General features: G+C 36.1%; 2 long non-coding RNA genes across 4 annotated transcripts in view; both read right to left on the bottom strand.

The window, feature by feature from the left end:
• Positions 1-6,617, bottom strand: part of LOC121337302 — a 13,384-nt gene extending 6,767 nt beyond the window's left edge. For both annotated transcript variants that reach the window (XR_005952877.1, XR_005952878.1), the window contains exon 1: positions 4,958-6,617. This is a non-coding gene — a long non-coding RNA (uncharacterized LOC121337302). The remainder of the gene's footprint in view (positions 1-4,957) is intronic.
• A 34,665-nt stretch (positions 6,618-41,282) lies between these two features.
• Positions 41,283-115,349, bottom strand: LOC121337301. Of its 2 annotated transcripts, XR_005952876.1 has the most exons (4): positions 115,187-115,349; positions 81,341-81,415; positions 43,316-43,405; positions 41,283-41,769 (listed from the first exon to the last, which is right to left on the bottom strand). It is a non-coding gene; the product is annotated as an uncharacterized LOC121337301 (long non-coding RNA). The 2 variants fall into 2 exon arrangements; XR_005952875.1 differs by lacking the exons at positions 41,283-41,769; positions 43,316-43,405 and adding an exon at positions 63,055-63,171.
• Between the last annotated feature and the right edge of the window lie 28,830 nt (positions 115,350-144,179).

The following is a 144,179-nucleotide window of genomic DNA, read 5'->3' as shown; positions in this document are numbered from 1 at the left end:
TGAATGCAAGGAAGGACTTCAGTAATGTCTAATTTACCAAGAAAGTGCACATCATCTAAGGAGCTGTGCCATGGAAGAATATGGGCTATACAATTTCCAGGGAAAATAAATTAATCCAGATATTATATACAATAAAAAAATAGGTGGATTCTGTCTTTCAGATGTTACAGCACCTGATCAGAAGAAAACCTTTTCATTCTGCAATATGATAGGAAGTCAAAGGATTAATGCTAATACCATAACAACAGATATGCATGAAAAATGTTTGCATTATCACTCTGCCTATTCCCTTCAACAAACTCCTAAAACTGCAGTCAGAAAAGCACCAGCTTGAAAAGAATGAATGGCATATATGCTGTGTTTCTGGCTGATAGCACAATGTTCAGGTAGTGAGACAATGACAAATTCCAAAACGTGCTGCTGAGAATGAATTTTACATGTTGAAGCCAATTAGGGCTAGAGTACCAGCATTTTCTAGCAACCTTCAGATCTTGCATATGACAATTTTAATTGTGGATGTTTTTTGCCAGGAGTTCAAAACCAAATGAATATGTGGTATCACCTAACCCTCATCTCCTCAATAAATGTGACTCATCATGATTCCAAAATCAAACAGCATGTTGAATTTTAAATCACTTATATCCAACTAAACTCAAATTGTCTTTCCCGTACACATTTTCTAGTTTAGTTTGGTGAAGTATATAAAATTTAAAGAGCTATAGGAAAAAAAAATTAAGAAGCCCTGAAGGGAAGTGTGGTTTATATTAAAGTCATTCCTATGAACACCTGTGAAACTGTTGAGTTTAATTGGGCTACATCTGCTCCTGATTTTTTAAGTTCTGACTGATTATCTATCCTTATATTGTATTGAGTTGTCCCTTCCTTTTTCCTTTCTCTGTGTCTTTTGGGGTGCAGTTACCTAGAATGATATGCCTGAGAAATCAGCAATCTAAAAATCTGAAAGCTGTGTGGCATTTGGTAGTTCTCAAAGACAGACATTCAAAAGGCAGACAGATTTCCAGGCTTAGCTGGTATGGCTTCAAATAGACTAAGTCTGGTAATGATGTGGCTTATACTCAGAGTCCAATAGATATGGAGAATCAGCAGTAGAAATAGAAGGAAAAATTACAGTTTCCAGGTGGAGTGTTTCTTCCACATAGTGTAAAAACAAGACTGTTGCTGCTTTCTTCGGAGGAATTCCATGCACCATCACAGGAGACAGTACAAGGCCATATCATGTCCTGAAATGCACTTTATATCTGCTCATTTTATGCAACATGGGTTATACTGATTCATTGTGGCAAAAATCCTACTGACTTCCTGAATTAGACTCTTAGTGCATCTTTATGAGTCAGAGCAGCAGTAAATCACTGTTATCTCAATGGATTTAAAAGCAGAGGAAAAGAGGAGAGAGAATATCACAAGGTGGAACATAAGCAAGACTGTGGTAAGTATAAGACTTCAGTTCAACACCCCTATTCTGCTACTGCAGAATGTTAAATCAAAGGTAATTCAGTTTGAATGAAAAGCTATCTGAACCCATGGCTTAGCTTCTGCTCATCTCAGAACTGCCCCTTTCTGCCCTTCAGTCCCATTACAAATGCTTCATTCCTAATAGAGAACAAATCCAATCTGTATTCCCATAATTCACAAATATTTGGAGAAACAGCTCATGAAATGTTGCCAATTTTAATTAGAAAGATCAACTTATATCTACATTTTCTTTTATATTCTAGTAGATAGAACACTGTAGTAGGTGGAAAATTTAGGTTCATCATCCTGCCCAGTATTAGGCAATTTAAACTGGATGTAACCAGGATCTGTAGAAAGTGTCCTGATCAACAGGAGAAGAGCTATATCAAATGTTTTATCTCACATTCTTCTTGAAGCCATGTTAGAGACAGATACATCAAAATTACATTATTTATTTAAAATCCAATAATTGATGGTCTCCCCAGAGCAAGAACAGAAGAATCTGTGGAACTCAAGAAAAGTAAAAAAATTATATCATAAAAAAAAAATAAAAAGCAGAGGCTCATATTTATAATGAAATTTGTTAAAATATCTACTATCCACTGAAATTGATCAGAGTTTGACCACTAATATTTGATTGAGCTCTGAAGGTTTAAAAAAAATAAAATATAAAATATTTGTTTATTTGAGGAACAGTGATAGCAAACCCTCAGGAAGATAGAAAAATACAGACTTTATGCAAGATTTAAAAAGACATGTAGGAAATAAGTGGAAAAAAAATTTTCTTTAAAAATGACAGCAGACCTGCAGCCTGGAGAGAGTTCAATTTTTTCCTGTCAGAAGTTTGAGATTTAAGTAAAAATTAGTGCTTAAATATAAAAATAATTTCCTATCCATTTTTTTCCAGTAAATGAATGGCTTATGTTTATCTGCAATACAGGAAAGCAAAAACAGTGCATTCTTTCTCTGGAAACATTATTAAAAATATTGCTGTCCTTCGTAATATTTCTGATCTGTCAACACGGGCTATCCCTCCACTTAAATAAACTCCACAGGTGTCTCTTTTTTATTTTTGAGAAAAAAAAAATTAATCTAAATTTGATCATTAAACTCTAGGTGACTGTATGTGATCCATAGGTGTTAAGAAGAGCAACAAAGCTTTGAGAACAAATTTCAATTATTTTTAAGAAATTCAAGCACGTAAAAATACCCATGGTGCAATGGGAATTTTTTACTCTGGAAGTTGTTCACCCATCTCTTCCAAACAATTCAGATTACTTCATTATATCCTGCAGGCCCCTTTCTGCTTTTATATTTTCTTCAACAAAGTGAATCAAGCTTTTCTTTCAATTGTATCATCTTGCTATAAGCCTCAAAAGCTGGCCTGCTGGAGTTCAGAACAATCACTTAAAAATCTACATGTTTAAAGCTGCATGGACCCTATAATGACCAGATATAGGTAACGCAATATGTCCTGTTTCCATCTATGGAAAATGATATAAAAAATATATCTTTTCTTCATTGTATGCTTTATATCAACATATTTGCATAACAACAGATTTTCCACAATAGAGAGAAAAGAAATCACAACTTTCCGTAGCTGGAAATTTCTCAAGTTAAATATAATGTGTTCTCAAATTTTAAAATAAAATTTTACATTTTCCTATTCAGAATATAAAGATAACTTGATTCAAGAAAATATTCATATTTAGGCAGGATGAATTTTTAAAAGTCAAGAAAACTACCTTTTCCTTGAGTCACGCACAGGGAAGATGTTGAAAACAATAATTAGCCATTAATGCAGCTCAATTTGCTGTCTTAATGCCTCAGAGACAAAAGGCTGTTAAATGTTGTTATTATTTGTGTAATCGTAGAGATAGATACAAGTTTCCATTTCAGGCTCCCCTTGTGCTAGAAATTGTAGGCTAGATAATAATTGTAAAAAAACACCCCAAATAATCTTTTAATATAAAATTAGATTTCAAAAATTACATAAATAAAGTAATGGAAGGGACAGTACTAAGAGCAAAGCTGTGTTTTAGAATATTTTGCCTGAAAATTGTTGTTCATGTAAATGTTGAACCAACTAATATCTCCAGCCAAACCAGTGGTTAGGTTAGCTAGTCAAAGGTCCTATGGCTTTCTTTTGTTCAAACATTTTCAGTGTTCCAGCAAGCAGAATCTGAAGCAAACATAAGCGGCATGCTGACTAATTGCAACCTGTCATAATAAATGACTGGATCTACTCAAATTCAACAGCTCATATAAAGGAAGTACTCCCAGCTGAATTGTGCAGATGAAAGAAAACTCAGTTTTATTTATTTAGTATTCTGTTATTCAATTGTGTCCCTTCTTGCAGCCTAGGTTATCATCATACAAGTCATACCTGCTGGGGATATATTTTTAGAGCTGCTAGTAGAAGAATAACCCTTCTGCTTGAAAAGTTTCCAACAAATAAGGAATCCTGACAAATTTGACAGTCTACAGGAGACAAAGCTGTGTGGTGGAAAACAGTACCAAACTAAAAGACAAATAAAAATAGCAAATGTGAGAAAAAGATTGTACAATTTTCCTACAGCTCTACAGAGTAAAGCTTTTGATGAAACAAGAATTTTATTCTTTAAAACAAAAATACTAATGCTATGGTATTATGAACCTAAACAAATGACATTGTACTAGCAAATAGACTGTTAAATAAAAAGAATTAAGAAAAGGGGTAGCATTCGAGATTGAAATGTACCTTTGACTGGTTCAGTATTATATGTGCTACCTTCTAAAATAATTTTAGCTAAGTGAGAATGTACAATCTACTAGAACTGTTTGGAGGTTTTCGAAGTACAAAAAGGTGGGATGAAACATTCTGCCACCATCCCAGTTAATAGGTTTTTCTTAAGGTTTTTCTTAAGTACACCTTTCCCTGACTAGCTTTTTCAACACAAACCTGAGCCACCTTCAAAGCATCTGGAAATCAGATCATCTTGCTCACTCTCCCAATTTTGGACAATGATAAGAAAACTATTAAGGAGACTTAAACATTCTCTGGACAAGGAATGCTTCATTGCATTGTATTTTGAAGCATCAACCAATCCATCAAAAGGAACCACAAGATTATATCCTGCCCAGCCTACCCACATGAATTATAATCCTGAAGCACCAATATTCATTCAAATCATCAGCTCTACCCACCTGAGCAATTAAATATGTACATTCAATTTTTCCATTTTCACTTCTTTCTTTTTTAACTTTTCCCTGGAAGTTGTTCATCCATCTCTCCCAAAGCAGGATTTCAGAGAAAAAAAGGACAAAGAAAACACATTATCTCCATCAAGTTTTCTCTGTTCCTTTTTTTCCTTTTTGAAGGAAAAGTAATTTATGTCTCCCTTCCATTTTCCAAAGTTACATCTCAAAAGCTAAGGAAGAAAGGAAAAATCTTGACTACTCTTCCCATCAAGGTGTGGAAGCAACCAAGAAGTACTGTACTTACCTAAAAATAGTGATTCCTGAAAATAAGCTGCTCTTTGCAGCCTTAGAATAACTTCTATATGGAGAATTTCCTCTTGCAGTACATGAAATGACCTTCAAAATATCACCATAAAAACTTCCTGTCAATTGAAGAATCAGATTTTAGAAGTTCCAGATACAACATTACACAGACAATATAGTTAACCTGTGATTAACTAGACTAACTTCTCAGGCCTTTCTCCGGAGATCTTTGAGCAAGACTTCCTCAGACACTTTTCACAATCATCTCCTCCTTTCATCAGGCTTGCTAACTGCCAAACCCCCTCACTTTCTTGTCATTTGAAAAATTTTTGCTTTTCAAATATCTTTCTGGGATCTCCATGCTTGTCTCTCCAGTGCTGAGTAACCAGCACACAAGTGTTGACTTAGCTTTCACTCCTTCTCATTAAACCCTAAAAGGTTTCTTCTCCTCTCCTACCCCCACCCCTTTTCCTATTCCTAATCTCCTACTACATATCATGGGAAGTGTGCTGTTTGCCTAGCTATTACCATCTTTATCTCTGCTAGGTCTATAGGCAAGCACCTCTGCTCATACTTTCAGTTCTGCCCAGAAATCTTGCTGTATCCCATATCTTAGCAGAGATTTCACTCCAAGCCTCACTGGGCTCCTTGGGCAAACAGTTTATTCAGTGCAGTGAAGGTTTTTCACTTCAGAAAGGCTAAATTAACAGAACTGGTAGTGAGAAAAGAAATTATAACCCCAGTAAAATGGCCTGGGTTTTAGTATGGACCTGTACTGGGCTTTAGAAAGAAAGGAATTTGATTATCATATCTAATAGAAAAGCTGACTAGTTTAATAATAAATAATAGTTACAGCAAAGTATTCTGGTAAAAAGAATAAATTAGAGTAGAAGATAATGGTCATCATTAAAGGAAGCAGTTGAAGAAGAATTTTATTTTCAAGACTTAAAGAAGTGGTAAAACATATAATTTGCATCTATTTACTTCTCTTTGGTTGCATTTTAAGATAATAATAATAAGTGGAATAATAATCAGACTATCAATTAAAAAACCTGTCAGTTTGACACAAAACATTAAAACACTTCTTCATGTCATCTATAAGATTATTATTGTCTCCTTTTACGTACATCATCTATGCCATTGTAGTATTTTACTGTGTCACAATGTTTCCACAGTTATCCTCAGAAATTATTTTCCGAATACTAAATAGAGGCTCAATGATTCTATTAATAGTGTAAATTGACAACTTTTGTGTGAGTCCAACAACTGTGGAAATTAAGACAGGCAAAATTATTTGCAGTTTTACTCAATTTTTTTCTGATAATTTATACAAATCTGTCATGACAAAAAGGTGGTCTGACATATCTTAAAAATACTTTTTATCATTCTACTTTTGTAGGGTTGTGTTAAATCACTTTGGAATAGAAGAAAGTTGAACTTGACAGTACCTGTGTATAGGATAAGTCCCCTTTGTTGTGTTACCACAGGAAAAGTGCACTAGGTAGGGAAAAACCCAGGAATCCATACTGTTTTTTCTCCTTTCTGAATCTGGACCATTTTTGTCTTAGCTTTCACAAAAAAAAAGGGACTGAAAATAAATATATGAGTTCAGAAGGGACATTTCCCACAGTTTGAAATAATTTTCTGGAGATACACCCTGAAGTACGTTCCTCTTGCTATGATATCTGAACAACAGGAAAATCCTTCTTCTTCAATTCTGCTGAAACATTTATCCTTCTTTTTGGCCCCATACATAATTAAGTTTGCCTCTTTTGATTTTAAGCTCCTCAGGATGGGAATTATATCTCCTTGTACACTAAATCCATTGCACAATGTAGTGGAAATATTCATGGGGTTCCTGGGGAACTACTGTTCTAAAAATATTATTAAGGAAATTTCATCATATTTTTTAGTACATGAAAACCTACATGAAAACAAGTTGGCTTTATTGTTCATGATTTTAAATGGGAATAGATTTAAATGGGGACATCTTATATAAAATTAAAGAAAAAAACCTAATAGATACAATCTTTCAAATATCTCCACAACAGGTAAATATTATAAGTAGTTCCAAATATTATTTATAGACACATTACTTTCATCTGATCTGGCATACTAGCTAATAGCGACTAAAAATAATTATAGGCTGAGATGTTTGCAGATAGACAGTGACCTCATTAATTGCTGTGATGGAGATGCTGGTAGCTTCCTGCAGTGAGCCATTATAGAATGCATCAAATAACAAACATTGACAGCTAGCTCATAGTGAGTGAAGTCTGACAGATGGTCAATAAATTCAAAACTGACACATTTTTGTAACTAAAAGGTAGGTTTGAAGGCTTTTGGGGTTCTAACAGGGCTTCTCCTGAGCACCAAATCTGGGTCATAAAAGTTAATATCCAGTTCAAGCCCTTCAAATATAAATGAAAGACGAAAAACCCAAATCCTCCAGCGAGTAATCAAACTGCAGTAGGCACAAGTTTCTAAATACCAGTGACACTTCCTCATTCACTACTGCTAGGAATGCTGCATCATTTCTAGTCTGCCACTGCACCATGCTGCGCACCACCACAATGCATTTTATGCTAATGTGATGTCACGCAGTTTGATACGATGTGGAACAGCACAGTGGTGAAAACTTATGGACCAACATAATTACTTTCAGATAAGAATTATTAACTCAGCTAGCAGAACTCAGATCTAAATGTGCATGATCTGTGGATAAATAAATAGATTAGATAGATTTACTAAGAACAATTTGCAAGAATGGATATTCTGTTGTGTCTGACTCTGCAAACATTTCTATTTAAAGTGCTTCTCCCTATACAATAGTACACACATATATTCATCTCCCTTTTGCCCTTTTCAAGACTGCCATCTTTTATTAATATTTACTTGTTTTCTGAGTTTTGCCCTTTATAATTAATTAAAACAAACATTTTTGGAGGTGTTGGTTATTTTTTAAACAGCGGAATTGGCTAACACTGTTTTAATGAAATAACTCTCTTTGGTAGCAGCATTATTGAAGGAGTAATCACAAAACTGGTAATTAAAAATAGATGCCTAGATCCTCAGCAGGAATAAAGCACTTTTTAACTTTGGAGCAGAGCCAGTTTCCTTTTCTGCAGCACTGTCCCTGGAGTCCTCATGACCCGTTTATTGAGGGAGGTACACTGGACCAGGGGCATACAGCAAAAGAAAACTTGCAAATCATGTTTGCAAATAGCAACACTTTGACAGTTGATTTTTCTTGTAGTTGCTGAGCTTGTTCTTGGAATTACTGAAGAAAGTACTATTTTATTCAAAATTCAAAACCTAAAAATGTGGACAAGAGTTGGGCAGGCATAAATCTGCGAGTATATGAAAATAGGTACTGTGCTTTCAAAAAATGAGGAAAGGAAAGGGGAAAGCAAAAGGGAAAGGGAAAAGGAAAGGGAAAAGCTCTTATCTAAGAAAAGCAGGACAAAGTAAACAATGAGCAGCAGTAGCAGAAGACACAAGTAGTGGATTGAAATGATTCCACCACAAAATTTCAAGAGGGCCCAATATCCTGGGAGGCCCTAAGGACCAAGGATGCATCTGATAGTTCTGCTGATTGCCTGAACACAACTAAGCATGGGCGGAAAACGTGATGTTTTGATTATATTTAACTTGGAATGCTTCATGGAGGAGTAAGATGTTCCCTAAAAGCCTAAAGAAGAGACCTGGCATAAACACGTTTGATAAGAGACAAAGGCCACTGTACACATTTATGCTTCTAAGAATAGAGAGTAACTGGTGACAGCATGGCACTAAGTAAAGAGCAGAATATTCAATCCATGCCCTTCTTTGGCCGCTATTCAAAATTCATTTACTGTTTATAAGAGAGAGAAATGACACATCAGCTTCCTAAATAGTATGGTTTTTCAGTTCAGATACAGAAAAAAGCAGGTGAAGAAAACACATCTATCTCAGCTTTTGTGTGAGAAATATTTTTGCTGGGTATTTGAATATGACAAAGGAGAATAAATTATTATACAGCCACTGATAAATCTGTTTATGAAGTTCATAATATATTTTCTAAATATGGGATCCTTAAAAAAGGGTGTTATGTGTTGGGCTAAGGGAAGTCACCAAAATGTTTCAAATATCCTAAAGTGTCCTATGTCTTTATATTACCTTTGTTGTTCTGTATGCTCAAAGAACAATCTACTGTAACCAGCCTCAATAACAAGAATCAAAACTATGGGGTTTTTTTGTCAGGCACATTAGTTCAAAAAGCTTGTTGCATCCCAACAAGGACCAAAAAAATTGTTATCTGACATAGATAGCCATCCATGCAACTGAAGGAGAAAATTACAAATAACTTGTAGTGACCTGTTTAGGCACAATTGATAAACAGTAATTTGTTCAAGATAATTATTAATTCACAAGCATTAACTAATCAGTAAAAACTATGACTCAAACTAGGGTAATCCAAAATCAGATAAAAGAATAAATTCACTGAAACCATATTTGTAAGTAGTGAACCAAAGCCAGAACCACGTCTCATGACAATCACTTATCATTTATTGTCACTAGCCATTGCTGATGTTTGTAGCTATTGCTACAGAAGACAGGAACCTTTCAAATGTGTCTGATTTTGAAAACTGCTTCCTTCCTTTGCATTGTATATTTTTCTTTCTTTTTCCATTTGTTGCATTTGTGAAAGGATTCAAGAACTATTTGATTTTAAAGGAAGCAATATTTTAAACCCAGACTAGATCAATGAACAGAAAAAAAATTCTGGTGTTTGTCTTTTTTTTTTTGTTCATTAATGTTAGGTTTTAGGCAACTTCTTAAAAGAGTTATTAAAAAAAGCCACAGCAAAACTAATACAAAGCTTGTCATTTCTCCCTTCTTATTGCCTGTTCTAAGCTCAGTAATACTTTTATAGGCTGTATGGCAAAACAACTATAGTTGATAGAGTGCTTAAGGATTTCTTCAAGCTGATTGTTATGAAAATGAGTTGACCTCATCCCCTTTTGTCAATAAAATAGGATATTACCAAAAGGCAGCTTTTGCAATTACATGTGAATTGGTTTTCAAGCTTCACAGAAAGGTCGATTCAAACAGTGACAAACATCACCTTGGTAGGCACCACTGCCTACCACCAATTTGGGAAAGCTTTTATTAGCTCACATTCATGCTGAGGGTCAGCTTTTCAGTGTTCTTTTCTGAGAGACTGAGGCATGAAAGCTCTTGAAATTTCCATTTACTTAATGAAAATAATATTACTGAATGAATGATAATCAAGTGATGTTTTCATTATGCCAAGTAATTTTCTGCCAGTATTTCAATTCCCCTTAGCAATGTGTATCTGTGAGGCTTGTAACCTATAGGCTCTTTACAGCAACCATCTCTCACTCCTGCCAAGGATGGCTTGACCACAGGAGGGTTAGCCATTTGAACATACCAAAGTATCTGTCTAGAGCTCCCTTTGCTGCTCCACTCCTAAACAGAAATTTCTTTGTAATTTTCTTTATTGCTACTTATTTCTGCAAAGTGTATTTCTTTTGATACAGTCATGTTAATTGATAGCAAGCAGCAACACAGAACTAGGGTCTTGTGAAGTGAGCCCTACTGTCAGGGAGAGACAGAAGCGGGGCTGTTCTCTGCTGTGGATGGAGAGCTGGGAGCTGGGAGCTTCAAGCAAGGATGGCAGGGCAGGGACCTGGCTGGCAAAGGACACGGACCCTGGATGAGGTGAGCAGAGCAGGCCCCATGACAGAAAGCCAGTTTAGCCAACATCTAGGAGCCAGGCTAGTCCACAGTGATGAAGTGATTACAGGGTGGGGGCAGCAGTTCAAGTCATCAGGTGGGGGCTAGGATCAGTGGTGTGCATGACAGGTACAAAACGTCATGGAAAGACTGAGGTTTTGGACCCCTCCCGAGCGAAGAGAAGCCAGGACTCAGCTCTTTTCCCGACAGTGTGACTCAAGGTCAGAGCTGCACCATATCATGACTTCCTTTTAAATATCTTTTGAAAAAACACCCATTATCTCTAACACTTAAATTTAATGGGTTAGGAACAAATGAAAGCTATAAGGGATTCTAAGGATGGATCAGGTGTTTGTGTCAGAATAAGTTTCAAGAGAATGCACAGAGCTAGAGAAAATAAAAGCAGTGCCAAGCATTTGTAGAGTAATGTCTATGACAGTTCATTGTTGAAAAAAAATCACTGCAGACACAACAAGACTTTTCATGGTTTTTCATTGATTCTATTGAAAAGAAGATGTGCATTCCATCTATTGAATTCCTTTCTGAAGCTGAGGGCTTAATTTTATGAATAGGACTTAATAAATAAGTGGATTGGGTTGTAATCATAAGCATTTTATAACAACATGTAATTGTGCGGATGTTTTGTGTGAACAGACAGGTATCCGGGAAGAACTTAGAAATCTTTAATGAGTTTAAATTGTATTTGATGAATACTTTTAATCTTGAAAACGCAAGAGCACATATTGCAAAGAATATCATTAAATTCCTTCCCATTTTTCCTATTTTTTTCTTATAATTATTCATCTAGAAATGTTGCTAAGTATATCTTTTGAAATAAAAAAGACAATTCTATGAAAAAATGAAATTGACTTAAGCCAACAGAAATCCCCTGTTCAGCGAGACATCTTTTTTTTTGAGATTTTTAATGCTGCAAAGAGCAGAGAGGATTGTCTTATGCTTTTGTCTGGACTTTTATGTTCAGCTAAAAATAGGTTATTCATAAAGATCTAGTTAAGACATAAAGATATTTCATGAACACTATTAAATAAATTTCAACACCTATAAAATCTTAACATCTTTCTGTTTCACAAAATGATTTGCAATTCTAGTCTTAAGAAACAAAAGCTTACAAAGTGCTAGGTATAATAGCAGACTAAGATTCCCTCGTGAATTCAAGACCTAATACAAGCTTTCGGACTTTTCTAGTATGTTTCAGTTCTGGAAATACTTTGTGAAGTATATTAATGCTAATCCACTCTGGGATTACAGTATATAATAGAATATGAAGAGATGCAATTATGGTTTTCTGTGTACACTTCAATACTTGCAAAATGCAAGCGATTCTTTTTACAGACAGGCATTCCTTACTCTCATAGATTTATTGTTTTATTATGAGCCATATATGTGCCATAACAAAGGTTATGTCACCATCACTGATTGCACTATACTTTAACTATCTACATATCAAAGAGTTAATGTAAATTCATTAATTTTCCAAGAAACCAGGTTAGCCTATAAAGAAACTTTCAGCTATCTAGCATATAATATAATTTATTAGAGCTATATAGATACCTTTATGTAGCAGATACGGTATGAACATATTGACATACTGGGACTGTTTGGCTGGGCTTATAAAAAATTGTTAGATCACCTCAGGATTGGATTACACCAATTTAGATAAAGATACAGCAATTTAATTATGCCCAAAAAAATCCAGTAAAGTCTATGGAACTATCAGAAAAACTATGGTGTGGCTCATTGTTTATTTTAGGTCAGGAGGTTAAGAATCATAACAAACACATACATCATTTGGAGTGCTGGTCCAAGCTTAGCAGGTTTTCCTGATTCAGCCCACTCAATATTGTAAGACTCAAGTTCAAAAAATTAAATATGCTACTTCTTCCAGAAATACTAGCAACAGGCCTGGGAGTCGTAGGGTTAGAGTAACTAATATGACTGACAGTCTTAATGGGACACCTCAAATGAACTTTTTCAAAGATTTGGATTAATTAGTTAATGGATTAATTAGCTAGTATTATGCCCCAGGGAAGCATTATTAGCAGAAGCATGGGTAATGTGTTTTAGGGATGTACAACAATTAATAATAGAGGTAAGCTAGAGAAGTCCTTCTGTAACTGTAGAAAATAATAGCTGTCAGGAAAGGTAACTCGATGAAAACGCAGCCATATTGCACCATGAGCTGCACCAGCCCTGTTAGCAAGTGCTCGGTGCTGGGAGTCAGCCAGACCGTGCTGGACCATCCCGACACATGGGAGCGCAGTGTAATTTGGGAACTACCATATGGCAATAAACATGGCTACGCAGATACAGGGCAACCCCTTCATCACAATGTTATTAGGCACCACGAACACTATGTGACAAAAAGAGAGCAGGCTGTCTGGGGCTGCCTCGCTGCTGCCTACATATATTAAATATGTTGGCATAATGTTTTGCTTTGCAACCTCAGAGAGATAAGTATCCTGTCTGAATATTTTTTCAGACAAAATATTTCATTACTGTAGTCAATTTTAACACACAAATCCTTCCACTTGCATGGTTAGAGAACTAATAGGAGTCTGAAGGATATTGCTGAAATGCTTACAGCCTGCACAAAATCTCAGTTTCTTGTGTGTTAAACTGGTCACATTTCCTTCCACAGAGGAAACTGCTTACACTGTTCTCACTTGCAAATGTGTTTGCGAACACCGAAGAACTTAGGTTTACACATTTAAAACAGAGATATTTGAAGCTTGGTAGATCCTGATGCATGTGCTATTATTTTTTCTTTTGCCTCTTTTATTCTTTTTTATTTTCTGCCATACACATCAGTCAGGACACTTCAGAGTGCACCAAATAATATAAACCGGCCTGTGCTTTCTCTTGTTTTTAGTATTAAGTCTAAAGTGTAGCTACCTGCTGAGACAATAAACATGACTTCCCATGACTTCTTAGTAAATGGAGCTCACTTCTGAGGCCCTGGGGCATAGTCAATCTAAAATATAGATATGAGGGCTGGAATTAGAAATTTCATGATCAGCGAAGTGTACTTATAGCAGCTACATTTTGAAGGGGCATTCTTTCATCTATTAATTATATTCCACTTCCCACTCTCACCAATACTAGCGACTCATCATTTTACATATTTAATGGAACATGACTAAAAATACATCAGAAAATTAATCGGCATTCATACTGTACTGAAAAATTTTCAGACTTTCCGTTTATTTCTTTCAGGCAGGCTGCTAAGTCTCCGAAAATCTAGAAACAAAAGGAAAGGACTTACCAAAAAAATTATTATGACAAGATAGCTGCAGGATATAACAGAAAATCAGTGTTCACTGCATAGCATAGTTCAATATAGAAAGTAATTTCCCAATCTTTTTCTCTATCTTCGGCTGTCTACTTCCTTGCATGTCATATATCACCATACAGAATTCGCAAAGTAGATAGCACAGTGACACTACCAGTCTCCCTAGGCCTCATCTTTAAAGTTGAAAATATATAGAAATAGAGATGGAGAAGTATGCTGATTTCTTTTAGGAATACTTTAATTTTGCTGATCCCTCGAAATAAAGGATACAAAAGAGTATACCCAAGCAAAAAGAGTATGCTATAAGAAAAACTTTTTATTTTACTACAAATCTACATGCTGGGTATATCAAAATTTCATCATTTATTTTAAAAGATATGGGTATATCAAAACTTCAGGATTTATCTAAAAATATATTTCCACCTCTTGTATCTGTGACAGGAAATTCTTTTAAATTATTAAATTTCAAAATGTGAATGCTAGTCAGCAGGACAGGACAAACAGAGATATTTTTAAAGAAGGAAATTCACTTATATACCCATAAAGAGTTTTCGATTCGTAGAGCATCCTCATCTGCTATAAGGAAAGTCGGATTTACAACTGCCTGTACTGGAATTAAGACTGAGGGAAATGGGAGTTTGGGAATTAGCCCCTGGTGGATTTTCTGGTTTAGACTATATCATTAAATGTCTGGGTATGTTCACCCTTCCTGAAAAGGCTCCCAGTTTGCATACTTCCAAATTAGAGACTGTAGAAAATACTAATTAGTGAACATGGAAAATATATTGAAAATTGACTGAAAATGAAAGACCATTTGTGTTTCTCTGAAAAAACCCTATGGCATAAGACAGGACAGGATGCCATGGGATAGGGATAGGGATGGGATAGGAAAAGAAGGAAGACAAACTGCTTGAAAAGAATACAGAAGTTGCACAAGCTGTCTGACAGGTAGAAGGAAAGAGACCAAGAGATTTTTCGTGCCCTAGTGTGAGGAAAGAGGTCATATCTGATTTAGTTTTAAAATCAATGCAAGTTAAAGAAAGTGTGCAGAGAATGAAGATTTCTCTGGGTTACTAAAAGTGGAACATACTAAGATTTTCAGTCTAAACATTATGACCCCAGTCCAACCAACTGATGACTGGCAAGAAAAGTTATGCACTGAAATGCAGGCAAGGTAATTTCTTTTTCCCCAAAATCTATGCATTTTCTGAAATATAAATAAAAACATCCATCGGAAACCCTCTCAAGCCAGTAATTTTTTATGTTGTACCTAATGTTCATACCTTAAATCCTGACATTTCTGTTTTTTTAATCTAGAGCAATAGATATTACACAAAGATTAAAGCTTTTGGAATATCTAATTTATTATGCAACCTGAAGATCAAAAATGTCCAAAGGGTCTGACCACATGGTGAACTATTATTTGGAGGAGAAACTAGAGTTTCACCTGTCTAAGCACACTAATCCTACCTGTAGTGCTATACAGTCACTCCCCCTTGCTTGCTCTAGCCCTGTGAATCCTTAATTACTCTATGCAAAATGGGAAAACTTTAAATGCAGGACATGAGAAGAATCTTGCCAAAAATGCCCTCATGAACTCAGTGATAAAAGTAGGCAAAAGAGATATCCCCAGACTCTCCTAGTCAGGGAAGGGCCAGAACTTTATTCAGCTGCATTTAGAAGAGTGCCTTAGATATCTGTGGGGCTGTTGGATAAAAGAGAGAAGCAATCACTCTTTGTACATCACTATTTAAAAAGAATCTCCGGGTGCATTCTTCCAGAACAAAGCCACTTTGGGTCAAAGTAAAAAAGTTGTGTGCACAAGAAATTCATTATGTTAGACACAGCCCTTTATAAAAAATAATTTTAGGAAGTAAGTCCTCAGGAATAATTTCCGTTTTAATGGATCCATTTCCTAAAAGCACTTAAGAACTTCCACAAATTATGCTGCTGCTAGACTTCGTCTTGCAGTGCTTTACCTATAGCAGAATACATGCAAAACCAAGAGAAATCCTGGACTGACATGGTAAAATGAATACAGGAGCTGATGAGTCTCTTGAAGTTTTTAAGGTGTTTGGAAAATGCCACTATGATCATGTTGCAAAACACAATCCATACTGGTAATCTTCAGATCAGATAGAAGCCCAATGGGATCCATAGAAAAATGTAGAACAATCTGCTTCTGGCAGCTAGGAGTGGCTTAACTTGGAAAATGACAGAGCTTTAACCTTGTATTCTGAGTGCTTATTGGAAACAAGGATGAAAACAACATTTTAAGCTATGCTAATTCATACCCTTTCCAGGTATGAGCAAGTAAAATTTTTAATAAGATGATAGTAATATAATTCATATTGCCATTATTACTATTATTATTATTGTTATTATTATTACAGGCCCAAATGACGTAGGCTTTTTATGTTTATGATGTAAATTGTCACCCAAAAAGAAAGAGGTTTTTTTTTGTAGAAACACCAACACATTTCATTTATTGCTAGAATTTACTACAATAATATACCACAAGCTTGCATTTTAATAGGGATAATTAAACAAAATGTCAATCTAGTTACCTATTCCTAAATGGTTGGAGGATAATTGCTAGGAAAGTTCTATGTCTAAAGTAGGTTGCATTGGAGGATTTTACATGCAAAACAAAGCAATACATTATGGAATATGATTTTCAGTTTGTCCCTTTGGCATGGAGAACAAACTCCACATTATCATTACAAAATTGTTGAATGCATAAAAGTAAGATTTCTGCCCTAGAAGGTAAGTGTCATAATTCAATTTACTGTCTTTTTCTCCATTTACATTTAGCAGTTTTGGGGTTTTTTTCCTTTGCTTTTTAACACTCAACAGCAATATGCCTTCTCCACAATCCCTTATATCTCTACATGCACATGAAGAAGCTGATGTGGTCTTTCTGGCCTGACAAACATTTACATTTTCATTAATTTTGTATTAATTAATGAAATTAATTCACCAGTAAATTTTATTGGAACAGATTAAAATTTTGTGAAAATCACAGTGATTTATAGTCACTGGATTTTTAAAAAATTCTTTTACTTTTGTACTTAAAATTTATAAGGGTTTGTAAACAGATTTTTTTTTTATTTTCCCAAATTTTCAAATTGCTGACAACCCTCCCAAACTATAAGTAACTATAGTCAGCTATTGAACCTAAAATATGAATTCATCTATGATTTCTCCAGCTGATAAAAGGGGTATAAGATTTTTCTAACATTATTACTATTATTCTTGTTGTTGAATTTTTTTTATTGGGCTTGATTTCAAATCTGGCATGTTGCCTTCTCTGTATATTAAGAGAAAGAGCAAAATAAATAACTGCTTGTCACTTTTGTACACTTTACAAACTCTCTGTAATGTTAAGCCCACATCACTTAAGTAGATGAGACAGAGGTTAAGACTAAGATAAAGTTTTAGTGCATTATTTGGGAAGTTTGCACAGTGCTAACACTTGGCACTAACTGAGATTTAGCTGTGGCCTACTTGTATAAGTATTGAAATTTGCCAAACAATTTTACATGATTATATGTTAATGTTGCAAACTGCTTGTGTGAAAATATGATTAAAAAAAAAAAAAGAATGAAATAGAAGAATCAGAAAGAAAAGTGATAAATAAAGTGCCAGTTGACTATCCAATTACAGGTCAAAGACAGCAAGGCCCAATTAAAGCAGCAAATTCTAGTTTCCTGAAATAAGAAGATCCAAACTGGAATTTCGCAGAGCTGGATAAGTGAGAATCCTGCAGGTTAAGGTAAACCAGCATTTAAGATGTCTGGGTCTCAGCAGGTGTGAAACAAAAGGATAGGATTTAGGTTTTAAGCAAGAGTCTAAACAAATCTAACATAAAGTGACTATTTCCTGGGGAAATTTCAACAATTGGAGATATAAGTATAAATTATATAGATGAAACAAGAAGTAAAATAATATTTTTGGCACTTCTTCCTACAAAGACAGGAAACATGGAAGTTTCAATAGTAAGCTATGGAGTGCAATGTTGATGTTTTAAATAAACACAATGAAAATTAAGTCTCACAGCTTCATGCCTATTTTCATGGCACTGCCTGCAGTTGGCATTTGAAATGCTGTATTTGAAATATTTTATTTGAAATACCAAACTATTTAGTTGGTGCACCCACTTGATTAATTACTTTCAGTCATAATTTAGCCAATAGTGTAAATAAAAAAATAGGAATGCTATTATATACATCTGCTTTGGCTAATATTGCCAAGGTCTCTGTTATGACTGGAAGCCATGACCAGTGCCTACTCTGCAGTTATGTGTGTATGAATCAGAGTTGCTTTTCAGTTCATACATTGCCATCCAAATGAGGCACACTTCTTTGTGCAAAAGAAGGTTTTATTGCTATGTTATTATCGCTATTTCTGATAAAATTTCATTTTGAAAACTGCTTTTAAAACCATTTAAGTACCCATTAGCTCTCAGTGCAGTATATAAATTACATAATTGCAGAAAACAGCCCAATGAAGTGTTCTCTGTGGTCATGGAAAGTGTGTGTTTCTGGTTAATCATCCAATGATATTGCATTGCCTACTTTGTGTGGCAGGTGAAGAAGAGAAAAAATGAAGCCATAAAGAGACCTCATTGACACACTCTTGTTAATTACCCGCCCTTTTGAGAATTTATTTGTATAAATACTTTGCAATTCTTCGTGTGACTTGGAAGTACTACATTACTATATTTGATCATGTCTTTGAAGCTTTCATTGAAGATACTATCATTCCTAACCATTTTCCCAGTCTCAGAACAGAAATTCCTTGCAACTTCACTCTGCTTATATTGAAAAAGTATTTAAAACACACTTTTATATCCTCTGTTGATAAAATTAATAATTTTTGCAAATAATCTCATAAGAAAATGAGTATCAAATTGGCATTAGTTGTCAAGGTTGATCAAGATCATTTCTCTGAAGACTGGTTGTATTCAAATAACTGGGAAAATGAGAGAAGTTTCCGTGAGGAAATGAAAAAGCACAACAAACAACACATGTTGTCAGCAAAATGGCACAGATTTTGAAGACCGAGAAAGAGTACCACAGGTTTCATGGACAGTAAGGTGGGTTGCAGTGCTGTGTCTGTGTCACCAGGACCTGGATATCTTCTGCCTTGTAATCTTCAGGTTTTTGAATAAGTCTCTCTGGGTTTTCAGATTTAAATCCTTTGTGAGCAAAAGATTGTTAATACTCCTCAGCCATTAGAGAAAAACTATTCTGTAAGGTATATATGATTAGTTTTCAGAAGAAGGCCCATAGCAATTTTCCATGCAGCCAACCACAATATAACAAAAGACAGTCACATTCACTGTTGTTATACACAGTTGCAGAAACTTTCTTACATTTCCAGTTTCCAATGCCAAGCTACCACATCTCCAGAGATGCAGAATTTTGAGAAAATGAACATGCATTTCTTGTCATCAGAAACAAAAGATGTTTCTCCAAGAGGAGATGAAATGCAAGATCTTGCCTTCCTGTAGCTTTTTTTTGCCAAGATTATAGACAAAATTAACGGATAAAAGAAAACACACTATATAATCAAAGACATCCTCCCTACAGTTTTCTTATGCCTGGAGGATGAATTGCTCCAGTGAATGTCCTCCCTGCCTTTCATGATGAGGTCAAGAAACTTGCTGTCACTACCACTGCTGTGATTAATGATCTGACTGGTAGTGACAGTAATCAAACCATAGACTCTGTACAGCTAGTTCGTGCTAGTCTCCCAGTGGCTTGAGTCACTGCACTGGCAGGGGATCTATCTGTTTCTCCTACAGACATCTCCTTGTGTCCTTCTTGAAGAAATTTTTCATGAAAATATGGGTGAAACCAAAACAAATAATGACAAAAAAATTAAAACATTACATTATATATTCAAAAATAAAGTTACATAAACTTTGGAACATTTGTAAAAAGAGTGCATAATGAATAATTAAACTACTAATAATATAATCCTCTTAAAAGCATAGAACCTCTGCTTGAGAAGATTAGGTGTCTAACAGCTCTCTGTACAATGAAAGTGGTATAAGAAGCTGAATTTCCTTCTCTCTTTTTCCATTTTTCGTAACAGATTTTCAGTGCATTCACTTTGATTGTGTTTTAATAAGTGTTCATTAGTTGAACATACAAAAATATCTGTGTATAATTAGTAGGCAAAAGGTTAGTATAAAAATATCACATTGGCTGAACAATGGTAAGGGTTAAAGGGTTAAATTTTGAAACTGGTTTGATGGCAAAGTCCACTGAAAACCTGAAGGCAAAGACAAAACACAGGAAAGGAGATGACATCTGAAATGAAAGAGACTGATAAAAAGGTTATACAAAAATAACAATGGAAAAATCTATTAAACCTACTCTATTCTCAGAAATAATTTTCAACTTCCATTTGGTTAAATGCTATCTAAATTAATTCTTTGAATCACACAGGAGATAGAGTACTAGAAATAGAAAGTACTTATAATATTATTGAATCTAGTTAACAAGTCAGCTCCTATTCAGTTTCTAACTATCTGAAGTTCTCTCTCCAGGCCTATCCCATAACAGGATATTTAGCACATCATGAGGGAAAAGACGAACATTGGCCTTGGCAAGTAAAAAAAGAGCACGTGAAGAAAATGAGACTGTATTTGGGAAGAGAGCAAGTGAGAGATCCCTGGAGGCAGCACAGTGCACTGTGGGCTTCCCAGCAGTAACTCGCAGTTTTGTTTTGTACGGCAGCTTTGCTCTAACACACTGAGCAAGATAGAGATGCAAGCCTTAGCAGGTGAAGTTCTCAGCTGTATCAAGAGGAAGACTGGGTGGTTTGTAGCGAGGAGCTGAGAGAGCCAGACTGGGTAGGACAATGAGTTTTAATTACGTGAAGGCATCTGCCTTGTCTTTTCTAACATACTGGTCTTTAGAACAAATGCTGCTACAAATGTGCAGTCCCTATCTAAAGGATTGCTCTGCATGAAGAATTCCATAAATTATGTAATCCCCACTTCAGAGAGCTGCTACCCTGATCCCTTGCCTTCACAGAAATAATTAGCTACCTATTATTGTATTTAGTATGCTGTATTTATGTTTTTATTTATCTATTATGAAAAATAAAACTAAAAAACACAAAACAAAACAAAACCCACCATTCTGACCACATTTTGGGGAGGGTAGAAAAGGACCAAGAGCTATGATATCCATTGTCCTCTAATGGTAATCCATGCCCAATAACCAGTGGAGGAAAAAAAAATTACAAACCTACAAGCAACAAAAGCTTTGATAGCTTTTACAACCATGACGAAAAAAGAGTGAAATAGATTTTGCTCTAATTTTAAGGTCTTTTATTGTGGTTCAGAAAATAATTTTCCTTCTCATGGATTTTTACTTGCGTGATCATCTACCAGATAGACATTGGCTACCCTGTCACAGAATAGAATAATATATATTTCACTTTAAATTAATCTTATTAATAAAACATTCATGGAAAAGAGCTGAACTACATTTATTTGCTGCTAAATTCAGAGAGCTACATTTTAATCTCATTATAATATGACCTTCCAAAGTCTCTTCTGCTTAGTCCTTTTTGGGATGGAGGAGACAATTTGCTGCTTTCTTTTGTTCTTAGCTGTATTTAAAGCACAACAAAGAAGATGCGTTTTGTATTTAGTTTGCCTAGGTAAAATGGGTATGGGGATCAGGAGGGAAGGGATGGCAAGAGCAAGAATAATCTTTAATAAGAATATGAAAATAGCCTTTATAAAACAAGGATAAACAGCATTGCAATCTAATTTATCCCCACATAAAATGCAAAATAGAACTCTGTGTGTAATAAAACATTAGTATCTTTATTGCCAGCTTAATCTTAACTAATCTTTTCTTACATTACTTCAATAGTTAGAGTAATTCATCCGCATGAAATTTAAATGAATAAGGCTAGCCTTGCAATTGAAACTATGCTGATTCTTACCCTTCTATTCACAAAATACTTCATTAGTATTTGCATATGTTCCTAAGTTAGTTCCAGGCAGGATCAGCCTCCTCAGAATGTCAGCAGCCCAGAACAGTTTTCTTCTGAACATCCCCTTCCTTTGTAATACATAAATACAATCTTCTGGGGCTCTGTAATTATCCAAAATGAGCTTTAATGTTGCAAATTACTTCAGCACCCCTATGATTTATCTGTTGTGAACACACTTTATAATATTTATATTCCTATTAGAACCTCCACTAATAATGAGCTGACAGAACATAAATATTTACATGATAGTACATGGACAAATGCGCGATACCCTCTTATTAGCTACGGTTCTGGTTCTCTCTATCACACTTGGAAAAAAAATAAACCTCTGCAATTTTCTGTCTTCACAAAAATATCTTTGAAAATGGCTCTGAACATTAACAGAGCTTCACATTTGCCACACTTTTCTTTAAAAGAATGGCATTCCTTCATACTTATGCAGTCTGGGTTATTGCTTCTTCACATTATGCATCATTACTCTGAGTAGGTGTCTTATCAGCAGCTCCAGTTGTTGTGGAGACGATTGGAATTAAGCACTGGAAGCTTTTTATTTATCTTACTTGCTTTATTCCTACAAGATTTTCAGCATATAAGCTTCTTTGTTCAGCTCAGAATTGGATACATTGCCAGGCATTGTAAAATTTACATCTTCCTTTTTTTGTATTTGTTCTTAAATTGGATTGAAAACAAAGTATGGCTTTAATTAAAGCTCTGCTTAACAATAGACAATTTTTCCATACAGTGGAATTTCTGAGCAGTTGTGAGGATTTTGCAAAGGCCTAATAGGTGACATTCACAGCTAAGCCCCAAGTAGAACTGCAATATACCCACCTGTGCTGTGTCTGCCTGACAATACTCACACAAAGAAAACTGTAATAATGCTGTCGAAATACTGACTTAGACAACAAAACCCATGGAATTTAAAGTGAGGGTTACCTTAAACTCGGTATGATATATAATAACTTACAAATTCAAAGGATAAATGTTGATGTTTAGAGAAGTAAAAGGAAAGAAAGGGAAGGCAGGAAGGCAGGAAGGCAGGGAAGGAAAGATTGCGGGGAGAAAAGAAGGTAGGAAAGAATGCAGGGGAAGGAAGGAAGGAAGGAAGGAAGGATATCTAACATCTATCATTCTTCAACAAATCTAGTTTAAATTTGGGAATAGGGAATTAAAAATAAATTTCAGCCTTTCTATCAAGTCTGATTCTACACTAGATATGCTCTAGATGACAGAAAGATGAAAAACAAAAACCCAACCAAACTTACTGGTCAGTCTGTTAAAAGCTGTTTGATAAACATTCCCATTCCAAAGACTGCCTGAGGCCTTTTTCTCTCCTTTCTTCAATATTTCACAGAAGACATCTGCTGTTCAAACACAGATTTTCCATTGCCTGATTGAACTGAAGACAGTTTTTTGAAATTTTTGCCAAAAATATTGTACTTATTCTAGAGGTCATAACATGTAAAAAATGCATAGACACTCTCCAGTCTGCACTGAACAAAGAACCAATAATTATAACTTTCTAGAGGGCTGTCAGAAGCATCTAGAGGACCTGTCCAGCACACTTCACCTGTGACATGCTTAAATATCAGTAGCCTGATGGAGCTGCTTTCAGGAGCTGAGAAGTAGGCTCTCACTGTTTGGTAGGAGACTGAGACTAGGAGAAGATCAGCCAGGACTCCCTGCTTTGGAGAGAGTATGGCAAGCCACCCAACCAAGCAGTATGACAAATCAGTTAATATCTAAGTACCCTGTAATGTAGCGCCACACCTGTCCAAAAAACAAACAGACAAAGTACACTGAAGGTGATTACTCCTCTTCCTACAAAAGCTGTTCCTATTGCTGAGTCATTCACATCTAAAATGGAAAATAGAAAAAAAGGAGAAAGATGCTAAAGTAAAATCTCCCACATAAGGGGTGAGATGATACAGAAAGTCGTGACAACAAAGTGCATTCCATTGTATGAGAAAGTGCAAGGTAATTTTTAAAGCACTGATTGCCTAATACTATGCTTTTTAGCTAAGTTATAACAAGAATTGGTGTAGATGCTACAGTGAAAAGACATATTATCATGATGCTATGTCAAATGAACAGACTGCTCAACAGAGTCATAGTCCCATTTCAGAGCAGATCACCGTCCAGATCACTGGGTTGCAGACACGCACCTGGAAGCCTGAGAAACAGGATACCTTTTCTTTTTCACTATTTCCATGGAAATTTCATGTATTTCACTGTTTCATCTGTGCTTTTACAAAGAAAAATAAAGTATTTTAATTTTATTAACTGACATATGGGGAAAAAGGGCCTTTGCTACAGCTTTTCAGTCCATAAAAGTCCCAGAAGCATTATAAAACAAGGTAATAATATAACTTGGGAAATTAATTTTCACTTAGCCACAATACAAACAAAAATAAATACATCTCCAAAAAGTAGAAAGAACTTGTAAACAAACACAAAATGTCTAATGCTATTTGCAGTATTTTACATCATTAAAATGTGAGTATGCTGCTTTTGAAATTACCACTGCATCACTTCTGCAATAATCTTAATTTGTGTAAAAGACCGTGTGTTTGCTTCCTCTCTAAATCTCTCCTTTCATCCATCTATTCTGCTATACTTAGTATAATTCCAAATACAGAAAAATAAATTTACAGGAGACTTACAGGCATTGTGCTGTAAGATTCACATTTTGTTCAGACAAATCACCTTGTCTTTCTAGCAAGTATCTTTTCAGGCTGGTGTTGCTGAAGTACAACACCAGCCTGAAAAGTACCTAAGCAATCAAGGTTTGCAAAACACATAAAGAAATAAGAACTGCAGCGTTAAATTAAACCCAGAGTTCAACTAGTCCTATATCTTTTCTCCTGACTTTCCCCAAAGCAAAAAAAAAAAAATTACACAGAAGGCGAATGTCATATAATCTACTCCTTCTATATCTCCTTGAATTTCAAATAGCTACAGATTTTTTTAAAGTCTGAAAAGTGTGAATACAGTGGTCACCAGGCTCACATCAATACACAAAAACAAGCAAAAAGCAACATCCTCTTTTTTTCTCATGAGGATTTTTTATTGCTTTCTCATGCAGTGAGAAAATATATCATATTATATTATAGATAAATCAGATGCCAAATGTAATTTCTGAAAACGAGAATATTTTTAGATTTTATGACAGGAAAAAAAAATATGGCTTTAAAATGGGTAATCTTCTATTTCACTAAATGTGCTGCCTGACTGAGACCTTGTATGCCAAGCTTCAGCCTGAAGCAAATTGTTATAGTCGAGCTATTAACTTCTAAAAATAGGGGGATGTGATGGAAACATTAAGGAACCCACTACTGGGCACAACCACAATCCAGGGGAGGATGAAACAACACTCCTTTATTTTTCCTTCTTTTCCTCATCACATTAGTGCAGTTTGTGGCACTGAACTGTGTCTGTGCTAAATGAATTTTGTTTAGCCACTTTCCTTCTCAACAGCAGCTTATGATGGTGATATTTGATCTGTCTCTCCCTCTCTTGTTTTTGAAGAAACTTAATAGCAGCCAAATACTTCAGGTCAGGCATTTGCCACTTGTGACTTAGTTGTTAAATAAGGTGCTGCTTCCTGTGGGAGAAAACAGACAGGCCAGAGGATTGCAAGAGTGATCTGAAATTAAAATTCTTTGCAACAGGAGGTTTTTGCATTTTCACTTGAAGCATTTTGAGAAACAGAACAGTAGAGTTATATTTTGTAACAAAATGTGCAGCAGTGATTTACTTTTCTGTCACGAACTGTGCATTCTCTGTGTTTTATTGTAGTGTACAAAATTTCTCATCATCTGCTATTTATTTTACATTCAGCACTGTAAAACCAAAGAAGCACTGACTCATGAGTCAGCAGGTGGGTGCCCCTCTCCAGAGGCATTGCATGCTTTTTTGCCAAACCATTTAGCACATCTGCAGCCTTCACTAAATCATTTTTAAAAGTAATATGAGTAATAAGAGTCAGAGAGCCTTAAAAGGTATGTGTGGTATGTGTTCTGCAAACAGGCTCTCAACAAAAATCTCCAGAGCTAGGAACAACAGTAAAAATCATCTCAAAGGAGCAGTAGAGAGTGGAGAAAATGGATCTTGGTATAGAGGACATGCTATTTATGGAGGTCAATCTGCATCAGCGACATAACATTTCAGGGCTATTCAGCTATAAACACATTCTCATGAGTCGTGCAGGGTTTTAAGGAAGGCATCAAAAGATGAGCGCACACAATGAGTGTGTGTGGGTGCTTCTCACTAACAGACTGTTTTTCTGCTTTGACCACCGAGAGGTGTGCTGCAATCAGGGCAAAGACAAACTGGCAAATGGGCTTTAACACTTCACAAGGAAAAACTAAATCAATACACTCGAGTCCTAGAAAATGCCATGCTTTGCAGGAATTGTTTGAAGTGTCAAGAAACCTAGAAACCTGCCAGTGCCTGTGCTCCTGAGTCACCTGGACACACTAAAAGTCACTCCCCATACGCTTCTGGACCAGCCCTAATTCTGCAAATGTTTCACTGCAGGTAGATACCAGTTTGGATATAGACAATCTGTTAAAACCAAGTTAAGGTCTCCTGGAATGTGTATGGCACAAGAGGTCTACCCTTGTGCACAAACCTGCTCTTCAGAAATGCTTATATCAATAGGCAACTTGTTAGAATATTTTGCTTGCTTATGGGGACAAGATATTAGACTTTCAGAGCTTAAATGCCTAACTCTATTTGAATCCTACTTCCAAATCTATCTCAATCCCTTTGGTAACTCTTTGGTTATTTGAAAAGCAGGGCAATAATTTGTCACACCAGAGTCTTCTATGTGTTTTTCAGAAATCTTATTTACTTCTGAAATCACATTTTCTGGGTATTTTCTGGCTTCTATGTCTCCTGTTCTTAAGTAGCTACCATACCATGGTTCCAATCATCTGGTCCTCTCAGCAAAACTGCTTCATTCACTTGCCCAAAAGCATACAATATTGTAAATCATCTTTTCTGAATTTCTGCCAATATAGTTTAGACAATACACAGAACAGTTCTCCCACAAAAGGTTTCCATTTCCCTTCAATCTCAATAAGGTGAATGTTTATCTGTATCCACACCCTTTGTAGTTTTAGACTGTGTTGGCACCTGGAAGCTCCAGAGAACCTGGAAAGAGAAAACCACTTCTTGCACGTGACACAGATTTTGCAATGTTTGTCAAAATATTTATTACTTCTTATTTGAAGTATTACTGTCCAGATCTTGAAATACTAAAACAGTTGTTCTCAATACTGGATTTCAGTAAGTATGCAGTGCTCCATGTTTCAAAAATATTATATTCTCCAGATAAAGCCACCTGACTTTGTGTAGTTTCAAATATTGAAATTCCTTTGTTTTCTTACAAAGTTTATGGGCATTTTGTGGATGTGTGGATGCCCTGCTAGTTCTGTGAGGTCCAAAAAAACAAAGCAGAAGCAAGGAAGCAACTCTGTTTTCTGGCGTTGAAATTTTATGTAGACCATAAAATAAAGCTGAAGGTAAAATGTTGCCAAAAAAAAAAAAAAAAAAAAAAAAAAGATAATAAACATGATAGAAAAACAAACAAACAAAAACAAAAACAACCAAACAGGAATCCTGGAGGAACAGTAAAAAATAATGAGAAAGGAAAATGGAGAAACTGAGAAAGGAAAATGGAGAAACCATAGAATCTAAGGAATTTTAATGTACAGGAAAGATTCAATTGATTTTTTAATAGCTTTTAACTTGAAAAATTGCATGCAAATTAGGAAGCGTGCCCCAGATTCACCAGTGACATAATTCCACAAGGACAATTATAACAGATAAGTGTAAATCGTGTTCAGTTAATTGGAAGTAATGGATATAACAAAGTAAATAGATAAGATAATATATATATATATATATAAACACAACACAAAATGTGTTTTGATAATAACAGATAGTAGTTGATAGACATGTTCTTAAGAGGGAAGGGTGGGTAGAATTTAAAAAAAGGGAAAGCAATAGACCATTTTGTAGATACACTTCCAGTCAGACCAGAACTGCCTGCTCTGTGTGCATAAGAGAGCACTGAGCACTACAGCTTTATGGAGGAGAGGCACAAGATATCATGCCAGCATACTGGTCCTGGTTAGTGCATACAGAATTCATGTCATGTCCTGCTCCTCCTTGCCTTCACTCCTACAGCAGTGGCCAAAAAGATAAAGGAGAGTGCCAGTCGTGGGCTGTTGCTGTTCCTGATTGTGGAAATAAAAGAGTTCACTTCCTGGCAGCTGATTCTCCTCTGCAAGCACAACATAAAAATTTCTTAAAGGGAAGAAAGACATGCTCTGAAGACCATCCTGGAGCAATACAATAGTGAGATAAATAAAAGAACTCTGAGGCAAGAATTTTCATTCTATGGGTTTGAAGAGGAAGCAGTATTTATATAAACATTTCTCTTAGAGCAGGGAGAAGATGAGAAATGCAGAAAATTTCAGCCTTAACTGCAGCTGAACAGCTGGTACTGACAGTGATTTTACTGTATAGGACTGTAATGACTGTGTCAGACCTTATCAGAACTATTTCATTATTTCAGATCCTGCGATTGTCCCTTAGAGCAGGAACCATTCTCACTACAGCCTGCCACTTTCATGTTGGCTTTGATTTTTAGACACAGTTTATGTCTCTATAAAACCTTGCAACTTGTACCATCATTTACATCTCTACAGAGGGCTACACGTGCCAAAAACCCCAGATGATCCTGACAAGACATACTTTTTTCCTTCACTGTCACTATATGGGAAAGATACCAGGCAAGTACAATCATCTCGGTGTCCCTGAGCATATCAGCTACATTCACTGAATCCTGAAGGGAGGTACATTCCTTAAGTCTATTTGCAAACTGACCATGCTGCAAAGCAGTAGTCCAAGTATGAAATGAATGTGCTTCCCATTTGCAAGGTACACAAGCACTTAAGGAGCAGCTAGGGCTACCTTTCCCTTTCCAGACAGTTGGCTGATTTGATCAGATGAGGTTTTCAAAAAGTGACTTCAGAGCAGAGTTTAATTGAATACCAGTTAAACCTACGTTTCTTTCCCACCTAGCCATATTTGAAACTCATGATCCTCCCAGATAAGTCCATACAGAAATTTGAGTGTCTAATTTGACTTAATGTGTCTAATCAGAGTGCCTAGAGTTACTGAACGACACATTCCACACTGAGATATTCTCTTGCATTGGAAATGCCTCATATCTAGAGTATCTACATTTATGATACAGTCACAGGGACACCTATGTAGGTATCTATAAATTGTCATATGTATTTGACCAGACACAGATCTTGCTGAGTGCTTCAGAGACCTTGGTGTCTCCTACACTTAGGAAGACTTCTTATCAATTCCCTGGGAGAATAGTGCATTGAATCTAATGAATCAGTTGGGCAGAAATGAGAAAAAGAAATGATTGATTTTTCACTTGATAGGTCAAGCTCTCATATGGGATATGGGAAATCAGATTCTTTTGTGCGTTCTGGGATTTGGTGGTCTGGGGTGGCCTTTTTGTATATACAATTTTTTTTTTTTTGAGCTAGACTAATGAAATTATTCATTCCCTCAGACTGTTGTTTTCTGGCATTTTGGTTTTTTAACCTGGGCTGTAGGAAACCTGGATTTATATTTCTGTTCTAAGCTACGCCACTGGGACTACAAGATAAGGCACAGCCTTGTCCCAGTGACTACTGTATTGACTATCCGTAGATGTCAGGGAAGCCTTTTCCTGCCTCCCAGGAGAGAAGCTGGCCATAAGTACTTAATTCTAGAAAGTTCATAGCTGACAATCTGATATCAGAGGGATTTCCAGTGGGAAATCACTGCCTCCCTGTGTTCTGGAATATGATGTCTGACCATGTTCAACTCATGGGAGCTAAGGCCCTCTCTCTATTTTCAGATTCTCAAAGTTACTAACCTGCTCAAGCAGCTGAATCCTGCTTATCTATTTTTTTTTAAGATTATCTCTTGTCATTGTAGGCAGAAAATGCTTGAGGAGCTGCAGGAATGGGGAGGATGCAGCATATTTTTCAAAAGAACCTGTTGAAGTTGTGGAGCTATGGCTCTGTACTTAACTATCATAAACAATTTATTTTCCAAAATAAATTAAGATCATCTAAATAGCTCCCATTTTGTTCCTTCTGATTGACAATCTTACCCTCAAAGCACAAGGCCATATTTCATTGTTATCAGTGAAATGTACTTCAACACTTGGCAGAAGTCAGCAATCTGTTTCAGAAGAGGGATTTGCCTCTCCCAAGAGCACAGCAGGGAGGCCGTGGCCAACTCCCTCACTTCCAGTTTAAGAACAAGCAGGACGCTTCAATCACAAGGATGAACTTAAAAGGATACCCAGTTAGGTGTACAGTGCAGGTGGTTCATTTCCACGCAACAGAGGCAAAGACGGTGTTTCAAGAGTGACATTTCCTTGCACAAGGGTGTGTTTCTCTGCATAGCAAACCCTTAACGGGTGTCCTTCCCACAACCAGGCTCACCAGAACTACACTGCAGCCAGCAAATCATTTCCTAGTACATTCAGATTCATATTCAAATAGGAATCTTTTGTCTTTGATCAAAACAAAACAAAACAAAAAAAAACTGCAAACAAGCAGAAACAATTGCTGCTGTTATTTCTGTTAGGGTTAATAGTATTATCTGCTACCCTAACTTTCATAGATTAAAGAAATAGAAATTGCATCATGCTAACCAACATCGAATTCAGTACAGAATTTGTCTCATTAGAACTACATTTAAAGGTTTAGTGAAGCTATTAGTGATTATTTTTCTGGTGCCCATAAAAATATCTTTTTTTGTGGAAAAAAAAACCAACTAAAGTTGTGTAGTTTTAATTATCATCTCCTCTAGCATAAGAGCACCAAAGGAGGGAAATGTAACACTAAAAGTAATGAAAAAGCATCAGTGTATGGATAATATTGCAGAAGAAATCGAATATTGTGAAGCATGGAATTACACATCAGAAATCTCATATAAATTTAAATGAAAAGTTCTAATGGGAAGCCTTTTAATCTAATGAAAACATATGAATTTGCAAAGGACAATGTCTCTCATTTAAACTATCAAATTTGATAAAATGATCCCAGAAAGGTTTAGGTCTAATTATATTTTCAAAAAAATAACAGTTGACAGAGAAATGTAATAATCTTCTTGAAGAGAACTAACAGGAAAAATTAATTACACCAAAATGCTACAGCAGGGAAAATGAGGCTGATATGCCTTGTTTACCAGTGTAGAAACACATTCAGCAAAGCAGCTATTGAAACATCAAACTTGTTTTATCAGTATTTTTTCATCAGTATATCAAATGTTCAAGTGACTGCTTTTTGAAATATCCTTTCTTCAAGACTCATTGAGTGGGACTACCTACAATGAATCCAACACTTAACTATATAAACCAGTGAACATTAAAGGACTTCCCTCAGATACACTTCTCTTGGTGATAAATACTCATATTAGTTAATTAAATAATTAAACATTTTAGCAAGTGATCTGGCATTATATCTCCTGTTAATGGCAGAGAACAATGAAAGAGTTTATGCTTGCATAGTTCGATATATTTACATTCTAGGCTTTCTGGCAAGACGAAAACCTGTTTCAAAATTGTTACTCTTTTTTTAACCTGTCTTCTTAATAAAATGAAGGTAATAGGTGATAATACATTATGATACTTAAATTTTTATTATTTGGTTTGTTTCTAATCAATAAAGACTGGGAAAGTGGAGAGTTCTGCATTCATATTGTACTGATTATGTGAATGTCTGTCTCCCTTTCAAAAAATGTGAAATTATAATTTTTCTTTTGATAAAAGGAAAACAGTGCTCCCATTTAAAATTATCATGTACTAGTTGAGTTCCGATTTTAGCACATATTTTTATGCTAACTACACTATTTCCTAATATGATCAAATATATGTTGTCTGCTCCCAATCTGGTATTATTTTTAAATGTGAAGGGAATGTTTGGGTGTTAACCAAATTTGAAAAAGCACAGGCATTATCCTCTGCTGTTCTCTACATCATCTTGGTGCTAATTTTGACTTCAAGCAGACTTAAGATAAAAGTAGCTATATAAGTTTTAAGTATCAAAGAATATTCTAGACTTATTCTGTTTGAATTATACCCCAGGTCTTGAAGAAAGTTTTAAAGAGCTTAGCTCATTGGAAGTCATTATGCTTTTCATGGGCAGTCAGAACAAATGTTATTAAAATGAATATCTCAGTAAGATTCAATTATTTATCACAGGTTTTGCTTATAATGATACCACTTTCCTTTTTTTAACATTCTGACAAAAATTGTATGAAATAATAGTTATTCACAAGCTAGTATTATTCAACCTCAGTAAAGAAAAAACTTTACTTTGCCTCAAAGATTTTTTCCTGAGGGACACAGTGCCCTTCCAAGGAGGAGGTGGAGGGGCAGTGGAGGGCAAGCCGCCAGTAGAATTATGGAATGACCTGGGACAAACTTAGGGGTGATAGAAACAAAGTAATATTAGGCATACTGTACACTTTCCTGTAAAGCAGAAGCTGGATTAAAAAGCAAACCTTAAGGAAAGAATCTACCCTGCAAGGAGGGTCAGGAAGGAGATTTGTTTGTAATTGATATTTTAATTTCTCATTTCTAACAGATCTGACTTTCGCTATTAGCTACCTCATACCTGTCTGTTTGTGTCATAATAAAACCTAGTTTTACGGAAACAAAGGTATAACAGTTTCATGAATATTGCAGGAGAAGGGCTGAGGCCATGGTATGTCTGAGCTTCAGACAGCTTAAGTTCCTTACAGCAGCCACAATGTTACCTGTCCTCTGTTATGCATATCTCCAGGTTTTTATAAATATTCTTCCACATTTTTTTCCCATGTAGGTCTTGTCTCGACAAACTGACCAGTGGAGGGCACCCTAGAAACTTGGCAGGCTACATGTACCCTAAATATCATATAATTAAATAATAATTGTAAAGGACAATCAAATACACAGAGAGGGGACTGACAGCCAGGTGCTATGTAGGGTGGATGCTTCTATACACTAACAGAGTTACTCTTAATAGCACAGTTTTAATATATTCACATCATGTCCCAGAGCTAAATTTAATTCCCTGGCAACCATGTATTTAGCAGTGTATAAATAATTATTAAATCTTAGCGATCCACCAGAGGTCCTTTGAAGAACTGGACAACTACGGCTAACCAGCATAAACTTGTTTCTTTTTAAAAGCCAAATGTGATTAGTTGGTTTCAAGAGAGACTTCTGTTGCAAATTTTTTGGAAATCTCTTTTCAACATTTCATTCACAAAAAATGATAAAATATTTGGAATTTCTTATTAAATGATATAAATAAATTTATACATTAATTTGGAACCTTTCATGTAGGGAAAAAAATTGTATTTAATTTCCTTTATTTCTGTTCACTTTTCATCTGAACATTATTCTGTTAAGAATAGGTCAAGAGCGGCAATGCAATACTGTCCAATATAGCAAATTATTTCTCTAATATTCTGTTTTCCAGTTTTAAAATATTAGGACAATTTTGTCCTAGAAAAAATCAAAACATCCCAATTTCTAGATGAATTCCCTCTTTCCAAGAAATGGATGTGTCCAAAGTCCACAGAAATGGGCAGAAATCTTGCAGTTCCTACTGAGATTACCTGAACCAATCACAGGAAAGCAGTGCTTCAAAAAATTAACTTTAGCACAGGAGAATTAATCTCCCAAGTCTCTTTCTACAGCTAATGGAGAGATGGAAGCATCTCTACAGGCAATTCAGAAGAGGATTCAATAATCCTCAGAAGAGGAATAATATTGAATCTAATTTTAGATTTTTCCTTGCCCTCCAGGGGAACCTGTCTCTCCCCATTGAACACCTTGAACTTGGGACATTAGCAACCCAGGACATAGATAGTCTTCACATTTACCCCACTAAGGCTGGACTGTTTCATCATACACAGACACAAGCTGATCTAAAGCATAAGATCAAATAATGGTATCTGTAGCAGTTGTCTTGACTTATTTCTACGTATCAATTTTTATAATCTGAAACATCAAGTATTTCTATTGTTTTGACCCACCCATCAGTAATAAACAATAAATAAAGTAATATTAATATATCAAGATGCAGTTTTATAGTAATGTTGTATATCTACACATATGCAAACTTTGAATTTTGGGAGGAAGAAAATCTTTTTAACAAGTTTTGTAAACTTGTCACTTAAAAGTGACTTTTCCTTAACCAAAGAGATTTAAACAAAAATTTTGGCTTCACCAAGGCAGGATTTGGTGGGTAGGTTCAATAAAAGAAAAATCCAAGTAATTCAGCTTTTATATTATTTCCCCTTTTGATTATTTCATGCTCTACATGGGACTGTGACAATTAACAAATATTGACAGCACTGTAACATAACCCCACCTCAGCAATCTCCATGAAAGAGACCTTAGTGTTGGAAATTCATTTCTTACAAGGTGAAAACTCTGTTTTCTTCCCAATCCAGCAGATAAAAAATGAATGTTTGATTTAAGCTGTGTATAGCACATAGTACCATGAGCATTCTGTCTCAATTGCATTCGCACTGCTCTCTGCCAATGACAAAGTAAAAGGCATCCAATACAAGTGTTCTTATGAAACATCCTAGTTAGATGTGAAGAAAATCAAGAAATACTCTAACCACTATGTATGTAAGTTGATCCAGCCTTGTTCCACAGAGTGCATTTTTGGGACTCTGCCTTGGCTGCAGTCAGCCATGCCCTGCGCTGGGTCAGCTGGGGAGGTCTGGAGCTGGCCGTGGCCAATACAGGGCAGCCCCAGCCACCACCCACAAAGGCCACCCTGCAGCGCCCGCTTCCCCTGCCTGGGCACCTGCTCTGAGTGCAACCACATGCCTTACAAAACTATAACAAAAAATTTCCTTTCCTTGGTGTCATCTTGGCCACACTAACACCCGTGACAAAACTTCTATTGTACTATTTTTGAATTCTATTATACTATTTTAACTTCTAGGTACTATTTTTAACCATTGCATTTGGTTTTGCTTAGTCGAAACAAACTTGTTCAGCGATTTTGAAGTTCCCATACAGAGGGGAGGACTTAGAAACTTCCTTTCTTATAAACTTCCTTTCTGCCAAAGCCCTCATTGTTTCTGCACTTATAACTGTGACTGAAAGAATGGAAATCCTTGAACTGTTCATCCTTACTCTCTCTTGTTTATAATTCCTTTTTCCTCAGCTTATAAAAAAATATTAAAAAATATTCTTATCATCTAATATTGTTAAGTAAAATTTAATGAAATTTAATTCAGATGCTTTGTAAAAATCTAATTTTACCACAGCTAAACTGTGCATCTTTTGAGCAATTCTATGCAATTATTTTTTTCCTAGCTAAGTGAATCCCTTCTATTTCAAGCATGTCCATTGCTCTAGAATTTGGTTGGCTTTTTTGATTTTGACTTTTCACAGTTTTAGCAGAAGTTCAAACTAAGAAACAGTGATTCAGAGTAGTTTCATGGCAGTAGTATTGGACACCTTGGAGCCCAAAACCAATAACCCCTGAGGAAAGGGCTGAAGGGCACAGACAAGTGCAGAAGTATAGTTGATAGAAGTCATCAAGATCCAAAGGAAGAAGAAAAAAATTTTGAGCACTTCCTTTACCAAGCTTAAGAGTAGGCTACCAATGACTTTAGTCAATGGAATGGGTAAAGCTAAAATTCATTTGGAAAAGAAGAAGAAAAAAGTTGAAGGAGAAGGCCAGATTATTTATGTTCTGCACACAACTAATTTCCCACGATAATGCAATTCCATCTGTAGGCGGATAGACCAATACAATAGGAAATAAAATAAAGAACATTCTTTTACATTATGAATATGCCTAAGGCCTGCTAAAGCAAAGATGATGACAGAAATCTGTGAGGCTGTATTGGATAACGTTTGATTACTTGTATTACGACTGGCTGTTCTACTGTCTTTTGTTTGAATAACTCTACAATGAATAATTTTATGTTACTTAAAATAAATGAACAATGGTTACCATTGATAGAAAAATTGATTGAGAACAGAACAACTACCAGTCATTCTTTGGACTTTCCAGAGGACCTAATCTGCTAAAATGTATCATGGGTGCTCAAGTAGGGATTTTAGAGACAGATTTAAGGACTTTAACACACAGGAGGCACTTTACCTTTAATGAGCACACACAGCATTGACAACCTGCCATATAACAGATGTAGAGCACACAACAAAAACTTAGAGACACTATCCCAAGGAGAACAAGTCACCATATTTTTTTGTCCTTTTGATGTACAGCTGTGATTAGATAGGCTACATTCATTTTATGTGACAAAGGCTGCATTATATTTGTATTTGTTCTGGAGAAGTATTCAAACTTTTGCAGGTATCATTTTGTGCATTTTAGTGTTTTGTATATAAAAAACAGTTTATATTTTTACAAATGAAACCAAGATGTGAGCTAAAGGCAACATGCAGTTTATTGTAAGCAAAGAAAATGCTTTTTATGCACTGAATTTTTCAAATAACAAGGGTAACAGGAACAATCCTCACTTAAATGATTTAATTTCTATTGTGTCTGTGTAGCACAGGTCACTTGGAAACCAGAATAATGTACTCATTTTGTGATGCACCAGCTTCCCTGCAATCTGTAGTCTGATATCACACCCAGGAAGGAACCTCAATTAGACACAATGAAATAATTTGGGTAAATAAAGGAATTTTATACTGGTCAAATTTAAGAGTCACATGAATGAATACTTGAGGATATAGAATGAATGTTTTGTTAAAAATACTGTATGATTAAGATTTTATATATCTGTGATAAATTTTAAAATAATTTAGAATTAAACTTTCTTAGGTTTAGAAGGTTTTCTTCCTCCCACATATATTCAGATACTGAGTCACATTTCCTTGTGTCTACGACTAGGTTATCAGATCAATCAGACAGAACCTTCATGTCTAGTTGCTAATTATTCTTTATTATATTTCATACTATTTCTAATGTATATGAGTAGTTCTCAGGAGTTATAATCCCTTTTACTACACTACCATTGTCATTTAATATACCCAGTAGCCTTTTATATTCATAGGAGAAGGAAAAAAAATGCAAATAATGAGAAATATCTCAAGAGTTTTCTTCCTAAAGAAAAGACTGCAGAAACTTTTTTTCCCAACCATAATATAACTTAGAAGAAAATATTTTGTGTTAATAGATGTATAGCCCAGATGTGCTTACCTATCTTGCATTGAGGCTCCAGTATTTAAATACGACAGCTTAAGGACACAACTGGTTTGAATTCATGAAAATCTTTGAGTAGTAACAGTTTACAGGCTCTTTACACAAGGTGCAGCAATTTGATTTTCAAACAGCTTGGCACATTGTCTCATTACCCTTCTGACACTAAAATTTACCACAGATGATAAAAAAATTACCTCATATACAAAAAGTGTGAATTCGGTATAATATACATAATTCAGATTAATAGAAATGTTAACAACCTAATATTCAAGCAGTTGGATGAGGACTTTACTATCTTCCTTATCAAATTACATCACACCCATTGTTTTGCACCCTAGTTAAAATAATCCAGAGATTATATTCATTATACAGCCAATACTCAATAGCTTTTGGTGTGATTTGCTTTTCTAAGACAATCAATTCTGACAAAGACAGAAAAATTTTACAAATCAAAGAGAGCAATGACCAGTGCTGTCATAGCACCATGACAAAGTGCACGAAATGCAACACAGTAGTTTCCCAGCTGCTCCATTTCTGGGGCCACTGTCTTCCTTCCATTGACAAAAATCTAGATTCACAACTACTTAGCTGGTAGCAGAGGGATCTGTGCTATGATCTTCCAGGAACTACTTACACATAGTATAGATAAAACATATCTCACCCAAAACAAGCATTGAGCACTGGAACATAAACTCTCCTTATGTGTTGATAAACTGTCTTTTAATGTCTTCATTTTTATTTTTTTAAATAAACCATCATAGAATCATTCTTAATCTTTCTTTTGGTAAGATAAATAACCTTAATAACAAGAGTTTTTCACTTTGCAGTGGCCTTTAGCTATGTTTATTCAGTCCAGTGACACTTCCCTGACTCCCCACTTGCTTATCTTCGAGACTTCTTTGAGAGGACATTTGAGAATTGACTTAACATAATAACAAGAAATGGCAGAGGTATTTTATCAATGGTAGTCCTGGTTTCTACTTTGTATGAACTACCCTAGACTATAGCGAACCATTTCAGACTTTTAATTTTTTTTAAATTTTATTAGTTAAGGAACCAGCTGTCCATTTTACAGTGTGATTTGACAATCTGGAGTTTGTGAATTTGTTCTCTTTGCATAACTGCTGAGGAGCGTGTATTTGTAGATGCTTCTCTTTCCCAAGTTTATTAATATAAACACTGGTTACTACACTTCCTTTTTTTTTTTTCCTCCCGAAGTTATTTCTAACTCAGAAAGAGTTAGAAATAAGAACTGTCTTTTGGGGTTTTATAAGAAAAAGCGCTCCTCCCCTTACTATTTTGCCTAAATGATATTTCCTAAAAGATGCATAAATGGTGATTTTAAAATTCCAGTCATGTGAACCATCCCCTCAGGTTTCTGTTATACCAACGAGGTTGTGTTTATGCTCATAAATAAGCAATTCCAATTATGCTTGTTTATTACCCAAGCTCCTATCATTGGTGTATAGGCAATTAAAGATTAAAGAATTTCTTCTCTCATCGTCCTTTGGTGTCTTGATTAATTTTGTTCTCAGCATCACAATTCTGTACTGAAAGTTCATGTGTTTTCTCTTTTCACCCTTCTCTTTCATTTGATGCCATCCTAAACACTGCAGTATACTTCTTTGGTAGCTGCCTCAGTGATGTTTTCTAAGGAACTTTAAAAGGTTTTTAGGACTTCCTAATGCCTATGTTGAAATTAATTCTCAGAACTGATTGCCAATTTATTAGCACAGTAATTCCTTAAAAGAAATCCATAGCTGATTGGCAGCCAGTAATGCAATGCCTCTTTCACTTTACCTTTTAAGGAAGCGAACAATCTACTTCAGCATTGTTCATATTGTGCCACATTTCCCAGCTTTTCCATCAGGATAAGTTCTAGTACTACAAAATACTTACTCGTATCAAGCCATTCACTTGAAGCTGTCATGTATATTAACTTTTAACTAGAGTGCTGCTGGACTATGCCAGGGCAGACTGAATCAAATGTCACTTCATATAAGCAAAATTATGCTCAAACTCCTATCACATCAAAGCAAAATAAATTGTGGTGTGATAGTATGAATTCCTTTTGCCAAGCTGTCATGCAAAAGAAGTGAACAATTCACAAAAACAATTATGTTCATAGGCAGTCATTCTTAAGTGTGCCATTTCTTAAGAAAGTTTTATGAATAATTCAAGTAGTGACTTTAATTAGTGTTTAAATGATCAAAAATATAGTTCTGCTTAAATAACGATGTGATTTTACTAGCAACTGTTTTACCACCATGAAAATTATTGAAATAGAAAACTTCCTAAGACAACTAATCAAACGAATAAATACAGATGCCACTGTATTTTTCTGCAGGTAAACTTGATTGCTTTTGTCATGCAAGCAGAGTTAGAGCACATCTTTTGCAAGTACACAAGGATCTTAATAAATCTCAGTTATGTCTTTCACAAGTAACAGATATTCCTCAGACTGACATGTATGTCCTTCTTCAACTTCCTTAAAAGTCAGCAAAATATCTTGTGTTGCTAATATTTGGCAGAGGAAAAGTTCCATACCAATGGCACTCTTCCAGACCTCTGACAAGAGGTTGTGATTAATATGTTGCAGCTATCATAACCACAGGGTTAAGATAAAAAAAATCCTGCTTCATGGAAATCAGTGAAAGTTTTTCTCCTGACTTCACACATTATCTCCATCCTAAAAAGGTGTGATTTGGTTGCCTAACTGGAGTTAAACAATATCACTTTTGGCTTGCTTTCATAATGCACCAGATCATCTGTCACTCCAGAAGAAAGGCACTGAACCCCACTGTGTCAGATCTGTCAGTCCTACATGAATGTATGAGATACAGAAAACCTGAAACAGCACCACATGCATGTGTTAAGGCCACTGAATTGTACCCAATGCAATTCTTTACTTGGGAGTTACATATACATGATGTGGAAGATGAAAATCAATACAATTTTTATATACTTTTTTTTTTTTAACATGACTTAAGCATTCTTAGATTCTGTGAACTTGTCATTCAACCAGGCTTTCTTTTAAGTAGCCATGCCTCAGCTAAAGAAAACAGGAAATTGAAGATCTGAAGGGAGAGATACTAGCAGGTCTCAATTTTAATTTTCATGGGAATTAATTTATCATTTTTTTTTTAACTTTGTTACCAAAAAAAACATTTAATTTGTTTCTATCTGCCTCTAAATCATCTTTCTCTATTTTCCTGCCTTCTCAGACTTTAACATGGTGAGTGAAATTGTAAGTGACCACTTTAGCATGAAATGACTTCTTCCCCACTGACTGTACCGAACAATTTCCATAATGGGAGATGAACACCAAGCTACTAGGCAGGCTGAGCAGTCTTAGACACAGCCTGGAACAGAATCCTTCTTTCAGCTGCTGGCACACAGGTATTTAGTTCCACTGAAACAACCAGAATATCTGAGAGCTCATACAAAGGCAGAAAACACAACACTCAAAGTCTGTGCCTGCTGGAGGGCAGGCAAGGCACCATAAGGTGTCTCACCCTGCCCTAGAGGGGTTTGTTTAGGCAACTTGGGCCCTTTCTGAGCAGCTGGGACTAAGAATGTTGCCAGATCTTTCTAGGCATAGCAGAGTCTAGATTTTTCTCCCATGATTATTATGGTTGATTCTAAATAAAACTGTCTATCTTTTGTCAGTCCAGTTAGATCTCAATATATTGTAAAAGTATGCAGCTGACAAACAAGATGCACAGGAGTTTACACTAAACTATTATAACAGTGAAATTCTGAAAACAGTGAAATGCTTTCTAATAGACTTACTGTTGTTTATATTTACAGGGAAGTAGGTTTCGAAAACACAGTAAAGCTTTTTCTTTCATCAGTAAAAATACTTACTTGTGAATTGCAAAGATTCCTGCAAAGATTAATTTGGAGCAAGAAGTGATTATCAATAAAAGGATGGTAATATCACTAAATGAGTGAACTCACAGGCATCTCAGAATATATTATTCTCATGATGTATAAATGTTTAAAGCAAGAGGTGTTAGAAGGAAGCAGAGTAAGGAATTAAAAACAAATAAGCAACTGCTTATATTCCAGATATATCCAACTTTTTTGCATCGCCATGTCTTGTAATATTGCAACAAAGGGGGTGGACCAAACATATGTGCAGTACAGGGTTTTTAGGAATTAGTCTTGTTAGTCCAACCCATGCTGTTGGAAAACAATTTTCTATATTACATTGAGAAACAAGATTCATTCTTCATGCGGACCCTAAGCTTTTAGAAAAAAACTCAATATTTTTCAAGGTTCTTTTTAAGGACAAAGGAAGGGATGTACATAAAAATTTTGAGTCACCCGTTCTTTGTCTCACATTGTTGTTTCATGAGAAAGTCTCACAGAGAAAGAAGAAAGTCACTTTGCAGTTCTCCTGGGATATAGAAATCGTGTATGAATCCATAATGTCTTCTCATCCATGCAACACTGGGGAAGGAAAAATCAAAGTAAGGTTTTTCTTCCAGCCCTGCAGTGTGCTTACTTTCTCTTTTTGTTGATTGCATGCTGTCTTTACTGTTGAAATAATATTAAAAACACATAATAAAAACTGTAACTATTTATTTTAAACCATATTGTTTGCTTTAAATGACATATACAAAATGGTCATCTACCTCCCAAAATAAACTGGCAAACAAACAAATTCAGCAATAGCTACCATGAATTATAAGAGGGTTTTATATTTCCTTCAACATAAAACAGGGAAAAATAAATCCCATCAGTAAGTAAATGAAGTGGATCTCAGCATAACCAATCTATGAGCTGAAAATTAATTTAATTCCCATGGTAGGAAGTTTAAGAGATTCATAGATTAGAGAGCCAGAAGGGACTGTTGTGATCAAATTTATAAACTTATGCAGAGATTTTCAAAGGCACAGAAGACATTTGGGTATGTAATTCCCACTGACTTATAAAAGAAGCTGGATTTTAATTGTGACTTCATTACAGAGCTCCCCTTTCAAAGAATCGTAATTTGACCAATAACCTGAATCCTAAATCATGATGTACAATAGCCAATGTCACCTATGATTCAATTACAAGTGTTTCCACATAGACAAAATGCAAAAAAGTAATAGCACCTTCAGTGCCCAGTATTTTTCTTCTGACATTACTTGTAGAGGAGCTAAAAGAAATTTGATTGCTAGGCCTGCCCAAAGACTTGTGCAGCCATGGTGGTGGTAAAAGTACTTTTGACTGAAATAGAAAACACAGACTATCTGAAGCAAGCAGAAGTGCAGGTATAAGCCTACACCTTGAGGGAAAACACATTTCTTATTTAATTTATTTGACAAAATTATTCCTTCTCTATGGAAAATATCCTGATGTCATCAACAAATTATAATAAATTACAATTTTTAAAGTTCACTAGAGCAGAGTCAAGATTCAACTTAGAAGGGATTAAATGTGTTTCAGTCACCAAAAGGACTCTTCTTGAACAGGAAAAGACATATTCAAAAAAAAAAAAAAAAAAAAAAAGGAAATTTATGAATCTCTTGTAACAGACTGTTTCTCCATGGTCTACTTCCTGTATTTTAATACAGTTTATCTTAGTTTTAAAAATAGCATTTTAAAAAGGAACAGAGGAAGTGTTATACTAGATGAGATGGTGATCCATCTATTCCTAGAATCCGGTCTCCAGGAGAGATTGTTAACACAAGTTAATATTTTGTCAGATATATCTGGTGTGTTGTAATGACAGTTTTCATGCTCTATTTATATTTCTCTTCTACTAAGGGCTTTTTTATTTTAATGTTTATTTATTCAGTTATTTATTTCACTATTACTAGCTGTCTCACAAACACTACTGCATACCTTTTTTATTCCAGCTGTGCTGGTTCTGAAGAGCCAGCAGTTGATATGTTTCTCCAGCCGTCACATTTTGAAGATTGCTGTTGGTCTTGAGCATTCTCTCTAGTTTCAGAGACAGAGAGAAAATTTATGGCAGGGAATGGTAGTAGAACTAAAGTTTTCTTACCAGAAAAGAAGGGTCTTTTCAGTGTATCTGTTGCTGCTCCTTCCTTCCCAAGGAGGCTGACATGGAAGCTCTGACTGACAATATGCTTGCCTAGGAAGAAAAAAAAAAGAAATCTCAACAATGTGTTTGTCATCAAAATACCTATGGTATTGGTACAATCTCAAAAGCTGAAGAGATCATGGGAATTTTTTTATACATCAGTAAGTTCAATCTACAGTCTGGGTTCTTTACTTCTACATATGTTAATGGACTTATGCTCCAAAATTATACTTTTGATTAATTTTGGTCAACAACTGCACTATGTACCAGATAGAAATAAAGAGAAATTGATCTGACTGATGAGGGTTTTTGTAGGGGAAAAAGTAGAGTCATCTTTTCAGAGACATCTTTTCCAGTCAAGTAACCTATTGAGAAATGTACACATCACTGGTTTCAACAAATCATATTTATGCCTATTTTAGAAGTTCAGGCATATGCAAAATAACAGCTTTGAAATGGTAATTAAATTATTGGAAAGAGATAGTGCACTTTTTTCTTTATCTGGGTTCCAAAAACCAGCACCACCGTGTCTTTCTCTACTACTGCTAGCTGTAAAGAAGATTAACTAAGCATACTGAAAAGCTGAAAAAAACTCTTTTCGCAGACTTAGTTCTATATTCTCTGTAAAATATAGAATCAATTTTCCATATAAGATAGATCAGTTTGCACTTTAGCTAGTATATGGAAGACAGAAGTCTAAAGAAAACTAAAAATCCTCTCCCTGACTCCATTTACTTATTGCTCTTGGTCCTTCAATGGTCATGTTACTCAAAGTCCTCCAATTTGCCTCTGTTGAAACAAATTCAGCTCTGTTCTCTCTCTTGGCTTCAAAATGTTTGCAAGCACCATGGTTTGTCCAAGGAAGATACAAGATCAGCAAGTTTAGATTGAACATAAAAAGATTCAACTCCAAGAAGCCACTCATTTTACAACAACAATAACATTTGCTGGTTTAAAGCAGCATGAAGCATCACACATCACATGGATGATCTGGAAGAAGTCAGTAACCTGCTAACAGCAGGGATCTCTCTCTCTTGCTCTGTCTCTTCTTTCCTACTCCCTCTTTCTCTGCTAATCAACTTTTTCTCTTCTATGAATCTAAAAACCTTGATGGCTGCTGTTGGGCTGAAATTCCTGCTTCCATGCACACCTTGATTAAAACATAATAGTGCTACCAGACTATTGGTTTCATTACTTTGTACTCATGCTGAAACTTGACTTGTTAGGCTTTGTTTAAGCTCACCATGAAAGTAGTTTTCTTTTGATTGTCTCACTGGTTTTCCTGAGAATCTTATTTTTTCTTGCTTGCTTCCTGTGGATGTAGAAGCTAATTTACCTCAAGGGTGACTGCTGTGCTTACTCAGCAAGATATTATTGCCTTTGGAAGTAATTTCTAGAAAAGCCAAGAAAAATCACATAACCTACAGATGTAAGGTTCAGAGGCAAACCCCACTTTTTTTGTTTTTTGTTTGTTTTTTTTTTTTTTAAACGTTGGTTTTAAATACATAAATTTAGTGTTTGTGGAAAACAGACACATGAAGACTAATATATACCATATTCTTTCCTGGCAAACTGGGAGAAGAACCTACATTGATAGCAAATGCTGTAGTATACTTTTTTAAAAAAATCTTGAGAAGTGGTAAAACACCACAGTAACAGCAATGAGCTTGTAAAATCTCTATAAAAGAAAAACAATTAGAGACATACGCATTAAAATCCATTATGTTTCTCTTATTTTCATTGTACAGGAGTACAGAATACACAAGCTACAGTGGGAAAACAGCTGCAGCTCATTACAAACGTGAAACATCAGGAATACTAACATATTCTTAACCTTTTAGCAAGAACTTCATGCATAATTAGTGTATCTGAAAAATATAATTTTTGAGATTAGTTCACAACAATGAAATCTTCTTCCATATACTTCCACTTTTCTTTTATGCACCCATAATCCTCCTCTCTTGGTTTCAAAACAAGAGGAGAAACACCAAACCACAAATTAGACAGGTTTTGGGCACTTCAGAAATCCACTTCTTTTATAATGTAATTATATTATGGTAAAACTATGTAGTTTGTAAAGTTTTAAATATTTTAGGAAGAGAAAAAGGGGGATTTTAGTTATTTGTGTTGAAATTATCTGAAAAATATAATTTAGGAAAATATTACATTAATTTCTAAGATGTCTTTGGTATTGGTATGTTCCTTTATAATTAAATTTTAAAAAACTAACTTAAATTTTTCATCTTATATCTTCTTATCAGAGAATAGAAAGAAAAAAATATCAATTTCACATATGCAATGAATGATATTTCAGTGTTTTGTATGCCTCAGCAAATTAGGAGTATATCTGTAACAAGTCAAAAATTATGAAATCAATAGCAATAGCCTCATTCTCCAATTTCACACATCTCTTTTATTTCACATGTCCCTTGAAAACTAAAATTCTGACCTTTTTTTTAATACATTACACATTGGTCACCTCTTAACTACTGTGTATGGGAGAACTGCGTCCAGAAGGCAAAACCTATAGAAAAGCCTTTTAACTTTCCAACATTAATGAAGCAGATTTTACATAGCAGGATTAGAGTTGTGATAAGGAGAATTACCTGTGATTTTAATTAGAATCTCTGTTATTGTTTATTGACATGTAAGTGATGTTTATGGCCATTTTTAAATTCTGTTCTATAGTGCGTTTGTACAATACTTGATAGTGGTATAAGGGAGTAAGGTAAAAAAGGAAAAATGCTAAAAAAGATAAAATCAGGGAAAGGAATATTATGTCTGATTGGGGAGATGCAGCAAAAAGCTGTAGTTTTCCCAATTAAGATGAAGTGGTTTGAATGATCCTTTTAACTTTGAGATATAGCAGTCTCAGTTTTATTTAGGATCTCCTAGGTAAGAAGACTCAGAACCGCCTCTCCCTTTTATGAAAGTATAAAGATCTTTTTTCTTTCACACAGAAAGAGTTCTTTTTCCCTCCCAGATGATTTATTAAGAGTACAAAAATTTCAGTCTCCTGTGAAGTCTCCTAAATTGTTCATCTTTAAGCATACACAAGGATGTGATAACCTAATATTTTTAATGCAAAAATATGCAGAAAACGCACTTTAAAATACCACAGGGACTCTTAATACAGCAAAAAGAAATTGGAAAGGCACATCTGCATTTTGTTTTTCTCTTACTTAAGCCCCCCTTGGAAATAGCGGGTTGGATATTACTCACATGACATTCTGAACATTTTATACCTTGTTAGTGAAACTTTCTCACACATTTTACTCTGCATCCAGTCTGGCAGTACACAAGCCATCTTGAAAGAATCCCTTATATTTTTTTTTCCTACAGTGCTCTATTTTTTTATTATTAATGACTTTCAGAGCATGGGTTGTGAACACAACTCTCACTACTTTTCCTGGACAGAACTACTACTCCTGGAGTTGTCAGCTCCAGCTGTGCCACGGAAGTCTAAAAATAAATGGATATGCTGCAGCCTGGTGAGACTGTTAAACTCCTGTAGTGCTCATTCTTGCTCCTCAGTGAGCTACACTAGTTCATCGGGTCTAGACCAAAGAAGATCCGCCCTGCTCCCGTGTAGTTGCAGAGAAAGGTTTTGAAGTAGTAGCCTATTTCTTGGGAATGGGAAGGAAACTTGTCTGTTCTTGTTAACCACGCAATAAAAAGGGCTGAAGGTCCTTTCAAGTCTGCAGTAGTTCTGTCATCGCATGGTGCCAGCACAGGATATTCCTGCAAAGACCTAGCTTGTGAAGGAATGTATAATCAATTCATCCCTACAAATCAGTGGAACAAAAATCATTCAGTGAAAAATACTGGTTTTCCCCCAAAGCACACCCTCCTTTTTTCCCTTTGTACCCATTGGTGTGCACCTTGTATGCATGAGGCAAAGCCAGTCTCTGAGTACAACAGCTGATGTGTCATTTACATAGCTCTCCTTCTTCTGAGCACCCTTCTGTAGGCATTTTTGCCATTTCCTCCAAACAAGGCAGCATCAGTTTGGGTATTCCCTATCAGAGGAAAGCAGCAACACCTTGAAATAAAATCAAGGCCATTTATTTTCAGAAACGTGAAGACACTATATTAGATGTGCCATCCCAGTAGTTTCAAAAATTAAAAAGAGGAGAGGGTCTTAAATAATTTAAGCAAAAGCCAACACAGTTAAAAGTAAGCACTAACTCAGTTCTCTGGAAGAGAGAGACAGATAAAGCAGATAGTACCAGTTGCCTTTATAAAAATAAATGTGTTAAGTCACTTGAAATAACCATCAGGAGCTACAGTTAAAAAAAAAAAGTTACAACAAAAAACTAACATCAGTGCTAAAATTCAAAAAGTTGCTTCAGGAATTTGGTAATAGAAGGTAATACATTTTATAAACTGTCAGCTCAGTGACTTGACTTCAGCTTTATCTACTGCAAAGCAAGAGGTCAGGGTTAAAGAACAGCCAGAAGCCTCCTGCCTTTGGGACCAGCAGAGATGAGAAGGATTTGTCCTTCTGGACTCAGGGGAGGGAGGAGGTGCAGCTCACTTCTCTCTGGAGCACTCCCCAAGTAGATGTCTAGCTCCAGCGGTGACAATAGTAATTATAATCTCAAAGATGGCAGAATAGCTGAAACAGCATGGGGCAGTATTAAAAAAAGGAAGAATACTCAGGAGCTATTGAATTCCCTTTGGAAGGCTGAGTGTGCTTGCTTTAGAGGTTTTCCTGAACAGAGAATAGAGGGATTTAAGACAGCAGGTATGAAAACAGGCATTGTTGGAATTGAAGACAGTGGAAAGCAAAAACCATGAATCATCATTAGACATTATAAGGAAATAAAGTTATATGTTCTGAATTCAGATGAAGCCCTTGACAGAGGCAGTGACAGCTACTGAAAAGACAGCAGAGCTCTCAAGTCTTCCTTATAATGATGGCACTACAATTGGATTTTACATGAAGCATAGTCTGCTTGCTCCTTAGTTGTCATTTTTGAATCAGCTAGGGGCTGACACAGTGCTGCTCCAACAAATAACTTATCGTTGAGCTTACAAAAGGTTAAAGTTCTTTTTATTTACAGATCACAAACCAGAGAAGCAGTGAGAGGCAGCATTCACATTCATTTCTTGAAATTGTGCCCCTAAAAATTGAACTGTAAAGCAGGCATTTAGCCTGGCATTTAGCATTTAGCCAAGGATGCTGCTAGTATGCGCCCATTGTGGCAACTCTGTAAAGGTGTGCTGAACATGTTCATGCTCCATACAGAGCAGAGAGAGGACCATTCCCTCCAGCTCAGCAGCAATGCTGTATATCTATAAAAGCAGAAACCAACTTGCCTACAGGAAGCAAAAATGAAACAAACAAAACACCACCAACAGAATAGAAACCAAAAAAATTAAATGACAACAAAACAGTACACACAGACAAAAAAACCCCAAAAATTAAACCAAAACAAATCAAATTCATCCAAATCCCAAAAAAAACAACCAAAAAAAAAAAAAGCAAAAGAAAACCAGAAAACAAAACAAAAAAAACCCTCTTCAATACGAATAAGATAGCTACATAACAAATTTATTCTGAAGGTGCTCTTTATAGACATCTGGTCCAGGTTATCAGAAAACATTTTTATATTGTTCCTTGCTAGACTATGCACTGACCCTTACCTCAGGTTTCAGCATGTAAATGAGACTGAAGGAAATTAGCTCCAAACTTTCATCTATTGCCTAGTATAGCGATCACAAATCTTTTCAGGTTGGTATCACTGCTTCCCAACCCCATCCCATCTATCATCTTTTCCCCTCACTAATTTCTTCTCTTCCCCAACTTCTATCTTCATAGAGGAATGAGGGAAGACTTCCTATCTTCCTTTGGAATCCAGCTAAGCTTCTGACCCTCTCAAGTATCTCCAAGACTCAGAGCATCTTCTGTCTTTTTCCACAGGCACATAAAAAAAGAACAAACATAATGAAGTTTTTAACCCTTGCAAGACAGTGACAGGAACTGACATTTCTTCTTAAGAGAATTCAATGTGGAGGATGCAAATTGTGTGGGTAATAATCAGAGCATAAGACCAGAAGGAATCATATTTTGTCTGACATCTCATGTGCTATAAAACTTCTAAATTAGACCACTACACCTTGTCTTGTTTATACCTTTACAAAAGTCAGTAACTTGCATTTGATTAGAACAAATATTCTCAATAGGTATAGAAAAAATATAGAAATGCAGAATTTCTCATTTCTTTTGGTAGTTTGTTCCACTAGTTAATCACACATAAAAATCACTCTTAACCCAAAGGTTTATTTCCAGGCTTGTTTTTTTGTTTTTTTTTTTGTTTGTTTTTTTTTATCTGCAGCATCTTGCTATTGGTTCTTGTTAAAACTACAGGGGGTTTTTTGGTTTGGTTTTGATTTTTTTTTTAATGAAATTAAAAAGCCCTTAAGTATATAGGGTGTTCTTACAAAACAATATTTAAAAAGTGCAGTCAAACTGCATGTAGATCTTCCTTTTGACAGATAAAACTGTGAGAATATCCTAATGAATTACATCTCGCCACACTCCTTAAATTTTTCCTGTGGCTTCTTTCTGCTCCACTCTAATTTTTTAACATCCTCTTCAAAATACAATAAACTGAATCCTTCTACAGTATCAGATGCCCTAGTAAAATATTGAGGAATAGTATAAAGCATATTGGACGTTCAGGAATTATAAATAATGACCTCAATTGTGTAAGGAAAGAGTCAATGTTATTTGGCTGCTAAAGTGCAATACATGAATTCAAATGTCTAGGGTTTAGTTTTCGTCATATTGAAGACTGTTGTGTAAATTTTAATAACTATTTTCCAGAATTTTCAGATTTTGTTGACTACATATTACAGATTTCAGATTACATATTTCAGATGTAATAACTGCAAGTAGAACCTTCTTTCGGTTGTTGAAACATTTAATTCTTTATTGGTTCTATGTTCTTTGGCATTCCCATCTGGAAATCATCATTACAAATAACTTTCACATACCTCACCACATACAGATATTCTAGAAGACACTGCTAAAATCTCTATAAAATCCTATATTTCTTAAAGGCATGAAAAAATAATCAGTTAAGTTGAAGAGACATAACAGCGGTTCTCTGATTGCATGCCTGAAAACTAAAGGCTTGAAAGCTACAAAAAAATCTTAATATGAGACTCCATCTTCCACTTCAAAAACAAAGTCCAATATATTTATGCATCTCCACTCATTCAGTACAATTCTTCTAGGTACACAAACAGAAATACATATTTATGTGCAAATTTTAATTCCGAGGTTGGGAGGCATAATGGAGCCTAATTTTATTATACAAGACAATTTTCCTAGAGGTGCATATTGATTTCATACTGTCAAACAAACTGCAAAATACATTATAACAAAACAATTAAAACTGCTGATAATTATTATAATTAACTCACTGCTTCATACTAATGGAATGTTCAAGCATCCGAGAATTCCTGATTATCAGAAACTAATGGATGTTCAGAAAAGGATGTCATTTTCTGTAGCAATTTGTTCTTGGCCAATTTAATGTTCCCTCAAAACAGTTTTCTGTTCCCAAATGTCTCATTTGTGGCTTTACAAAGGAAAGAATCATGACAGTATTGTTTCAGTGCTTATTTTGTCTTCAGAAGTCTCAGGTCTGTTCACTTTGCTGTTATGTCAGGAGCATATAATCCAAAATAAAAGGATCATAGAATCATTTTATATATTCATTTGTTAAACGGAGCTGGAGGATTCTAATTTGAAGCAGTGTTAAATGTGAACTAATTCTACTGAAGTGTGAGAGTTTTGGCTGGAAGAAGAACACTGATCCACTTTATCTAGCTGTATTTCTCTGTCGTGTGTGCTACTTTGCCTGTGTGAAACCTCCTTATTATACAGCTCTTGATCCCCATTGTGCTGCTGTAACACTTGTGATGCTGTTCCAGTGCCTGAATGTGATGCTTTTCTATCAAGCACCCAAGTGGAATTTTGCTACTCAAATCTGACCAGTTACTGCAGTAGTCCTTTGATAGAAAGAGCAAGCTGGGAACAGCAAAAGGACAATCCTTTAAAGCTTACTTCTGTCTGCATGCATTTTTTGCACTTACCATGCCAGATGCACATCAGTTGAATATAGCCCAGAAGTGGAATATTTTCTGCAGAGACTCATACAGCTGGTTTGGCAACCACTTTATTGTACTAATGTTAAAACTCACAATACAATAATTTGCTTTATGAAATACCTATATGTGCTTTTCAGTAGGGAGCACTGTGATCAAGGGTGGCATCAATTCTATAGGACAACTCTTTTACAGAACAGAACGTTTCCAATTACTAATATTTTGGGAAAATACATACCTCGAAAGCTACAGCTTCTGAAAAAACATGAGACCATTAGATTCTTTTCTGAGATTTGTATTTATGATATTTTTTTTTTATTCAGAGAAATAAAGTAATTAACAGGGATAAGCAAGTATTATTAATCATCATCCACATAGTTCTGTGTATTGAACTTACTGGAGAACATCTTGTGATGTAAAGGTCTCACTGCCTCTTAGAAATAAACAATACAATTAAAACAAATTAGCCCTCACAGCCTTATGAACTTTCCCACAGAAAACAAAAAAGAAGTGAGTGAGAAATACAGCCTTATGAACTTTCCCACAGAAAACAAAAAAGGAGTGAGAAATGTTTTCTATCCCTTCATCAGAAGTTTTTAAGATACTATACATTCTGAAGAATAACAGTATCTCTTTGAATTTTTAAATAAAATTTCCAATAAACTGGGGCAGAATTTCCAAGGATTACTTTAAGACCTTTGATCTTTTTTTAAAAGTAGGAAATATATTAGTGTTTTGCTGATTTTTAAAGCAGGAAATACCCTAATGCTTTGCTGAATCAGGGCCTAAAAGAGCAATCCAGTCACACTCGGGGACAAAAATATCACAGTGTGTAACATATCCATAATGTGATTAAGAAGAAAAAGGTCATTTTGAAGCTTAAAAATATTTAAATGTTGGAACTTTAAAATGTTTTCACACCCAGGGTAAGAAATATATATTTTCACTAATACAGTCACCTAGTAACACAGCTTAGCTAATTGCACAGCTTGAACAAACGCTTTTGTCAACTGGGGAAAGAAATAAGGAGCACTTAAGTCCATTCTGGATTTTTATGCTGAAGAATATTTTTTACAAAATGCCACAGCTAACAGAGACTAAAAGTAGAAGTCCTCATTATGCCAAATTTCTTTCACGCATACCTGGAGAAGGAACCAAGTATCTCAGCAGTTCTGTGGAGAGCATTGTTTGGTGAGACAGCACAGAGTGGGAAAGAATTGCCAGCAACTGAGCAAAGAAATTGCCTGTTGTTATACCTGACTCTTCTCACTGAAAAACAAAGTTTTTTGTAAATAATAAGTGTGGAAAAAAATAAATACCTGTCTGTCAGGAACTTCTCCTCCTAATGGGAAGACCATATCGTCCTGAATATGGAGGTTTTTTAATATGTTGGAATCACATATTTGTGACAAAAGGCATGAACACCTAATTATTGTCCCTACTCTGCTATATTAGAGTTCAGTCTGTCAAATGAAATTGCCACCTGGTTGCATATTTCCACTGAAATAACTAATAGAGATATGATTTTGACAAGAGTTTAGGTGCTGTCACAGTAAAAAAAAAAAAAAAAAAAATCCATTTCCTCTTTCATTTTAATTGTAAATTAAAATGAAGAAATAAAAATCCAGTGAAACATTAGAAAAGGCCATAAGTACTTTTTAAGGAGTACTCTGGGCTAGGGCACCAAAACTCTATTAGCTTCTTTGTCTCAAAACAAATGTGGGCTCACATCTTTTGCAAATATCTAAGAAAGCTGAATTGTACTACAATTTCTAGCACAGTGTTCTTTTATGGTTTTGTTTTTTTACTATGGTGTCTTCCCACTCCACAGCCAGGCTGTCATAAAGAGTTACTTAGAATGATTCACATTTTAACAGTACCATGGATACTTAAAACATGAATTAGACTTACTAAAAGAAATAGAATATAACACAGAGAAATTGCTTTTTTGAGGAGCTATGAGGTTCACTGTCACCTCTGAACACAATTCAGCCCTTGGGCTTACTACTTCACAGAAATTGCACAAGGTACCAGACGGGGCAAATATACATCACACTAGCATCTTTCTCTGCTGCATTCAATTAAGCATATCCCAGGTTCATGAGTTTGACTTCCTCAGACAACTTATTTGTGTTTGCAAAACATTAATTTTTTAATTTCTACTTTTCCCTAAGAGATTTTCTCATATATTTTCATGAATCAGATGGCAGATGTAAGACATCACATCTTGCTTCTGACATTTCAGTACTCTTTTTAAACCTGAAGGCCATTATCACATTCAAGGATCTGAAATGCACATAACACACATTTCAATTCTGGCTGTATGACAGACCAAACTAAGAATGAAAAGATGAAGACATGTCATCACAGATCTCTGGAAGAGCAGCAGGAGGCATTGAAGGTAAACAGAGTAGCAACATGTCCCAGCCCAAGATTTTAGCTGGAAAATGAGAAAATGAGCACAAAGATCAATTTAAGTCCCAGCTGAGCCACATGACACTATTAAGCACAGAGAAAACCTTTTATTTCCTAATATCAAGATAGTCAAAATCAGCTTCAGTAGATGAGTTTTTAATTTTACATTGTTCACATAAGAATGCCCCTCCCTTAAAAAAAAAAAAAAAAAAAAAAAAATTCCTGAGACAGTTGGCAGGCTAAGCTAAAAAGATTGCTAACTGTTGGTAATTGGAAAATACTATTTTAATTTAGGCATTTTATGAAGGACATAATTAAGTGAAGTAAGGTAGCTGAATGACTTTTTACCTCCTGTGTTGAATTTTAAACATCCAGAAAAATAAACCTCTTGTCATCACCTGAAGCAGTTTGTGGTCAGCCTTGTAGATGGGCTGAAGCATGTGCCCTGAGAGTGTGGGACAAAGACAGAGTCAGACTCAATTTTTTGGCTTCCCCATCGAACAGAGGCTCAGATAGGTCATGGAGGGGAGTCACACAGAACTTTTGATGAAGTTTTGAAGCAGGGGGGTATTTTCCACTGTTCACGTGACTTCTGGAGGAACACGGAAAGATTATTTTTGTCTCCAGCAGGAAAAGATTTTAAGACTTAAGACTCCAGAGTGTTCGTCTGACCTTTTTTTTCATGGCCAAAATATTGATGACTCACTTCAGAACAAATTTGATGGATACAAGACTAAGCAGTGAGTGAACGTTTTGAGTGCATTTTACATCTGAGTCTTCCCTTTCCCTGTCCCAGGCTGAAGGAACTGTGAATTATTTTAATGAATCTCCCATAGAATGCCATAGCCTAAATGAGTTCAAAAGATTTCAATAGAATCCATAGCACATCACAAACTCTACCTTCTTCTACAGTCATTTCTGTAGTCTTAAATCTGAGACACATGTAGATAAGATGACAGGTGTAGCATAAAAGAACAAAATACAGTAGAAATCAATTACAGTCAAGTAATTTTTCTTCCTTAAGCCAGATTTTTATAAAAGAGAAATTACTGCAACAAAAGTGACTGTAATTTCCTTAATGACTGAAAGATCTACATATTTTCCCTAAAAACTAAATTTCATTCTTTCCGTGTAAATTAGAAATAAATTATCTAGCTTTCCATGATTGCTGTAGTTCATCACATTGAAAACTGTGCCACCTGCACCGAGAGAGATGCATTCAGTTACTCACGTCCTAAACAATCAGATATAATTAATATGATAGTCACAATTAATATGATGTTTTCATATCTAAGATGAAACTGGCAGATGGGGACAAGAGTCTCACATGCATCTGGTACAAGAAAATAGGAGCCTGGCAAAGATTGTTTTTTCTAGACTTCGTATTTACATATTTGATTAAGTAAAATCATAGAATCATAGACTTCAACTTGTTTAGGTTGAAAAATAATTCAAAGATCATCAAGTCCAACTATAAATCTAACTCTTCCCAGTTCATCACTAAACCACATCCCTTAGCATCACATCTAAACATCTTTTAAATATCTCCAAGGGTAATTACTCAACCTCTTCCCTGGGCAGCCTTCTCCAATACTTAACCGCCTTTTCACGCTTTTTCTTAATAACCAACCTAAACACCTCCTGGAGCAACCCGATGCCATTTCCTCTTGCCCTACTGCTTGTTTTCTGGGAGGAGACCAACCCCTACTTTGCTACAACCTCCTTTCAGGTAGTTGTAGAGAGCAATAACACTCCCCAGAGCCTGCTTTTCTCCAAGATAAGCAACCCCAGCTCCCTCAGCCAATCCTCATCAGACTTGTGCTCCAGACCCTTCCCTAGCTTTGCTATCCTTCTCTGAATGTGCTCCAGCGCCTCAATGTCTTTCTTGCAGTGAGGGACCCAAAACTGCACACAGGACTTGAGGTGTGGCCTCACCAGTGTTGACTACAGAGGGACAATCACTGCCCTGGTCCTGCTGGCCACTCTATTGCTGATGCAGGCCTATATGTGATTGACCTTTTTGACCACCTGTGCACATTGCTTTGGGTTCAGCCAGCTGCTGACCAGCACTCCCAGGTCCTTTTTTGCTGGGCATCTTTCCAGACTTTCTTCCCCCAGCCTGTAACACTGCAGGGGATTGCTGTGACCCAAGTGCAACTTGGCCTTGCTAAACCTTCATGGCCTTGGTCCATTAATTCAGCCTGACCAGATCCCTCTGCAGAGACTTGCTACCCTCCAGCAGATAAACATTCCCACCCAACCTCATGTTGTCTGCTTGATCACCTTGTCCAGATCATTGATAAAGATATTAAACAGGACTGGCCCCAGCACTGAGTCCTGGCTAGCCCCACTGTGACTGGCCATTACTAGATATAACTCCATTCACCACTACTCTCTGGGACTGGCCATCCAGCCAGCTGCCAGGAGAATGCTGTGGGAAACAGTGCTGAAGGCTTTGTTACAGTCTGGACAGAAAACAACCACAACCTTTCCCTCATTCTCTGGGCTCATGACTGCCATCAGAGGACTTGGGGTTGCTCAAGTAGGATGTGCTTCTCATAAACCTGTGCTGGCTAGGCAAAAATGCCCTGGTGGTCCTGTATATTGCATAATGACACTCAAGATGATCTGCTCCATGACCTTTCCCAGCACCAAGGTCAGTCTGACAACCCTGTAGTTCCCTGGATCGTCCTTCTGATCCTTCTTGTAGGTTTTCTAACTTCCAGTCAGCTGGGACTCCTATAATATCAGTTCCCGCAGAAAAACTCTGTGAGACTTATATTTTCACATTGAGAGACACTGTCAGAAAAAACATTAATTATCTGTGTATCATTTACTAATTGAACTTCTACTACTATGAGGAATTCTTATTGCTAATGATGTACTCAATTGTATTGCTGAGAATGGTATTTTTACCTGACAAAAAGGCTGGCTGCTTTTTTAAGATGGAAAGATGATGGGCTATATGATTTCTATTTTCTTATATTTGAAACAAGATTACCTCTAGACTATTCCTCTCACTTCTATCTGAGAGAAGCTTTCATGAACTCCTTCAGTAAAAATAGTACGTCTAAATAAGGTATTCAGCAGCATGACCACATCCTGCTGTTACATTTCCAAGTCCTTCTTACCTTGGAAAATTCAGCCAGTGGAAAAGGAAATATCTCTACACTTTTAATAACAGGTCAATTTTTTGAGCTTTCATTATGTATGAAAGTAACATCCTGTAAATCCATCCCCTGCATATATTTCATCTCTCTCTTTCATGTTGAAGTTGTTCCACTTTTTTATGGAATAATTATCATTGGGTTATAGCAGCACCCAGAATGACCCTTCACTTCTGTCAGTTTTGAAACAGAGGATTCAAGATAAGATCTGGTCCTAGATACTAAGTAAATCAGTGTCTTCTTTCATGTACATTTTCTTTGTTTTTATAATTGTGTTATTTTCTTCTAAATATTATATTAGACCATAGTAAAATGCATGCTATTTTTTTTGTGCCAATCTGCCTGAACAATTGAAATAATATAGAGGCAGTAATCCATTCTCTTCACTATTACATGTCTGTTTCCCTTCAGTTACTATATTCTCCCCAACTTAACAGTGCTTATTTCCCGTGGGGGTTCATTTGGGTTTCTTTTGGGGTTTTCTTTGTTGCTTTGGTTTTTGCTCCAGTAATTTCTACAAACAGGAAATAGATCAATTTTGCATTGGGGGTAGAAATGCATCCTGATCAAAGTTATTGCTATATATGAAAGTGCTGACTGGCTATTTCAGATAAATTCATGTGGATTTCTAAGAATTTTATTTCCTAATAATTCTATGAGACTAGAGCCTCATATGAGGCACTGAAATTAAAAACTCTTTATCAAGTTGTTTTTAGTGGTGTAACTCTGGCTCAAGTGGTTGTGAGTGACTCAGCTGAAATGAAGGGGAATGAAATAAAAGCAATTCTATAATGAAGGTTTTAAATTCAGAAGAGAAAACTTGTGGGAGTTGAATTGAATGTACCACAGATTTAGAATCTCCCTAAGCCATAAGCATGGGAATTTTCTTCGATTTTCAATACAAAGTAGAGGAAACGTGGAAAAAAGGGCTTCAAATCTAAATGGATGAAAAAAGTGTCTTCAAAAGTGAGAAAAACAGAAGACCTGCAAGAAAGGAAGAAAGGGTTTAATCAGTAGTGAAAGTTATGTGTTACAGGTCAATATGTTCAGAGAAGAAGTGAGAACTGCGAAAGTCAAGATAAATTAGATTTTGCAAAGGATATTAAACAAATACTGAAAAGTTTCTTATCCACATAATTAAAAATAGATCAAGGAAAAAGATTAAATATAATCTAGATATGGCCCCAAAACTTGAATTAATATTTTGCCTCAGTTTTAAGTAAAGTTGATGGCATTAAGCATATTAAAAGAGGCAAGCTGCCTTGTAGGAATCAAGGTCTACAAATGTAAATTACTATAAGTAGGGTGCAAAAAAATCTCAGTAGATATTCAATGTACTCAGGTCTGAAGACATTATAATCCTTATGAGAAAGATTATATGACCTCTTAGGTAATTCTTTCAGATGAGTGTAGATCCTGGGTTTAGTCCATATAGTACCACTGCAGTTTTGAAAATAGAAGTATTATTTGGGCAGCTATTGTTATCCAATGATTTAAAAGTAATTTGAAGGAAAAAATTATTTAAAAGTAAACAAAAAATAAGATTAAAAACACTACAAGGCCATAAAAATTGCGTTGGCCAGGATAATTGACTGGTTCTTCACATATTTTAAATTAATCACAGGTAAATTCAGTGAGGGGAAAGGGACCAATGCAGACCTCAATGAAGAATTTGTTACCAAAAATTTTTTTTTTATAGAGCAGAAGGTCCTGCAATTTGAGAATAACAATACTTTTAGCTATCAACTAGGATAGTTGATTTTGTCCATTTGGAAAGGACAAAATGGAAAGAAGTTAATTAATTTGACAGCAGGATAACTATGGGCCATGGAAGTTAAATGGTTGCAAACAGGTATAAGGGAGTAAGGGGAGTAAGGAGAAGACACCTATTTTTAACAGATTTACACATAAATTCTTTCACTGGGACAAAGCTGTCTCTGTCAGTTTAAAGGTTTACCTCTGGATTTTTAGGGCACATACTCCTAACATATACTAATTTAAAGTGGCATTTAATAAAACTATGTAATTTTTATCAAATCAAAAAGTAGAATGTTAGATGCACTTTGTTAAAAATAAGAATAACAATACAGATTTTTCAAGTACATATTTACTGTTCCACAATTGTACTACAGATCCCATAATAAAGACACAAAAAAAAAATTTAATGACATAAACATATACACAGAAATCAAAAGAATATTTTGGCAATGTTTGAGTGCATATGTGTCTGGAATCGATGTCAGTATTTTTTTCTGAGTAGATTGATTCACTATTTCCCATAAATTATTGTTTCTATAGAATATGAAACATAGCAACACACTATAAAGAATAATTTGATTATCCTCATCCCTTCTGATTGGATTTTTGGAGAAAAAAAAAACAAAAGCCAGCCATGAAGACACAACCTCTGCAGCAGTTTTCAACTCAAGGTTCAATTTAAAATTTACAGAAGTGTGCTGTGCAGAGAGGTGGTGTCAAGATGAACAGATAAAGAAAACACGTTGACTACTGTCACATCTGTTTGCCTTATGTTTCTTTCCAAAGAAAAAATGCGCCATACATATCTTATGTACTTCTACTTTCACATTCCATGTCTGATTCCATATTTCAAGAGAATTAGGGAAGAAATTAATTTTTAGAGCTTACAGAATTCTAAACAGGGTTTAACTGTACTTGACTGACCAAAAGAGAGACAGAGTATACCAAAATCCAAATAAAACCATTCATCCAGAGGGAGTTCTAGTGTAACTATCTGCTGAGAAATAATTCACAAGTTAACATTTTTCACTGACTGTTCCTCTCAGGTGCAATTCAATAAGGAGCATTCTGTTAAAACTTATACCCAAAAGCCTTTTCAATTACTGAATACAAAGCTGAAAAAAAATGCTAAAGCTTCCAAATTTTTTCATCTCTTAGGCTGTTGCCTGTAGTTTCTTGATGCCAAGGGCACACTTGAATATATGAATTTATTGGCGAGAAATAACTTACTTTGGTAAAACTCTTAAAAGGAAAGATTATTTGGTATTCTTAGAAGAACCAATTGTAAAAAATCCCCACAGAAATGCTGTGTGAAGTCTCCTTTCAGGAAAATCAGGGCTACTTACTGATGTTTCACTACCATATCTGTCAATTCTTCCCTAAACTCAACCTAAGATAACGGCTTTGTCAGATGAACAGTTTTCCAGTGACCAAGGCACAGCTCCATATTTGCAGCAATCAAATTCAAAACCTTTACATCCCCAAATACTTTAAGAACAGACATGAATCGCATATGATAAATACCAGTCTTGTATAGAATTGTATAGTATTTCAATGAAAAATGAATGTATGTATGGTATGTTTTCTGCTGTTCTTCATGTTCCTTTATTCAAAACTATTTTTAATGTATTTGAATTAATTTGTGCCTCTCAAGAAGAGTTCCTACAGCTTTTATAGGCCTCCATGGATTAATCACATGGTAGCTCTTTTTTGTAGCAAGGTTTACTGAAAATTAAACTGATCTAAAGAGTCTCTCACAGCAGCAATTTGACAAACAAGGATATCAGTAGTACCCATATAAATGAATAAAAGCATAATATCAACATTGTTTAGAGACAACATGCTATTTCTAGCTCCAAACTGAAAAATGATGTTATATGCCCTAACAACATGATAAATGAACACACCTTCAAATTCTTATAGTAAAAATTATCTGAGTAATTTAAGTCATTCTCTTGTGTTATATTCACCTATGTCTTTTTTTAAGAACTTTACTGTTAAATAGTTATTTTGGTGATTCAAATGAAATAAATTCCTGGAAAAAAGCTATAGTTATTCTGACATGATGAACTATTCACACTACCTTTATGCCTCTTCTTACAACCTCCAAAGCTGGTACTTTAAGAATTGCAACAGTTTTGAAAGAAAGGCCAAAAATATCCTAAAAATTACAAACCTTGTTGCTTCTTTCCTACCAAAACTTTGTAACCAGTTATTTCATTTTTCCTGTACCTAAGACTGGGTGTGAGTTACTAAAACTACGGTTTATGCAAAACTAAGCAATGGACTGGGTCAGAGAATACCTAGGTAATCTTGACATCCTCAAGTCCATGGGCCTTGATGGGATGCATCCATGAGTGCTGGGAGAGCTGGCAGACACCATAGCCAGGACACTCACAATCATCTCTGAAAGGTCATGGTGATCAGTTCAGGTGCTTGAGGACTGGAAGAAGGCAAATATCACCCCAGTCTTTCTGAAAAGGCAAGAAGGAGGACCCAGGGAGCTACTAGCTAGTCAGCCTCACCTCAATCCCCAGAAAAGCGATGGAGCACCACATTCTGGAGGTCATCTCTATTCACATGGATCACAAGAAGGTGATTAGGAGCAGTCAGCATGGACTGACTAAAAGGAAATCATGTTTGAATAACCAAATGACCTTGTATGATGAAACAACTATCTGGATGGATGAGGGGAGAGAGCAGTGGATATTGTCTACCTCAACTACAGCAGGGCTTTCAACACTGTCTCTCACAACACCCTTGTAGGCAAACTCAGGAAAGACAGAGAGTGGATTGACAACTGGCTGAACAGCAGATCCCAGAGGGTTGTAATCAGTAGCACAGGGATGGATGTTGAATGACTGTCTCTAGTGGTATCCCCAAAGTCCAATACTGGGCCCAGAATTGTTCAACTTATCCATCAGTGACTTGGATGAAGGGGCAGATGCCTCCTCAGCAATTCTGCTGGTGACACAGAGCTGGGAAGAATGGCCAGTATCCCTAAGGGCTGTGCAGCCCTTCAGAATGACCTCAACTGGCAGAGAAGAACCATCTAAAATTCAACAGGGGCAAGTGCAGAGTCCTGCCCCTGGATAAGAATAACCCACCAGCACAGGCTAGGGGCTGACCTCCTGGAAAGCAGCTCTGTGGAGAAGGAACTGGGGGTCCTGGTAGACAACAAGCTGTCCATGAGCCAGCAGTGCTCCCTGGCCAAGAAGGCAATTGGCAGCCTGGGCAGCATTATGAAGAGCATTGCCAGGACAAGTGAGGTCATCCGGACCCTCTAGTCATCCCAATCTGAAAAGACTCAAATCAACTACCAAAAAAATTTCTTTATAAAGTAACCTTTTGTAATCATGGCCCCAAGAGACTCTGTGGGAATTTTATCTTTGTTTTTAGTGATTTCAGGATCTCACCCATAATAAAGAGTGCTGGTAGGGGAGGCATAAGAAATTCAGCCAGGTGACTTAATAGAACTTTGCTGCCTACCTGCTATAAAGTATCCTCCTCCAGGAAAGAAAACTCTATAAGGCGACATCAACACAGGTTATAGAGACTATGCATATTTTTTTCACATATATAATACTTCTCGTTTTTCCTTTATTGGGGTAAAGGTCTGATTATCCCCAGAGATATCCCAATGCATTTCTTTAGACCAGACTTTAATCCCTCTGCTGATCCATCACTTCTTCACTTGACAAGGCCCTGACCAAAGCCATACTCCAAAATTCTCTAATCAGGAGCTTGTAATTTATTGCTCACAAACAATTCTATGACCTGTGCTCCCACCTATGAACCATAGGTCATGAATCTTGGCATCATATTAGAGTTTGACTGCAGACAAAAATTCTCAGATTGCTTTTCAGATCAACAGATAAAGAGACACACTACTTATACTTCATACACTTAGTTCATCTGTTAAATAAAATCCATCTGACCTTGATTGTGTGCTAGCTGAAGTATGCACACAGAACAAACATAGAAACAATGAGCATAAACTCATTTGTTGCCTTCAGAATAATAGATTTGTTTCAATACTCTGGGTAGAAGGTGTTCATCCAGAAAAGCAAAGGAGAAATTCTAAAAGATAGCCTTTTCCCTACTCTGCAGAACTACATTCCAGGTCCTCTCCCACAAAGCACTTCTGGTGCACATTTGGTCAGGAATTTTATTAGGTGCAGGAATAAATCTAATAGCATACAAATAAATCTTTAAAAATAAATGTAACCTTTATGATCACCTTCTGGCTCCATGCTGAAAATCTTCATTGTGGAGTTTAACTTTCATTTTTCACTTCCAGTTTTTCCCACTGTTCTATGGGTCTTGCCAAATTTCCTCTTTTGAAGTCATCTATACCTATTGTAAAGTGGATTTAAAAGACACAATAGCAGGAAGAAGAAAAATTATTTTAAAATAAATCTATCTGGTCTTGAGATACATGCTGTATTTGAGGCTTTTTTTTTTAACTAGTAGTTGGTGTGATATTACAAAAGTGTATGCTATTAATTTACATATGGTCATACCGGAAGATCTATTTTCAAATGTGAAACTGAGCATTCACTGCATTGTTAAGTATTTTCCTGTAGTAGCTGCACTTTAATTCTCTTCCATCTTACTTTTTTTCCCCTGGTAATATCTTTGTGAAATGACATGCTTGTCATTTAGTATATAGTGCACCTTCAACATGTATTGTTTGATAAATACAGAATTAACTTATTTAAAAAACACACACAATGCATAACTCATTACTGGAAATCCAAAATGTCTTTATATTGTTTTTTGTCTTCTGATGGCTAATAGTCCCTGCAACAACAGTACACACAATTTAGAGGTTAAGTTTAATATTTAAGGTTTACTTTTAATTAAGTACTACTGCAACAAGGGTAAAATATTTACTGGAAGAATGCAAGATTTCTTTGTTCTACAGTTCTGTCACAATTCAGTTCCCTCACATCAAGAATAAAAGAAGGTCATTTTAAAACAAAACAAACTAAGTAACTAAGCAAACAAAACAAAAAAAAAAGGCAACCATTGGGAAAAAAGCAGGTTAAATGATAATAATCAGATGGCATTTTAACTGCTTTTACATTTCTACATTAATTAAGCTGCTTCGATTTTCTCTCTTCATGTATCACAATTGCCATCCTTGTTTTAATGTAGCTGTATCACTGCTTTTTTTTTTCCCCCCCCCCCCCCATTGTTTTCACTTGCTAATGTCAACTTCCTTCTTTCCTCACATTCTGAGGACAATGCCAAGTGAAAGCATCATTAGCACATACATAAGTCTTCAATGACTGAGTTCCCATCGCTGGGAAAATCAAGGCACTGATATTTAAATACAGAATCCTTAATTTGACAAAGGCAATCTGGCAGTTCTTTACCTTCCAGGAAAACTGAACTCCCAGTCTAACACAAAAATGAGCCTTTGGATTGCTGGGGGTTAAACCAAGCTGCTAGGAAAGCCAGAGAGAGGATCTGACTCCCAGTTGCCTCTGCTAGAGAAATTAATCCTGGAATTTAGCATCTGGATCCTTCAACTGCCAAGCTTGCCCCAGTTGTGTGTTTCATCGCTGGGCTAGATTAAAAAAGAATGATGAGCAGAAGCAGGTTCTGCTCCATCAGTGACAAAATAAAAGGAGAAAAAAAATTTCTCAAAAACGAAACTCAAAAATCTAGGAACAAAAAATACTTAAATCAAGTGTGTCTTGCCATTACATGGGTATGCTAATCCACGCTGAAACAATGCCCTGCTTTAAAGCTATGTCAGGAAAAGTCACCCATGTCTGTCAGTTTGTTTTTGCAAACAGTATAAAAGTTAGAGGTGGCAAATTTGTGCAGGTTCAAACTCCTATTAGGGTTTCACCTGCCAAGTTTTTCTTTAGCACACAGGTTTATAAAATGCATTTTGTTTCAGAGTGAGGGCAACCCTCATCAAGCATTCTGCTCTCACACACACCCTCTACACTCATGGTAATGTGATTGAAAAATGCAGATATGCTCCACCTGCTAAAGTAAAATCCAAATATGGGCGTAGTTCCCCTTACAAAGTTCATACAAGATATTCTGGGGATTTGAGCTAGTCCCATCATAGTTTGGAGTCCATCTGCAAAGCTGGAAGTGTATTCAGATTCTAAAATCCCTACTTCTTAATTCATGTCAAGAGCCTCATATTTTTATTTGCATAAATATAGGATGCTAAGGAGCACATTTTGACATCTTGCCTATCCATATGTTTTAACTGGAACATTTTGGATTCTAGCCTTATCCAAAACTCCATAAAATTGTCCTTTGCTCTTCCCTTCCTCAAAACAAACTTTGAGAGCTTCAATCATACCATTAGAAGACAAAAAATCTAGACAAAACACCAGTGATCTACCATATTTATGGCAGACATGGTGTGAATCTGCAAAGTGAGGTAATAAAACTTGTTTTTAGAGAAGTCTCTCAAAGATAATAACCTCCATGGTGAGGTCTATCTTATTTAGAGGGAGGAAAAATTAATCCAGGTCCACAGTTTCTGTGAAGAGTTTCCAGTTGTAGTTTTATGCTGCACGATTACGGTGTGTTTGTTTTGTCTAAAGGAGATACTGTCTTGATGGCAGAAAATACATCTCCTTGAACAGCTACAATCTGCCATAGGTAATGATAATTTATTTATCTGCATTATTGAGAGGCTAGGACACATAGAAGTTGGTGATAAGAAATGAACACTGGAAGAAGTAACAGGATGAGAAGTCTATAAATGCTCTTCAGCTCTTGTTGATGCTGAAATAATCTGTAAATATGTATAGATCAGAAACTGTGCTACAATGCCCAGATTAGCAGATACCATGGTTCCCTACATCACAGAGTAGAAAACACTGCTCAGTACTTTTCACTACAAATATACAACACAGCCATTTTTCTTCAATATAAGGTGATAATGCCCACTTGCTTAATATCAACATTGTGTCATGGCTGGGTGGCCAGACTATATCCAGAACACTCTCTTACTGTTACTCTTGGGCTGGTATATTTGCAAATATAAGCAGAGTGGGGAAAAAGCAGAAAATTGCTTCTGCAACTAGTACAGACAAAAAAAAAAAATTATTTTTAAATTTGTCCCATTCTCCATGGTTTGGTCAACATGGCTAAGACTTTCAAAAGTTTTGATTTCTGCTAAGTGACATTGTCCTTTAGATTATGCGTTTTAAAGAAATACCATTTCTGAGAAGATTGGAGTGAAGCTATTTTAAACATTCAGTTTTCATTTCTTAAGCAGGAAAGAAGAAGATATCCAAATAGCTACTCATTTTGAAAATTCAGGTAGCTGGAGACTAGGGGAAAATGTTTTCCTTCATGACTTCTAGTGCTGTAGATGAATCTCTGCTGTCCCATTGACCTCCATGAGCTCCAGGGCACAGCCTGACTAACCATGGTCTTCACCATGGCCTGCAGGTGAGTCTCAGCTCCAGCAAGTGGAGCACCTCCTCTATCTCCTTCTCCACGGATCTTGGTGTCTCCAGAGTTGTTCCTCTCTGGCCCAACTGCATCTGTGCAATAACTTTGTTTCACTTCCTAAATATATTTTCACAGAGACACTATCATCATTCCTGATTGGTTTGACTTTGGTGGGTCCATCCTAGGCATTGGCTCTGCTGGACATGGGAGAAGCTTCTGGTAGCTTCTCACAGAGGACAAACCCTTAGCTCCCCCCACAATTAAAACCTGGCCCTGCAAGGCAGAAACCGACAGAGAAAAACAGAAAATTGGTGATTTTAAATACAAATAGATCCAAGAGAATTACAAGAAAAACAAGGAAAGAACTTACAGAGAAGGTAAATTAGTAGGATCCAGACTGTACAGAAACTGCTCAATTTAAATTTTGCTGGCTGAAAAGCAAGACCCTTTTATCTAGTGTGATTTCTTTTTGGCGATTTTAGTTTGTTCTGTTTCTGACAAAACACAGCTTTAAAAATGGAAGGATATAAGGATTGATTATGCTATGTTTAGTATCCTCTAAAGAAATAATGGACCAGTTGCACTCCATGGCCTTGGCTGCCTGGGGGAGCACTATCATTTTTGTAAGCTCTTTGTCCAGATACGTAAAGCAAGTACAAAAGAAACTTTGACATAATCTAAGCAATTTGATTGTAATCTAAAAAAAAATTATAAAAAGTACAGAAATTATCCACTAAAGAAAGAAAATTTATACTTTCTCAAGGATGTAAAGGATAAGTCAATAATATGGGACAATTCAAAGATACAAAGTAAATGGAACAAACTATAGCTGGTACTAATTCTAGAAATTTGATGGGGAGATCATAAATATGTATATGCCTTCTTGAATCATGCAATTTAATCAAGAAATGAAATTTATTAGCTGATGAGAAATGTTGAAGAGGTGGCAGAATATCTCTCAGAATAGAACCTGTGTCCTAATCAGATCAGAAACACATATTCCATCAAGGAGATGAGTCAAACTGTAGTTCAATAACTTCAAAAACACAAGATAGGTATTATGAATCGCCCTTGCAAAATAGGAGGGCATTGTCCACCTTCACAAAACATTGTAAGGACAAACTTTTCTATACTACTTCTTTTGTGTCATAAGCCATGCCAGTGAGGACCAGATGCAATAATAGTGCCTAACTAAACCTGGATACACTATAGCAGGTAAATTTAGGCCTGGTTCCCAGAATGAAATTTTAATCATAGAACTAGTTAAACACATATAACCCATACAGGAGGAATGAAGATCATCTCAGAAGGATAATGAAAATAAACTCATATGATGAATAAGAAGCCAAAAATAAGAACCAAGGAAATGCTGATCACTAAACTTCCCTGGAATTAAATGCTGTGTCTGGACTTGAGACTCAAAAACCTAGGCACCCTTCTTCAATTTGGATTCATGTCTGGATTCATTCCTGGATCTAGACTGCAATTATTGCTTTTTTTCAAAGAATGAGATAGCTTGGATAGGTTTTAAGGTATATTTACACTTTGGAAGAAGGAACAGTGCTTGTGGAAATAAAAAGTGTTAAACCTTTTCACCCTAAGGAATTGTCTTTTCTTCATTCATAATTTTTTGTGTGCTTTCCCAATGACTATTCCACTGTGCAGCTTCTGACCAGGATAGACTCACTGAGCAGGGCTTACACAGAGCCAAGGCCTTTTCTGTCATGCTGGTGAGGAAGTTGGGGGTGTAAGGGAGGTTGGGAAGTAACAGCTGACCCCAGCTGACGAGAGGGACGTTCCAGACCATATGGCATCATGCTCAGTACATAAAGCTGAGAGGGGTAAAAGGAGGAAATAGAGGACATTTGGAGTGATGGTGTCGTCCTTCCCAAGTCACAGTTATGTGTGATGGGCCCCTGCTCTCCTAGAGATGGCTGAACATCTGTCTGTCCATGGGAAGAGGTGAGTCATATCCTTGTTTTGATTTGCTTGTGTGTGCTGTTCTTGCTTTCCCTATTAAACTCTCTTCATTTCAACCCACAAGTTTTCTACCTTTAGTTCTTCCAATTCCCTCCCCCATCCCATTGGTGGGGGATTGAGCAAGAGGTTGCATGGGTCTTGACTGCTGCTTGGAGTTATACCACCTCCACAGATAAACAAAAACTGTCATAAAATAACACATTATGATACCCTGGAAGGGGAAGCCTTCAATAACTGTAGTATGGAGTTACTCTTCCTTAGAATGCTCTTCCTGATCCTGCACATCACCCATAGTAGTGCAGTGTTACAGTGGTGCAGTATCAACAGGAGCATGGATCTATGTCTCCACACAACTCCACCTGACTCACCCTTTGTTGCACCCTCTATAAACTGAGGTTTTAAGTGGCCCTCCTGGCAAATGACAATGCTAGGATTCATATCTTTTGTACTAAAAAATCATAAGGACTAAGACCTTCTGTTTCTGTAAGTGATTGCCCTTCCTACCAGAGAAGAGAATGAGAAGGGAAGGAAAAATTATTCTGGTCAGATTTTAAAAAGAAAGAAGATTTAGCAGCATTTTATTACACGCTTAATTCAACTTTGTTTAGTTCCTATGTCTTCGATCCCAAGAAGTTGTAGGTGGGGGATCTTAGCCTGAGCAGTACTGAGTATGCCCAAAAAGAAGAAATGATAGCAGCAAGGACTTTGAAGGCTGGACTTGAAGATTGAATTTTCAACATTTTTACATATAGTGAACACTAAGCAATGGTTTCTTTACATAATAATACTGGCTGCAGTGTACATTTGCAGTGTTCAGTAGAGAGAGGGGAAGGAGAATGCATGTTCCTTGGCAAGAACTCCATAGAGTTTAAATTCATTACACTCTATATGACTGACTTAAATTTAGTCCTAAAACACCTATTGTTCAGTTCTGCATGCAACAGAGCCACATTCAGCATCTGGTATACAGCTCTACAAAATAGATCAAATTATCTGCTTCATAGTCCATATGGCATCACCTAAGGACCTTTTGGTATATATATATATATATATATATATATATATAAGACAGATGTAAAACTGACAAATTCAGGACCATGACATCAGCTTCTAGTGCATTTCAAAATCACTCAAAAATGGACCCATGCCATTTGTGCAGTGTACATTTGCAGTGTTCAGTAGAGAGAGGGGAAGGAGAATGCATGTTCCTTGGCAAGAACTCCATAGAGTTTAAATTCATTACACTCTATATGACTGACTTAAATTTAGTCCTAAAACACCTATTGTTCAGTTCTGCATGCAACAGAGCCACATTCAGCATCTGGTATACAGCTCTACAAAATAGATCAAATTATCTGCTTCATAGTCCATATGGCATCACCTAAGGACCAATGGACCCATGCCATTTGGAAAAGTGCCTGGACCTATGCTTAAAACTATATACAATTTTTTTTTTACACTTCCTGAGTCTTTTTTCTGATGACTAGTACCCCTTGAAACTACATTTTGAGGACTAATTTTGAAAGGTTCTCACATGTAAAAAATTCTGTAGCTAAACACCATTTAGAATCTCCAAATACATATAAGCCGCAATAGATTCTTAAGCTCATACATAAAAGGCACTGAAACATTGCTTGAAAAAGCCAAATAAAATTAAAATATGATTTTTCTTATATTTAGGTGAAATCAAAATTGACTTATTGGTAACTGAATTAAAAAGGCTAAATTATGAAATTACATACTCTTCAACATGTAGCAAATTTACACAGAGCAACACAAAAGACTAAAAAAATTAAATTAAACAACTGCAATATAAGCAGGTCTACATTCTGAAAGGTAAGAGATATGTATCATTCAGAAATATAAACATTATTGACATTACTAAAACAGGTAAAAATAAATTATCCTGATAAAGTAAAGGATATATGGAGGCTGCTAAGTTGCATTCTGGAATGCCTATTATAAATAAAATTATAAATAAAATACATTTTAAAACTAATCTAGAATCTCCTGTGGACATGAAATCTATTAATATAGGAGACCCATGTCTGCTGAATCTCATCCTTGATGGTCAATTGCACTCCTCAGAAATAATCTGTTCTGATAGTAGTTTATCCTTTTTCTGTATGATTTTTATTTGACTATCATTTCTGTCAAACATAAGGAATTGGGTCTTGTACCCTCAGCTACTGGTTAGAATCCTTTTTCATTCAAATGAATCTATTAGTTAGATTCAGGAACTGAATAATATAAAAATAAATCTTTTGACTACATCACTACAATAACAAGATTTTGATGACAACTAAAGCCCCATTTTGCATAAAAGGAAAATAATAGTTCTATAAGCTATAATGAGAAGCAAGAGGGATGATTCATTCTGGCATCCTTCGAAAGAAATGAAAAAAATTATATCTCACTAGACAAGGGAATTGCCCACCTCCATGTAGTTAGATAAAAAAGGAGAAGAGTAGGAAAAAGCATTTTGGACAGAGAAATACCCATGCAAAGAAAAATGATACATCACTGAGTCTTATGGAGTGCTTCTGGAGAACCTGCCAAAGAATTATTTGGCAATATAGAATCATAAATGGCATAATTGATAGAAATTAGGAAATAAACTTTGACTTTAATTACATATATGTATATCTGTATAAAGTCAAGATACATCAAAAAACATAGCTCTGACTAGCTTATTCCTTAGTCAATAGAAAAAAAATCAAAATAGGTGAGTAAATCCAACTATGTCACATAAGCTATTAGCTATCTCATTTGTCAGGAGTTAAACAGAAATGATCTTCTACAGCAGTATCAACAAGCCAAACTGTGTGTTTAATGTTGAAGCAATCAGATGAGCAACACACTGAATGAGCCCTGGGAGTCTCAAAACTCACAGGCATTGTTCCAGTAAGATTCATGCACTACTGCTTTATAAAACAAAAGAGGTAAATATGGAATAGAAAGGACTATTCCTACATGTATAGGGATCAACAATCATTTTAGAAACCATTTTAAACTGCACTGTTTAGTCTCGTCTGTCCTTTAAACTGGGGTAGGTTTGTTAATTCAATTCACTTATTTAGTCTGCATTGCGCAGGCATCAAAATGAAGAAAACTAGTAATGAGGAAGGCAACTATTTCCAAAACTCTTCAGGGATGTCACATATCTATTTACTCCTCTTCCTGTTCCCTCTATTAAACTCATAGAATGGTTTGGTTTGGAGGGGACCTTAAAGATCATCTTATTCCAAGTCTCCATTCTGGACAGGCACACCTTCCTCTAGAGCAGATTGTTCAGATGCCCATCCAGCCTGGCCTTGAAAAATTCCAGGGATGTGACATCTACAACAGCTCCAGTGCTTCACCACCCTCACAGCAAAGATTTTCTTCCCAAACCTCATATAAAACTACCATCTGTCAATTTAAAGCCTTACACATCATCCTTTTGCTACATACATTTGTAGAAAGTCCCTCTTTCAATTTCTTGTAGGATCCCTCTAGTTACCTGGAAGGCTGCTATAAGGTGTCCCTGAGCCCCAGTTCTTTGAGCCTGTCTATGTAGGAGAGGTGCTCTGCCTCTGTGATCAACTTAGTGGCTCTCCTCTGGACCTGCTCTAACAGGTCCATTTTCACTCATGCCGGCCTCCTGTTAGTTCTGCCCAACTTTGTTATTGTTGGGATGCAGCTCTCATGAGCTTGGAGGAGGTGATCTGTCAATATTAACCAGCTTTCTTGGGCTTCTCTTTCCTCTAGGGCTTTATCCCATGGTAGATCAAGCAGATCACTGAAGAGGCCAAAGTGTGCTCTCTTGAAGTCCAGGGAAGTGAGCTTGCTGCACACCCTTTTCACTTCCCAAAGGACCTTAAACTCCACTACTTCCCGATCACTGCAGCCTAGGCTGCCATCAAGATTCATATTCCCCACCAGCCCCTACTTTTTGGAAAAGAACAAGGTCTGGCATAACACCTCACTGAATTCTCTATCACTTGGAGAAAAAAGTTATCATCAATGCTTTCCACTAACCCCAGGGGTTTCTTAGACCTGGCTGTGCTATTCTTTCAAGAGATATCAGGGTGGCTGAAATCTCCCATGAGAACCAGGAATTGTAAACATGCAGCTGGACTTATTTGTCCATTAAGAGTCTCATCTACTCAGTCTTCCTTATAGGGCAACCTGTAGCAGATCCCCACTGTAATGCCACCCGTCCCTGCCTTCCCTTTATTCCTGATCCATAAGCTCTCAGTCAGATCCTCATCCATCCCCAGGTGGAACTCCATGCACTCCAGCTGGTTATGGATACAGCGGACAACACCCCTTCCTTGTGCTCCTGCCTTCCTTCCTAAAGAGACTGTATCCTTACACTCCAGTCATAAGAGCCATGCCACTGTGCCCTGTAAGTGTATGCATATTTGTCACTCCTTTTGCTTATTCCCCATGCTCCGTGCACATTTTTAGAGTCTGTTAAATTTGATTTTGATGAAGATGACTCACTGGCTGGAGTGGCTTCAACTACTACTTGCTACCTTTCATGTGCTCTCCTGCTGACCTGTGATCCCTCTCCAGGCTCTGGGCATCTTTTGCTGGCCCTGGCATCAAACTGAGTGGGATAGATTGATATTCCCATCCCACAGCAATTCTAGTTTGAAGTTGTCTTCACCAGCTTGACAAATTTATGACTGAAGATGCTGTTTGCTGACAAATGGAGCCCATCTGTCCCCCATACACCAGATTTCTGAAACTGAGTCTCACGGTTATCTTTGTCTGAATTCTTCTCTTTTTCCAATTTTTTTTTACTGTTTGCAATAGCTTATAATTATGTTCTCTGCCTCCACTAGAAAATCTCTCTATTGCTGCTGTATTTCACTTACACTCCATAACATTTATATTATTTAATTATGTGAAGAGTTCTGGGAAATAGTATAATGAAAGACATTATACGAAGTAAACGTACATTGTATTGTAATTTGGTTTGGTTACTTTAGTGTGTTTATATGCTTCAAGACTTTCTTCCCTAATAGTTAAATTCATTTATGTCACAGATGTTTGGTTATTGGTCTCCTGCCTCTTCTTAGAGGTACTGTAATTGAGCACCTGCGTGTGGGGACAGAGGGAATTGGGGGTTCTTGATTAATTTTCTTCAGCTATAAATTATTTATTGTCTTGTACCAATCTCTTGTCATCCTCTTTGGGACTCCTTTAAACTGTCAGAGATATCTATTTACTTTAAATTGATTGCTACTGTGCTCATTGAGTTTCCCTATATGACAAACACAGAAGAAATATTAAAACTACCCATATCTAACTACAATAGGAAAAGGTGGCATAGTACAAATTATTGCTAACAGAGGAGTCTAATCTTTTGAAGTACTGAATTGCAGATAGGAAGATCTAGTTAGCCTCAAAGAATGGCTAGTGAGTTTAAACTTCTTGGGCAAACTGCTGCAGCTGACCCAGATTGAGCACAGGGATGGACAATCTGAACTCCAGAGTTCCCTTCCCACCTCAGAAATTCTGTAATTGTGTGACAGAGCTACTTAAGCATCAAGCCATCTTTTTCATGGGAAATTAGGAAAGTGAATTTGGCTCCCTAAAATATCATGCAAAAAATTGGGCAGTTCCACTACTTATCCAATCTGTTTCTCTGCACTAATTCTCTGAGCCTAATAGTACTTGCCATTTTCAGTATAGCATTAGCATATATGTTCAAAAAAATTAAATTCTTACTACATTTTATATTAATGCCATATTACAACTGTCTCTGTTTTAACATATTCTGACTTTGGAATCTGCCAAGAATTTATCCCACAAGATTAATGAGACATTGAAAAAATACTAGCCCTTCAGATGTTAATTTTGTAATTCTGGCTCACAAAAAGCCCTTGAATGAGGAGAAAAAAATCATTTCACCACAGGAAAATACTGTTCACACAGTCATGTGGAAAAACACTCTACCTGAAAATATCCAGAGAACAGCAGTAACTGTTGCCTCATAAGAGTAGAATCATTATGATATACCAAATCAATAGGAGTTCAAAGGTGTTGCACCAGAAAGGTCAGGAAAACGATAACAGCATTTGGAGGAGCCAGTGAAACTGTTAGCAGCATAACATCTGGCTGAAGGCTCAATGGACTTATAAATGGATTACTGCAAACCATCATTTGTGGAAAACATCGGGATACAGGCAACTCATACTTTAGCTGGTGACATAAGTGACTTTAAAAAATATTGTATGGATGCATGGCAGAATTTATAACAACCTACAATAATACATCAGATGTATCAAGAGTGGCATTTTTTAAAACACTCGAATATAGCTAAAATTTACTATATTGAAATTAGCAGAGGTAAGGAAAACATTCCAGTTCAGCATATAATCTCTTCCAAAAACCCTAGACCTTACTGCCTGAAAAAATGTTCTGCTTGAAAAAAAAAAGGAAACTTTTGAAATGAGGGCACTCATATCTGCCTTCAAAATATTTATTTATATAGGCCAGAAGGACAACACACTCAAAATACACATTGTTATACAGGATGCGTACAAGGCCTTATCAGCAGAGATCAAAAGCTATACTATCCCATTAGGTTTTAGTGGGGAAAAAAAATTATGATACATAGCATATTGCTATATCTAAAGCTCTTGTCACAGTGCTGCTGGGGTGGTGGTGTTCAGCTTTGATCACATTACTTTACACCCATATTTTACACATGTGATGAGAGATCCACAAGATAATTGAACTCCTCTTCCCTGGACAGTCAAATAAATCCCTGCACTCCCTTTTCAGTTACTACCTGAATACATTTCAAGTGTTTTACTGCAGCCAAAAGCAGCCACTGGAAAGTAAAATGTTCAGTCCCTTCTCTATATTAGTGCCACGTGCCATTAACACCCCTTTCTGAAACTGATAGACAAAGAACATGCAATAAAACACAATATCTGCAACAAAAATCTTAGGTTACTTATCCTGATTTTTTAAAATAATCTATTCAGCTCTGGGCATTATTAACTCCTTTCAAAAATAATTAATATACTTACTAGAACATACTTTTACATTTTATATATGTATTCATGCATTTGTATTCATGCTTGAATTTAGAACAGATATCTCAGTGGTATTTGTTCACCCCAAAGCATATTCAACCTCCTCTCAGAAAAAAACTCTTTCAGAGAGGGATGGCGCTTAACCCAAGTCATATTTCTATATTCAAACACAGTTACACCAAAAAAAAAACACAAAAAACCCTCCCCATCATAACAGAGTACCCATGTGTACATTGCAATCCTTTATAGGAAGAATAAGAAGATTCACTCATATAAATACAATGCATTAAGAACTGGGGTTTTCATTTCCTAACCAAGTATTTTGATAGTATTTTAAATAAACCATTATTTTAATTGCACCTCTACAAAGACCTTATCATAAGGCATACTTACTTTAAGGCATACTAAAATCGTAAGGATTTTCTTTCTCAAAGAATTAGCACAATGTCCCTCTGGCACTGTTTAGAAATTCTTCATTTGCTCCACAAACATTAAAGAACTGGAAGAGCATATGTGTAAGGAGGGAACACCAAATAAGCATTATTTAACTGCATTCAAAATCAGCCTATTTTTTTTAATGGTTTCTTGAAGATTATTATCATGCAAGACAACTAATAATACAAAGGCAGGAAGTTTTCAAAATTCAAACCTAAGTGGCAAAATTTGTAAACAATAGTTCTTCTGCACCATGGGATTACTTTTCATTAGCAATTAAATCAGCCTTTTAAAGCAATTACAATTTCTGTGGATAATCCCTGTCTTTTTTCTCTCTTTCATTTTTCTGTTAGTCTGTTGTAGGTAGACAACAAGTGCTCTTATGCCAAGATAAAGTGTTGGAGTCAATGATAAAATATGTCACTTTTCTTCTTATTCAAGACAGTTTTGGTAATTTCACACCCCTCCTTAGAAAGCAGATTTCAGTTTCTTCAGAAACTTGATTGAAGGGTGTTGAGCTCTTGCTCCAGCTGACTCCTGACTGGTGAAGGTCACACAAAGTTTCAATAGGGAGATGGAGATCCCAGTGTAAGTACTGGATCTAGAGCAGATCACAAAGGGTAAGCATTTTGTATAGATGTGAACAAGAAAATCTGGATCAGCTACTCCAGCTCAAAGGAGACCTCAGCCTGGTTGGAGGTCCTTAGGATGGATGCTGCTGTGCAGAACTGGGGCCATGCTCTTCATAAAAAAATTTCTTCCCTGTGTCCAATCTAAGTCTCCCCTCTTCCCTCTGGACCCACTCTGAGATCCTTGTCTTTCATCTTGCTAGGACTCCAGAGGTGGATGCAGCTCTCCAAGTGGAGTTTCACAAGAACAGGAACAGTGGGGCAGAATCCCCCTCCTTGAAATGATGGCCACACTGCTTTTGATGCAGTCCAGGACAGGGTTGGTTCTCCGGGTTGTAAGTGCAGATTGCCAACTCATAACCAATTTTTCATCCAGCAGTCCTCCTCAGGACTGCTCTCAATCCATTCATCCCCAGTTCATGCTGGTAATGGGGATTACCTTGATCCAGAGACAGGACCTTTCACTTGGCCGTGTTGAGCACCATGAGAGTCGCCTGGGCCCAGTCCTCAATATTGTCAAGGTCTCTCTGGCTGGCATCCCTCATGTATCAACTGTACCACTCACTGTCATCTGTAAACTTGCTGAGGTTGCACTTGATTCCTCTATATATTGATGAAGATATTAAATAGGTTTTGTCCCAGTATACAGACTTATCAGGGAGACCACTCATTTCTGGTTTTCACTTAAACATTCAACATGTGACTGCAAGTCTTTGCATGTGACCATCCAGCCAATTCCTTATGCATGTGACAGTTAATCTATCAAACCCTTATCTTCAATTTAGTGGCAAGATTATTGTGGGAGACCATATCAAAGATCTTACAAATGTCCAGATAGATAATATCTGTTAATGACTTCCCTTGTCTACAAAAGCAGTTACTTCATTTTAGAAGGCCACTAGATTCATCAGGCAGAATTTGTCCTTGATGAAACCATACTTGCTGTTCCTTATCACATCTTCATCTTCCATATGTTTTGACATAACTTCCTGGAGGTTCTGTTCCATTATCTTACTACATATTGAGATGACACTGACAGCCAGCACCCTCCTTTTAACCCTTTTTTTAAATGGGTGTGATATTTCATTTTCCAGTCACTGAAGCCTTTCTTTTGTAGGATGCACCTACCAATTCTGAGGAAACTGATGTCATTGTAATGCCAATCTCAATTACTTTTGAAGGGTCATGATGATCAGTGGAGGTTCCTTAGGGGTTGGAAGAAAGCAAAGGTCCCCCGTGCCTTCAAGAAAGGTAAGTAGGGTTCAGAGAACTATAATTCAGTCAGCTGCACCTAAGTCTTGGAGAATGCAATGGAGCAAATAGCCCTGGAAACTTTTCCCAAATGTGTTAAAGGAAAGAAAGTGATAAGATTGGTCAGCATGGATTTACAACGGGGAAGTCATGCCTGATCAACCTTGTAGCCTTCACAACAAAAGGACTAGCTCAACTCGGGGTGGCAAAGGGGTAGCAGGGGGCAGTGAGAGAAGTGGCTGATGCTTATTCCAACTTTAGTAAGGTTTTCAAGACTCTCCCATATCACCTTCATACACAAAATGAGGAAGCGCGGAAGAGATAAGTAGTGTGCATTGAAAACTGGTGGAACCACTAGTCTCCAAGGGCTGTGGTCAGTGCCATGAAGTCAAGCTGTAAATCATTCTGCTGTGTGTCCCTAGCTCAAAGAAATTTGTATGCATGAGACTGGCACATTTATGATAAAATAATCTCTAATCATAAGTGTTTTAAACACAAGTGTCTCCGAGATTCCTTCAGAAAGAAAAGTACTAGTGCCAAGTAAACATTAATTCTAAACAATTTAGATCTTTATCTATGGTATTTCTCAGACATTGCTTCAGGCCTTTTTTTTCCAGTTAAAAATATCTTTCTAATAGTATGTGAAAATGAAACTTACTCAGAGAGAGAGACATCAGGCTCACAGTTTAGATTTTATGTAATTCAGTTTGAAAATAAATGTCATTAGAGAGTATGTGTACTTAGAAGTGAGCTTTAACGTTATCTTTTTTTGGTTTATCACAAATTGCAGAATTCCAAAAGAAGTTTTATGAATGTTATGCTACCCCCAACAGTGTAAATACATGGTTAGTTACACCTACACATGGCTTTCATACATCCTTAAGACCTTCAAAGTAAAATAAATTTTAATTTTGAAATACACAGGATCAAAGATAGAGCTCTGAGTAACTTGGTCAACTGAAATATTGCCATGTCCACAGCAGGGAGGTTGGAGCTAGATGACCTTTAGGTGCCTTTGAACCCAGGCTGTTCTATGAATATGATTCTATGAAATAAAACAAAAGCAGCTATCTGGACAACATACAAGAAAAACAAAGAGTTCATGCTGATGCAAAGCAACTGTAAAACATAGTTCATTTAAGCATTTTCTTTTTTAAGATATGATGAGTCAAAAAAAATATCCAAACAGAATGGTAAGGAAAGCAATGCAATCAACAAAAAGGGTAATACAGCTGAGAGGCTAAGTGGATCAAATCATAAAGACTAGTGGAAAGGAGGAAAAAGACAGAAAAAGAAAGGGGAACACAATCTACATAGGGATTCCATGAATCAGTTGTGTAGAACAGCAAATCTAGCAGCTCTGGGCCACCATCTCTGAGCTCAGATTTGTCAGTCTTCATTAATGGATTCTGAAATCTGAGTTTCTGTCATAAGTGATTGCTATGTATTTCCAAAACTATAACAGTCAGTGCTAATTCTCTCTGTGGTGAAGGTAAGTAGTGCCCTTGAGCATGGAATGATCTGGGAAATGAGTTATCATTCAAATGCTCAGAAGAGGGGATAGCATGCTAGTAGAGAAACAGGCACTGGCTTGTGCAGCAGTCATGGGTAATGCTTCATTTACTTCAATAGCTCTCTTTTTCCCTCCCTCTCCTTCCAAACTCCTTCCCAGTTACTGATTATTGCTGCACTGAGGTGAATTAGTGGTGCTTTAAAAAGAAGGGGAAAACAGCATAGTAAAACATCTAGAATGCAAAATATGAGAGGAACATACAGCAGTGAAAAATAAAATTGCTAAATTAATAAATTAAAAGCATAAACCTATAATATTACCACTTACTCTTCTGCTACATCTGTAACTTAACAGTACTAGCAACACATAGTACAGTTTTTCTTTCAAATGAAAAATTTAATTAATTCTTAATTTTAAAAAGTGTAAAAACACTATATGCATACACACAAAGAGATGAAGCAAAAGAAATTTAAAAAATTGTTTAACATAACCCCAGTTAAAGTTTACATTTATAAAATGCTTCTGTATCAGAGTGGCATCTCTGCCCTCAGCAGGGAGGTGGAAAATAAAAAAATTAAGGTCCCTTCCAGCCCATGATCCTATGAGTCTATAAATGTTTGCATTTATGTACTACCTGTTACGTACTTAATATTTTATTTGGGGTAGAATAGACACATGGAGAAAAATCAAATATTGAATATAAATTCATTGAAGTTGGGGTTGTAACTAGACACACCTTGCGGTATATGAACAACAGATATATTTTTATTAATTTATTAAGAAATTCTTCTATTGCTTGTTGTTCTAGAGCAAAACATGCAATTCAGCTCAAAGTAGCTTCAGTCACTGCAAAGCTGATTTCTTTAACAGAAATTAAATAAAATGGTGGCTTGATGTATGCATCAAATGTACCTTCATGTCATGACCAACAGAAGGATGTGACACAGTGACTGGTCCTTCTGGCTGATTTGAGCCATACACAGAGCTGATATGTTTAGTCAGGGAAATCATGTTAAATCCAGTGTAGAGCTGAAACTCCAGACTTCATATATGACATAAATTCCAACATGTCCCGCTTTGATCTGCTGATCCTTCCCTACTGGTTTGAAGTATTTACTAATGTAAATACAGTCCATAATTTCTGGTACTTTACATTCAAATTCCTGCCATTGATGGAAGGAATAACATATAACAAGGACAGTTCCAACTAAAATTCTTACTATGCACAAATTACCCTTATTTTTTCGCCACCAAATCAACTGTTTAATATCTCAAATCCACTCTAGAATTTATCTCTGAAGAAACACATCTCTCAATCTTTTTGTGTCATCAGGAGCTGAATTCTTTGTGATCCTCTGAGTGCTCCAATGTTCAACTCAATGTATCTTCATTGGTCCAAACTGGTTTTGACCAGTCTCATTTCTCAGTATGTTCTAGAAGATATATCCATTTTTCATACTAAATGAAAGTGAATTCATTCATTAATTTTGACACAACATCCTTGACAGCAGACCCCCTCAGTGTGGGATGGAATCAGAGAACCTGTGCAGTAGGAGCCAGAACACAGCAGAGGAATACTGCCCCCAGTTTAGACAGCTTTGTAAGACTAAACTTTGATTTCCTTGCTCTATTAAATCTCCTAGAACTATCAAACTGGATTTGCTGTGTCTGTATACTTCTCCCTAATCTTCTTCGACACAATTCTCTTTCTCTTCATATCTATTCATTGTTATTTCCCATCCTTGCTCATATTGTCACCAACAGGTGGACAAATCAAGTAAACCTTGGAAACGTGTTCACTGTAGCAGAAAACAAAAGCATCCACATAAAAAAAAAAGAAAAGCAGAAAAGAAAAAAAAATGTACATTGAATCGCAGTTTCATTAATGCACTCAGCCTTTAGCTGAGATTTTGTGAAGTAAATGGTCCAAATCAGGCTACAAAGACATTTGAAAATGCATATATATCTTAAGGCTCTGTATGGTATTTGGCTTTAGAACAATTATTGGAGAATTCAATTAATTTTGCAGAGTACTTTATGCTGATCTGTACATGTCATAAAAGAGAACTTCAGGCTAAAATAATGCTGTCTTTTGGCATGAACATTGCAAAGCAAAGCAATGTCTCCTGGGACAATCTCTGCTGCTAGCATTTCCTGTAGCACCTTGGGGGACTGGAGGGGAGGCAAAGGTGGGAGGGATTGTGTTGTTAGCACTGAATACCTTTCAACTCTACAATTACCTTTGAGTAATGGCTCTTGCGTAGCCACTTCGGGGTGGGATCCTTCAGCATAAAGGCAGCTTGTATGTGGTCAGTCTGAAAAAATAAAGAACTGTGTGGGTGCATTGACAAGTTAAAACCAATTAAGTTGTCATCAATGCTTTGCAATTCAATATTGTAATGTTCTGAATTACACAAAGTAAAATAACTTTATATAAAATTCCTGTTTGCATGATCTTAGGGAAAGTTCTGAGCACAGTGCTATTCATATAATCTGAAGAGAGGGATAACCTAAATGAACAAGACTGGTATTTCTAAATTACTAGTTTGGTCCAGTGAATGTAGTGAAGGGGAAGAAGATTTAAGATCTTAGAGATATTCTTAAATCTCACTTGTACCCACTGAGTAAAATATAGAGAAGTCCAAGTGCATCAGTAAATCTGCCTTAACAAATCCATTCTGCAGCTGGATAAAGCCATGTCATGGCAAATTACCAGAACCCAATAATATCTCTCTCTAAATTAAGTTAACAACTTGTTTTTCATTAAAAAAGCCACCAAACCTACAAAGTGCTAATGACAGAAAGAAGATAAAGGCTCAATGTTTTTGCCTCCTTCTTTAAATCTTCTTCATTTCATTGTGAGGACAAAGGAGAGAGGACCATTTTCCTGCATAGTTATCAGCGTCTCTAATATATGCCTTCACCCACTCAAGGAATCCATTTAGGATTTTGAGAAGGATTCAGTTGCCTAAATGTTAGTGTCTAATGACTTTTGAGGCATTCCAAGGAAGTAAAGATGTATCCATAAGGATGACAGATACCACACTGGACTTAAGAGGGAATTGTACCTTTCAGTAATAACAGCTGGGAGCTCATGAGCAAAAGCTTATACACAGAACTCAAGTGCATAAAGCTATCAAGGTATTCATACCTAGCCTGACTCTGTCAGGCACACAGATCATAATGACAGGTCTGATGAGTAGGTCTGAAGGACAGCAAGCATGAAATCATCTCAAAGAAGGAATTTCCTTCCTATCCTCCTTTCTCCTTCAGCAATGGGCTGTTGGCAGTACCAAATTCTGTTGATATTTAATAAAAGCTAACATCTGTGCCTTGCTTGCCTGCAATTACAGAGCTTCATCCTAGGGCCACTTTGGAGCTTCTTACAAGCACTGATGCTTGAAGCACAGCTATAACAAAAGAATGAACTGGCTGTTTTTCTGCCTCTGGCTACCTTCATTTGTTCTTTTTTATTTTTATCTGCCCCATATTTGCCTTATATTAAGGTTGGCCACCCTAAATGACCAGCCTGAAGCAATGGCACCCCTGTAGGAGACCATTTGATCAATCCTCTTTTTATGCAAGGCCTCCCAGGAGCAAAAAATATCAGTGAAGGATGCTTCCATGCTCCAATTACATGGAAAAACACATCAGCACAGCTAAAACACTGTCAGATCTGCTGAACTGGCTGGAGAGAATTATAAGGATTCTTTGTCTATAAGCCATGATAGATAATGTGAAAGTACAGCTTAGAATTGTTAACAGTGAACTCATTATAAGAAGGTTATCTCAGAATTTCTCTATAAAGCTTCTTTAGGGTTAAAATTCACTTCAGATCATGTTCAACATCTGTCAGCAAGAAGCAAAAGCTGGAGAAAAAAAAGTCTATCCAATTTTATCCATTCTTACCTCTCTAAGAGTCTTGCGGAACTGCTAGATGACTAAGAATAACTGATTTAGAACCTCACATTTAGAAAGAAGACAATATGAAATAAGGTAATAGAGGGAGGAAAAGAAAGTGTAAAAGGAAAATAAAACAGCTCAACTGACATCTGAGTTTTATTGAACCAGGCATGCTTTCACTATCTAGCAAGATTTCCTACTCACTTAAATTCAAATGTTTCTTGATTTTTCCAGCTCTAAATATTCCAGTTTTTCTGCAGTTCAAATGCTGGTCTTTCCTGAGTTGTCATTGTTAGTGATGATTATTTTTATAGATCATTATTAAATTAGATTTCATGTAAACAAAACATTAAAGTCTATTTTGCTACATAATCAACTATAGATATAACATAGAATTTCTTAAAACTGCTGTACATTAAAGCAGTTGATATATGTGTCTATTTCTATGCCTTTTATGTGCAATTTTTTAACATGCCTATATATTCACATATACTATGCTTTTTTTTGCAGACATTATGTAGGAAATAGTGAAGTTGGTATAAATTAAAATGAACTTTGGTAGATAAGTTTCTGAAATTTTGTTGGACTGTATTAATATAAACTAAAGATCTTGGTTTTCTCCATTTTGTCCCATAGTCATCCATGACATGATGGTCATAATGCTGTGAAAATTCATATTTTAAAAACAAGGCCTTTCCAAAATATTCAGGCAGAAAAATGGTAGTACATTTGAAAATTCTGAAATTTTTGGTTTTGAATTCTATTCCGTAAACTGGCATGTGCAATATCAAGAAGTATTATCAATCCAGCTCAGAAATGTATATATAATTTTCTGTGCAAACAGACAGATAACTGCTTTTTTTTCCTGCTGTACTGCAAAATGTTACTCTGGGGAGGTGTCTGATATTCCCATCACAATAGTCAAAGCCAGGCTTAATGTAAGTTATTGCAAGCAAGAGAAATAGGCTACTTGCATGCCAAGAATTCAAGTTAGATCCAACACTCTCTGAAACACAGCAGATTTTTCCCCTTTCCCCCTAAGGACCTCCAGGTTATTCAGCAAATGGAGCTGAACCACTCTACCATTTTTCAGTCAGTGTGAAATAGGCCCTAAATGGAAAAGCAGTCAGGCTGTGACACAAAACTTCAGACACTGATTTGTCATCCAGTTCAATGAAATGCTTTACTGAAGAGCACTGAGAAAGTAAATTTCTTTTTATATTCATATCTTCAATTAATTGCACATTCAGTTTCACCGCCAAAAAAAAAACCCAGAACAGACAATCACTACTGATGAGCACTGGGTCAAAGAAAAACTGAGCACACTCTACATCTGAATTATTCTCTTTAATTGAACTTATTTCTTAATAGCAACAAATAATATCTCCTTTCTCTGCTCATAAAAAGCATTTATGTCTGCATCTTCAAACCCTAGATTCACTAAGGACTACATAAGTAAGTCCATTTTTTATAAACATGAACTTGATTATAATATATTGTTTATATATTTTGAGTAATTAATATAATTTTATGACCCTCTTATAAAAGTCAGAACTATAGGATACTTGTAAAGAATGAGTAGGATCTTTTCTTATTATTATTTTTAATTAAATACAACATCAAGTCATTCATTCTAACCCTTCTTAAATCAGTAATTCTTCCTCAGAAAATATGGCTTCCTAATATACAGAATGAGCTGGATTCAGAAAAAACCCTTTTTTTATCTAAAATGTCAGAAGGTAGGTCCGTTTCTTTGAATAGTTGTAAGGCTAGAAATTAGAGCTCTATACCACTGGAAAGGATCAGTTTCCCAGTTTCTAACTTTGGAGCATCCCAAGATACTGGATGTTAATGTCATGACATTTTAGATGTAGAGAAACTCTTTTAAGCTATATTTAGAGATTTCAAAGGCTCCCTCTGTAACCTTCACACAAGTGGACCCACAGTAAACAGGGAATCTAACTTTACCTTAACAGCATGAAATAATCCATAAACATACTGTAATGCTTTGATATGCACCTAAAATAGTTTATTCTTAACATATGCGGCATGTACAGAAAACATGATTATGTGATTACACATTAAAGGTTTTACCACCATAAATGTAGGTCATCCAGAACAAATAAAACTGATAGCAAAATTTTTCACAAAAGGTAGCCTAAAGTGAAAATTTTCAGTCCAAGCTTAGAGTACTCAAGAAAAAGTCAGCATTTTTATTTGTTTGTTTGTTTACCACAGAGCTAATATTTCTCTTTACACTTGCAAATTTTTCATTGTAGAGAAATTGTAGAGACAATAATATGGCATTTGTCCCCACCCTCCATGAAAATTTTGTGGTCCTTACTTCAGCACCAGTGGTTCTACACCAAAAAAAAAAAAAAAAATCCAAAACTATTGATGAAGAAACATAGGCATTGGTATTTGTATAACATTTTGTATTATCTTCTGCTGTATAGCTGTTTCTTTTTTCACCAGTATATCTTAAACCGAATTGAGAAATACACATGACTTTAGAAGGTGGATAGACAGGAGCTTGGGCCCTTTTGTTTATAATTTTATTTTCAAATAAATGAATGGGCTTTTTAAAGCCCACTAGCATTGGATTTCTTAGATATTCTTCATCATCTTCACCCAGTTTATATAGTACCTCTCACCTAATTATAAAATAGGTTCCATCCATAAAGAATTAAATTGAGCAAAATAATAATAGCCTAAGAGTTATTTTGGTTACCAATATTTGTAAAGGGGTTATATTTAGGTCAGATTCTCCTGTTTTCTCCTTGTTCATGGGAACAGTCATTTATTCATTGTTCAGGCTAGAAAGAAAAAAATACTATCTTACATATTTCCCTTAGACTAATATTATTTCTATGACAGAAATTCCTACCACAAATCTCTTAAGATTTGATTCTTTATGAATTAAAGAGTAAACCATGGTCAAATACCCCACTCTCTTACCTGATGAAATCATATGCAAAGCAGCAATGAATTTTCATTAGTTTGAAAGAACATATCAAGCATGTCTTATTTCTTCTTTTTCCTCTACAAATATTATAGAATCATCAATATGCAGGCCTATCATAAGATGCATGTTACATTATAAATGCTGTTACTCAGCAGAATGCTTAAAATTTAGGCAGCAGACCTCCCAGAAATTCAGCAATTTAGAGATAGTCTTGAAAAGCACTGCAAAAGTAGATGTTCACGCACAACCAGTTTTCCCATAAATGAGGTTAATTTGTGTTAGCAAACTGTCAAAGAACCTGTCATATTCCATTGTCTTTCCAAGTATAAAAAAGTTAAAAAGAATACAAGACTGAAATAATACCCCACAGGAATCCTGGGCAACAAAGAAAATCATCTGGTTTTTAACTTCATAATTTTAAATTACATTTACATCTGATTTTAAGGAGTAACTTTTTTCCTGATTGTACATATTGAAGAATCATGTTCGGTATTTTTATTTCCATAATATTCTCTTTAAAATATTGCTTTAATAACAACAACAGTTCTGTAGAACTATTTGACCCCGTACAAATGCAAGGTCAAATGTTTCACTCCAGTACAAACTAGTAATTTGATGCTTTTTGTTCTGTACATTTTTAATGGAAAAAAAAAAAACCCAAAAAAAACAACCCAGATAGAATTTCACACATTTGTGAAAACAAATACATTGTGCAACTAGTAATAAGTGTTAGTTAAACTCAAATCTTTAGAAAACCAATATGTACTGGAGGTGTTCAGGAAAGAACGTGTATGTATAAAGGGTTATACAATTATTGATACTAGTTTTTTGATTTTAAAAGTTTTAAGTGTAGATTGTATTTCTAACAAATTTTAGGAGAAGATGGTAATTGAAAGACATATTCTAGAGAAATAAGAATTAAAAGTAATCTGACGCATTAACACAGGAGAACAGTTAAAAAAGAGCATAAAGCCCACATTCACAATTTACTCGGAAATGCCATACTTGGTGTGATAACATGGATTTCAATGGAATTCAGTCTTAATATGAGATAAATTGTGGCTTCACACTGCTTTTGACCTGGTTTTCAGAATAATTGCTTTGATTTCCTAGAACTTGAGTGAGCACAGAGACAGAGAGTAAATATGAGGTAGACAGAGGTAAATATGAAATATTTACCTGTTCTCTCAAAGTTTAACCAAAATATTCAGCAAACACGTTAAATTTTATAACTATGGTGCTTTACGGCAGATACATTTACTATCCCAAGTATAAGAAATAGACAATTTAGCCCATTTTTTCTTCCTTTTTTCACAAAAAAAAGCATTCAGTTAAATGCTTGATGTTATTATAACATGCTATATTAATACTTGCACACTTTTCCACTAAAACACTTCACAATTGCTTCTTTGTAAGTAACCTCTGAACACAGCAAATTCATGCTAGAATAATTTCTATTTGGTTTTGTATAACTGAAAGCAAACAGATATCTTTACTGTGTAAAATTATTGAATCCAAGTAATGAGTCTTCAGTATATGAGGGGAGATATAGGGGGAAATAACATTGAATAACATTGAATTCAGATTTATTCCACAGTGAATAAATTGTCTTATCATGCTTTTGGACTATATTTTTCTCTAACAGCTACATTAACCAATAGTTTAGTTTAGTTCTAGTTTTCCAAAGAGGCATTTGAAAAGCTTAATAAGTACAGTGTCCTTTCAAGACTGACTCTTTCCATGCATCAAGCACCAGGAAAGTCTTCAAAAATCACTGTATACTGGTTAGCATTCATTAGTGACATTTACAATTTCACATGCCCAGGTCTGATTCTTATAATTTCTTACAAAGTTCAAATAGCTTGAACTCTTATTGATTATGGACCATTCAGCATTTTCAAGTCAGACAAGGACACGAACATGCAACCACACGAACCATTTATCTAGACAAAGAAATTGAACCAGTGCAAACAGTGAATTTAAAATATTGTAGTTATGTCTGCATAGCTCTTATATGTAGAACTGTTTTTCTGAATGTGTTTATACATGTGCATACATACACACACACGCATGCACACAAAAATAGCAATATCTAGATAACTTGGAATGGGATTAGGATCTGGAATAGGAGACTTCACACAAGTGTTTATATTGACCTGCTTCAGCTTACTCTGCCACTACTATTAGACATTAGGATCTGGAATAGGAGACTTCACACAAGTGTTTATATTGACCTGCTCTGCCACTACTATTAGAGCAATAGATCTAGAAATTCTTCAATGATCACAGATCTTTATGATGAAGCAATATTTCAGGAATATTTCTAAATGGAGGAAACCCCACTCACATGAAAAAAAAAATGCAATATATTAATCCTTTGGTGTAGTTTCTATCGAAAAATACAGCCTCTGTAATAAAGTTTTAAGACTTTGATTTGGAGTTTAAAAAAAATTAGTGGATGAACAAATTCAAATGTGTCTTTTATTGAGCTTATATTGGGACATATCCTTCCCTTTTTCCAAAGTAATTTCATCTATTTACTAACAAAATGCTGAAACAAGTGTATCCCTTTTTGTGTACATGAATGCATACTATCCACAAACAGATACAGACTTATCTTCTAGAAAATATTTTCTCTAAAGTATATTTGTTTCCATTCATTGCATTAAGAGTAAAAGTAAAAGGATTTAAATATCCATTTTTTGTTTTTCTTCATTATTGTTTCACAAACTGCTAATCAGGAAAGATACTTCATTCAAATTATTAGCTTTTATATCTGCTTTAACACTTGAAAGGTTACAGCAATAGGAAAAGGAAGAGCTTTAATTAAAGAATGAATTATTGAATACTCCATTTTAATTGATGTAGCCTTCTGCTATTATTTTGTGTGTTTATAGATATTTTATGTGATTCTGTAATCAAGATCACATACACAAAGAAGTCTTCAACTGCTAAGGCTAAAGAATGAAGGGTGCTGATCACATTTAGCCATTTAAGTTCAAGAATCATATGAAGTATGGTTTCCATGACAACAATTCACTAATTGCTAACAGAAAATAAAAGAAAAATCAACCTTGACAGAATTTGAAAGTGACATGGCAGGTGAAAAACCTTCCAAATAGTTATATGACAATTTTCATGTGTGATGAAGAAATACAAGCAACCCCACCTTCTGAGACATGGTGAAAACACTCAGAGTTCCAGGGTTATTTTGGATTTGGCAGAGCTGGCTGCATACAGTAGTCGTTGTGCATTACACTTGGTAGTCAACACCTATCTTCAGTAACAGATAAGAAGAGATGTTTGTCATGAGGTGATGAAGGATTTTTGCATCCTTGGGCTACATAGCAACAGAGAAAAATGCTGTGAAAAATGTATCAAGTAAAGAAATGACACAAACAACAAAATTTTAGCATCAATTCACAGGGTAAGAAGAAAAACATTAAAGGAGAGCAGAGGGGGGGAAAAGGATCTATAGTCATACATACCACCCATGCTAACTTATTAGTAGGTGTTTCAGACATCGCCAGCTTGCAGACAGAAAGAGTCTTTTGAGACTAGGGAAAACTACTTGGGAAGTACAATGATGCCATTCAAAATTTACTGACTTATGAACTGCTGCATATCATTTGTAAAAATTGCTTCAGCCTGAGTTACCATTCACCAGCTCTGTAAGTTGACTCACTGGGTCACTAGGAGTGAACAAGAACATTTTGATAAATTCAGTTTCCATGACAATGAATTAGCCATGGAAAGGGGGAGGTGTTGAAAGATCTGTGTTCTGTAGAATACTCTTCAAATGTTTGCCTGTTTTCATTTTTAGCCATTTAGTTCTCATGGCTCTGTTCCAGAACTCTAATTCACCAGTAGCTGGTTTCCCTCCACAGATTAGAGGAGTAATTCATCAGCGAATGTTTCACTCAGTGGCCCCATCTAATGTAAGAGAATATATAAATGAATTTTTCCAATTAGGTTTTTTGTTTGTTTTGAAAGAATGCAGCAGTCTCTTGCTGTTGTTCTGCTCTAACCCAGCTACAGAATACTTAATCTTTCCTATTTATTGCCCACTACTGTACTTAGGACTGCAGCTGTAACTTGCAAGATGTTGGGAGATTGTTCTAAATAGCCATGAGCCCCCAAAACAAACAAACAAAAAAAATGTTTTGAAGTTGGCTTTAAAAGAAACAACCCTATAAAAATATGTCATATTCCAAAGCCTGCTATAGCCTACATCAATGGGAACCTCTGAGAATCAGACCTCCGAAAACAAATGGTATTTATTTTTGATAGAAGTTCTTAAAGTTATTTTTCATTTGTCTGCCTTTTGAAAGGCTAAGCCAGTGGGACATTTGTTAGTGTCAGAACTAAAATCTACTCAAATTCAGGAATGCCATTCAGCTGTTTTCAGTGGGTGTTGCGTGAGAGCCTTATACTAATGAGATTAAGAATGAAGTTGTTTAACCATTCATGAAACAGACGAATATTTCAGAACACAAAGTAGCAGGGGATCAGAAGAGCTGTTTCCATGGCTATTGGGATAGATGGGTTTCCATCCAGAGACAATTGAGACAAATTTGACTCTTTCAGAAAGTAAATCTGTTCTTAGTACCTCCAGCAATACGCTCCCCACTGCCATAAATAAAAACTGAAAGGACTGCACACCTTGTTTCCACTGTCTCTGCTGAACAGCATCGTTTCATGTGCTCCACAAGAAATGGAAGGGTTTTTCAGCAAGCTGTTAGTGTCTGTGACAGCCCAGCATGCACTAAAATGTCTGAATGATTTTCAAAAGGAAGAAAATGTTACTAGTAGAAAAAAAAAATAAAATAAAGAAAAACCAACAACCAAAAAACCCAAACCAACCAACCAAACAAAAAAAGGCAAAATAAAAACACAGAAAAAGAAGCCACTACATAGAAAATATTAAAATAAAGAAAGAGCAAGAAGGAAAATAAGATAGAAGAAAAGGAAGAGAAGGGGAGCAGACAGATTCACAGGGAGAGGAGAGGAGAGAGGAGAGAGGAGAGGAGAGGAGAGGAGAGGAGAGGAGAGGAGAGGAGAGGGAGTATTGAGTGGCATGCCTGCCTATGGCAGTGGATTGGATTCAGGACTAGATGATCTTTAATGTTCCTTTCAACACAAAATCTGATTCTATGATTTAAAACTTTTTTACATGAGCATCATCTATTCCATCCTAAAAAATTTCTAATTGAAATGGTCTGACCATTTTCCAAAATGCAAATGCCATTAATACTAGAGAATAATGAATATCTTGCAGCATGGAAATAAATTATTTACTCAATGGGACCTAGTTGTACTGAAGCAGAAAAATAAGAGCAAGAGAAGATTAGTCCATGTTGATTGACACTCAGGAGCCTTGAGTCTCAGTCTTGATTTAAAACAGTGGGGGGCTGTTGCCATCAGGCGCTGGAGCGCATGTGGACAAGAATAAGCCTAATGACTTCTTTGGTTTATCTGCCATGTGGAACCGTTTCAACATTCTTAATTCAGATGTGAATGAGGTGTGTTAATAGCTGCACACTTCCACTCCTGGAGCCGAGGAATGTGTGCCGGTAGCCGGCATTCAGGACCCATTGATATTAATGGTGAGAAATCACCCAGCCTGCTGTTCTCAGTGAAGCACAGTGCAAAGCCCACTGCGAGAGACAGATGTCAGGGGCTTCTTCATTCCATCCATGACCTTCAGCTGGCACCAGACACTGTGGCACGTCTCGTCTTGTTAACATTTTAACAGGTGAGAGATGGATAAACAACAGTTCTCTCAGACCTGTAGATTGCTAATAAGTGTCACAAAATACACACTAGAGCTCAGGTGCAGATCATTAAAAGGGAAGCTGGAATGTGAGGAATAATGACACGTCAATCTACCTCAAATCAAGTTTGACACCCCCACGATACTAGTTAGCACCATGCTCAGGGAGTTTTGCCTTCTGTTCTTTCAAACTTGAACCAGGAGCACAGCACTGGAAATTATTTCCAGATGCTTGTGGTTAAACTTTGAGCCCCTGCTCAAATTAAGGAAGAAAATAAGAACATTCAAAATTTCATTTTTTTTTCTAATAAAGGTTTAAGTGATCCAGTCAAGAACCGTGAACTTTAACTAATAGTTTCATGCTACAGTAATGGCACCTATTATTTGAATTCATTTCCCATACTGACAGCACAACTCAGGCATACTCTAGACTATGACATTTTAAGTGACTGGTGATTTTCAGCTGTGCTTTTTTACAGTACACTTGTATGAACTGCAGACTGGAATACATACACATCTCTGTGTAGAATACAGTTCATGTTACTTTTTCTTTTGCTGCTATACAGTAAAATATCTATTTTTAAAGGTAAGTATGCTCAGGATATGTGTGTTTTCCCATGTTAAACTGAATCAAAAGGAGGAAACACTTGAGATGTAAGACAAACCTTTAAAAGTTTTCATTGCCTCAGTCAACACCACACTGTTCTAGTCTTTATCAATATCACTGAATTTTATAATCTAACAATGTAAAGCACAGAAAGTAGAAAAAGTAAACTCAGTACAGGTCAGAAAATTAGTCAAACATATATTTTTCAAGGATCATCCATGTCTCACAGCTAACACATGCTTAGTCACTCAATTTTTATGTTTATATTTTGTACATAAAAATATTTTATACATAAAAGTCAAATCACCAACTTTCCCCCACCTCCAGTGCAGAAGCAGACATATATCCACAATTTGGAAAGCTGTACTTATGAATGGGAAGAGACTTATTCTTTGCCACAGCTTATTCAGTGCAACTTGAGGTTCATAAAATCATGATTTACTTATAGACAAGTAACAGAAAAACGTGGCAGGAAATAATGCATGCCTCTTCATTTTAACTCACAAATCCTTAGCTGGAAACTTCATTTCAAACTAGGTTAGGAAAAGAAGTCCAAAATTTTTCTGGGTTCCCCCCATGGCTTAAGATTCCAGTACTGCATAAGGCAAAACTTAGCTCCAGTATGTATTATTCTGATACTTCATTATGCCTTGGCAAGACCATTTCACCATGATGTGTTCACTTCGAGTTAATTTCGCTTAAGGGATGAAACCTGCAATTGAAAAGTTGATGGCTTGTTTCTCCTGAACTTAAGATACAGAATCATGTTAATACTCAAGTGTTACCACTGACTTGAAGTTGACCTAGATACCAAACCATAGACATAATTTATCATCACAGAACAGAGACCAAAGTCGCTCTTTGGAAAGACCAATCTATGTATTCTGCAATTACTCTCTTTTCTTTTTAATGAGTTTTGGGACAAATAAAATCCATAGATTTTTAAAACAGAATATTTTATTTTAAAATCCACATTTCCAGGCTGAATAATACCAGTAATATCTCTATGCATCAGAAGGTGAATTACTATTATTCATCTTTGCTATTTCCACTCATGTTATGGAAATAAATTAGAAAATGTAAATAAATTTTCCCCTTTTCTGTCATGTCTATTACAAACTCCTGTATATACTCTTCAACATTTGTGGGTGAGATTTTATTTTAATTTGTGTGGTGAGATTTTATTTTAATTTGTGTGGTTAGTTGGTGGGTTGATTGGTTTTGTTGTTGTTGTTATTGTCGCTGTTGTTGTTATTGTTGTTGTTTTGAGAATTAGGGGAATTTCCTGAGAAATACAAATGAAACCTTTACTAGATCTATCTTTACAGAAATCTTGTCAGTGTTCAAAATCAGCAAAAGCTAAATCAAATAAATGGTATTAGGTTCACAATAGTGCTATGGTCAATAGCTGCTCTTGTGCTATAGTTTAAGCACTGCTGCAGGCCTATACTAGTCTTGAACATGAGATCAAAGAGATAAAAGCAGAGTGACAGCATCTCTTTCACTTTATATTCCACCACTCTAAGGACCTTTACACGAGTTCGATTCTCAGTGACATTTTGTCATGGATTTTTTTAACATATCTTTTGCATCAATGTTTTTCCAGGAACTTCCTTCAAAGAGGATGACATCAGAACAAGTTAAGAGCATGTGTGTCTACTGCATGAAAGACTGTGGGGCATTTACCCACCACCTCTACTAAAGATCTGTAATCAGTGAAGAAAAACCTCAATAGCCCACTGACTAAATATTTCTTCATCATCAAGCATTAAACAAAACTTTTTTTAAATTCAAGTATAGTAAAACAGTACCAGTCAAAGTACAATCCTCAACCAGGTGAATTCAGCGGCAAAACTGATACATTACAACAGACACTGATTTAACCAAACTGATTAAATGTCTACCACAACATACTACAGGCCGTATTTTGAAGTGAGTGGGTGACTCTTATCGTAACTTTTTGTCCAGAGCTGCAAGATGTACATTTTTTTTTTCCAAAGCTCAGCATATTCACTGCTGAACTCTACAGAAATCTGGCTATTTTTTTGGTGAGATAAATAAAAGATGAGTTTGCTTTAAAAAGCACTTCTTACATTGCAGCCGCGTGTGTCCCTTTTCAGGGTGGCCCAGCCGAGCCCGATGGCACCCGAGCTGCAGTGCTGAAAGCACACACTCTGATCTGCTGTGACAGAGATCGTGTGCCTTAGAAGGCCTTGGCTAGCTCTGGCAGAAGAGATAAAAGGCGGACTCTGACTCCTGGAGGAACTGGGTTTATTGAGGGATAGGGAGTCACAGGAGCGAGGATGTCCAGAAGGCAAAGACAAAATCCACACGGGTACAGCCACTTTTAAAGAGGGGTGGGTACAAAGGAGGGGCCTGGCCTCCAACCAATAGAGGACCAGGGAGTAACAGGCATGGGGGAATTGACAACCCGGCTTGACCAACCTGGGGTATCCTGGGGAGGAGCCCCGGCCCCTGAACCAATCACTCGACCCCCTGGAGAGAAGGTTCTCGAGGAAAGGGACGGGTTGCCGAGTGACAGGCAGGGCACCAGGGAGGAACAGTGCAAAGGATACATTTGGTTGCTAGGACAACAGGGGAGGTTACAAGAAAACAGACAGGGGTTCAGGGGAGGAGACAACCTGGGCAGAACCACTTTTAACATAAAGGGGGGAATGGGACATACATAACTTAAATCCATTCAACTACAACTGATTAAGAACACTCCCCAACATTACATACCATAATAATAATAAAAAAAAGTATCAGAACTTGTGCTTTTCATTGCTTCCAATCTTATGTAGAAGGCTAGGAAACTAAATAACAGTACAGAACTCAATATAAACTGTTGACAAGCCTAAAAAATAAGTTTTTATGAAAAATGCTGATGTTCAGCTACTTACTTTTTGCTGTGCTTTAGAAAGGAGCTGGAACTAAAAAAACAAAGTCACAAAACATACAGAAGGTGGCTGGAATGCTGCCCAGCAGAAAAGGACCTGGGGGTGCTGGTCAACACTAAGTTGGACAAACCAGCAGTGTGCCCAGGTGGCCAAGAAGGCCAATGGCATCCTGGCCTGTGTCAGCAATAGCGTGGCCAGCAGGAGCAGGGCAGTGACTGCTCCCCTGTTCTCAGCACGGATGATGCCACTGCTCAAGTCCTGTGCTCAGTTCTGGACCTTCAATTCAGGAAGGACATTGAGGTGCTGGAGCAAGTCCAGAGAAGGGACATGAAGGTGGTAAAGAGTCTAGAGAGGGAGTCCTGTGAGGAGCAGCTGACGGAGCTGGGGTTGTTTAGCCTGGAGAAAATGAGGAGACCTTCTCTCTCTTCTCTACAACTACCTGAAAGGAGATTGTAGCCACATGGGGGTCAGTCTCTTCTAACAGGCAAGTACTGACAGGAGAGGACACAGCCTCGAGTTGCACCAGGGGTGGTCTAGGCTGGACATTAGGAAGAATTTCTTTGCAGAAAGAGAGATTAGATATTAGAATGGGCTACCCTGGGAGATGGTAGAGTCAGTCTCTGGAGATGTTTAAGGAGCGACTGGATGTGGCACTTACTGCCATGGTCAAGTTGACAAGTTGCTATTAAGTCATAGGTTGGGTTTGATGACCTCAAAGTTATTTTCCAACCGGATTAATTCTGTGATTCTGTGATATGAAATCTTCTGCTGTCAGGTTGTACATTAATAAATACATTCAGCTTATTTTTATGTAAACAGAAATCCATCCTACCTATCTAGCTACTCAGTAATGAGCAGAGGATTTCCAGAAAGAAATTTGTGCTTTTAGAGAACTGAATATTCTGTAGTGGATCTTTACATAAAAATAGAAAAAATGTGAAAATAAAGGACCACTAAATAACCACTAAATAAGAAAATGGTGGCGTAGACATTTTGGTCAAGCACCAAAAATCAAGAACAAGTAAAATCTGGACCAGACTGGTTCCTTGAACACTTTCTTATTCATAAATTTCCCCCCATATCCTCTAAATTTTAAAAGCAAAGGAATTTAAAACTACTTACTTTCACACAAGCTTTTATTTACAGCTAAACGAGATTCTGAAATCACTTCAGACTGAAGATACATTGCTAAAAAAATCCTGAACTTCTTTTCCTTATTAGATATAGATTATTAGATATACAGCAACTCTAGATAATCAGACCTTGCTATAAAGCTATAACCAGCAGCTCCATGACTGAAAAAAGGGGATAAAGCTGACACTCTCTAGAAGGTATAAAGTCAGTTAAATATCAGAACCAGTTTCCTAAATTACTGTGCATACTATTATACTATATTATTACTATACTACTCTAGTGTGCGCTTCTATTGCAAGTTGTCTGCATAGAGTTCTCATTCAGCTCTGAAAATGTAGTTTTCTGATCACTTCTTTTTATTATAGAATAAATGTATTTGTTGTAATCAATTCCAGGAAAGTCCAATTTTTATGGAGAGATAATATACCAACATGTCTCTACAGAAAAATACAAGTCTTCCTTACCTCACAAGCGATTTCTTATTTATTAATTTGAGCTTGTCCTGTACTACCATTTGTATGGTGGTGATATCTCACAATTTTCTGCATCAGTAGAAGGTTCCTTTGGCACCACAATCCACTATTTTCTTTCAGAAGACAAGCAGAAATATGAAGCAATATAATAATATAATTTTTTTTTCAATAAACAGAACATTGGCAATATAACCACACTTCTATAAAGCAACCTGCTGTATAAGCAGAAGTGGCTTCTGTAGATCCCACATAATCTTTTTATATGCCTTATTTACAATAAAATTATAAGCAACAGTATTTCAGCTATGACGGTTTCAGCATGTAAGAGACATGAGGGTTGGGATTCATGCATTTTAACATATAGAATGTAAACATTTAAGTCTTTAGCCAGGTCTCTTCCCAGTTAAAGGTAAAAAAAGGCCTTCAGAAGTAACTCCTGTGACCTACCCTAAAAGGCTCCAAATTCCCCTCTAGTGCTGTTTACTTTTACAAATGCAATTAAGCAGGCTTACGCAGATATGGTAATGTAACTATAAAATTCTTATAAGAAGAGAAAGAATTCTTTAAAAAGGTTAATTGGAAGAAGCCATATATCTCATATCTTCCAATGAAGTTGGAAAAGGCATAACTTACCCAGTAAGTGGACTTTGTGCACTGAAATCTACCTATGCTGTTTTTCACCACTAGACTGAGAAGAGGTCCCCCTTTACGTATGTTGCGCCTTTACAGATCTTGATGTTATCTGACAGGATGTCAGTTTCAGAATGCTTTCAGTTTTCACTGGGTTCCTGGGTCCCTCATTGGGTTGGCCAGGTGACAGGGTTATGGATTTGCAGATATGCAGATTTTGGTTAGTGTCAGAGTTTTCCTATTGAGCTTAAAGCCTACTTTCTTTGCAGAAATTTGCTTCCCTTCAGATACATTGTTTTGCAATTAATAGGATTTTATGATTTTATATATTATATTTGCATGTCGTTCCTAACCAAGGAGATAATTCCAGCACACCTTAGGCATATTTTACTGAAGGATCTAAGAGCATTTATACTGAATCAGTTCAGATTTAATATTCTTCAATAATTTTTCTTTTTCTGACTCAACAGAACCAACAGCTTCATTGTATGTTTATGCGAAATGCAAAGTGGGGGATGGGAGGAGGGAACTGAAAATAATTTTTTAGTCCCTTGGATAGATGTGGTTATTACTGTCCTATGGCAGCCCCTGACAGAAAAGGACATGTGTCAAACCACACTCTGCCTGCCAAACCTAATGCTTCCTCCTAACTTGTTGTGTTCCAGCACAGCCATCAATGACATCCAGGTACACAAAAACCTGGAACCAGTTTTCTTGCCATCTGCAGAGTGGCAACTGCTCACTCTTATCTCAATGAGGCCTGGATGCCAGAAGAATAAATAACATTTATGATCCTTTTCTGACATATTTGTAGCCTCATACAATAAGGAAAATGAAAAATATTAGTGTAAGAGAAGCAAAGTCATACAGTGTTAAGATAAAGCACTTGGAAAAAGTTTTACTTAAAGTATGTGTCCTGACATAGCGTCCAAGGAAAATTTTTCACCAAGTGAAAGCACCCTAAATTATGCTGGTACTGTCTTCTCTTCCATGTAGTTGCTGACAGATGTTTGGAAAAGAAAATCTTCCTTTCTTCTTGACCTTAAAAGCTGTTTATGATATATTTATAATGTAAAACAGTAAAACACTACAATAAAAAGGGGAGTTCTTCTGTGATAGAAACAAGACACTTTTGCTTTGTTACTTAAATTGCATAGAAAAATATTAAAACTGTTTTTCCTAATAATATTCATAGCAATAACAACAACAAAAATTAAAATAATGAAAATTAATAATAGTAATAATAATATCTATCACTTGCAAAGAATAACTAGACTGAAAAAACTCCATTGATTGCAATGTGTTTTGTCATACATCTGCAATGGAAAGAGAATTCTGCAGGCAGATTGTGGTAAAAATATCCATTTTCTTTTATTTATCACATTCTTCCCAAATAGCTCTGTAAAATGCATACATTTCTAATAGGGGTAATATTCTCTCAGGGTTAGGCTGAGTGACAAACAGCAGTGATAATTTACAAGAAAGTGATTCATGTATTGGGGAAAGCTGGAGGAGGTGGATGTGGGGAAGAAAAGGGATAGAACAATGGAAGGTATGAAATATAGTGCAAGAAACAAACTGATTTTTTTAAGATTGGAATGACTGGTAATTTTTGCATTAGGGTAACTGTCTTAAACAGGAAGAGTGATTAAGTTTTAAACAGTGACTGACAAAAAATAGAAGCAGCCTTAAAAGGAAGAGTAGCACTCTGCAATGAAAGACAAGTACCTCTGGGTTAAGGCCACGGGGAGTTTCATGTCTTGGAGTTGCTGGAGAAGCAAACAGTATTTTTCTGTAGTTTATGGAAAACTGGACTTTTCTACATTTTAGGAGAAAATCAGAGAGATTGGACTTTTTTTCACATTTCTCTTAATACATATTACACACGCAACACAAGCTTGGATGACAACTACACTGAGTAACACAAACATAAATAACCAGTAGTGAGCTCAGAAAAAGTAGGACTATAGGGTCTGTGGAGTTTTTCAAAACACAAATAATTTCCACTGAAAAATATTTTCTTTTTGATTATTTTTATAATCAAAATTTCAAGGAAAAAAATGGCTTCATTATTTTGCCAATATTCACACCTTTATTAGGAGGGAATAATTTCTTGTATTTAAGCAGGCTGGAAAGTAATTTTTTCTGAAAGATCCTTAAATAATCTAATCGTATTACAACAAAACAGGGTAAAATAATTGCATCAAAGTATTTTTCCTACTGGTTTTGTAGCAAATATTTGATATGGAGGTTAGTAAGTATTACACTGAGAAGTTATACTGTGAGCAAGTAGTGTGCTCCTGATGCAAGTACTGACTAGTAAATTTTGGGAAATTTTGCCCTAGATACTAAGCAAGAAATGAGAGGAAGAAACATCAATGGAGGAGGAATGAGAGAACAAAGATATCTGAAGCTGGGCACAGAGTTTTTAAACATGACAGGTTTAATTATATCTAATGAAATTTTATGGCATAAAATGCTACAGTTACTGAAAAATTTTCTTTTGTTATGTTTTCAAAGTCCAAATTTCAGTAAGAAATTAAAATTTGTATTTTTTCCTTCCTCCTAACAGCAATATTCAAAGACTAGAATGGTTAACTAGCCTACATAAACAAAATCTGTCATCTTTAAAAATTACCTTGGGTGTTTGATGTATATCTGTCATTTTAATTAAAGAAATTGGAATTTGTTCTGATACTTTGAATATAAACCAAAATACTAGGATAAAAATATAATATGCTCAAAAATATAATGGGAACTTAGCACTGAAAATTATCATCTGGGTGAAACAGGGAACTTTGCTCCATGCAACCCTGATTTTAAAAAAGTGGTTTACAAATGAGACAGTGTAAGACCTCCCTCCCTGTTCCTGCTCTCCTGCTGCCAGCAGCTTACCACACTGCTACCCAAGAAATATCACTGCCACAGAGCAGTGCTGGAAAAGTCACTAATGTATTACCTTGGCCAGCCAGAGCAGCTCTCTAGAATTTTCAGTTAATGAATTAGCAACACTTTGAAATGTTTATGTCTTCCAAAAAAAAAAAATAAAAAAAATAAAAAAAAGAAAGAAAAATAAATTTAAAAAAAAAGTTTTTATTATACCAAATAATAAAATTGTAATCTTTGACAACATTCTTCTTGACAACCGTTATAAAAGCTATGTCTTAGAAAAAAACATTTTAAATTTCATAAATCATAAGGTCTGCCTGCAATGCAGAGCACTGCAAGCACTGTAGCTGACTTAGTTGTTGGCCTAGAAACTCTGATGTTAGGAGAGTTAAACAGGTCCACAGTTTAAGTTCCCCAGTAAATTGTGCACAGAAGGAACAGACACAGCATCTCACATGGAATTTTCTCCTGTTAAATCCTGGACTGTGATGCAGCATTGAGACACTCCAACACTATGCACTGTTGTTGGGCAAGAGTATATGTAGTGATACACTGCTTTCCATAGTCTTGTTCACTCCAGGCAGCTAAAAGTGACTGTGCTTTATCCGGCGATAAAGACAAAAAGGAATAAACTGGACTAGGAGCAAAACTTCGGCCATGACAATGAAGGGGGTCCAAGCCACCACCCTGTTATGGGCTTTCTTTTGTTACAGCATAAATTACTCAAAATGCTATCTAAATCAGCCTTATGTGGTCCTTATCACTTAGATCTCTGCAAATGCTCTGGGTGCTCTTCCTTAACATCAGATCCAACTCTCCAAATACACCACGCTGTCTGCTGAGTTTCCGAAATACTAAAACACAAGGTAATTACTGGAGACATTGTGACGGCAAAGTGCACTTTAACTGAAGATGAAGGAAACACTACTTCTCTGTTTTTCCCACGATGTTAAAGGTCAGTAGGCAATAACTGGAATATAATTAACACAGTTACGCATTCTCTTTTCATGAGGGCCCAGCTAGATGAGTGTCAGTTAGCAGCCTCGAACAAAAGGATGCTAAATCAACTGTAGTGTGATATAGAGTGTTTTGATTTATAGTTCTTAACAAACTGCCTTCTCCCTCTACTCTGAGTTACAGTGCCTCATGTTGAAGTACAGTGTGATTAAAAATTGGCTGAGGCTGTGGCCTTTTGTGAACGATGGAGGCAAATATGTCACTCAAAGATGTTTGGTTTACATCGTCTCAGCGGCTCTCTTGGAGCTTAGTTTTCTAATATCTAACTAGGATTTTTTTTCTCCATAATAGCTGATATGAGCTCAAGATATTTACATTCAGCGTTGAGCAGGCTGTCCTTTCATATTTAGGTTAATAACTGAAATATTAATCTTCAATATTTTGAGAAAATAAATTAAAATCTGGGTAAATGCTGAGAAATGTAAATCACTGTATACCAGCTGTCACCAGGGGGAACTATTAATTCATGCAGCAACTTTCAAGGCTGAACTATTATGGACTGGCACACCATAGAAAAACACAAATGTTTAGAAGACAGAGAACTGGCAGCTGTGTAATGACTAACCACAGGTTAAAAGACAGACATATGACACAAATTAAGCTACCATAGTAATTAAAACTGGACAAAGATTATATAACTATTATATATATGTAAAATAGACATGGAATGGCATATTTACCATATATGACCCTGATGTGTTTAAGAGATTACCTTCGTTGAAAATACATGAAATGTGATTCAATAAAGACAAGTCCACTGTAGGATGGTATCAGTGACCCTTGAGAGATTCACACCAAAAATCCCCAATCTAAAACAGCATTGTTTTGATGTTTCTTTCTTATCCCTACATTTTTTGGCAGAGAGGCTGCTACTGGTCAAGAAGAAAAAAAAGACAAAGACATTTTTGTCTAAGCTTCTTACAGTCATGGGTCTTGTTTAGAAAAATCAAGGAATTGTTAGCTCTTTAGCAGGGACATTTGAAAAAAGAACATTATAATGGATTTAAAAGCAGAGGCCACAGCTCAGTAATATGCTAGTGAAACAGCAGTAATTCAACAAATTCCATGAACTTCTCTTTTCCATCCACTCTCAGGTGCTTTGTAGTCCACTCAAATCTGAATGGACCCTATCCACCTTAATTTACAAGACTTACTCCAATTCAGATTAGTCAGAGACAGCAAGTAGTAACAGTAATAAGGATAAGTGAAGTATATTTACCAAGTCAGTGGGTATGGAAAATAATAGCATGTTAGCAAGAATAATGCTACATGAAAAGTATTGGCTTTGTTGTAAAGTAAAGACTAAATACAATCACAATAGCACACTTAAACAAAGACAAGTTTTATATTGAATTGTGATAATAGACACATCACATGTAAAACAAGCAAGGTAATTATTTTGGGTTTTTATGTAGTTATAAAAAGATAGAATAGCTTTGGTTGGAAAGAACCTCAAAGATCATCTAGTTCCAATCCCCTCTGTCATGGGCAGGTGAAACAACAGGCAGGGACACTTTTCACTAGACCAAGTTGCTCATTGCACCATCCAGCCTGGCCTTGGACACTGCTAGACATGGTGCATCCACAGCTTCTCTGGGCAACCTGTTCCAGTGCCTCACCACCATCATAATAAAACATTTCTTATTAGTATCTGATCAAAACTGCTCTCTTTCTTAGTAAAAACTTTTCCCCCTTGTCCTGCCACTACATACCATTGTAAATATTCTCTCTCCATCTTTCTTGTAGGCTCCCTTCAGGTACTGGAAGGCCACAAACAGATCACATGGAAGTCTTCTCTTTTCCAGTCTGAGCAAACAAAATTCTCCCAGCCTTTCCTCATAGGAGATGTGCTCCAGACTGCAAATCAACTTGGTGGCCCTCTATTGGACTCACTCTAGCAGGTCCTGTGCTGAGGACCCCAGAGCTGAATGCAGTGTTCCAGGTGGGGTCTCACCAGAGCAGAGCAGAGCAGAGCAGAGGGTCACGATTCCCTCCCTCACCCTGCTGCCCACACTGCTTTGGATGCAGCCCAGGACACATTTGGCTTCTGTTCTGGGCTGTGAGTGCACATGGCTGGGTCATGTCCAGCCTCTCACCCAGAAGCTCCCCCAAGTCCTTCTAAGTGGGGCTGATCTCCACCTGTGCATCCCCCAGCCTGTGCTGACACTGGAGGTTAAACCTCATGAGATTCCTTTTGGCACTGTTCTTGAGCTTGTCCAGGCCCCTCTGGATGGAATCCTGTCCTTCAGGTGTGCCAACTTCACTGCTCAGCTTGGTGTCATCTGCAAATTTGCTGAGGGTGTACTTGGTCCCTTCATCTATGTCATTATTGAAGTTATTTAATAACACTGGTCCCTGAGAGACACCACTTGTCACTGGTGTCATTGGGACTCTGGGTTGTTGGCTGCTATCCCGTGTATGTAACCATAGTAGATGATGTGGCTCTGGTTAACCACTCTGGGTAGCAACTTTCCATCTAACAGCCCACCCATTGAACCAATCTCTCTCCAATTTAGAGAGAAGGATATTGTCAGGGATTCTGTCAAAGGCTTACAGAAGACCAGATAAATTACACCTGTAGCCACCTTCCTTTGTCCACTGATGCAGTCACCCCATCTCAGAAGGTCAATGAATTGGTCAGGCAGGACTTGACCTGCTGGCTGGCTGTCCTGAATCACCTCCCTGTCTTCCATGTGCCTCAGCAAAGCTTCTAGGAGGATCTGTCCCATGGTCTTCCCAGGGACAGCTTGGAAGCTGACAGGTCAGTAGTTCCTAGAGTCTTCATTTCAATCCTTTTTAAAGATAGGTACGTTTCCATTTTTCCAGTCACCTGGGGCTTTTCCTTGACTACCATGGGTTTTTAAATATCATAGGATGCAGGCTGGCAACTACATCAGCCATTTCCCTCAGAACTCTGGAATGCATTTCATTGGGTTCCATAAACTTATTCAGGTTCTCTAGGTGGCCATGAACATGATCTTTACTTACAGTGGGAGGGTCTGTGCTCCCCCAGTTGAGTTCTTCAGCCTTCTCCTCATCTGTTATTACCTGTTCACCAGCACTGTTTATTGGGGGCAGTAGACCTTCTTTGGCCTTCCCTTTTGGGCTCACATACTGTTGGAAGCCCTTCTAGTTTTTCTTTTGTCCCTTGCCAGATTCGGTTCCAGCTTCACCTTGGGCTTCCTCACCCCACCCCTACCCAACCAAATTTCATCTCTATGCCCTTCCTTCTTTCCAGGTTACCTGTCCTTGTTTCCCCTGCCTGTGCATTTGTTCTTTTCCTTTAGTTTGACCTGCAGTTCCCTAACCAGCCATGCCAGTCTCTTGCCTTCCTTACCTGATTTATTGTTCCTGGGGATTGCAGTTTTTTTGACACTGATTAAGCCACTGTTGGGTTACTGCATTTAGTTTTGGGCACAACATTTTCAAAAAGACAGACAAATTGGAAAGAGTTCAGAGGAGAGCAACAAAAAAGATAAAATAAGATCAGTGGGAAAAGGTTAAGTGAACTGGGCATGTTCAGACTACACAAAAGAACACTGAAGGGAGGCATGACAATTCTACAAATACATTGAGTTACTATGAAGAGGATAGGGACAAATAATTCTCCTTAGTCAATGAGGACAGATCTAACGACTTTGCTGCAGCAGAGAACATCTAGGTTAAGTGTAAAGGAAAAACTTTAACTAATAGAAACAGTTAGAAATACAACATGCTGCCAAACATCCTGAAAAACTCCCTCTGAGGCTTAGGTTTTAGTTTGTTCTTGCTTTGTATCTGGTAGAGGGAGGATCACACTGGTAGAGGTTAGGGCTCTAGCCAGCTTCCTTCTGCACTGCAGATTTCTGATGTGACCTTGGGAAAGTTGGTTAGCAGCACATTTCGGCTCTCTAGCTGTAAAACAGTGAGAAAAGCAATTCCCTAACTCTCAGAGATGCTGTAAGGATAAATAGTTAAGGATTCTCAGACTCACTATGAGCCAACTAAGCAACGATACAAATTAAACATTGAAACCTTCCTCAGTGCAAAGGCACCAACCCCCTGATATACCTGTAAGTGCTTTCCCATCCAGAGGACTTCTGTGAGTGCTGCAATGGGCTTTAGCCAACACATCCAGTCTAGGATGCTTTTGGATAATCCAATTTAAGCTGCATCTGAGAAAAGTGCAGAGCAACAATAAATCAGTGGCTGATATGACTGGCCACTAGCAGCTCAGCCTAACTGAGCTGAGCTGAAGTCAACGGACTCTACTGTCTTAGTAGAAGATGCACCAGGAATCAGTACCAGTCATCAAGCATGAAAAGAGACCAGTTATCAGGGTTCTGTCATAGCTGTCTGCACAAATTCTAACACAGTGATGTTGCTGAGATCAACCCTGAAAAGCAGATTAAAACCAAGTTAGAAAGCCAGACAACATTAAAAGTAAAAATATAAGATGTGAATATAAGAGGAAAAGACTTTTTTATTATATATTTAGTTCAAAGTTTTTTCTTATTTGTTGCTTAATTTCATAAAGGTAGTTTTGATGGCTAGAAAGGAGCTGCATTTCCTATCTAAAATTAATTTTCAATAATAAATACTTTGAAAAGCTCAAAATAAAGCAGAAGTAGCAACATCCCACTAAAAGAATTGAGGTTTTGTGATATTAAAAGTAGAGGAGACTGTGAAAGAAAATATTGTAAATAAATGAAGTCAGTTTAAATCTGTGATTTTTTTACCCAGCATAAGCTTCACAAAGAATTTAATTACATCCTTCATTATTATTATTATTATTATTATTATTATTATTATTATTATTATTATTATTGCTGCTGCTGTTCTTGCTGTTGATGCTATTGTAATTATAATATTCCTGTGTAAAACTAATGTCATTTCATCTTACTTGATTAGCTTTACAGGTGGACAGAACACACATTTCCTTGGCTCTCAGTACAGTCAGACTCAAAATAACAAAATGCTGCATTTTCTAATCTATTTTGTCCCATACCTTCTTCAGCCCATTTTTCATTCCCCAGCATGCTCCCCATCAGCTCAGCTGATACATCAGGCTGGGGTTACCTATAGCAAATGCAGGTGCAAGAATTGCTTTTCCAAGCACATCTCACAATCCAGTCTTTACTACTGTAGTAGAAACATTCACTTTGAAGAATTTGTACTTAAACTACGCAGTGTAAAAAAAAATTAAGCATCCTCTAACTCTTCCATTGCAATAGAAACCCTGAACAAACATCTGAATAAAAGAAAGCTAGGAGAAAGAACTGATTTGCTATTAGCATGTAGAGCTCAAGAGGCAGCAAAATAAATAACAAAACACTTGCACCTAAAACATTTACATAAAAATAAACAGAAATCATGTCATATTTCTAGTGCTAAAACATAAAACAGGACTCATTTCAATAAAAGAATAAATGTGTCTCCTCATGGCCATAAGTGGTTTTGCTTACTTGCAGCTATGCAGAAAAAAAAAAGTGATGCAAATGACAGAACAACTGGAAAGTAAGTCATGAGCCCAGGTGGAGCAAATCAAAAGCATGACACAAGATCTCAGAAGGCCTTGACAGCACGCAGGCACAACGAGCTGCATTAACCCAAATGTTATTGGCATTTCATCTGGCATGAGTTTACTGCATGAGTTGTATACTATATGCTTATTCATATGCATCTCTACAATCACTAAAAAAGCCTTTCAAGTAGAATTGTGTGAACCCTGGATGGTTTTTTTTTTTGTTTTTAATTCAGTTGAGAAACCAACAACAAAAATTCAGCCTAATATTTGGCTTTATTTTCAAGTTATTTCAACCATCTTCTAATCCTCTGGGGGGAAAATGTGAAGCAAAATGTGAAATGAAAAAGTTTGTTTGAAATAAAGAGCTATAACGTTTCATTTCAAAAAATAAAAAGTAGAAACAAGAAAAAGACTGGTAAGGAAGAAAAAAATCTCCAAAGGGAAAATAGAGATGCAATACTACCTTTGAACTTAGACACTTTCGACATTGCAATCAAGTGACTTGCCAGCCAACCACACATGTATTCCAGAGAAACAAGTGAGAATGAGACTGTGGGGAGTGTGGTAGCAGTTCTGCACTCACAGTAGTTTCTTTCATCTCATAGTACAGATATCTGTGCAGTTGTATTTATTGTTTACCAGTTGTATTTTTCATATGTTGCAGACAACTGTTTATCCAATAGCTTGTAGGTAGTGCTTTGCTGAAAAAAAAAAAAAAAAAAAAAAAAAAAAAAAAAAAAAAAAAAAAAAAACCAAAAAACACGACCACAGTAATTAGAGGTTTTAATAACCTAGAAGTAGTTTTTGCACATGCACTACACATAAGATGATCTGTGAGGGTTTCATATGTGTACTCCTCAGTTTTAGACAAATTATTTTCTGGTTTTAGATCAAAAAGGAGTAATTAAATCTTTCTTCTCCTTTTGAAATGCTCTTGAAAGGTTATTTATCTTAGCTCATATGGAAATAATACAGATATTTTACTTCAGATTTCAAGGAGCACTAGAAGTCATTGAAAAAAATAGGGTGTTGCCAAGTATTTCCTGGCATTACTTAGTACTGAATAATGTTGCAAGACATAGAATCACAGAATCATAGAAACTTTTTACCTTTAAGATCCTCAGTTTCAACCATAAACCTAATATTGCCAAGTCCACCACTAAATCATGTCCCTAAGTGACACATCTACATATCTTTTAAACATCTTCAGGGATTCTTGATGTAACCAGCTTCCTGGGAAGTCTGTTCCAGTGTTTGACATACCTTTCATTGAAAAAATGTTTTTCTTAATATCCAATCTAAACCTCCTCTGGAGCAACTTGAGTCCATTTCCTCTGGTCCTCTCACTTTTTACCTGGGAGAAGAGACCTACTCCCGCCTAGCTACAACCTCTTTTGGATATTTGTAGAGAGCAAAAAGGCCTCCCCTTTTCTCCAGGCTAAACACCCTCAGCTCCCTCAGCTGCTCCTTATAGGGCTTGTGTTCCAGACCCTTTCCCAGCTGAATTGTCCTTCTCTGGACTCATTCCAGCTCCTGGATGTCTTTTTTGCAGTGAGGAGCCAAAAACTGAACATGAGACTCGAGGTGTGGACTCGCCACTGCCAAGTACAGGGGGACAATCACTGCCCTGGTCCTGCTGGCCACACTATTTCTGATACCATCTAGGATGCCACTGGCATTCTTGGCCTCCAGGGCACGCTGCTGGGTCAAATTCAGCTGGCATGTTAGGCTAAAGCCATAATTAAATATTTCAGTAGGTTTCATGTATTTATTTGCATTTGTTTTCCTTCAAGCTTTATGATTTGAATGATGCCAGTAAGAGAGGGGAAACATGTTTGTCTTTCTGAACTGTCACTGATGACACGGATAAGTAAAACGGATGTAGGTGTTTCTGTTTTGTTTCTTACTAATGAGGCTTTTCAAGTGTTTCAATAATGAAGAATTGGACATTCGAAATCTTTGCATCTATTGCCCTCATCAGGGTATACCATGAGGAACAATGCCCAAGTTTTTTGCTGATAAGAAGCACAGGGATAATCTAAGAAAGATAATAGCAGCTAGGAAAAAAAAAAAAAAAAAAAAAAAAAAAAAAAAAAAAAAAAAAAAAAAAAAAAAAAAATAAACCCCCCGGTTTTTGGCAGAAAAAAAAAAAAAAAGAAAAAAAAAAAAAAAAAAAAAAAAAAAAAAAAAAAAAAAAAAAAAAAAAAAAAAGAAAGATCAAATGTAATCCCTCAGGTTTAGTGCAGTAAAACACATGTGGAGGATCACTTTGACCTACAAAATATTTTGCCACCAGTGCAACTAGTGAGTGGTTAGACAGTGGAATGACAATAGAGCCCACAGGCCTCTCAAGTGCAAAAGTGACCGAAGAAAGAGGCAAAAAATCAGTATTTGCTGGAATCTACTGTTTTCATCTGTGCTTTTAGACCAAGGCCAACTGTTCTACTCCCCTGCATACCATTAGATTACTTGACTTGATCAATTAATCTAATTTTACACTGCTTTGGGGAAGAGAAAATCAACTAGAGGAACATATCGATGTTTCAGATATATTTGATTCAACCTTCTTTTTCTACAACAAATTTGGCATACTGGTTTTCTTGAGCTCAACTGGAATCAGACAAGGCATATCCCTTGCTAAGAGCCTCCAGCTCTCGGAAGGTGTGTATATCAACAAACATAGGTAACCAAAGGCAACCATCAAACCCCAGCAGAAACACAAAGAGCAGATTTATTTCATTACCTCTCTGACAACTCCAGGAAGCAGAGACACACAGGGACACACTGGCTTGGCTAGGCTCAGCTTGTCCTGGAGGGCAGCAGAGGTGGATGAGGGGCACTCTGCACCTCACTATAACAAAAGCTTCAGTCATAGCTGTGAGAGTATGTTCTCTTTCTGCAGGAATTCTACTTTCTACTTCTCAAAACAGGGAGAGTTTGGACAACATTAGGCATAAAAAACAGGTTTTCCCACAGTGACATTTTTAGCATTCACAGCTGCAAGGTCACTTTGAGTAAAACTATTCCCTCCTCTCTTCCCAACACTAGGTAACATTCAGCTTCAAAAATAACCCATTCAGAGTTTACTCTAGTTTTTTATCCAGCTACTGAAAACATGTCCCTTTCCTTCCTTACTAGACTGTTTCTTTCCTCCTTTCTCTCAGCTTTTGCTTCTGTGTCACAAGGTCCCATACCCTTAGAAACACAAAACCTGAGAAAATATCTCCACACTGGTATGTATTTCAAATGTCCTGCTGGTGACTGCTATTGTTTTGATTATCTGGTTCCACTGGGGTATTTGCACAGGGCCCCGCCTTTATCCCAAATAAAACAGGGCTGTTTGCATTCCCAAATGAAAACAGAAGTCATAACCAACTTTGATCATTTCGTGAACAAGGGTTGTGCGCTGGGAATCCCGATCGAAAAAAATACAGCCATAAGCTAAGCTCCAAGAAGAGGACTGGTTAGAAATAGAGTTTTAAATAATAAATCAGAAGATCACTTTTGCTAGGATGGAAAAGAAATCTGGCATATGAAGACATGGAAAGGTACTGTCAGGAATAACCTTGATTAGACCTCCAACCTAAACATAATATTGTCTTAAAAAGGTAGGAAAAATTTTTTTAAGTGCTGGCTTGTAACCATTTTTATAAGAAAAATATAAAAGTAGTGCAAAGAGAATTGATTTAAAAATTAAAAGAAATCCTAGCTCAGTTTTACTCTCCCTTATTGCTCCAAACTGACTTGAGTTTTAGTACAAAAGTGGTTAGAATGTAAAAATTATTTCTTTCTAAGTGGAGAGCCAAAGCCAAAACAGAAACAATTCTCATCAAAATTTGTTTAGTTGAAATGCATTTGTTCTATCATAAACTGGGTGAAAAATGTGTAATCAGCTGTATTTGCTCTCTTCCTTCATCACTGGGCAATACTGATATTCCTTTCTGCATCCCAATAAAAGGAAGATGCAGCAGCTCCTCTAAAAAATCCAGCCACTGGAAAACAGAGTGAGACTTGCAAGGAGCAGCCTTCCCTATCACAGAGATTGAGCTTGCATCAGCAGCACTCATGACAATTAATATTATATAAGAGAGTAGATAACAAAATGTGTTTCATAGCTCTTCCTTTTAGATGTCAATATTACTTTTAGACTCCTGCTATTACACACAACCCTTTCTGTTGTTCCCCTTGCCACCTTTTGCAGTCAGTAGGGAGGAGCAACCATTTTTAAGGTGTTTCTTCTGACCCATTTTAAATGTTTGCATTAAGATGAGATAAGCTTTACTTCAGTACAGTCTTTCTTTAGCGTGAGCCATAGGAGTTCAAACACAAACAACTACATTGCACATCCTCACTGTAGATATCTGCAATTTGTCACATAAATCCCAGACAAAAAAAAATAAAACAAGACCAAGAAAGAAAAAGAGGAAAAAGGACTAAGAGAATAAACAATGCCGGAGTTCCTAGTATGTGATGTAAGCTAAAATTCAAAAGCTAAGTAAAAAAAATAAAGTAAAAAAATTGAAAATAAAAATATAAAAACTCAAACAGCATCTCAAAAAGATCTCAAATGTCTTGATTCATCTGCACAAAGTGGGTCAGAAGAAGCATGTTATCTTTTTCCCTTAATTCTAGACTGAACGGTCACCTAACTCACCAGCACTACAAGCTTGTTCTGTGTGACTGCTGTGACATCTGTTAGTGTCCTCATAAAAAATAAATTTCAAAATATATTAACTTGAGGAATGTTGCTTTAAGCTAAAGGAAAAACTGAAACCATTTTTAAATGTGTCTTCAGAGGTTTCTTTCTTTTTGAAATTACTTTGAACATTCTTTTTCCTAGTTTGGCTCAATTTCCTTCTGACTCCTTCAAAACAATTCTAAACAATTCTATTTCTTTTCATGCATGTTAAGGTACTCACAAGCACTAATTCTGGATAAAAGAAAAGGGCTTAAAATTTTAGGCACTACTGGTATAGCTGGACTCAAAGCCATCAACTCAGCAAGGGTTAAAGTGCAATTAACAGATTTATAGATGAATTACAATTACTTTAGAGTTTTTTTTATTTTCAAATTATCATGTCATACAAACTCAACAATTTGAAAAAAATTATTTTTCTTTCTTTTTTTTTTCCAGAATAGGAAGGAATTCAAACAACAGAGAGTGGAAAAGAATATTAAGAAAATAAACAATGCAGAAATCTTTCACTATGTAAGTGAGACTACTTTTTTTTCTTTGCAGTCTTTTGTCACTTTTAGACTTGATATGTTTCAGTACTTCAACTGTTGGTAAATTCTTTCTCTAAGAGTTTTAGTATTCAGTTATGCAATACTGCACTTCAGGTAATCTTATTTGTAAATGAATCTGTAGGATTGATGTTAATATGTAGTTTAATTTGTAAGGCACAATCTTGAAAAGTCATAAACTCACTTTGCATCCTTACATACTCATATATTAAAGAGGTATAGTTTATAATAAACATCTGCTTTATAATAGTGATGTGACAGAAGGCATTAGACAAGGAAAAAGGGCTTTAGGTGTGATACACCAAGCACAAATATGCACATGTATAAGCAAACTTTCAAATTATAGCTGAGTGATTTTCTTATGGCAGTCCAAGGATTATTAATACACACGTCAATGTCAAATTTAATAAAGCTGTTGCATTAATTGTAACTATAGTGTCTTGTACTAACACCTGTCAAGGTGTTTCTGGTGCAGAAAATCTTTGTCATGAATGAGCTAGATAACACAAATTATAAGTGAACTAGCCTTTTACCTCAGGAGATCCAAATTCAAAAACTGTTTTTAGTCTCAAATGAGTTGTTTATCACACCCCACTGAACCTCCAAATATGGCACAGTTCTGCATGGGTGGAAATCTGGACTCAGGAGATGTGAAGGATTGGAATATTAGGCTGTATCACTAATCAAGATTGTGGTGTATTGGCAGAGACAAGTGGGGAAGTGTATACGTGTGTACAGCAAAACCCAGCTCCTTCCCTCACAAGCCAGCACTACTCGTATCTTAAATTCCACAAGCAGGATGTTTGTTAGCAGATTTTGAACAGAAAAATAAGATGCTGCTACTAATGACAGCTTTTGCAAATCAACCACATACAACTGTCAATGATATTCTCCCATCAGAAGCAATGGTATGCATGTGAACACCAGTCAGTGCTACTTATCTCTGAAAATACTGAATATCATTGTTGAAGCCTAAATGGAAAGATCTATGGAGACTGCAATCCTATAAGTTTCAGTGTTCTACAGAACTGCTCTCATGTAAAATAAAATTATAGACAAGTATCTCATTCATGAAAAAAAAAGGAAAAATTCCCCGTGGAAAGTCAATAAAAAGTATTTTTATGCCAACAATATCATATATTAATATCTCTTTGCAGAAATTTAAATTTCATTCATCCAATTTCCACTGGAGGTAAGACACCACAGTGCTAGATCTGTGCAAAATCACGATGCACATTCATTTTTACAAAAATGCAAAGCCAGCTAAAGGAAGCTCCTGCCACATTCTTGCATACCACATACAGCACCCATGGGAGGATGGCACTATCTTTCATCAGTGAGAAGAGTGAAGAGAAGGGGCTGGCAGCATCCACACAAACTTTAGTGACTGTGCTGAAGCCACATTCCAACTTGAAGGTCTCATTGTATGTTCTTCTTTTATACACTGGGCTTCACTTTTCTGACTGGGCTTCAGCAACACATCTTTAAGAATCTGTAGGCTGAAAGTGGAGGTGCAAACCTTCAACTTCATAGCAAAATGTTTATATTTTTAGAGAAAAACAAGGAAAACCCTTATTTGCCCAGGGCCAAGTTGTCACTTTTCAGAGCCCTAGGTTAACTTTCAGCATCCCAAACAAAGATCTGCAAGGAAGGCAAGAAGGAAAGAACACACCTTCAGCAAACAAAAGGCAAGATGGCTATAAGTCAGAGAGTAACTGTTAAAGCATGCCACAATAAATCTCAAGCTCTCTATTAGTAAACATTAAATATATATCTCTGCAACTTTACTAGAACTGTCTGCTGGAAGATGACAAACAGGAGGGGAGAACAATTTTACTGTTCTTGTCCTCCTAAGGGAAACATCCCAGCTGAACAGACTGAGGTCTCCAGAATTAAGAAAGATGAAAAGAGCCTACTCAGCAGGTGGATTTTTACTATGAGGTTTTAATGCAGTAAAGCAACCCCATGGGAAAAAAAGGAAGGATATAAATCTGAGTTTTGCAATATTCAGATACCAACAGAGAAACCTAGATGGCAAACTTTTTTCTTTGTTCATCAATAAAAAACTGCCTCATTTTGCTATTAATAGGTATTTCATTATATTAATGTATACTGGACTTTGTTTAGTAGAGAAATTTCCAAATAGCAGTGTTAAATGAAAAAGACTACTGATATTACAAAAACTTTTTAGAATTGCATGTTATTCAAGAGCTATGTTATGAACTAGCAGTCCAGTAAGTAATATATATTTCATAAAAGGCCTAATACATATTTAAACAAATAGACAATTAATGCTGCAGAAGGTAAATGTGTATTCAGCTATTTATTGAAAGAGCAATCCAATTTCCATCTCCTTTAAAACAATAAAAATAATATCTGCACAAACTTATACAGAAATGAATATTAAAACCAACTCAAAGGCCACAACTCCTTAATAATAAGCAATAAATAAAATTCCAAATGAAGACCAAATGCTGTGCTTACTTATGTTTATTATGGAAAAAGACTGTATAAGAAAATAAGCTGTCGTAATTCATATGCAGTGTTTTGTAGCTAGCATATTCTTCTGCAACAGCACAAACCAATAACCAATGTTTTGACACACTGATTTTGTAATGGAGTAAGAAACAGAGAGTGAATAAGTAATGTGTAATCGGTAAATAAAAAGCACAGAGACTTAGGGAATACAGATCACGCCATTCAGACTAAGTTTTCTGATGTTTATTTATGTTTATATTTACATTGTAAAAATCAGCATTAGAAGGCTAGAGATACACACATATGTACACATAAATTTGTGTCTGCCTTCTACCTAAACAAGGAGACGTAACTATGATTTCTATCTCAAAGAGAAACTGGTAATAGAGTCAGGTTTTTCTTTGATAATCATTTTTTTTTGTGAAAATGTTCAGAATCCTACTTTTCATAACAAAGCAGGAAATTAGCAAGAAATAATGAAATTTTAAATGTATTAAACATTGCTTTTGGACACAGTTGTTTGTGCTACTTTCAATCAGAATTTTTCTCAAAAGCTTTTAATCTTACCTTTTCTTCAAGCTGCACTCTCAGGATTTGTTCAAAATACATCTGATCCTTGCTTACAGCCTTGTCTATCTGCTTCTCTGAAGTTGCATCTCTCACAGATATACACATCTTTAAAAACAGTAACTAGCAAAGCTTCTTTATCCATATGGGCACATGTACGTGCTCTCAGTGCTTTGGATAGTGACAGGTGGCTGAATTTGGGGTGGGGAGAAGCTACTGTTTCTACTATCTGGTTCCATAAAAGGTCATAGCTATTGATTACAATTATCTTAAATGAACTGAAAGTGGATTTTGGCTAATGAATAAAAGACACAGATGTAAAAGTATACTTTAAAACAATTCATGCAGAACTAACATTATGGAAATACTGCAGTTATTAGAGGTAAGAGAGACCAAAAAAAACTCTAGAAGTTTGACATTCTCTTTCAAGGAACAAAGAAAAGTTCAAATTTAATAAAGGTCAATCAAGAATGAATCCCAGACATTGTTCTAAGATCATACAGTCACTAGAATGGCCACTAAGTGAGTACACTCAGTGGTCATTAAAGAGAAAAAGAGGTCACAAGTTTTTACTGAAATACAGCTAAAAAGAACTATGTGAGTCTTTTAGAAAAGTGAAAAGAAAACAATACTGAAGTATTTAGACAACTCAATAATTATTTTTTATTATATATATCAAAAAAGATTTCTGGTAGATATTTTTTAGGGAAATGCCTACCTTAGTTCATTTACTGTCTTTTGATTCTAATCTCACAGAATGTTCTAAGAGTCAGAAAGCTCATGTCTTGATCTAGAGAGAAAAAAAAAAAAAAGCAGACGAATATCTGTATCTCTGGAAAGCTTTGGAGAAAAACCGAGCAACAGATTTCAAATTAAACAATCAAGCATGCAGATTCCTGGGACTAATGAACGTGGAAAACATTGCAAGTGATAAAAGGTTATGAGTTTGTTTTTGATGTGATTAAGTCTGTGATCGTCATGCCAGCCCAAAATGGCAGGAAAGAAATACAAGGAGTCCTTTAAATGGTAAAGTATGAAAGAATATTTGTAATGAGAACAGGAGTGCTTCTGTGGAAAGAAAGTAAAAGACAGATATTTGCAAACCTTTGTAAACACTCTCAAAGGTCTGAAGAGTCCCTAGTCCAAAGGTGTTTTGACAGTGAAAAAGAAATTAAGTTGTCTCCAGATTCACATGCAGTCCGATAAGAGTAGTCTAGTCCCAACCGCCTAATGAGCCGTAATCCTTTATGAAACCTGCCTGTCAGTACGGCCAAGCACAGGAGGACACTCCGTGTAGCCTTAGTTACAGGATATGGCATGGCTCGCGTCTTTAATCGCAAGACACCAACCACATTTGAAAACAAATTGTTTGTTTTGACATGTATTGTTAAAACTTAGGCATGTGAAACTCCAGCAGACAGGATCTCCCCCTGGAGGTGCTCACAAGCATCTACTGCCTTTTAGTCACTTTAGGGAAGTGAAGCATGCATTTTTAGAAAACTTGTTCACTAGCTGCTAAAATGCAGTTGACAGCAATGTGACTAAGCTGTAACAAGTGGATGCCATTCCCTAAAAATATTTTCTTTTTATTATGGTGATCAGATCTGCAAATCAAACACAAGTCTAAGAAAGATTGGAGGGTTGTGTACTCTCTCTCCAGAACAGTTGACAGGAGTGAGATAGAACTGATTAAAGTGTACTGGTACATCAAACTGAATTTATAACAAGTACCCTAGCAAGTATGGAGATCGTGATCCTCAGAATAATTGCTCAGGAGAGGGAGCTGCAGAAAGTGGTCCTAACTCTTAAGATTGGAATGGTTATCACCTGTTACTAGTCTTATCTGAAGCCAGAGCTCTCAGTTTCATGTGAAGCTCTTTAAAGATACCACACATGGTGAACTCCGGGGTAACACAGGGAAAAAAATGTTGAAAAGATGGTTGGTAAGACCATTTAGGCCTACCAAAACAAAAGACAATGTTTGGAAACAATATCTGTAAGGTAAATATTAGTGTTTACCTCATGCAACAAGAACAAAAAAAAATTCTAGAAAAAGAATTTATATTTGTGACAGGAGGAACAGCACATGGAACACAAATCAGGCACAGATTTGTTTATGTTAACTGAAGAAATTCATTGCTCCTATGCTTGTAGTCTCATTTCCCTGAGCCATCTTTGCAAATGGATATTACAGCTGACTCCATGGTTTTGTGTGTTGTATTCACTCCTGCCAAACACACTATGCTTAACACAGTCACATCTAAAAATGGACAGGAGGATTTTGGTTACAGACAACAAAAAATCTTGCAGAGGAGTTAGATGCACCCATACACATGAGGGTAAGCAATTTGCAGTGCCTAGATCTAAAGGTGTTACTTCTTGTTTTCTGTCTTTATTTTTAAAAGGTTAGACAAGAGGTTTTTTTCGGTTGGAAAATATCTGAAAATATAGCTCAAATTCAAAAAGCTTGTGAAATCAGCCTCTGATCATCTTATAATTAAGTTGAAGGATAACATCAGTGAAGCATTACATCTTGACAATTTATTTTTTATGAGAATTAATTACAAAAAAATGAAAACAAAACTGTCTTTCATGTAAGAAACTTATAGCAAAAAAAAATTGCGTAAGGATGCAAGGGCAAATTCAAATAAAGAAGTGATAAGAATGGCAAGCTGCCAACAATTAATGTAAAAGTTAAATGAATCTTGCACATAACATCTCTTGCACCTAAATAATTTTCAAATTAATTGTTGTTCATCAGACAGGATGATAAAATGGGTAAAGCTTTCTCAACTTTCCTAAGAAGGAAAGAAGGAATGCTGTCTGCCATCTTGGCTTAGATGCTTTCAGCAAGGGAACAATTTCATCAGAATAAGTCAAATAAGAAATCATGCTATCTATATGAACAGGATAACTGGGTTTTGCCAATAGCACTTTCATATCTCCAGAGAAACTTGCAAGTACAAATTATGACTGAGCAAACCCTGTAAGGCAAAAAAATTAAGATGAAAAATGAAGTTATAAGCAAATTTAAACTACATAAGTATTGCTCAAGTGAATATGTTGAATTTAGAAAAACTAAGATACTTGAGTGTATTTTTCCATTTTGAAATTAAAACTGAAATGAAAAATGTTAAGTTGAACTTATAAAACCAGATATTTGAAAAAGGGAAATACCTTCATTTTCAGCATAAAATTTTTTTTTTTCTGAAAACAAATTGTCAGAACCTTTCATTTTACTCAGAGCAAATCTAAAACATTCTACTTAAAATGAAACAGAATGCATTTTATGGAATGTTGTGATTTAGCCACAAAACTAAAAGAAAAAAAGCAGTGTGAAGTTTTCATACTCACCCTTTTTTATTTAAGTGGGAAATGCTTTTGCAGGCATTACACTTTTCAGGTACTCACAATACGTAAATGAAAGTTACATTACTCAAGATGAAGTAATACAGACATAACTTTTACTCCAACACGAGTGAAGAAACTCTGCTTACCATCCCGTTTTAAGACAACAAGTATGTACTTGATGAGCATCCCAGCACTGACATTCAGCAGATAATGTTTCCAGGTATTCCAGTATTTCACCAAAAATATTAGCAGAATATTAACTGTTTCATCATGGAAGGAAATTTTAGAAGCCATTGGTCAACAGCATGAATATGAGTGAGCTAACGAAAGACTCTTTCTAAGTCCCCCCACAGTACTAGAATAAGGAGGCTGTCTTTTTGTGGAACCTTTCACCCTGAATTTCAGAGCTTTAAAAGCAAAGAGGAGAGATTGATAGACTGGCACAGTGTTTGAGTGTGTGGACAGTAATGTGCATTGGATAACTGCAGGATCATTGGTGGGGCTATATGTGGCACAAAAGTCATGTCTCACCTACATGTAAGATTTTACAAGTATTATCACTGAAGTTCTTTTAATAATATGTATCCTTCTTCACAGAATTTATCAACACATGGGAATACAATAGCTTGTTTTTATACAGCCTACAGAATGTAGCATGACTTGTCCTCAGGAGCTGAGCCTAAGGTATAAATCAATAGATCCCTGCTAGTGTGATCAAGAGCCTATCTTTCAAAAATACCAGGAAAGAAAAGACCCCCATACACAGAAACAGTATTTGCAGCTCTCCATCAGTGTTGCAGACACTGGTCCCCAAGGCTTTGTCAGGTTTTAAACAAAAAGAAAGGCAGATCAATAACACAATGATCAAAAAAAAATTGAAAGGGTTCCTCTCTACAAAATAAACCCCAACATATTATTGTTATTGTTACTGCTATTTCAGCTATTATTAAATATTTTGGATAATGTTTTTATAATGCATTCTGAAGGGTTAATACAGAAAGACCTTACCTATTCTATCACCAAACAATGGGTACAATTGAGATCTTAATGAGAGCCTGTTTTCATTTATCCAATAAAGTTTAATTTCCAGTTGTGTCAAACCTTAAACTATGTATTAATGGACTGGGAGGAGGGTAACATTACTGTAATGAGAATTTGGTCTGTGTACTTTCATGCCTGCAAGCCTATTCCTCACACAGGTTGCACGTCATCACATACTTAGGAGTGCACATATCTGTCTAAATAGAAACAATCTTTACCTATGTTTGTGGCACTCTCAAGATACCAGTTATCATAACAAATAGCAAAAAGAAAAAAAAAAAAGAAAGCCCAGGTGGTATTTTACCCTGAAGTATTAAAAAATTTACTCTAGTCAGTATGAAAATACAGACCAGCCTAATGAAGCAGTCAGTAGCAAATCAGGACATTTCAGGCATGTCTCCAACAAACAACGGAGTATGGTATGAAAACACTGGAACAGCCTCATTACCAAGGTTATCTCCTAGCAAGAAGGGGTACAGAACTATCAACAGAGCACATTTTAAACCTATCTAGCTCTGCTGAGAAGCTGGGATTGCTGGCTCACTCACAGCTGTCACTTCCATCATTGCTTGGGTATCTGAGCTCATTCCTTGGCACAACTCTGCTCTGCAGGATGACACACTAAGTACATGAGCTCCATTCAGGGGGTATCTCCAAAGCCAACATGTGGAAATATTTCCCACTTTTATAATTGACCCTAGAGAAATCTTGAGTGTGCTCTCCCAGTCACTATCATGTGCCACACCATGCAATAGTTTCCTTGTGCTTTTTCCTCGAGACAACCACACACATGACCCTGAATCACATTTCTTGCAATGTTCAGCTCTTGGCAGACTATATCTTTAAATGGTAGCCTTTCCATACAAAACACAATTGCTGATTTCTCTGAAAGGTGTCATGCATATAGAACAAAGATAAAAATACATGCTTAGAATTTTTTCTTGCTTTCTTTATAGATTTAGCTGCGAAAAAACACAATGCGTACATGCCTGGACTTTAGAAAGAGGAAGGCATTCAGAAATATCCCTTTCTTCCATGTTTCTTTATGGATTGCCTCTAGACAGCACCTCTATGCTATTTACTGTGAATGCATTCTGCAGGTGTTTGTCTCTTCCTGTGCATTGCACGGAGTGTGGATGCCTTAGAGAATCCTGGACTGCAATCCAGGGTCTGAGGTATAAAAGTTAGGCATTGTAAAGCTCAACATTATGGGTTTTTTGTCTTTTTTTTTTTTTTTTTGGATTGAGCTTTCTAGCCCCAGGCATGTTCAGTCTGCATCGACACCTAACATTTAAGCCATTGCAGCATCTCACACAAGACCCTTAGAGCATTTCCCCTCCACAACTTTTATTTCTTGCCCACAGAATTCCTATTCTGTAACCACAGCACATAACCCTACGCAGAGTATTGTCTGACCTCAGCCACCAAGAAATCAACAGAGCATTTGCACTCCACTCTGCAACACCCTCTTGACTTGTTTCTTATTCTTTTGAAAGATACAAGATAGCAGATGATTAGTAGCAAAGCAGGGGGAAAAAAATAAAATCTGGGAAGCATTATGTCCTGTAAGATTTCATCAGGAATGGGACAAAATTTTACTTTGCACTTCTGAAATTGCTGTTGTTTGCACTAAAAGAATTATGTGTGGGTATGTCATTACCAAAACTCTGCCTCGCTGTTGTTTCCCAGGACTGTGAAATCAATACATACCTTCTGAAGCAATAGTTTTGAAATTTAAAATGTGAATTTCTTAGTTTATATTTTTCCCAGGTTTCAGATATTCTTTTGACTGTGCTTCCCTATTCTCTATGTTGTTAAACAGAAAAAAAGCAATCTTCAGATTGTTGAGAACAATATATCATAATAATTCTAATCTGCTGTTATTGAGGAGAAACTACAGGAATTTTAATCTGCAGTCTATCAATACTGCACATCAAAATAGCTCTTTCAAAACAGTTGCATTCTATCATCACAAAAAAAATATCTGCAATCAGTATCACACACCATGCACAGGTTAGAAATTTGAATATTAAATCTTTTATAATGTAGTCATATTGTATGCAAGACAGCTTCTTGGTAGGTCTCAATATCCAATACATTTATTTTTCTAATAAAAATATTCATACATTCATCATATGGTCCAGTACAGAGAATACTTTGTCTTAACACAAAAGTCTGAGTGTAAAACTACATTAAAAGAAACAGTTTACTTCATAACAGCTTCTGTACACATTTCAGACAAGCATATTAATCCTCTTTACAAGCACTAATGAAAACTTTCAACACTTCTGTAAAATAGTAAGATAAATTACTATTAATACATAGGCAAGGACTGTGAACTGCAAGATCTGAAAAAAAATAGTAGATCTTAATTTTTAATGTTATTGTTATTATGTTGTTGTTGTTGTTATTATTATTATTATTATTATTATTATTATTATTATTATTATTGTTATGTCATCATCATCATAATCACCATCATCACTAAATACAGGTCCCGGTTGATCCAGATATTTGTATTATTGCTACAGCTAAATTCAGATCTTGGATTCATATTTCTTTTAGCCAAGATAAATAACGTCCTGACAGGGTGGCCCTATACTGTGATCAGTAGCATCTTACAGCATTCTTGCTCCGGGAGGTTATTGGTAGTAAACAACAGCTGGAATAAAGGAAGAAATAAGATCTGGAGGCACTGCTGGCTTTCTGCTCTGCTCCTCTCCTCTCTTCACTCCAACCCCCCTGTTGTCTCTCTCTCCCCTCTTTGATCACTTTGTATGAGAAATTTATTCCAATAGAAATGTACAATCAGAAACAAAAAGAAGCAGGAAAAAAAAAAAAAAAAGGAAAAAAAAGGGAACTAAGAAAAGGTCACAATTCAGGCCCATAAGGAGATAGGCATAAGAACATTTCTTAAGTAAGCAATCTTTAGCCCATACAGGAAAAACTGAAAAGTAATCAGTTTTAAAAGGATGCAAACTAAAAACGTTTCAAGATTGGAGGCCAAGATTGTGCCTCCGTTGTCCTTTCCCTTGACTGCTGAAGCTGGAAGACAAAACTGAAGCACACCATGATCCTCCTTCAAATTCAGCTTTCTTTCGTACAAGAACAAGGGTGTGAAGAAGGTGCAGAGAAAATGTTATTCCAAAGTTGGAATGACAGTGCAGAAGACAGATTTATCAGGGTCTGAGTGTGAGAAGCACTATTATACTCCTCAGTGTAGAAAAGACCAAAATGATGTTCTATAAGTTGCAATGCATGGTCCAAGCTTTAATGGAATTTATGCATCTCAGAGAAAATCCTAAATAATAAAACAAATCCACTCAAAAGGTTTATGTATACAGAAAAATGTTGCATGAATTTTCTCAATAATTTAAAGTCAAGACCAATAAAATACAAAATGTATTGTTAAATTTCACATGATGGCTGGTGTGTGATTCGGAAATTTTAGGAATGCCCTGGGTCTGGTTGGAATGCAGTTAATTTTCTTCACAGCAGCCCATAGAGTTCTGTTTTTGATTTGTGACAAAAATAGTGTTGATAGAAGAGCAATGTTTCACCTGTTGCTGAAAAGTGTTTTCACAATGTCAAGATCTTCACTGCTTCTCACTCTGACCCACACAGCAGGTGGGCAAGAAGCTGGAAGGACACAGAGCTGACCCAATCTGACCAAGAACATATCACAAACCATATAAAGTCATGTTCAGCAATAAAACTGTGGGAGGCAGTTCTTCCAGTGCAGCCATTGCTGAGACTAACTGGACATCAAATTCCTGGTGGGAGGCAGTGAGTGATTGCTTTTGCAGTGCCTCATGTTTCCCTTGATGTTTTTCCCTCCACTTAATAAACTGTCTTTGCCTTGACCCACAAGTTTTTCTCACTTTTGCCCTCTGTCTTTTGCCCCCATTCCACTAAGGATGAGGTAAGTGAACAGCTGGGTGGATGCCAGCTGAGATCAGCTCAACGCAAGAAGATAGCCTGTGATAAACCAGCAATAGAGATGACAGATAGAGCAGCTGAAATGTAAATGCTCAGGCATCCAAAAGAAGTTCTACAGAAGGCAACAGGTACATGTCATCCAAAAGGCTAAGCACAACAAAGTGCAGAGCAAAGGCTGCAAGGAAGACTTGAGGGCTCAGTGGTGGAAAAGCTTTGCATATGATGATATATAGAACCGTTACATTGAAGAGAAATCAGTCTGCTAAGTCAAAAAAGTAAGTACTGACACAAAGGTGGGGTGGTTTTTTTTGGTTTTTCTTTGCATATATATCACAGCATTGCAGTGAAAATTAGCAAAAATAAATCATTTACATAGTGTGGACTATCATCATCTGCAAAGACAAGATAATAGAAAATATGGGCAATTTAAGGGCAGATAGCAAGTTCACTAAATGAAGATTTCCTTAGCATTACATTAGCAATAGAGCCTGCAGTCAGGCTAATCTGCTTTAAAATCATATGATATTTTCAATAGCAACTGCAAGCACAAAACCAAAGAAATTCCAACAAACCAATTGGTTGGAATTTCTAGTGTCTTATTTAAACAGGAACAACATTTTCAGATAAAATAAGTTAATTTAAAAATTTAGTAGAGTCAGGCTGAGAGCAGTGATTCAATGTAATCAAAATTTTAAAACCTAGAAACCTCAAACACACAGAGCAGGCAAACCCACAGTGATACTTGTTTGCCAAAGGTTAGCATGTTTTAGAAAACCTGAAACGGTTTCTTCTACATTACACACGAAGACGGCTGAAGCAGTGTTGCTGGAACAGCACCTTTTTTCCAAATATCAAGTGCATTAGAAGGAAAAGAGTATACAGAGAAGAGGGGCCAATAAGGATGGGATTGATAAAGACATCTTTGTGAAAGTCAGAGAATACATGTTGGCTATGTAGTGTGGTAGATGCTGAAATGTCAGGCAAAAACCACATTTGAATAGGCTCGAGCTATTTGAATCAAACACAAAATGCGCTCATTGCCAAATGTCTAGAGTCATTAAATATTGCCTAGACAAAAGCAAAAATTAAAAAATGCAGGGAAAAGACCTGATGCCAAATTCCAAAATTCAAAAGAGAGATACTGGCAAGTATTCCTGAACAACAAACGTGTCCACCTCACCATATTCTGCGGATGTTCCCTGCAATGAAAATTAACCCAACTACACCATAGTTGATGTCGGAAAGACACAGTATTGTAGAGGATATAGCAGACCCTAATTTTAAGTTCTTTTACATGATACAAGAATCAGGGAAATCAGTCAAAAACTGCATAAGTACAAAATGATTTCATGGTGAGCCATACTCACTGCAATATAGGTCACATAAAACAGTCTTTTTTCCCCAATACCTCAAATCTAAAAAAGTAAATACAAAGTGAGTAATGTCTATACCTGAAATATTAATTACTTAAAGATTACTAGTAGTTACAAAATGCATTTATAGGGAGAGGGAAACAACCTGTGTGTACAAATCTTTGAAGCTACTGCTGAAAGAAGATGTCATATGACAAATAGGTCAATAAAACATACCAATTAAACATATCAAGACACAGATATGTGCAAAGAAACTGTTGTACCTCTGATGCTAGTGAGATGGGGCACAGGGCAATACTCATACAGAAGAGGGTTGTCAAACCCAGGATTACGAGCATCACCCAAATCCAAAAAAGTCAAAATAGAAAAGGAATTTCTTGTAGCAGTGTTTGCATGCAAAAAATTTAAACAATATATTGAAAGATAGGTAAAATATTCCAGTAGTAAGTGCTCATAAATCACTTGGGAGTGCTTTTTAAAAAACACTGTCAGTCACAGAAAGCCTTTAGACTATGCTACTGAAACTGTAAAGTGTAAGCATGAAAGAGACTGACAAATACATTGCTGATTTCTTATCCAAAGCAGCCTTGCAGTGCACAACTACAGTAACTTAACAAGAATATGAAATCTCTAGCCTGATATTAATGCAGAAAATGCAGAGAGACAGAAGCATCAGCTAAGGCTGCAATGTGCAGTTTCAAGGTAGGGGCTACAACATATCCAAGAACAAATGATACAAGACATAGATTTACAAGTGCTTACATTTATCATTCTGTCACACTCTGTCAGGACAGCCAGATGCTGTGGGAGAAGACTAGTCTGCTTCTCAAGAATACTGGTACTGCCCAGATGAGCTGAGAATCCAACACAGCATCATATATAAATCAACTAAATCATAAACCCAAGGTCAGTAAAAATAAATTGCCTCAGGTACACAGTGAAGTCCTACAGGAACAGCGTCCCGCTCCTCCATAATGCAATGACACTGCACGCTCTGCAGCAGTGCTGCACTGAGCCAAGACATCTGAGATCTGAGAAATAGCTTTGCCATGTTTATGATGAAACAGCATCTACCCCACAGGACACTGTGTTTGCTAAAGGTTTTTATTCTAATGATGGTATTGGACAAAAGACAATGAAGTCACACAGCATCTCAGCAGCCTTTGGAACAGACCACAGCCATAACTATAATTTGGCATTTTGTTTGTAAGTCAACATAGATTATTTCTTCATTGAAGCACGCTATTTGGACATGAGTAACTAAATTCAGATCCGTTCAGTTCATATTTCATGTTTGAAAAGGTAGACAACTACATGCAATGTAGAAGCACAAAATCCTATTACAATCAGTGGAAATATAACCAACGCAGCCAAGGAAGTCCCTAAGACTGTTCATCTGAAGGAATACATCTGCCTGTTTTACAGAGGATAACTATTCTTCAGTCTTCAGACTGGTGTCTTGACAGGCCACTACCAACTACAGTGGAGGTTTAGATACCTAGTGCACACATAGGTGTATAGATACTTTACACATAAATTAGGATTTTTAACCTTTAGCTGAAGCACACACTAGTGGCATATTCACATCACTTAATTTCAATTATCTAGAATTTGGTATGAAGCCAAACATGTTGCCAATTTCTTTCCATAGTCAGCAGAAGCTTGAGAACTAAACTATTCCAGAGGCTGATTCATCAAATCTACTAAGACACCTCTCCCAAGATCTCATATGCCTATTCAGAGATGCTTCTTTCTCCCCACTGACTGAGGCAGTTTGCTGAAAGAGACTAGGAAGGACTAATGTGAAGTGAGACAAATCCCTCCCCAAAACAGTACTGTAGTCACTCTCAATGCTGTAGTGATATATTTTAGGCATTGTATCCTGTATAATATCTAAATACACCAGAGAAGGAGCAAAACAATTTTGATTCCCTACCATCCTCTGTGCCCAAATGCTTGCAGTGGGATGTGAGGACTTTTCCCCATGAATTGCACCTTTCTAAGCAGCAGAAAGAAGAGTACTGTTAAGATGATCCCAGGAAAGAAGAATTAAAGCACAAGGAGAGGAGAGTGTGTTATTGAGCCTTAATGGTATGAATTGTCAAGCTCACTACGGAGACGAGTGCAGAGAAAAATGTTCAGGGAAACCACATCAAAGAGAATCTAACATTCCATGCTGCGAATCAGACGCTTAGAATTCGCTAATTGAAACATTCTTTCATTCATTAGAAATGGATAAATGGTTTGCAAAGGTTTATTAACTAAAATGGTTAGTCATTTTTTAAAGATTCAAACAGAATAGTAGGGAGCTTGTATCTATCAATAGCAGCTTCTAATGAGCAGATTATTGCCATCTATACAGTATTTATTTATAGTTTACCAGTATCTTATGGACATTAGTACCATCTGCTGCAGATAATTATAACTATGTTGATAGGTGTTTGAACTGATTATAAGACACATACGAATCAGTTAGACTTCATTATAAATTATTAACCAATTTAAAGAATCATTTTGTAAACTCAGTACAAACTATTCACAAATCTATCTTTATTTAAAGGATCGTAAGTTTCAATTTTTCTCAGGATCAGGTGATATACATTTAAATGTATGGTTTGCAGTTAAGAAAGGCTACTAGCCTAAGTGATTAGCATTTTAAAAACATGTGAGGTTGACACAATTAATAAAAATTGCCACAAATACAAAAAAAAAAGACTGAATTATGGAATAGCTTTTCATTGTATGTACAATCTGGTATGCTGCTCATTTAAGTGATTGCCATGACTAATTTATGTTCACATTTAGCTTTTGCTGGCATTCAGAAAAATATGCCATCAAAATTATACAAATTAAGGGCATAAAAAAGTGTCTAGGTTGAGACTATTTATGCCAAGCTTTGTTTTGAATTGAAAAAAATAGAATCTTTAGATAAATTACATCATGAAATCAGTAAGAAAATTAGTTTTTTTTGATAAAAACACTGACAACAATGGCAGCAAAAATGAGCAGCACTGGAATATCCACATCTTTGGAAGAAAATGTTCGTATACAGTACATGCTGGTACTACAGACGGGCACAGCTTAGCTGAGACATTCTCGGTGCTTTAGCTGTTTACTTAGGCAGCAACAGAGTTCTAAGAAATAGTTGCTATGCCAACCCATCATAAGACTATATATATATACACACACACACACACACACACACACACACACACACACACACATTCATGACCAGGGCTTTGAGAGCTCTGCTACCCTTTCTTCAAAAAGTTTAAATATGCTACTGCTATATGGTTTCCATTAAGGCAAAACTCTGTTGTCTGTGTACTACAATGCACAGCCCTGATTTTTTCAAAGATAGGGCGTGGAGTATCTAGAGTAACATGAAGACATTTCAAATAAGGAGCAGGCCTTTGACGTCACATTTCTACAATCACTGAACAGACTGTTCTATTTGCAAGCCTCTAAAGATTTGGTGCTCAGATGATAAAGGGCACTGCTTTTTATAATCTATTATTAACTGTCATGTGTGTATTACTGCAGGAGTTCTCTGAAGAGAAAGCAAAGCATGGTTTGGTGGTACGATGATGAAGTGCTTTTTTGTACTATTTACTAGAACAATTTTCCAAATTAACTCCATCCAGCCAGTCTTCCTTTGAATACAGAAACAAGGCATAGTAACTTACCTCTGGAGCTTAGAAGCGATGTCTTCAGATAAATATGCATTTTAAAAGAATTAAAAATCATAGAGGGAGCACTTTAATTACCTTATTCTGTTTATGTCACTTTAGAGGCTTTTTTTTTCAAATGCATCTGAAAGTTCAGTCTATTTATTTTGTAATTATTGGATGACTACATGCAGCACTGCCATTTCAATTAGATTTTGATGGCTGATAAAACCATTGTTGACAGCAAGTACACAAACGAATGAAGGGAAACCAGATTAGCAATGTTTGTGTCATTGCATTTAAATAAAACTAAATGTTCTGGCAGAAATATGATCAAATCCAAAGAGAAAAGAAAAACAGTAAATGGCATGGTAGGGATGGGATCATGTCAAAGATAATAATCTTTCTTTAGACATCTGGATTTTCTAAAGGAGAGTTATTTCCTTTGGAGACTTAATTTTAATTCCCAGAGAGTGTGGCCATTTCTTTTTCAGATTAGAAACCCAAAAACATTTATGTGTGTCTTCTAACAAGAGATTTGCAACAAGACAGACTTCTTGAAATGTGAAAAAAGCAAGAAAATAGGAAAGATCTCCATGCAGATACAGAGAGCTCAACCCACCAGAACTGATAAGGCAAGAAAAGCCATTGTGATAAATTCCAAAGGTTAAAACACTCTGTCTATTCTAAAGATCAATATAAAGGGGAAAGGAGAGGATGAGTATGATAACACCATTTAGGAATGACAATATGCTTGCCAGATGAGAATCTGTATCAGAGAGCTGTTCTTTTTAAAAGAGAGGAGCATTGAAGAAGCTGTCTCTTGTGTCTCTCCGATTGAAATTAATGACATATTTTGTATTCATTCAAATGTTTATAGAGAAAATACCTGAAACTAGTGGACAAGAAAGAAAATTATACATTAAATGCTCTGAATTAAATTTGATACAGCAGTGCTGCCACAGGCTGAATGCAGTTCTCTGATCAGTCTCAAAGCCAGATTCAGGTCAGTGGTTTTTTTTGTTGATACAGGGTTGGGGTTTTTAGTATTGCTCTAGGAAGCAACAGATTAAGCCCATTTTTCAGTGGAATAACTTCATTTTGAGGATTTGAATGTTTTGGTTGTTTGAGAAATCTTACATATCTTGGTGAAAATCAATATCAAAATCTGAGAAATCTGAGAATTCTTAAAATTCATGTCCTTTGTTTATGTCTCACACAATTTCATTAACTCCTCAGCTTTTAGACTTTTTTCTTCACCCACTTTCTGCACATCATTATCCATTTTCTTGCTCTCCTTCCATGAGACAACATAGGCTTTACAATTCACATCCAGAAGGGATCTTACTCTGTCTTATCTAGGTCCATACTGTATTCACAGTCTAGCCAAACCAGTTCACAGTTACAATATGTAGATGTGCCTCCTTACTTAGAAACCACTGTAGCAAAACTTTGGGGAGCATTAAAGAGAAAATATATTAACTTATGTCTCTCACTAACACAAAGTGGGAGCTTACTTGCACGATAAAAGGTCCAAGACTATTGAAATTGCTCCACCCCAAAATTCAGTCTTCATTTGAGAACCCTGGAAGCAGACTGCTAAAATGCAAGTAGGAAGGACTGTTGATGCCTTCTAGTTCAAAATCAACATGTCAGGTCTATTGCAGACATAGATGTTCCAATAGTAGCAATACAGAGACAGAAGAGCTAACTGAAGGATCACATCACATCTCTCATCTGGCCTGCTGGAGCAGGTTCAGACTGTGCCATAATAACCAGACATCCTCTAAACACGCTAAAAACCTGTACCTTTGGCTGTCAACAACGTCATGGTACTACAGTTCAGATCAGGGCAGGCAGCGATAATTTCTATTGCAGAAGCATTACATGTCTTTGAGGTAAGGAAGAGACAGCGCAGATACTGAATTAGTGGAGAGGGATAAGGAGGTTTTGATTAGCTTTGACCTTGAGAATCTTAAAGTTTGGGTGGCTCCCAGGGTTACTGCAGAGCAAGAGTCGAAGAGAGGGGGCAGTTCTGAAGGACATCTCAATCCACTTTACAAGATAACAGTCGAATAGATATTCACAATTTAGCCAATATCATCAGTGTCTATATCCACACTTAGTTTCTCCTTGACTGTGAAACTGTTATTAAAGGCAAAATTCTAAATCAGTTTTGAAATTTCAAATCTGATCTAAAAAGAATTGTAACTTTTAGGCTTACCACTACTAAGCTAATCTTTTTTAAATTAAAAAGTAATTAAAAAATTTGTAATTTTTGTATTGTTTTTTTAAACGCGAAGGAAAATCCTCCCTACAGTACATACCATCAAATGGTCAAATTCCAAACAGCATGCAGGACTCATCCTAAAGCTAGAATACAGTAAATCATCAATGGAGCAGAATTACTGCAACAGAGGGACTGGGAGATTTTTTTCCTCCTTTTTAAATTTAATACAACAGACTTTCCTAAATGATTTATGGGTCTGGGAGCCCTGCCTCTCTTATCCTTTCAAGAACAATCACAGTAGGCTGGAATGGTTTGAAAGGCTGAGCTGAGGGAGAATCTGCATCCTTATCCCTATAACACTCTGGTGCTCACTGAACTGTTTCCTCAGACTTCTATTTGCAACAAAACTGCTGATATCAAAACAGCTGCATTATTTCTGTTTTAGTGCTCAATCTGTAAAGAGAGAAAAACATGAGAGATTAATGAGATCTTTTTCATCTCATGTTACTCCGTTTATCTCATAAAATCTGTTTTTCAAGGCTTTCTTTCCAGATCTGCCTGATATCTCTTTGTATCCTCCAGCAGCCCTCTTCAATTTCTCATTTTCTTTTCCAGTGCTTCATCACCAGCTTCTTAAATTACCATGTTAGGAGAGAAAAGGTAATAATTAGTTTCACTTTTCTTGATAGATTCCTCACAATCACATATATCCAACCACAAACTAGAGAGGAAGTGAAAAATAAAGTATTCTCTCAGCAATAAGGAAATTCTTACAATTAACCATTCTATGCCAGTAAATTGGGAGTTTTTAGTTAGTCAAGAAAACAGTGTAAGACAATATAGTTAAATATGAAAGTCTCTTCAAAAACTCTTAGACCTATAAAGGATGTTGCAACATGAACCTAAAAGTAAAATAAAAATAGTAATATACAGTCATTCTGTTCTCTTCTGTATTTTTATTCTGTTATACTGACAATTGATAGTATTGCTGAATTCTGCTAGCCACAGTGATTATCCACAGTTCCTATATTCCTCTGAGATAAATACCAGTGAATCTTAGTGCATTATTGTACAATGACACTTCTATGCTACTGTAAATAAGGAAACAGTACTTGAAAACAACACACACACACACAAAACAAACACAGAGCCAAACCAACCAGCAAGCAAAACAGCAGCTCTATTCTGGAACACAATATTTGTATAAAGCTGTCTGTGATCCCCTCTTAAAGCACAGAAGAAATTCCAGGATTCTGTGATCAATACCTTAATTTCAGCGGCTGCCATTTCAAATCCTGTAAGAGTTCCCTTGATCTCATTTTCAATCACAAATATCCACGGCATCTCAGGCATGTATTATACAAGTATACCCATCTTCCTAGGTCAAAAAACTTCAGATCATTTTCCACTTGAAAGAAAGGAATGAGAATAAGATGTGACAAATGCTAGTAACATCAATTAATGATCTTCTGGGATATACTCACATATTGCCTGGGTGAGGGCTGTATCAGAACCTGGGTAGAATAGAGAAAAATTTCAGTGTGAGCAATTAAACCAGATTTCCCTGCTGCAGTTTTTCCATTAGATACAACAATCTTCTGTACTCTGCATTGCACATTTTTTGTAGTGGTACTCAGTGTTTAGCCCTTACTGAATATATAATACAGATGTGACTATGTGCCTGCCCTTTATCCAGTTATTTTATATGTTCATTTTATGACATATATTTTTAATCTTTCTGTATGAAAAGTGTGGTGACACATGTAAGTCATTATCATTCCATCTGTCTTTAGAATGTCTAAAAGTAAAAACAGTTTGAGATATGTGTCTGTGTAGATTTTCTTGGAAAGCTGAGAAATTGTGCAAGTTATTTAGCTATCACAAATTGCATCCTATCTTCCATCTCTTTACAGTTCAGAGACCATTTTGGTAAATTAAAACTGGCTTCCAAAGATGCAAGAGGCTCAATCCATAAAATCCAAAGGCTTTGATTTTAAGTACAGTACAGCAAATCAAAAACTTTTGTTTGCTTGTTTGTTGGCAGAGGAATTCTAGATTTTAAGTGAGATAGCCTCAGTATGGTTACAATCTCCCTCTATGCTTTTCCACCCAAGTATGTGTCAGTGCTGTTTTATTTCAACAGTCAAATGAAATTACCCTTGTGCTTCAGCTGCACATCTAAAATTGCTGCTGTGAAGTCTTCCCTCGAAAGAAAATTAAGGAGAATGTGAGGTGTGAGGAAACCTCAGCTATTTGAGTTTCATACAATTAGTGTATTTGATTTATTTCATTCACTGAAACAAAATGGTTTTGTTTTCTTTGGTGTCACTCAGAAGCCTGGAATTCAATTCTAAAGAAACACTGACATAGAAACTGTATTAGCCTGCTGTAAAATATTTACTGAAGATACTTCTTTGGTAAGCTATGTTTATGTCAACAGAAAAAAATCATGCACTAGAGATCACACACACACAGCAACAGCGACAGAAGAAGGATGGAAACCTGTGGTTCAGCTGTCCCCCTAGGTGAGTAAAATTTTATTACAGATATCTCACACAGCAACTGTACAGCTTGCCCCAGTTGGCACCAGCAAAATCTTGGCTTGTAAGTCATATAATTCCTGTCTTCTATAGAAGTATGTGCAGCTTCAGCAGCCTATGAAGCCTTTGAATGTCAACACAAAAGCTTCTGGGAGTTTCTTCTGATAGCTGATTAGGAGACAAGTAAAATGAAAATCTTTATTTCATTACTAAGTGTGATGCTTAAAAATATATTAACTCAGGGGAGATATTTTTTAGGTGTATATATATTTTCTCCTTTTTTCCCCTGCTTCTCTCTTCTCTATTTGAACATGTTAACTTAATCGTTATATGTTTTCTTCTATACATGACCAATATAGGAGAAAATTAAACTTGGTTTCCATGCCAAAAAGCAGAAACAATAGTCTTGTATTTTTGCCTATCTTATGATGGATGGCAAGGGAGCCTGTGGTATCAGGGCTGGTCATCTTGGTGAGGTGGGCTTTAAACAGACCCTGGGAAGAGGCCCAAACTGGCAACCCTATTGCAAGCAACTGGGGAACAAACCAGGACAATCAGAACAGTAGCAAACATTCCTTAGCTGCCTCTCAAGATGAGAAAAAATGGAAAAAAACTTCTTCAGATGGTGACTCTTTTTACGAGGAGTCATGAGGAAAAGGTGAGGTGTAATGGGTACAAGTTCTTCCTGGAGAGATTCCAATTAAAAAAAAAAAAAAAAAGGAAAAATTTTCTCAATTAGAACAATCACCTATTGCAATTTACTCTCAATAGAAGAAGTGGATTCCCCAACACTGGACACTTTTAAGATTCAGTTGGACAGGGTGCTGGGTCATCTTGTTTGGACCATGCTTTTGCCAAGAAGACTTGGACCAGATGGTCCTTGGTGTGACTTTTAATCTGGCATTCTGTGCTTCTCTGAGGATCCCACAGAAATAAAAACCAGTCAGAATTGTTAGATATATGGAATGCCCCTTCTTTGCTCTCCCAGGACCCCCAGTGCTCCTAAAGGAAGACATACGACGAAGATTGGGACACATCTAACTCCCCCCACAAAAATGAATCCTATCTCAGTGAAGGCAACAGTCACTTTCAAAGATGTTGCAGTTCTGACCATATATTCTATGCATTCACTGAAAATTTTCAAGAGTTTTGCAGAAAAACTTCAATAATTTCTCCTGAGGTGGTGTGGATCAGGAGGTTTTTTTCAGATTCTGTTAAAACAGAATCACAGTGACATTAGCAGAAACTACGCAGAGGTAAGAGTAAATTAATGGGGACATGGGAGGAAAGAATTTCATCATGCTTTTGATGAGAATGCCTTTGGCACTGTACAATAATTAGTCCAAATTTGCTACATTGCCAAAAAATGTCCTGACTCAAATTTTGAAGCTTTGGCATATTTTGCTTGTGTCTTTGTTTTCATGCCATTTTCTTGATAATGGGAAATGCAAGTAAGATTATAAGGATAAATTCAAATAATATAGAGTGGTCCTTGTTTTTCATGCTCAGACAGGATGTTTATTAAAGGAATGAATGAGTGACCCCCTAGTATTAGCACACCAGCAGTACTAGACAAGCAGAAGATAGTCTGTCATAGTAAAGGCAGAAGTTCTGCTAGCAGCACTCGATCTTACCTGGTGTGATATCAAGATTATTAATGAGAGAAAAATACAGCTTACTATCTTGATCTAATATTTTTTGCAGTACTTAAAATGGCACCCTAGAATCTCTTGAATGTAATTTATAAAAATATGCTAAAGAGACTGAAGCTTGTGCTTTTCCATGGACAAGAAATAGGACTCTAAGGTGCTGCAAGGTGCTGCAAGGTGCTCCTTAGCTTCTGCCTCTGGATGATAACTCTGAGGAATTTTTTTCCTGTCTCAATTATAACACTGAGGGAAAATCTCCTGACTGGGAAATTATGAGGAATCTTATTCAGGGCAATATTGATGCTGTATGGTAGATACATGCTCGCAGTCAAATTCTTCCTGAACAATGGGATTTCTCACTTAGATGTAACTACCTATGAAACATACATCTAACAATTTCAGAGCTAAAGAAGAGAAATAATCCTTATTAAAGAGATTAAACTCTCCATTAAAAGTTACATTCAGAACAACAGGCCAAAACCTTTTGGAATGGGAGAGAACACTTTGGAGATCAAGTGTGTTGGCTCCATGGGGTAGCATCTAGCTCAGACCAAATATTTAACTTTTCTTTTTCTGAAGTATGTGACATGAGTAACAGCTGCTTGCAAGATTTTTGATCTTTGTATTTGAAGAACATTGAGTTAGAAGCCCTAAGCAGGTTGAAGTGAACCGTAGTGAGGCTGAAGATCACAGAAAGGTTTGAAAATATAATGATTTTCAGTTTCTGAGTATGAGTATATGAAGCTTGAGGATAACTTTGCTTTCATGGAAGACAATTAAAGCCCTTTTGCTTTCAAAAAAAAAAAAAAAAAAAAAAAAAGAAAAGAAATCACAATTGTGACAATAACTCCCATTTTAGAAAATTGCATGACAGGAGTAAAACTGTTATTGAAAGAAAACCCAGAAAATTGGATGAAACAACTAAAAAGGATGGATATTGGATTAGGACTGTTAACTACATAGACACATGTCCAGGCAAGTTTACAGGACTGCTGGAGCACCAAGACCACAGTGCTGTTACAGTGGGATGGGTGCATGCATTTACCCAATTCTTACATTGTTGCATTATTGATCTGATGGGTAGTTCTGAGGAAAAAAATTGTGTGTCTATTTTTAAAAAAGCATTTATTAATTCATTTGGCATCTTATTTCTCACGCTTACATTTTAGGGAACTTTAGTCCTCATAACAATGCTGTTTTCTGCTTTTTGGTTTTTACTCCTTTCTTGGTAACTAAATAGCTATAGAATAAACTAAGCGGGGAAACCAAATAACAGAATTTCTTTCAGTATGTTTCCTAAAAACAAGTTGAAACAGCCTTCTTTCTAGTACTCCCTATCTTTTCTATTGTTCTATCAATCTTCTGTGTTCCAGTTTTGCCGTTTACTCTTCTAACATCTTACCATTTTGATTTCATGTTAAAATCATTGCTGAACCAACAGAAAAATGTTTGACTGTACCACACTGGAAAAAATAAATACAAACAAACAAAAACCAAATATTTTTAAATCCCAGAGACCCTGTGACACTAGCAGTGATCTTGTCATACATCCTTGCAGTGTTTTAGCAAATTAATTGATATCCATCTTCATAATCCACTTTATTATTAGCTTCTGCTATTTTTTCTTTCTCCATCCATGAATCTATCATGTTTTCTCTTAAGAGGAAATGTCAGATTTCAAAACAGAAAGAAGAGCATAGGAACAACCAATTTAAATTAGGTCTTATTTTCTTTAAATTTAGTCAAAAAAACCCCAGTTTTTACTAAGCATGTACTAGACAAAATTTATCTGTACTAATCCAAAGCAGTATAATGAAGATTTATTAATTTCTTATGTCATCAAAATGATATTAATAATAATTTTAAGTATAATTTTCATTTGATAACAAGTCAAAGAATATCAGTGCTACTTGATACAGACCACTATCAACAAACAAAAGGAATTTGAGAGGCAAAAACATGGAAAATCCTCTCTACTATTAGAAACCATTTCACAGAGGGGTTTATCAACAGATAGAGTATGACATTTTCATTAACTGAATGATCACTCGGTCAGTCCAAATCTGCTGAGGTTTATGGAAATAGCTGAGTTACAAGAAGTTGGCTTAGAGCTTAATGCAAGTCACAGCACAATGACTCCTACATTATCATTGCATCATTTCATTTACACAGTCACTCTAATTGACTTTAATAGGTTTTGGATCAGAGCAAACACACAGACAAAAAGATTGATTATACCAAACCAGAATGTTTTTATAAAACTTGCCTCAAGAATATACAATCTTTAAAAAATCTCTGTATCAGCAGCTAGAGGCTTTAGGAATTTGTGGCAGCAAGCACAGAGACATTTTGTCAGCTTCAATTTAATTTCTAAAAGATAGGGTTTCCAGAAACTTCTTTTTAGAATGTCTTTAAAGATTGAATCTGTCTCATGGACCACCCTCTGTTCACATTGACAACTAACAACTAACTAATGATTAGACACAGTAACCATCATTTTCATCAGACCATGATGTTAGGAAACTGAGATCTCAAATCCTATTTCTTTTATTTTTAGTATGATTTGTAAGGAGAAAATAAAAACAAGAGGGCTGGATTATGTCAACAACACCAATCTATATAGAAAAAACAAGATTTTTCTGCAAGTCATAGGCAGACCACAGGCTACAGTTTGGAAACTCTTCAAGTTTCATTCTACAAAGCATCATTGCATTGCCTCATCGGCGGAAGTGGATGTAAATCACAGAAAAGGCACTGCAGTCTGTTCTGTGAAAGCAAAAAAACAAAAACAAAAACAAAAAAAAAAAAAAAGCCCCCCCGTTTTTTCTTAAAAAAAAAAAAAAAAAAAAAAAAAAAAAAAAAAACCCAGAAATAAAAACAACAACAACCAAAAAAACCCCACAACAAACATTGCAGCCATACTGACAATCAAAATTCACCAGTGTGTGCAGTCTTGCCACAAAATAAATCTGTGAGAAAATTTAGGTCTTCATTGTCCAATTTTCAAATCTACACTTTTGTAGCATCAGTTCTATGGAGGTCCAAGGACTAAACTTGCATGCAGACATCCATATATGTGGATATGTTTTACAGATGGAAATTCTAACTCCAAGAACTGTCAGTGTTAGCATTTATATGCCAGGCAAAAGCAGTTATTCTGCAATTATGAGAGTACAAAATCTGAGACGCGTGACTGCTACACCAAAACCTTCTTTCATTCAAAGTCTTCTACATGCTATATAGAAGGACTACAGTCCACATACTTTAGTCCTTTTTTGTCTACCATGCAATTTTATTGCTCTTGTACTTTTAATAAATAAGCAGAGAAGAAAAATGCACTCATAGAATTGATTTTTTTGTAGAATAAATAGGTTCTCTTTTGTTGACCTGGTACACATGACAGTAGCTGATCTTGGAACAATCATTCCAGTTTGGGTTTTGACATAATTTTTTTTAGGCTTATTCTACTTGTGCAAACTCAAGTCATGTATTATAAACTCAGAATACATTCCTCTCTTCCTCTGCTCCACCTTTTCCCTCCTCTTTCCATAACTGTTTTCAGTCTGTCAAAGATTTTTACTCCTATTTCTTAAGGTTTCTTTTTTTGTTTCTTTTTCATTGTGCTTTCAACTGCTCTGATTTTTAAAGACAAGAGAAATGAAATGAGATATATAATCAAGACAGTTTTCACTTCACTTGTTTCTCTAAGAGACATTTTAAAAGAGATTTTGATGAAGGGGAAAAACAGCCCTACTATATAATGATCTTTTCTATGGTAATCCACCCACAGGAGCATTTTAATATGTAAATGACGTTATTGTCTCACACATGACAATCTGATGGATTTTAAATTCTTCATTTGTTAAAATGTAATGAACAGCACTTTGGCTGTTTTTATTAAAGAAATAGCACTTTGTTCACCCAAAAATGGCATAGTTGTTCTAAGCTACATAAGGTGATACTATTATTGAATCATTTGAGACCTGGCAAATATAAGTACAGCAAGGAGCTTATTTTCACAGAAATCCACTCTAACACCATGCTGGCAGCAAAGAGGTGCAGAGACATTTTCATGTTGACAAGCAGGTGTCCTCCGGTCGGCCCAGGCAAAATAATCCCCTTACTAAAATATACACAGGTAAATAAATATGTACGAACACATATATTCTCATTTTTAGAAACACAATAAATAAAATCAAAACTAGACAACCTTTATGGACTGATGAATAGACATCAGACTGTGACAACAGAAACAAACTTCTCTTCTTACACACTTCTTTACCATAACAACTGATACGTGTATACAAGAAACACAAAGAGAATTAATCTAAAGAAGAGATAAAAAAACCATGGAGCATGTTTTTGAAGGATCCTGTAAATATACTTTGGCTTGCATTTATTTGGGTGGCATTTTCTTTGCCCTCTTTTTGTCTTTTGGAGAGTAGACAGCATATTATTTTTTAAAGATGTAAACATGAAAAACACAGCCTCAAAAATTTTGTGCATGCTACACTGTGCTCTTAAAAACCCACCTCTATTTACCATAAAGGGCAGAAGTCTCAATACTGCTCATATCAGCAGAAATGAAGGGGTACAGAGTCAGAACAAGTCCCTTATTGACCTTATATTGTCTAAACCTTCAAACACTAGCAAACAAAGCAAAACAAAACAAAATAAAACAAAATAAAACCCTTCCACCAGATCACTGAAACTGTGAAACTTATTTTGAAAATATCAAGAGCGTTTAAAGATCATAAATAAAGGTCACTTCTTTGTACTGTCACCACCTTTTCATACACTACAACTGACCTACAAAAGATCCTTTAAATGGCTTCTAAAGCCACAGCATTTCTTTTAGGTTCTTTTGCAAGCAGTTAGGATTTGTCTAGAAGAGAATGGAATGAAAATTCACCACTATGTTTTTCACTCTCATTTTGGATACTTAGGAGTGTGAGCATTTCTGCAAGAAAATCGAAAATGTACGTAGCCACTTTTTCAAATTACTTCCAAAAAAAATTAATGCATTTAGCATGAAACAGGTATCCTAATAAAGTCAGACTCTGAAGAATTCTAATGGAAGGCAAAAAAAACCTTTCTCAGAGGGATTATCAAATCTTTTTCAGCTCTGTTTTACAGCAAAAGAGAAAAAACCACTAAATAACTGTGGGAAAACAGCGAATTACTAACATTATAACTTTGCCATAAATGTTAGGGAAAAGGGCACAAAATATCATCATATTGTGCTTTTAAGAAGCATCTAACTAAACAGAATCAGTCAGCACCAGAGAAGTACTGCAAAAATGTTAAATTAAGAAATTGGCATACATCACAAGAGTAGGATGGCACATAAAGAGAAAAAAAATTAAGATTACTATCTACAGTAACGTAATGTAGTAAGGTATAATTCTCTAACATTTCTAACTACTGCATCACCACCAAAGCTTAAATTTCCACTGGATGCCACACTTGTCCTCCAGCTGTTTATTTGAAGATCCTATGCATTTTATTACTTAATCACAGCTCTGTATGAACTGACATATTAAAGAGAGGGGAAAATGTCATGCCAAGAGCAGCCAAAACTTGGCAACTGTGGATTTATTTGTACCCTAACAGTAATTTTTCCAAGTTATTTCCTGATCATAGCATCACACATACAACAACCATTGCATGCCACTAAATATCTTCTGGTTTACTTCAGTCTTGCATTTCTTTCTCGTTTTCCCTATGCTTGCAGTTACTAAGGTGAAGAAAGATCTGTTTCTTATAGATGCCATATTTTCAGATAGGCTTCATCTAGGGTAGCAGTCGTGCCAGTTGTGCTGTATGAATTTAGGATATCACACAAAAATTCCCTACAGGCTGGACAGAGTGAATAGGTTTTTGGGTTTTGTTTTTTTTCCTCAGGGAAACTAAGCAATCTTGATATTGCCTTGTTATCCAGGATACTATAAGTACAATGAAAGACCTTAGGTGGAATTATTTTGACTAAATGCAGACAATCTGCTAAGTAAACATTTATGTGTAGGCCAAAGTAAGAAAACAAGTCCTGGCTCCCAAGACTAATTGATGTTGCCCAGGTCCTATTCAGTCCTGTACATGTTCTGTCTCTCTGGCTAGAGAGACCCAACTGGAATACAGAGCCAAGAGCCTAGATAGCAGTCATTCCTGTTCAAAAGTTTGCTCCTTGGATTATTTTTTGTGAGAAATGTGCTGTTGTTTTATTACTGAGATCAGCATATTAAGTTTTTTTTCCAATGAATGAGAAGAAGACACTTCTCAGGACCGATTCATGTACAGGAGTTTAATATTTAATTTAATAATGCCTTAAAGTACCCATTTCTCACTCCTGATTACAAAAGAAGGCTACAGCAACTATTTGAGCTACAGAAAATTGCAGTGGTGACCTAAGTCAGCTGAGATAAATCTGACCTCTGTGGCCACTAGACCACAGAGGAACAGGTGGTCTTTGAAGATTCTGTTTGTTCACATCCATCTATGTAAAACTGCTAAAACATGGAGAAAAGAGGGAGGAGGCAAAAATCTCAAGCATGTTTCCTATAAAAGTAAAGAAACAGGAACAACTTGTCAACTGTTTGTGCATGTTCAAACAATTTCAGAAAGACTACTGTATGTGTGAGAGAAAGAGAGATATGCAAGTTCTACATTTGGTTTTTAGCCAAATCGGGGAAAAAGCCTTTGTACCAAAGAAGGCTTTAGAGAATGATTAATATAATAATTTCTCCAACCTAATAATTTGAAATTTTCTTGTTTCAAGTAGTAATTTTTAAATATGCTGTAGCCCAACAGAAAAATGTTTTATGTACTTGGACATATTTGTATAGTAAGTAAAATATGATAATGCAACTTCATCTTTACAAAAGTGTTTTTCAAATTAATAATTTCATTGAAGTAATTATGACCAATATACTTTTCACCTCATTGTAGACACCTCTGTTGTCTGAATCACTTGAGCCATTCAACTGAAATTCCATTTTTAGTCAAAGAAGAAAAATGGGCATTTGAAGGCACAAATGTTTTGACCTATTTTAGAAACAGATGATTCATGCCCTGAAAATGCCTATTTCTCATCATAAAAGGATATGACTTACCTGGATGTAGTCCTTCATATTCTAAACCTACATTCAGTGAACTGTTTCTCATTCTTCAAAATGTTACTGAAAAAATTCATTATGTTTTCTTAGTCTGGAGAATTAGAGAAGGCCTAAAATAAGTATTGTGGGTTCAGTTACAGATGAGAGGGACTATTTCCACATTTTAGGTGGGGGAAGGGGTCACAGGGAAAAATGGTAAAATGACTCGTGTGTGTATATATATACATATATATGTATGTATATGTATATATATCATTCCAAAGATGATTTAGATTTTAATTTTACATGGAGTTAATTTCCTTCTCAGATGGTTTGAGCATAATGCTTCTCAGAGCCTGTTAAATACTTTTAATTCTTCCAGCTTCTAAGCATGGTATATCAGATTCTTCCCACTTGTAAATGGTTTTCTGATCTCCTAAACAGCAGTGCATCACACTTTGTCTTCAGATAAAAGATAAAAGGAAAACTTCCGAAAAGTCACATTTTTGATTTTGGTGTTCATTTTTTAAAAGGAAATCTTTACATTTTAAGTGCTGCAAAAAATTAACTTATAATTCTGCACCATAAAATGTACCTAGATATTTATATTCTCTGTAATAATATCTAAACCCAGTAGGCTTATGTTCTTCACCAATCAAAATCATCTAGACCTCTCATGTTTTTAAAACTAAGCTCATTAATGTATCAATCTTTAGTGTAAAAGTTAGGGAATGAAGAATGGCATAGAGACTTAGGTATAAATGAATTCTTGACTAATAAAATGAGAGTAGTCCACACTGCAGACAGAGAACATGTCTAGAACAAAGCATGCAAACACTTTATCATGTGTTAAATCATTAGGTTAAATTTCAGTTTTTGACTTAAATCAAATTGAAACAAATCTATTTTCTGGTAAAGAAAAAAAAATCTATCTTTTAGACAGATTATCTTAGGTAGCTTTAGCATAATACATTTGTATTTATATGGTCACATACATCACAGGATCTGTGACCTTTCTCTGATAAGTACACTCCACAGCATTTTATTTTTCAATACCTGTTTTAGTATCAGGTGTTTTTTCCCTCACAAACCCCTACCTTCTTCTGAAGTTCACTTAAATTTTCACTAAAGAAAAAATTGGGTCATATATTTTTTCTCATTCCTTCTATACACCAGGTTGCATATTATTCAGAATTGATCATTTCTACATCATTAAATGTCAAAAATTTACCTTGTCTAACTTTTTCTGCCTCTGATTTGTGGATACCATATTGTCATTTGGCAAATCAGTTCTCCTCTGACTTGACAAATTTTCTATTTTTCATTTTTTAATGTGAACTATTTTAGATTCAGTTACAAATAAATATTCAGTAACATTTTCCCCTAGAAGTAAGCGTTCACTCCACAATGAAAGAACAGTACCATATTCTCAGCAAAAATCCTAGACTACTAAATGTTTTATCAACATTACTACTGATGAAAAGAGGAAAATAAATACATTTAGCATCGATTTTTGGTCCTTCTTTTTTGTGTTCTCAAAACTATGATCACTATATTAGAGTTGGTACAGAGTGCTACTAAGTACTGGAGATGCACCTAGTGTAGTAGTCTATATTTAATAAGTACCATTCATTACTTCCCCACAGACAAGGAATTTAAAATACATCAATTCCTCACATGTGAGGCAGATTGTGATTTACATGTTAAAGTGCTCCTGTGACTTGATTTGCATAGGAAAGGCTTCTGGCACAATGAAAATACATAGATTTTGGTGGGTTTCCCAGCCAGGAATGAAATAATGGCCTTGTCTCAAGGGCAGTAAGACTAAAGTTATAAACACTGGATGAGCCTGTAAGCAGAGTCAGAGACAGGGATCTGCAAACAGGCCTTCCTTACAACCCACACTGGTGACTTTTGTGTTTGATTCAAGTGCTAAGACAAACATTTGCATCTGAGCTAATCAGATAGATTTCCTTTTATTGACAGTATATGGAAATGGATTGGTATGTTACATCTTATCCTAAGGCACACCTCTACAATCAGAATTTCCTCATACTATAATGGAATTTCTGTCTCAATTTTTTTTTTAATAGAAAATAACTACAGATTAT

The sequence above is a fragment of the Onychostruthus taczanowskii genome, unplaced genomic scaffold (genome assembly GCF_017590055.1).
Source record: "Onychostruthus taczanowskii isolate IOZ18803 unplaced genomic scaffold, ASM1759005v1 scaffold26, whole genome shotgun sequence".
Lineage (NCBI taxonomy): Eukaryota > Metazoa > Chordata > Aves > Passeriformes > Passeridae > Onychostruthus > Onychostruthus taczanowskii.
The sequence above is the reverse complement of the archived record's forward strand: the minus strand, read 5'-3'. Positions and strand labels throughout refer to the sequence as shown.